Source organism: Bacillus rossius, chromosome 7 (assembly GCF_032445375.1).
Source record: "Bacillus rossius redtenbacheri isolate Brsri chromosome 7, Brsri_v3, whole genome shotgun sequence".
NCBI lineage: Eukaryota > Metazoa > Arthropoda > Insecta > Phasmatodea > Bacillidae > Bacillus > Bacillus rossius.
This window is the reverse complement of record NC_086335.1, coordinates 36649206-36776293: the sequence shown is the minus strand read 5'-3', so window position 1 is coordinate 36776293 and position 127088 is coordinate 36649206. Positions and strand designations below refer to the sequence as shown.

At 37.4% G+C, this 127088-nt stretch overlaps 5 protein-coding genes across 6 annotated transcripts; 3 read left to right on the top strand and 2 right to left on the bottom strand.

Moving 5' to 3' along the window:
- The first annotated feature begins 12135 nt into the window (after positions 1-12135).
- Positions 12136-37876, top strand: LOC134533825 (proliferation-associated protein 2G4). The gene is made up of 8 exons (XM_063371506.1): positions 12136-12449; positions 12735-12863; positions 23473-23578; positions 26175-26337; positions 28157-28378; positions 33174-33399; positions 36277-36404; positions 36490-37876. The coding sequence occupies exons 1-8, from the start codon at positions 12365-12367 to the stop codon at positions 36595-36597; spliced, it is 1167 nt and encodes a 388-aa protein (XP_063227576.1). The 5' UTR covers positions 12136-12364; the 3' UTR covers positions 36598-37876.
- Positions 37877-43473: 5597 nt separating this feature from the next.
- On the bottom strand, positions 43474-48796 carry LOC134533824 (MICOS complex subunit MIC13 homolog QIL1). The gene is made up of 3 exons (XM_063371505.1): positions 48691-48796; positions 45689-45833; positions 43474-43748 (listed from the first exon to the last, which is right to left on the bottom strand). The coding sequence occupies exons 1-3, from the start codon at positions 48705-48707 to the stop codon at positions 43554-43556; spliced, it is 357 nt and encodes a 118-aa protein (XP_063227575.1). The 5' UTR covers positions 48708-48796; the 3' UTR covers positions 43474-43553.
- Positions 48797-55828: 7032 nt separating this feature from the next.
- On the top strand, positions 55829-65817 carry LOC134533823 (trypsin II-P29-like). Its single transcript, XM_063371504.1, has 7 exons — positions 55829-55900; positions 56076-56146; positions 59006-59112; positions 59769-59913; positions 61877-61987; positions 64375-64512; positions 65628-65817. The coding sequence occupies exons 1-7, from the start codon at positions 55849-55851 to the stop codon at positions 65772-65774; spliced, it is 771 nt and encodes a 256-aa protein (XP_063227574.1). The 5' UTR covers positions 55829-55848; the 3' UTR covers positions 65775-65817.
- Positions 65818-70931: 5114 nt separating this feature from the next.
- LOC134533821 (trypsin-2-like) lies at positions 70932-125936 on the top strand. Of its 2 annotated transcripts, none has more exons than XM_063371503.1 (7): positions 70932-71022; positions 117089-117222; positions 118284-118372; positions 121444-121591; positions 122968-123081; positions 123923-124063; positions 125555-125936. In XM_063371503.1, exons 1-7 carry the CDS (start codon positions 70971-70973, stop codon positions 125822-125824), a joined length of 948 nt encoding a protein of 315 aa, XP_063227573.1. In that variant the 5' UTR covers positions 70932-70970; the 3' UTR covers positions 125825-125936. The 2 variants fall into 2 exon arrangements, with proteins under 2 accessions (XP_063227573.1, XP_063227572.1); XM_063371502.1 differs by lacking the exon at positions 70932-71022 and adding an exon at positions 115471-115895.
- On the bottom strand, positions 78832-81608 carry LOC134533819 (uncharacterized). Its single transcript, XM_063371499.1, has 2 exons — positions 80774-81608; positions 78832-80675 (listed from the first exon to the last, which is right to left on the bottom strand). Exons 1-2 carry the CDS (start codon positions 80999-81001, stop codon positions 78996-78998), a joined length of 1908 nt encoding a protein of 635 aa, XP_063227569.1. The 5' UTR covers positions 81002-81608; the 3' UTR covers positions 78832-78995.
- Positions 125937-127088: the final 1152 nt, after the last annotated feature.

The following is a 127088-nucleotide window of genomic DNA, read 5'->3' as shown; positions in this document are numbered from 1 at the left end:
TATGTTAAAAATATATGAGCCGGCCCTAATTAGATTATTAAAGGTTTCATTTAATATTAAAAAGATTAATGTAAAAAAATACAAAGAGGCACAAACAATCCCAATGTAAGCTCTTAAAGTCCAGAACGAAAGTTTTATATAGTTATTATCTCTTAAAATGTAGTAATTTAAATGTTATTCCAAAAGGTTCATAAATGTTGTAGGACCGGAGGTCGGATGCTCGCTGGCCGGAGTCCAGCAGTCAACATGGCGTCAGGGCACCTGTTTGTTGGAGAGGGAGAGTGTGCGAAAATGCGGCTAGTTCCGTATCCGGCTCTTGTACTCTCGGATTCGTGGACCCTAACTGCAACAGAGATCCATTCTTGCGAATAAGACCTGTTTGCAGACAGTTCCGAAAAACATTGACCCAAAAAGGCCTGAAAATGATGAAGGGGGGGGGGGGATCTAGCAAAGAGAAAATAAACACTCACCAATGGAGGGTGGATGATGCAGTCACTCAGGGTGGATGCGCGCATGGAGTCCCGACACATGCGACGCGATTTTTAACAAGAATTCCATCATTTAATATACGTATTATTTAAATAAAACCATAAAAAGAAAACTACTCTAACACTTTGACTAAGAAACTCTACTGGCTGGCTAAACAATTCTATCTAAATTAGGGAGTTCATCCCTTGTAGTCTGTTGACTACATGTTACAAGTGACGGCGTTCTTCTTGGCGGAGACAAGCGTCGACGATGACGGTAATACCAGCCAGAAAGGACCCGCGTGCCGAAGTGCCGGTGCGCGCGGAAAGAGTCTTAATTAAAAACAGGGTTCAGCCCTGGAACAAAAGGTTGGGGGGCGGGGGTGAACCGAAGTTAGTCGAAGATGCCCGAAGGGGCGGGGCGAGAACAAAACACAACTCGAGTGTTTAACTCGAACTTCGCGCGATCACAGCACTGTCTAGAGGGCAACTCCGAAAACAACCGCCTATCGACTCTAGACAGGTTGAGGTGGTGATGCCTGTATTCTTTTGCTGTAGCCAGTGCTGCGCTCTGGCGGCCTAACTGAGAAGGGGAATGGAAGTACTCATCTCAAGCGCACAGGGAGCGCTGGTGGTCTTTCTCTGTCAGCCACGATGTGGTTAGTACTAAATGAGCTCGTTAGATGGTGTGGGTGTCTCCAAATCACACAGCAGTATAGGTGGCTGAACGACCTTGACTCAGGCCACTCGCCCTTCTATGTTCATTAATTGTCAATGACACTCACTAGGGGGCGGGGTAAGAGGAGGGACAAAACGGCACCACTCGGCATGGGAAAATGCGCCCTAACGTGACTTTCTATGAGTGAACCTAAGACGTATGCGTGACGGGAAGAACTGGTTTCAGCTCGGCTCTGAGAAATGGTAACAACTCGTCCAGAGCTCTTGTGTGCAAATTTAGTCTTGCAGGGAAATAATGTTACAGGCCCCGGGCGTGACTGCAAGCGGGAGAAATGTCATTCGGGCTGCTTATGTCATCTTATTGCAAAAGATCAGATTGGCCCCTGAGAAAATGTGCCTCGGGCCACTGCAGCAAAGTTTAACTAAGTTGAGTACACCGGCCTAAAAAAGTGTAAATCACCCTTTTGTAACCAAATTATATAGAAAATAAAATTTCCAAAAACAATTTCTCCTTGATATTTTTACTGAGCATAACTACACCGTTAATTTTTATATCTATGCAGTGCTTGTATTGGCGATATAATAATAGACAAAAAGAATCATTACACTTTAACAAGAAAAATTGTGTCAATGTTTTAAGATGAGGCCCTTACAAATATCAGATTATGATGGAATGCGGAAGAAATCATTAATTAAGGTACATACAAAAACATAAAACATATGTTTATTTTTTATTTAATTTATAAGTAAGTAGATTATCAGAAAACCTATGTAGCCGGGAATTTTTTTTGATGATGAGTAATGTTGTAAAGTAGGAAACAACTATGGGACTAGATAAAAAGAGAGATGTTTAGAAGCAGGGGGGGGTGAAACTTAAAAGTTCAGAATGCAAAAAAAAAAACAGAACAGAGAAAGAATAAAAGTGTTCGCTAATTGAACAGTTTTATAGAACAGTATTTTAGATAAGGGGAGAGTTTTAGTGAGGTACATGGGACTCGATGTAATTTCAAATGAATAAATATTAAAACGACTTGCCACTGTACATTGTACTGACGCCACTCCCGCTGCCTGTTTTAGCTTTTTAAATTAATTAGTAGCGTTGTAAAATATCGCAGGGGTTTTAACGGGGGTTCGGCCTCGTGGCTGCAGGCAGGAGCGCGTCTCGTTTCGAAAATTACCTGGGCTGTTCAGGCCACCCAGGACGCCTTGTAAATGAATGGTAAACGAGTTACAGGACACTGCACTTTATTCAGTATTGATACACTCATTCGTCCCGATACTGGCCGCGTCCGTTGTCGGACCGCTATGACACGCGTATCTCTATACGTGACGGTTTGCGCGACCAAGATGGATTGCAAAGTTATATCGACAAACTGAAACAGTGGGTTCTCGTCCCTGTGAAAGGTTTAGCATGTAAATGAAACTGGTATTGCCCCAACTTAGGCGGGCTGGTAAATACGTAGAATAGTTCCTATGTTCAGGATGGTTTGCAGTCTAGCCTGCTACAAAATATTAACGTTTCAGAAATTACGTGGACACGCCAACTGGAGACGTACACGTAAACGTCTCTTGCAAATGAAAGTTAGTCACTTAAAATACACGTTACACTTTGCACTATAAAAATGGAGAAAGTTAAGAGACGAAAGTTAGTCAGTATTATTATCAACACTTATTACGGAGGATCTACGACGATAACGATTAATTGGCTAATCAGCCGAAAATTGCGTACCACTACTACGCGGTCCTTAAACTGGACATGGATTTACGTATGAAAATAAAGTTCCCTTGTGGGAAGAATTTAATAAGTTAAAAGTCGCACGAAATATCGTGAGACTGGGTTGGGGTCGGCGCCGAGCTGATTAAAAGATTTACAAAACTTACACTATTGCTGAAATGTTGTAGAGAAGCTAAAGTTGATGACCCGACGTTCGCGGAGCGCCCGACCCCTTCGAGCTCCAGACGGTAACTGAGCGCGAGACCGCCCTGCGGCCTCGCGCCTTACCACGTGAAACGCAGGAAAACCGACCCGGCCAGTTTTGGACTTAAAGACAAGTTACACAATATATTCTTATAAGACAATTAGACATAATTTCCCTTACATGAATCCTCTTTTAAATTGTTATTAATTTAGTTGTTTTAATTTGACAAAATAATTATATAATTAATTAGGCGCATTGCCACACCCGGCCGGGCGCTGAAGTCGCTTTGGTGTTCGTCGCGGCGCACTTTCACACACTCGGCGGACATCACGCTCGGGCGTGTTTGGCGCACTTAAGAGTAAGTGTTGTTGTGACATAACGGCCTGTGCGAACCAGAGGGAGCACCGGCGGTCGGCTTCAGTACTAATGTTGAATTTATTTAGTTTTTCGTGTTTTGAATGAAATTTCTTTGCTGAGGGAGCAACAATTTTTGAGCATGATGTAGATTCCGATCTTATTGACGGGAATATTCGGTACCTAAGTGATTATGAAACATTTGGAGGGGGGAGGAGAAGAATATTTAGGGATGTGGTGGGGCAATCGGTAGAGTAGGAGACCGCAGAGGAGAGATAGAAATGATGCAGCATATTTGCACACTTGTATAATTAAATACTGCACACTTGCAACATTCAAATTCGCATACTTTCACACTTCATACTTTATACTTACACACCTGGATACTTGCATACTTATGCAAAAGCATAATTTACTTCTAGTATACTTGCATATATATATATATATATATATATTTATCTGTGACCTCAACCAAAAAGAATAATTTTTTCTAAACCTAATTAGATTGTCATTGTGAGGAATTAACAGATATGAAAGCTAGTGTATTAATCGTAACTATAGGCGCCAGCATGTGATTTGGGCACATTTACCCGGCTATCAACTCTTTCTCGGGGCCCTTATTTAATTCTTGTGGGAGCTAGGCTCTAATTCCCCTGTAGTCGGTTGCAGTCTTTCCTGTTTGCCTGCTCTTAGCAGCAGGCATGCTACCCTTACCACTGGATTATAGTAAGTGGGCTGTTAGGGCGTCCCACACGTCTTAAGGCTCAGTATGGGAACACGTGGTCACACAACAGAGTACTCACGGTTGCAGTCAAGATGATATTTTGTTCGCTCAAAAATGATACACGTAGTTCTCTCCCTTTTAAAAAACTGAATAAAAATGCCATCAGCAATAGAATCTGCTTCAGTGAACCAGGACACCCAATGACCTGGTCTAGAAATTAATGTCTTCGTGAAATTCGAAATGTCCATTAGCGAACTTGCCGTCAGCCGCAGTCTCGTGTTCGAGATCGGGCGCAGGTCCTAGCGGGTTGGCTGGCTTTCTTAGCGTTTTCTGCTCCGGGAGGGCGCCAGGCTAGCTCGGTGTCTAACCGTGTGATGGTCGTGGGTTCGTTGCCCCAGCATGGTCCGCTAGAACCGTCGGCGGTGGTGAATTTTGTTTCCTGATTGGGTTGTTTAAGTTAATTGACATACACTGTTTGGTTTTTCTACGCGTCGCACGTCGCGCACAGGGGTGCGGGGTGGACTTTCTATTGTTCACGATTGACACTGGTTCATTACATTGGGCGCGAGGTTTACTCGGCGGTACATGACTGCCAATGGGGCGTCGGAACACGTAGAAGTTTTGATTACACTATGATTACAAATACACTTGATAAAAAGGCACTCTGTGGTGCTTTTAAGTACACGGTTACACTGCACACGTTATTTGAGCGGGGCACCTGCGTGCCTCTACGTGCGTTTACTTAAGTCCTCACGCCAGTTGCAGTCGAGGGAGAGCATTCAATTACCATCGGCTAATTTCGTAATCTGTAATTGGAGACGCGCGGGCCCACCTGTGCGGACCGCGGCTCGCTATTAAATTAAAACACATTTAATCTTGAAGGTAGCCTGTGCCTGTGCCCTAGGTGATTAAATAAAGTTCTGGGGTGGCGGGAGACGCCCCGTACCGAATACTGCACGGCCCCACGTAATGTTTTGTGTGGGGCGTGTTAAATTGATGCGGCTGGGTTAGGCCCTACACCAGAAAAAGGACCGGGCGCGCACGGGGAGTTTAAAAAAAAAGGTTTTGATGGTGACTATAATTACCAGATGGACGTTCGGTGAAACAAAGAGATGCTGGCTCACCGTGGGACGTGCGTCCGTCCCGGTCCGCGAGTCGCGCTGTACTGACGTGCAGCCCTGGCGCGAGGGGAGGGGTAAGCTCCCTGTCGCGCCAGAGTTTCTAAAGTTCCGTTATTCGTAAAAATCTATATAATTAACTAATTTTAAGTGGCTCTAAATTCACATAATAAAACATAATGATTAATCTAATATCTATATATGTTATAGAAATGACATTTAAAAGTTTGTCTAAAATAAGTTTGAATATTAGAGTCAAGCTGGAGACTGTCTGTTTCTTGAAAACTACTCCAGTGGCGAACGATAATGCTAATTTGGGGGTGGTTTGAATTACGTCACACGTTTCCCTACTGAAATTAGGCTGAAGGCCGCAAGGGTTGCACTCACAGCTGTTTTAGCGGAAAACCACACGTGAGTGAGCCGGGCACTCCTACGTCGCACTTTATTAATTAGGGGCTTTTGTTTGTTTTTGATTACGTTATTATTGCGTGGGGAATTTTGTAGGCACGGTGAGTGCATTGCATGCGTAATTAGAAATGGTTCGCTATTCTCTACCTTGGGGCTGCGGTCCGCTCACTTGACTCGGGTGGGCCATGGCTAGGGGCGCTTTCCGTTAGCGGAGCCGAGTACTGGCGGGTGCAGGTCGGGCTTTGGGGTGGCCTTCGGCCGTACGATGTCAAACTTAAATAATTAATTAAAACGGTTGGCTGCCCGGAGTAGGCCTCGAGAACACAATAAAAAGGTTTAAGTAATAATTAAAACGATGGATATCAGCTGATCAGATATTGCAAAACGGCGAAGTCCTCAATGTGCGGTGACGCGTCCAGCTCCGAGCTTCGATCAAAAGCGACTAGGCTGAGGCCCATGTTTCATGGCGACCAGAAGCTTTGTCATTACCATTAGTTGACATTACTTTAAATGAGAGAACTAGCGAAAGAAAAACGCCCTTTAAGCTCTTAATAAAGTATTACTACTAAATATTAAGAATTACAAACATTAAAATGTATGAATAATTATAATTTAAGTTCAAAAATAAACTGCATGCATAAGGGCGATTTCCGAAGTTGGCGGTGCGAAGCACTATGGACTTAGGGAAGGCATATCCCTGATTGACATCATTATAATAAACAACAATGTTTTACCTCTGACATGCGTGAACTCCATTCACACAGTTTTTACTTTATGCTGAACTAATGATGCGGTCCCCGCTACCTCCTATGAATTTTACGTGATTTTTGCTTGGGTTCGAGATCTCAGGGAGGGTTCGGCCTTGTGTCTAGAGGTAGGGGTTAACGCAGTAGGGCCCCCCGAGCTGTTATGGCCACTCGGGACGCCTGAAGGATAACACAAAGTTTCTGGAAGATATTTGATGAATTTATCACAGCACAGCCCTATACATGGTGCTGCCTGTTCTGGCCGTAACGGTTTTCCCGACGCGACTAGTCACACGCGCAGCTCACTTCCTCAGTTTCGGCTCACGATTATAATGCGCGTGAGGGGCGGACTTGTACACGTGATGCGGCGGTTACAAAAATACACTCTAACATGACAAACAATATCTTGACGAACAAAACACTTCACTATTACCTAACACTTAATAAATTGGGCTAGTGGCACGTAGGCCCGTGTCTCCAGCGACTCTACGTCATACCTAGATGTGTCCCAGGGACTGATTCGTTAGTACGTTCAGTGGCACGTGTCGCCTTCTGGCTGCCCCGTGCGGGCCAAAACTAGTTAGCCGGTAAGCTAAGTTGGGGCGTGAAGCGCCGACGTAAAGTCTCGTAGACTCCCCACAGTACTCACGTATTATGTAGAACACTCATCTTGGAGCACTGATTTAATTAAGTGAAATACCTCATGGTAGATTGAGGCCGGCTGCAGAACTGTACGTAAACGATTAAGAAAATATTTTACTATTGAAACTACATGTCGGTGAAAGCAAAGGTTGATGGTTCCGAGTTGCACACAGGCTGCCGGGCTGTCGGAGCTCCTGAAGGACACTGACTGTGTCGCCGCGCGCGACCCCCCTTCCCCCCGCCAGCCCTCCCGCGGAAACGTGTGAATTTCGCGGGAAACTGAACCGGCTAGGTTCGGGACAAAATGCACAGTGAAACATGATTTTGAAAGGACTGAAATATTAATTGATGAAAAATAATGTTTATTATTATTATTATTATTATTACTTAACCTGCAATTGGGCTTTCACCCGGTGGCAAGAACTCCCACTCACTCCCCTCTCCCCCCCCCTCCAACAGCTTTCTCCTCAGCTCCCTCCCATCCCTGACCTCCACCATTTCCTCCCCCAGCCCATTCCACTCCCTCCCCGTCCTCACCAGGAAGGTGTTCCGCCCTCTCTCTGTCCGCCTCCACACCCTCTGGAGCTTACATCTGTGGTCTCTTCGTCCTCTGTACTCCCCTCTATGTACTTTGCTTCCCAATTGCCCCCATCCCCCTTCCCCCTTCAGCACCTTGAACATCCTGACCAACCTTTCCACTCTTCTTCTCCTCTGTAACGTTTCCCACCCCAACTCCTTAATCATTTCCGTTGGGCTATGCAGTTTCCCATCCTGCCCCTCCCTCCTTCTCCAAATTCCCATCACCCACCTAGCCGCTCTGCGCTGTACCCCTTCCAGCTCCTTCACCTCAGTCACCAGGTAGGGGTCCCAGACCGCCGCCGCATACTCCAACATTGGCCTGACCAATGTGGAGTATGCCTTCTCCTTTGTCCTCCTCCCAGCTCCCTGCAGGGTCCTACCAAGCAACCCCAGCGCCTGCCTTCCCCTCCTGACCACCCCCTCTATGTGCTCCGCCCATCCTAGGTCATTTTTCAGTGTCACCCCCAGGTACTTATATCCTGCTGCCTCTCTTATCTCCTGCCCCTTCCAGTAATATACATTTCGTGTGACTTTCCTCCTCTTTGTAAATCTGACAACTTTTGTCTTACCAACATTCAAGGACATTCCATTTTTCTCCGTCCATTGCTCCAACCTTATCAAGTCCTCTGCTAAACATCCCCCTTCCCCCACAACCTCATACACTACACAGTCATCTGCAAATAGCCTCCATCTGGCTTTCATGCCCTCCCCCAGATCGTTTATCATAATTGTGAACAACAGAGGCCCCAGCACACTCCCCTGTGGCACCCCCGACGTCACTTCCCCCTCCTCGGAGCTTTCCTCACCCACTCTCACTCTTTGTCTTCTATTCCTCAGGAAATCACCCACCCAGTTTACCACCCTTCCATCCCTCACCAGCAACTCAACCTTTTCCATTAACCTCCTATGGGGGACCTTATCAAACGCCTTTTCAAAATCTATAAAGATTGCATCTATCTGCTTCCCCCCGTCCACCGCTTCCACCAGGTCTTCCAACAGCCCAGCCATCTGGGTCTCGCATGAGAACCCCATCCTGAATCCATGCTGCCTGTTATCCACCCACCCCAGATCTTCCATTTCCCCCTTTACGTACCTTCCTACCAACCTCTCCATCACTTTTCCTACACAGGACGTCAAACTGACCGGCCTGTAACTTCCTGGCTCCGCCTTATCATTTCCCCCCTTGTAGATGGGAACTACCACTGCCTCCTTCCATTCCATTGGTAGTTTCCCCTCCTCCAGAGACTGCTTGAAAACCTCCAACAGGTACTTCCCAATCTCCCTATCACCCAACTTCAAATGACTATTCCCTATACCATCTGGCCCAGCTGCCTTTCTCCCTTTCAACCTCCTGATCACCTTAATTACATCTGTCAGTCGCAGCTCAAAGGCCTTCCTGCCCATTAAACTGTCGTCCTCTTTACCCTCCCATGCCTCCCCCTTTGTAAATACTGCCAGATATTGCTCCTGCAGTAAGTCTGCCTTTTCCCTGTCCTCTGTATATTCCTGCCCCCCTCCTCCTCTGAGAACCCCTATTCCCTCCTCACCCTTCACTCTTCTTATGTATCTGTAGAGCTCCGTCCCATTTACCGTCCCCCCTTCCCCCATCAGCTGTTCCATGTAAGCATCCCTTGCTTCCCGCGATTTCCTCCCTAGTTCCTTCCCAAGCGCCTTCATTTCCGCCTCTATCTCCTCTCCCCCAAGCTTCCTTGCCCTCGCATGCAGCCTCCTACATTTCCTTTTCAACACTTTCAACTCCCTTCCATAGTAGGGAGGGTCACCTCCTTGGCCTACCCTCCTCTGAGGTACAAAACGTGTAGCCATCTGCAGCAGAATATTTCTTAAGGCAGCCCATCTACCTTCGAGGTCCTCTATATCTACCCATCTACTGTATTCCCCCTTCAGGAATGCCTCTGCCCCCACTCTATCAGCCTTACCCCAACAGTTTACCACGTTTCCCCTCCTTACCCTTTTCTCCCTCCAGCCCACATCTAACTCCACTACTGGGATCCTGTGATCACTGATGCCCTCCATTACCACACTTCCCCTGACCGCCTCCATTGGTCTCACAAGTACCACATCCAACAGGTTCCCGTCATCCTGCTCTCCTCTCCTGGCACCTTTTCTGGTGCTTTCAGTCACCACCTGCTCCAGTCCTCTGTTTGCCAGTTGAGATGCCCATCTCTGTTCCCTTGACCCCATCCCCTCCGGCCCCTTTTCCCATGCCACCCCTGGCATGTTCAGATCCCCCGCCACTATCACCCACCTGCCTTCCCCTAGCATGTCCAACCTGTCCTGCACCTCCCGTATGGCTTCATCCCCTTGCCCTGGTGGCCGGTACACCGCAATCAGCCGTACATTTTTCTCTCCTACCTGGAACTGCATCTCCAATAACTCCGCTCTCCCCCCAACCCATAATAAAAACCTGTGGAATAATATGCATCAATTAATTTGTTGTAGTGCGGCGGAGGGATATGCCACACCCGGCCGGATCCTTCCGCCGGCGTAGCACTCGTTGCCTGGCGTTCGCCTCGTCGCACGAACTACACTTTGCTGCGCGCACGAGCGCGTTCGGTGCACACGCCTTTGCGAGACGTTGATGAGGCATAGCGGTCTATGCGACATAGAGGAGCATTGGCGGTCGGCGTCACTGAGATGTAGATATTATTTATGTTAAATATTTAAAAAAAAAATAGATGTTTTAAATAAGGGTGTTTAATGGCCAGCCAAGACACAAAAATAAGGGTTTAGGTGTTGACTATGCAATACGTGTGTCGTAAGCTGGTCGACTAGTCCCTGACAATGCTACTGTTCTGCCGGCTACTCAGTGTTCGGTAGAGGGGGGTTCGGGCCGAGTGGCCGAGGGACTTAGCCTCCAGAGATGAAATGAGAACAACTCGACTAAAGTATGATGGTCCTTTATACTCAAGACACTGAACACTTTACATGGGGCTGCCGCGTTTCCGCCTGTGACTATTTCTATGTGGGTCGAAACCCGGTTCCGCGCACTAATCTGGTTAAGAAAATTACGGGACGTCCCGCCCGTGACGACTATTACTTCCACAGTAGGAAATCTAATTCTTATGACCCGCGCGCGAAAGGATGTCTGTCTGACGGTGCAGCACACTGGCCTGAAAGAAATGAACAGCACAGAACCTATGACGACGAATGATCAGTTTGAAAATGAACCGCGACTCGCCAAAATTGAGAGCAGAACACACGTGCGTGCTAATAACAAGTTGAGAGCTCGCGACTGAATAGCAAATTAACAAGCTCGACTGCAAAGTTGAGAAAACGTCTCCGCACGGCAAAAGTCTAGAACCTCTGCTAATACCGCGCCCGCTTTTCTCACCGTCCCGGAGCGGCGTCACCAACACGTCCGTCGCCTCTCGTGCCGGGTCCACGACTGCGTCCCACTAGCGCGGAGCGATGACACTCGTGTGACCGCTGTCTGCCGAGTCCTGGCGACGACTCCTCCCACTCCCCTGCCGCGCCTGAGCGCCCGCATCTCCCCCCCTTCTCCGCGAGCCCGCGGAACACGCTGATTGGTCACAGGCGGAAGCCACGGCCTTGGCGCTCGGTGAACAATTAAAACTTATAAATACAAAACCCTTCAATACAAAATTAATTAAAATAAAATATAAGCAAAAATATGTACATAAACTTAAAACAAAATATATATACAATAAAATAATAAGTCAAATCCTGTAATGAAACACAACGTCACACGTCACCGTCACTTGCGTCGCACAACACATGCAAGAGATGGCGCTGGCTAGGCATATCGGCCTGAAGGAGCCGGGGAGACACTTGGTCGACGTCACGTGTACCCTAACCATATTCCAAGAGCACGATAGGACACAGCCAGTCCCTTATTTTTAAGGCACTGATTTTTGGTGTCCTATCTGTTGCTGATTTGATCCATAGCTATATATATATATATATATATATATATATATATATATATATATATTCCTTTTCAATGAACTTTAACGGAACTTTTACGAATACAATTTCCCCCCTAATATCTTAAAAACAGCAAACATAAATACGGCCAAAAATTCTTCGTTTATTCTTGTACAACCAAAATTAAATATTTTATTTCACATTATAATTCCATAGTTTTAAAAAATAAGCTAAAAATACGATGGATTCCACGAAGTACAGCTGTTTATAGCCTCGCACAAGTCCTCGTTTATTAAAATGGCTGCCGATCTGATACCTTACAGGGTTTCAGTTAGGACAGGTTTTGGAATATGACCCGAGAGTTAGGGTACGGCAGTTGCCAAACATGGTAGTGCATATTCGCTACTTTCCTTAAATGTCTTGGAATACCGCCCTTAATTTATAAGCACTTATTTAGTATATTAGTAGTTTTAGACGACAAGTTTAATCTTGAATATTATTTAAATATATTATTTTAAATATAAACTACAACGATTTTTTAAGACTAAAACGATTAAATCCAATTTGGTGTCGTCTGGTTTCTAAATGTTACATATATTTTTTATAATGTGTGCTATTGTTTTTAAGAATTTTGTTTATTTATCTTAAATGAATGTTTTGTAGGCGCAAATATATCATTTGAATGGTTAATCTGTTTTCAGTTTGGAATTGTTAATAGTAATTTGTTAAGGTTAAATCAAGGTCTGAGGTTAATACTTTCATTTTTTCTACTCGACTTCCCGCTCCCTTCGATCACGTGACTTCATAGTTTGTGGACGAAGACATGGCGGACAAGGAAGATAATGAGAAAACTATTGCAGAAGACTTGGTTGTCACCAAGTATAAAATGGCAGGCGATATTGTTAACCGTAAGTGTTAATGTAGAAATGTTTTTATTCTTCATGTAATGCCTCCAGATAGTAAATTAGTATTTTCTTTTCAGGAAAACGTTTTGACAACCCATATGGGTTGTTGAGCTCTAGAATGCCATGTGGTCGCTAGAGGAGGCACATCTTTTCAAGTCTGGAATCAAACAATTATTACCAGTTCTGTTATCCCTGTATGCTATTTTTTTGTGAATTAATATAAGTTAAACTTATAAATAACTCATACGTTATTGTTAATGCCTAGTTTGAGTTAAATTATTGTTTCAGGGGTCTTGAAGCAGGTTATTGACAAGTGTGTTGATGGTACCACTGTGCGTGAGATTTGTGAGTACGGCGACAAGCTGCTTGCAGAGGAAACCAACCAAGTATTCAAGAAGGAAAAAGATTTGAAAAAAGGTATAATATAAGTTTAACCATCTTGTTATATATGGCTTTTTGTTTAGGCTAGTTTTGCGGGGGTTAAACACATTCGGACTATTGAAGCAAGAGTAGGGAAATATAATTCAGTTATTTTAAAAGTTGTAAAAGTTTTGTATCATGTATCCAAGTTGATCCCTTGATCTGGATGGCATGCTCTGTATTCCTTGATCCTGTTTTACGTGAATCTTACTGTTTTAATTTAGTCCATCGAAAGTTTCTTGACATTTCAAAAACGTGTGATGCAACAATGAATCATGATATTAAGTAAAATATGAATAAAATTTACTTTAGACCTAACATAATTTGCTTGTATTTTGTTAATGGAGTATTTGTTTGATCATGATTTTTTTAAAGCTGTACTCACAATGATCCGTTTCATCCATCCGTCACCCGTCCGTCCGTCAGTTTCGGTCCGTTATTTCTCTCTGCAATTATTACCGACTCAACCATCCGCCGTCCGTCCGTCACTATTCTAAAATATCAGTGCTACAACTTTCCGCCACATACTTTCTCAATTGTAGGTAAACGTTTGGTGAAAATAATTTACTTGGGATAATTTACTTTTGTTTTTATGAATGTGATAATAAGTTGACAGGCGGGAACCGTGCTTTGACAAGTGGATTAAACGCGTGACGTCTTAAAAATAACATTAGTCATGCCAGCAATAAATAAAATTATGCTTCTTTTATTACTGCGTCAAAGGAAACAGAAGGCTTTTTCCCTCAGTTGCTTATCCCGATAGTCTTGGCTATATATATTATACAAATGCGCCCTTTCCCGGACATAATTTATCAGCATTTCTTCCGAAAAGCTCATTCTCATAAGCAATATTTACCGTTATTATGACAATTATCGGTCAATACGACGCAGCCTTCTATATATTGCAAATTAAAAAATTGAACACTGTTTTCGGAAAGTCGTATTGAAGACGATCGACTTAATAAGGCGGTGGACCATCCGTTGGTCCGTCAAAAGCTAAAGCTTGGCAAGGTTTTGACGGACGGACGGATGGAATTTTTCGGGCCATCTTATTGGCTGCAGGTCACGTGATTGACGGACGGACGGATGAAACGGATGATTGGGAGTCCAGCTTAAGTACCGAATTAAATAGCAAGCATAATGTACCACGGGATGTATGTGTTTATGATCCTGCCAGTAGGATCAAGGGATAATCTTAGATATGTGATACGGGCTAATTACAGTGCACACATTAAAGTTAGTCAGGAAATCACAAAATAAGGTTTGATGAAATATTTGAATAATATTGCAATATTACTAAAATTCATTGGTCACAACTCTAAACACACCATGATAAATTTTGCCTACACAGCAAAATTAATATTTCAGCATAACCTGTTAATGGCTTTGCATTTATAAGAATTACCACTAATAAAAAACTGTAATTATTAGATTTAAATAGTGCAGAAATGATCTAGATGAAACTGAATTATTGTAAGATAATAATTAAAAACAATTGTATTGTTATTGAGTGTGGTGTTATTTTAAAACAATTTGCAATAATATTGTAGAGTACTGCCAAGGTAAATGTGTATTTGGGCGATATTTGCTTAAAATTTTTTTTTTTTTTAATTCTGAAAATACTTTTAATTCTATGCTTTTTAACTTCCTCTTTTCATAAAACCCGGCGGAGATGAAATTACAAATACTTTAGGAGATATTGCCGTTCTTATTTTGCAATACAAGACCTGTGCAATCATTCGACTTTTGCCATTTTTTATTTTGCAGTGTGTTCGTGAATGCCTAATTAATTAAAATGGTCGATTAGGTCAGGACAAAGGATGAACAGTAGGAACTCACGTAATTTATTTTTTTTTACTTATTACTTGCGGAACAATATCCAAATAACAAAAATAAAACATTAAAATTTGAAACGTTAAAACTCACCTAAGTTCACGTGACAACATTCTCCAATAAAATTTTTTTGATTTTCGTAAACAAGAAACAATGTTGAATGCCGCATGAATGCACAGGTATTGTGATGAAAATTAAAAAATTCGATATCTCCTCAAGTATTTGGAATTTATTATCTCCGCCGGGTTTTATGAAAAGAGGAAGTTAAAAAGCATAGAATAAAAGTATTTTCGGAATTTAAAATTTTTTTATAGCAAATATTGCTCAACTACATATTTACCCTGCTAATGTTTGATTTTACTGCATTACAGCGATTTTCATACCACATTGGATTTAAAAAAAATTAAATACTGGGTGTGGTAATAATTTCCTGGAGCATTGTGGTGTTAAAGTAATAATAATTTTCATATAGGTATATGCAAAAACAAATTGTTATAAGATTTTTAATTACAGAAAATTAATTAGTTGATAACAATATTTACTTGTTTGTACTTATTAAACTACATTATTCATTGACTTCAAAACCCTTTACAACCAAAGAGCTTTCCATAATCCTGTAGAAACAAAAGTCAGGTTTGCTGACATTTAAAAAATTTTTAGTGAATACACCATAGTTTTCTTTAGCAAGTTATGATCACCTAGACCTGTTATAGCCTTGCTTCCATGTAAAACTACACAACTGATAGCAGTGTAAACTAACAAGAATTAGGTTTTTTTTTAACTTAAGCATGACTGATAAGGAAAGATTTAGAAAGAAATAAGAATTTAAAACATTTTTAAAATAATTATGCATTTTCATACAAATTTGGACTTAAATTCATAATATTTTTAAAGCACCGTTTGATATTTTGCATTCAGTAGCTAAATCTTAATTTTCTGTGCAGCATCTTGTTCAGCAACCTTTGTAAGAGAGTGACTAAGATATTAAAAAAAAAAAGGAACCCTTACATTCAGAGAACAGATTGTTCAAGAAGTATAGACAAATTATTTTTAATGAAGAAAATGAATTAAATACTTGTTATCGGTTTGACAAAAAAAATGGTACAATTATGTAAGTACAAAATATATATTAGGCTTCAAGAGATCATTACGTGAATTCCAAAATACCTATTTTATTATCTCAACACAAGCTCATTTTGGAACTATTCGGACATGTTAAGATTTTTTTGTGGGGGTGATGAAAAATGCCAAAGAAATGTTTGGCAGGGAACAAAGTGAACTTCTTGTCGGGCGGAAAAATTAAGAGGAGGTTATTCTGTTGGACAGCCATCTGTCGATTTGGAATTGCTATTTTCACTCATAATTTGCTATTGTTAATATTTTAGTCCAAAATGAATGTTTTGTGTATTTTAAACACTTTAGAAATGTGTGCTATTGCTCCATGTTGGCTACAGATGGAAATTTAACTCGTACTAGATGCAGTACCTGGTATTGCCCGGACCTGAACACAGGGTGATGTGCTGTCCGGGAGTTAAAGCAAAATGGATGCGCTATATGACAGTTTGGTGGACATAGAGAAATTAGTAATTACACACAATTACTGTTTGAATGTCTATGACCTATGATTTTCTGTTTACCCATGGCGATCGGTTGAACGGTTTAGAAGTTGTTCCACTGCAGTGCCATCTAGCAGCGAGTTACAAAAAAAATAGATATAAAAACCTTCTCCATGAAAAAAAACATTGATATGTCAACTTTAATGTCAGTCATTCAAACAGTGTCAGAGTTATTCAAAATCATACTTACCAACATTTTATTTTATATACGTATATAGATTATATTAATCCTAGAGATGTACGAACCTGCAAATTTTTAAGTCGAGTCGAGTCGAATTTTACAATAATTAGTTCGAGTCGATTCGAGTCGAGTTTGTAGATCATAAATTCAAGTCGAGTCGATTCGAGTCTGAATTTTTATTTGAATCTTTGACACTTAAGTCGAGCTTGAATAATTGCACTTTATTGCAAGAGTCCTTAGATGGTTGTCTTGTTATATCATGGCCCACTTAATCAAATATATTTAAAATACAAGTAATAATACAAATATTTCATTTAGGTTAAATTCTTAACTGATATAATACAATTCAATAATTGAGGTATAGAGCATAGAATAAAAGTATTTTCGGAATTTTTAAATTTTATTTAACAAATATCGCCCAACTGTGAAAATTAAACAATTCGATATCTCCTAAAGTATTTGGAATTTCTTATATCCGCCGGCTTTAATGAAAAGAGGAATTTAAAGAGCATATAATAAAAGTATTTTCAGATTTTTAACATTTTTTTTCTTGCAAATACAGCTCAACTACATGTTTACCTTATTTTGAACCGAACGAGTTAGCTGCGGCCTGTAGCATTCACAAGTCAATAAAAAACATTGAATATAATTTAGGCTTGTTGGCGCGAAGGTTAGGGTAAGTTTCACACAATCATGAGAACATTTTTGAAAACTTTCACTTATGGGAAGTGTAAAGCCGTGCTACTATTGGCGCAACATTACAATAAACGTTCCCATAACAAATATAATACATTTAAAGATTATTGCTACCACACTAACGCCGTTACGTTGCCGGCCAATCGCAAGCTGGCACTTCCAACCAATACATGCTTCTGTATTTGTATTGAATAGTTACACTTTATAAAATACTTTATACTTCATAATTAATTTTAACTTGCCACTTAACTTGGATAGCAAACAATTATACAAAACGCAATCTCGCCGAACGTAATAGTGTAAACAAACACGGGAAAAAAATTCATGTTCGCCAACCTATACTTCCTAAAATTAGTGGAGCAAAGTTTTTTAAATGCCATTTCGTGATTGGTGGCGTATCAGTCGCAAACATGCGCACAAATATAACGCTACCGTTAATTTATTATTGTAACGTTGCGCCGATTGTAGCACGGATTTACTAAAAAAAAAAAAAAAGTAATATTTCTACCGATATTATGATTATAAAATTTAATTCGTGTTTTGTTTATTAAAAATGTGTTCGTCTTCTTTGCTATGTGGTCACACCTGTTAAGTTGGCAATATGTAAAACTAAAATATAAATAATATGGCCGATTGTCGTCATTGTAAGTACGTGTTTCGGTCTTACGTACGTAATTTTTAGTGTCGGCCGAAGTCACGTAAGGAGATATTAAGAATTTATTGTAATTCAATTTTATTATAAATTATCATCGAGTTTTACCCGAATTTCCTTTCGAGTTTCGCCCCGTCGAGTAAAATAAACTCGAATGCCGAGCCGAGCGGAGCTGATGCTACTCGCTCGACTCGACTCGAATTTTCGAGTCTCGGCCCATCACTAATTAATCCTCATGGGTGAATCAGTGCTAGATGAAGATGCTGGAAATCAACAAGTCACTGGCAAACTGAAGATCAGCTATGCATCATTGTGCTAAAATTATTGCCAGAATACAAAAAGAAATACTCTAATATACAAAAAACAGTATTGTTGTGCTTTTATATAATCAGTCCATGTACATTGTATGTGCCAGTTGCTAGAGAAAAATAATAATGACAACTTTTATCTAGGTTTATAATTGAGTATAAACTTCACAATTTAACCCCTTCAGTGTTAAATTTTCTAATGTAATTTGGTTGAAAAAAAAGCAGTGTTTTTTATTATCCTTTCCAATTCTTTGTTTATTCTTGGAATAAAAAATAATCTTAATACAATTGTTTCAAAAAAATTTAAATCACAATAATTATTTGAATTTTGTTTACATGTTACGCTGAATAAGCTATTTTTGGAAATTATTACTGAAATAAGCATTTTATTCAATATTTTCATTAGTTAAACAATACTTACAATAATAATAATAATAATGATTTCATCATCATCATCAATAATTGCAAATACATTTAAAAACAAATTTCAATAAAACTTTCATATGTGTATAAAAAGTAATAAATGTTTTATCTCTATTGACTCTGATAAATACCATTATTTTATAACATGCTATCGATTGTTTTATATATATTTGAATAAAAACATACTTATTCAACAAAGATATGTTAACACTGTAGGTAAACAGTTACTTTCCAATCTAGAAATACAATGTAAATTAATTCTAATAAATTAATAAATGCAAAGAAATATTAATATATAACGTTAAAACTTTTGACATGATTTACTTATAAATAACTTAGGACTACATGACTTTGTGCAGTAATCCTTACTTTTTGAAGGTTACAGATAAATAGTTCAACAAACATACAAGTAGCATTTCACTTGGAAATAGTAGTTTTTTTCAGGACATTGTTTTTCGAATTAAAATAAAAAAACTTTATTTTTTCTGCAATATTATTCATAAGTTTGTTTTGGTGTGGTAAAGCCTGAAGCAGGGTGCAACACACAGGCCTACATCACACTCGGGGCAGAAGTACCTGCTCTCTCTTCTTACCCTCTTGCATTTATCGTCTCTCTTAGAGCAGCAAACCGTACATTGTCTTGTAGGTGTTTTCTTTTTCTCGGTTGGTGGAATAATTTCCGGGAAATGGCGCTCTGTCAACCTCAGTGGATTAGGGGTATTTCCTGGTCTTCCACCACGAGAAGAAAATTCTTGGGAGTGGTATTTCCCAAACATTTTTTCTACAAGTAGCCTGTATTCCAAATGAGCAAGACGGCCACCAGACTTCATGTACAAAACAAATGAGTTCCACAATGCCTGTTCAAGCAGGTGGAAAAAAATTTTTTTGTAAAATTTTTTCCCCCTTTTTCTGGGAATAGGGTAGTTGGCCAAATGCTGGTCCACTCGATCAACACCACCCATGGTCTGGTTATAATCTATAACGAGTTTGGGTTTCATTACCGTATCATTCCTTCTTTTCATATTTACCATCTCACTATTGTGGATGTTCGAGAGTAAGCAGATATCCTTCTTATCTTGCCAGCAAATTACTGTTACCTTCCCACGTTGTGCTGCTACTATTTCCCCCTTCTTTAGCTTCTTCTTGTTTTTCACGCTGGGAGGCATATCTTTACGAGACAATTTGACAGTCCCATATGTGTCAGTCTTGCGAATAATCAGCATATCTGCCAGTTGTGGTGAGGTGTAAAAATTGTCGGTTGTAACACGGTAACCTTTGTCGAACAAAGGCTCTACCAGCGCAAGAACAATTTGAGAGGACACTGGAAGATTCTTGTTTTTACTTTCAAACACTGTTCTTTTCCAGTATAAACAATAAAATTCACATAACATATATGTCTTTATGCCAAATCTCGCTCTTTTTTTGGGGATGTACTGAATCCACCCAAGTCGGCCTTTGTACAGCATTAGGCTCTCGTCAATAGTGATATCTCTATCAGGTGTGTACAATGCCATGAATTTTTCATTTAAAAATTTCAATACCAGCCAAATTTTATTTAGTTTGGGACAAGGATGCTGTTCTGGGTCATATGAAGCATTGTCAAAGAAATGAAGATATTTTTTCAACATCACAAATCTCCGGTATGACATCATTCTTGAGAATATGGGCGTGCTCAACAATGGATTTTTACTCCAAAAAAGTCTTTGTTCTGGCTTATTTACAATACTTTGCAAAATTTTTACAGCAAAAAATGTTCGGATTTCATTATTTGTGGTTGGATGCCACTGAGACCTAAGTGGAGAATTGACTGGTTTATTTTGAAGGTACTGATCTGCATACAAATTTGTCTCTTTTGTAATCAAGCTTATCAAATCGTCATCGAAAATTTGTTCAAAAAACTGCAAGATATCTGCGGATGGATCAACTTCAAAATTTAGTTTTGAGTCAGACATAAAATTGAATTTCGGAGGAGAAGGAGGTAGCTCACCTTCGGTGTTTACTTCACACCATACCCGAACATCAGCCAAATCAAGTGTTTCAGCATCTATTTCTTCACTAATTGCACTTGAAAATGACGATTCACTACCTGAACTACTGTCAAAATCGTTTGAATCACTGTCACTTTCCATGGTAAAATTGAGAAAAAATTATTTACCGGTACATCAAAAATACTATGTAATGCTCATGAAAAAGGTATTTATCATGTCTATTTGCCACAATTATATATATAATTTACAGGCAGAAAATGTACTACAAAAGTACTGTACTGCACAAAAGTTAATATAATAACTCACCTTCCCTAAAATTAATTATTTCCGCGAACATAATATAAACATGCAAGCAAACAGTGTAATACCTAATAAGCACAGCCGAAAAAATAGCGGGAGTTATCTGCTACTGTCTGCTATCGGATACATGCTGCTATCTGTAGGATATTGAATAACTTTACACTATGTATACGCTAGTGTGATCTGTTAGGAGACAGAGCAACTAAATAAGGCCAAATAATTGCTGCGGTAAATGATGTTGCTTTCCATGTTCAAAACAAGTGCTGCTATCTAGCGAGGAAACGTAGAAACACATTTCAATATACGCTTAGGCTGCTATCTGGCGAATAAAGAGTAAACTAATTCCATAAAGAAAAGGAGAACGAATTATCTCGGGGAAAATAAAATTTTACACACACAATTTCGCTGAACCCGAGTTATCTCGGGCAGATTTTTTTTAAGAACTCTTTGTTATCCCGAGTTAACTCGGGCAAATGCATTAAGAGGTTAAGATGTATATGTCATTCCGTTAGAAATCAACAAATTTTATATTTGTTTGCCTTTTTTATTTTTAAAGAGCTTACATAAATTCTGTGTTTGTGTGTATATAGTTTCTACCTTCAGAAAGGTAACAAAAATTTTTTTTAAATATTTAAGACAATATAGATCTTAAAATTGACATAATGAAGGATGAAACTCAACAATCTAGACATGCCAAACATTCCTGGGACAGTAGTAATAAAGTAGTCTGGGACAATGCTACTCCACTTATACTGGAAGAACATGCAATTAAATTATAACTAAAAGGGTCATTATTTGTTGTTAGCAATAACAGTGTTTTTAGTTAATCAACAAAGAATTGAATTTAAAAAACATTGATACCTTTAATTAATAGAGAAACAATACATATGCAAACCAATGACCCTTACAGCAAGACTCCGACCAATAACATCAGCTCTAGGTCTTCAGCCAATCAGGAGAGTCGAACACACAAACCCTGCTTTCCATTGTCCTCTTGTCAGTCTCTCTGTTTGTACCTGATGATGGGAACAGATGGTCGGTTCTCAAAAGTAGTAACTGTTTTATCATCGGAAGACTGCTGTGTTTGTGCTGTTGTTGTGTTGTCTGTTTAGTTTCATTGCTGTGTGTAGGTACTTGTGTTGTCATGTTCCGCATATTATCTGTTTATTGTATTAACGACATTTGGATGTCCCTCCACTGAAAAGTAATAAATTTCTTCTTCTCTTTGTGCAATAGAATCATTTTCACAGACTCAATTGTGTACCTTCGCTTGTTTTTTCACATTCTTCACCAATGCAAATTATTCTCGCAGAACCTATATTGGTGTGCTGTTGCACAGTTGTTTATCTGTTTGGCATGGTGTACAACTTTGAAGTTGTAATTAAGTTACTGTCAGAAGCATTTTTTTTAACCAGTTTTATTTTGTTTTTATTTTATTGACAATCCCTTGCACAGAATTAATTCTATGGGATGTCTGGCATTTGTCATCAGCCGATTATCTTACCATTATTCGTCCCTCCATTTTCTCTGTAAAATTAAACAATGTAGACCATAGTTTTAAAACTTAATCCAAAATCAAAGGTACTTTCTGGTCCTCAGAGAACTCTTAAATGCTTTTCGTAAGCAGACCCCACTCGGTTGTCTTGAGTAGTTTCGAAATTGCGTTTTCCTGAAGCTCTGCATACCATATGTGTGCCCAGGTAGGCAAAGCCCTTAATTTAAAAACGTACTTATGTAATAGATGCAAGATCAAACAATATGGTATTAATTTTTTTCCACCCAAGTTAGGTTGTACATTCTGGTACAAAATAATGTTTAATAAATTACATTCAAAGAAATAAACTGTGATAAAAGACTTTTATTTTTTTAATTTGAGTTAAGTTTTGTCAAATTGCTGATTGATTCATGGTTTTAGTTACATTTCGGTGCTAGATAGTGTATGGACTGGCCTTGCAGTATTATTTTAGTTTTATCACTATTCGCCTTATAATCTTGTCCTGATGTACTATTAGGTAACACATTTATTTGGTGTACACTGCATGGTATTTTATATTCCTGTTTGTAGCTACTATTTAATATCAAATAGAATTTTATTTAGTAATCTGTGTTGTTTTGAGGTCTAGCTCTGAAATCCAATACACCTAACAAGGTGTGTATAAGTCATGAAAGTCAGGTGAAAATTCCTAAAAGCAATGTTGCTGGAGGTCATGAAGCTATAGTTTCCTGCAGTGTTGTGCTAACTTACATTTTGTTATTGATGCCTCAATTCAGATTATAGTCACATGTGAAAATATTTCAGCTAACTTAATTTAAAAATTGATATGTTTCTGCAAATTGTAGGTAATTTCTTACTACATTTTCTCATGTTAATGTTGGTTAAATAAGTATATTCAATAATCACCCTTTGAAAAAAATAATTCTTGGTTCTGAAAAAGTTCTGAAATTTGTCCACTATGTATTTGGAAACATCCTGTGTAAGGAAATGTATTTTACTAATGGTTTGTGTGCAAACAACAGTATATATATATTTTTTTAATTTCCATGACAAAATGTGTATTTCATTAGTATTTTTAATTTTCATTAATTTTGAATGAAAATGTGTTTTCCAGGTATTGCATTTCCAACCTGTATCTCGGTGAATAATTGTATATGCCACTTCTCACCGGTTCCAAGTGAACCAGACTATACTCTTAAAGATGATGACGTAGTGAAAATGTGAGTACCTGGGTTACACTTAAGTTTTGATTCTCTATCAACCTGTGCCTCTTCATGGCCTTATGATCAAGGACAAAAAAAATGTGTACAGTAGTTACTAAATGTTATTTTTATACATTTATGAATTAGACATTAGGGTGTATTTAATACAGTAATATAAATTTTTATATTTTGTATAAAATGTTATATGCCTATGCTATAACAACATAAAAAATTTGATTTGCAAGCTATTATCAGCAATAATCCTATTTCCAGAATATAAGAAAAAGTTTGAAATTAGTAATATAGACAATATCAGTAAATTTTTTGATTGAATTATGTACATTTTTTTATAAGAAAAAATTACCTAAACAACAGGTAGCCTGTAAACATAAAATAAAATGCAAATTCACAGTTTAATTTTTTTATATATAGAATAAAATTACTTGTTTTTAAAAATTCATAAATTAAACTGGTAAAAGTTCCGTATCACCTATTCAAATTAATCCCGATGGAATGATCTTGCATACATTGATGCTGTGGTACATGAAGCTTGGTGTTTTAATTTAGTATGTCAAAAGATCCTTGTCATAACAAAAACTTGGATGAAAGGATAAATTATTATCGTAAGTTGAGTCCAAAAATAAAATTCCACGATACTTGACATATTTTGAATGTATTGTGATTTTTTTTTGTTATGTCAAGGATCTTTTGATGTACCTACTAAATTAAAAAAAGCAAGCATCATGTATTACAGGATCACTTATATAGGATCATGCCCTCAAGGTCAAGGAATAAACTTGGATATGTGATATGGAACAATTACCACAAAACCTTTCTCAAAGTGCACCAGCTCACACTGGTTTGCCCTAGAAGATTTCTGGATGCATTTCCAAAGAAATATATTAATCAGCAATTTATATATGGTGTACCTACAATTATTTGTAGGATTTTAAATTTGCCTCACCTTCAACAAATTTAAGAACGACTGGCCGTAACTGTGATTGCTCCTTTAAAAGTTTGATTTTTAGCTGTGATCACAGTATAAGCACTTTTGTTTTTTCTCTAGGTAAGTAGACAATAGGTAGTAAGAGTAATTGTGTAAGTGGCATGTGCTATTGATGTAATATTAAAATTGTGATTTGTTTTAGTTACTAATTGAGCTAGTGTTTAGTATTAACCAATATATTTAAAGTTGCTATAAAATTCAGTCATAAACCTATTATTAGTAACTAATAAAGTAAAGATAAAAAATCAATTATAAACCAAATGCATGTTATAGTTAAGAAATATTCTAAATAAGTTGCTAAATCATAATTTTGCTCAAAAATTTTAAAAGGTGATATTAACATTAAAATAATTGTTTAAGATTTTGAACTGTCATTTCTTTTTCCATCTTTTATACATAGTTAACATAGCTATACTAAGAATTACTCTAGTAAAGATTATTACAATCGTAACTTACAAATTAAATAGCTATTGAAATACTGAAAGTTGTAATTATTGCAGTTGGAACAGAAGCAGCGCTCTAGTAGGTAGTTGAGAATCTCAGTTTACTAAAAGCTAGTCTGCCATTGGTGGTGTGGGAGCTGTGGCAGTTTCTGAACTGTATTGACCACATCGGCTAGAGTGCGAGTTACGTTGCACACAAGACTGTAACCGATGGAATTGCTACTCTAATCACATATACTTTGTGCGATGAACCGCAGACTTGTCAGTGTAATTTTTAGGTATCTGTGACTAAATCACAGGTTGAGATTTTGCAACCCATCTCTAATAAAATGTTACTTCTACTGCACATACATTCTTTGTAAAATATCTCAAAAACAATTTTTTTTTTTTTTTTTTTTAGAAAAAATGGAGGTATTTAGTATAAAGTAAAGTTATACTAACTGCTTTCAAGGAGCCAGTAACAAATGTATATAAAGTTTTACCAGTGCCAAGTTTCATACACAGCTTAGAGGCATGAATGACCGTTTCGCAGTTGAGACAAACGGAAACTGAGAGCATTAAATTCAACTAAATATGTACCCATATTCTTATGGTATATAAACAAGAACAGAAAACGTGTAAACATATGGCTTGAATCTGGAAAAAAAAGTTAATGTAACTGGGAAAGTAAAATCAGGGGTTTACTGTATAGTCCAGTCAATGAATGCTCATAAAGCAGGTGTAGAGGGAAATGCAATCAGGGTTTTGGTTGTATTTTGGCAAGTTTTACTGCACTTTTTAGGTGTTTTTCTGTTGAAGCTTAAGTATTGCTTATTTAAGTTTTGCTGTTTCAATACATTTTACGTACATAGCTGTGTTTTTAGTGGTGTAATGTTTTACCTTCTTGTCTGGGGTAGTGATGACATACTGACACGTCACACCATCACTTTGTGCATTGTATTTTAGTTTTGTGAGTGCTACTCACTTTTTTGATAACTCTTCATTGAATTTTGGGAAGAATATTCTTTGAAGAAAGGGGAATAATTTAACATTCAACTCCTCATTGAGAGCAATTTTTAATTTTTTCCCCAGTGTTTGATGATTATTTACAAGGTTGTTCGGACATACAGCATCCTGCAGGTTGACAGTATAGTCGTTGGGTGTGATGCCTCCGAGTGTGTTCCAGTGACCTCGGAGCGCACGTGGACGGGTTCATCGCAGTGGTGGCACACACCATCGTGATCGGTGCGTCCCCTGAGCGGAAGGTGAAGGGGAAGAAGGCGGATGTGGTCCTCGCCGCCCACTACGCTTCCCAGGCAGCATTGAGATTGCTGAAACCCGGCAGCGAGGTGACGTGCTTAAAACTGCTCCCTGATGAATTTCTTCGTTGTCCTCAGAAGTGAAACGGTTGAGAGGATGAGGATTTTGGTAGTTTTAAAAGATCACACCCAAGTAGAAATAGTGTTTCCTTTTTGTTTTGAAACCTGTTCCACAATTTTTGACACAGTTACCCATAATGAAAGGTAGCTGTAAATTTCCCGAACAATGTAAAATTGAAATCATTGCAACTAGGGATAGACTGACTTTATTCTCAAATCTCACAGAATCTATAGTATCTAGGAAAAAGATTCAAAGATTTTGGCGTTAAAGTTATAGGTGTGCCAATTCACAAAATTGCAGATTCAGCTGTTGCCAATCGACCAATTCCAGGGGACAAAAATTTTGGTTGAAAAAAATATACTAAACTACCCTAAATGTTTTATTCGTAGAAAAGAATTTATTTTAGTTTGAGTAAACAAAAGTTGATTAAAAAGAAAGATAATCTAAGATGTACTGAATGGGATTTCTTTTTTTAAACCAACAGGGTACAAAAACAAGTGCCTAAAGTTTGCTGTTATAAAATGTTTTACAATAAACAATTTAACACAATTTACATACCCAATTTTGGCTCACTATAGAAAACCTTTAACTGAACCAACACAGATTACAGAATTACTAGATATGTATTTACTTAAAAAACATTCTTAATTTTTCAATTAACGTCTTTTAGTGCCATGAACAATGATTCCACATGTGCTGAAAGACATAATTTATGTTGTACAAAATTTTCTTATTTATTTTCATTAACTTCTCCAAAACCGACATCCGTGACTGTATAATTGTGTTTATCTAGTCACAAAAACAAACATTTTCCGTTGTCAGTTTATAAAAGGAAAATAACATCTATTTAAATTATATTTTTTACTGTTTTCATTTGTTTGTTACTGACCTATTAGTTGCATAATGAAACATGAATTTACAAATGGAGACTGGAAAATCAAATTATTTTATATGCAATTATATAAAATAAGATACTTTAATAATAGGTAACTATGAAGTATTATATTGATTCATGAAATAGGATATTTAGAAAAGAATTAAAAATGTGCATGTGGCATGTTTTTTCAATCTTCTGTTAGAGGGCATTGTGAAAATTCAAGTAGTTTGTATCTTTTTATCAAATGGTTAACTTAGGTATACATATAATACAGTGATATTATGAAATGGGTTGGTTGGTGTAGGTTAGCTACATTTAAAATACTGTAATATTATTAGGAATTAATAAATTTAAAATGCAGCTAACAACCTCACTAACCAACATGTGCTATGAAGAGCATTTGATGTTATTTAACTTTTTTTGTACATTATTTTATTTTTGTCCCTTGATACCCAGATTTGGATTCAAGGGGTAGGTTACAGGCACTCTTTGAGATTTGAATTTGACAAAATGAGATTCAACCTATCAATAATTGCAACATGTCTACCATTCAATTATGGTTAGCATTACATTTATCAAGGAAAATATTTTGAACTGTTTTAATTTGCTTTTCTTTCAGACTTGTAGGCAGTTGAAAGTAATGGAACACACCCTGATTTTATTGCCATATTTTTTTCTGTAAATGTTATCCTGCAAAAAGAAAAAAATTATTCTGTTTTAATTTTTGTATAGTTGTTAATGGAGAAAAAACTATTTTCACAATAATATATTCTAATTTTTCCAGTGTCCATGAGTACATTGAGCCCTAATTTCATTACATTCTTGCAGTGCACTGTAAGTGATGAAGGAATGCAAGTTCTTACAGGGTATGTACAGATGAATGTCTATGAAGAAAGGGTTTTGTTTTGCAGACATATGTTGTGACGGACGCTGTCCAGAAAGTTTGTGAGCAGTTCAAGTGCAAGCCTGTGGAAGGAATGCTGAGTCATCAGCTGAAGCAGTTCAAGATTGATGGGGAAAAGACGATAATTCAGAATCCAAACGACGCCCAGAAGAAGGAACACGAGAAGTTTGAATTTGCTGTTCATGAAGTGTATGCCATGGATGTTCTGGTCAGCACGGGAGAAGGTGTGGTGAGTGCTACTTGGAGGGATGCTCTTCCGTAGGTGTCCAGCTGATGGGAGAGTCTGGAAACAGGGAAATCTCTGGAAATCGAAACCATATTAAAAATCTGGAAAATGCATGGAAATAGACAATATATTTATTTCAAAACAGTATCATTAACAGGTAACATATAGATTACAATACTGTTTTGTTACCGTTCCAGATAGACTGCTAAGACTGGAAAAAAATTATGTGGGACAGGTAAAACTCGGAAATTAACTGAAGTAAGTGTGATAACTCTTATTGTTTTGTTTCAGTGACACACATTCTGTTGTAACAAAAATTTCTTTAGATAAAAATCTAATGTTAGCGCACAAATAGGAATGGGTCTGGTTGATACAGTAGAACCTCGATGATACGTTCCCGTTTCATACATTTTCCCGTGTCATACGCCGATTAATTTCGGTCCCGCCGAAAGTACTATATTTACAATGGTTTACTTTCCCGGAACATACACTTATAAAACCATTAATTTCCCGTTTCATACGTTTTTACGAAGCGGAAAAGTCCTAAAATCCACAAAAAAATTTTATACAGTGAAACCTCATTAATACAAACCTGAAGGGGAGTAAAATATTTCAGTTTGTAATAACGAGGTTCATATTAATGAGGTTTTTGAGCCAATAGGTAGAATAAGAACTCGATAAGAAATATTGAATTCCTACATGTCAGAGCACTAAAAATGTGGAATATTATTATTGTAATAGAAGCCAGATATTGACATGCACACTAACAAAATACACTTAGAAGCAATTTTAATAGTTTTAATAAAATATACTATAACAGACTGATAATTAGTATACATATACGTATGTATGTATTCTTATTTAATTTGCTTCCAAAGTTTTGACAAAAATGATTAACATTTACCGTACAGTTAATTGCTGTTGAGTGTATAGCAATTCTTATGCAAAGTATGCAAGATATATTTACATAGGTTTAAAAAAATCATTAATTTTTTTCTGGACACACTTATCTCTGTAAATATCATTTACAGCAGAACATATCTTCTCAAATCCTGCAATCAAGTCAATTGGCACATCACTTGCAGCAAGTACATTTTCCAGTGTACGCAAAGCACTGATTGTGTCACTTTTGCTTGGAAGTTTATGCACTACCTCACCATTGTCGTCATCACCATCATTATCCTGACTTGTACCACCCTCACAAAGTGACTGTACAGCGTCAGCCGTTGGTGTTTCCTGTAATCCTCGTGAACCAACAAGATCTTCTGCAGTTAATCTTGCACTGGTGTACACACTGTCATCAATATGAACAAACTCATTGAAGTCATTATCAACTTGCACATGTTCTTTTAACTCTTGCCAATCCTCTAAAGGTTGATCACAGTCAGGTTCTTCAACAGTTTGCTGGCCAAAACCACTTTTTGCAAAGCAATGCACAATTGTCTTTTGGCTGATGCTGTCCCACGACATGGCTATACTGCGGATAGCATCCAAAACTGACCATCTAGGAAGCTCAGTCTTTCCTTTTTCACACTGCCTGATAAGGTATTTCACCAAGCGCTGTCTGTAGTTTCTTTTCAAGCACTGTATTATACCTTGGTCGAGTGGTTGTGTCACACTTGTTGTATTTGGTAGCAAGAAGAGTAAGGTAATGTTTTCCAACTTCATACCATGAGCAGTATGTGCAGCACAGTTGTCCAACAATAACAAAATTTTGCGATTTAGAGTCGCCATTTTCCTGTCCAATTTTAACAACCACAACTGGAAAATTTTTGTGGTGACCCAAGGCTTACTGTTTGCCTCGTAATCTACTGGCAGGTTTTTTGCTGCAACATCTTTGAAACATCTTGGCTTGGCAGACTTGCCAATAACCAAGGGTCGAAGTTTAGTACTGCCATCTTGATTACAACATAGTAAAACTGTAAGACGAACTTTACTGTGTTTACCGCCATGGCAGTTTTCACCTTTTACGGTTAGAGTTTTATTGGGCAACAGATTGTAAAAAAAGCCCTGTTTCATCCATATTAAACACATCTTGTGGTGCAAATTTACTTACGATGGACTGTACTGACTGAAGCCAGTCACTCGTTGCTGTTTGGTCGACAGCTGCAGATTCGCCACAAATGGATTTTGTGGCCAAATTATGCCTATCTTTGAAGCGTTGAAGCCATCCGTTGCTGCAATGAAAATTGTCAATTCTGAGTTGCAGTGCCAGCTGATCAGCCTTTTCTTGGATAATAGGCCCGGAAATTGGAACTCTGGCGGCGCACATTTGATGAAACCACTCCAGCAGTTTGGCCTCTAATTCGGAATGTTTACCGACGCGCATCCTTTTCTTAGTTTGATTACTACCTTTCCTGACCGCTTCTTCTATTTTATCTGCTTGCTTTAGAATTGTACTTAAGGTTGATTTTGATATACCAAACTCTTCAGAAAGTTCTGTTTTCGTTTTTTCACCCTGACGAACTGAATTTATTATCTTAATTTTCGTCTTCAATGCAATTTCCTTGCGTTTACGTTTTGCCTCCATTTTTATGTGTGTACGTACAAATTCTAAAGTTTAATAAAATTCTCACGAGATAATTCACTTAAACTTTCATTACAACGTACACAAATATTAAACACGTTAGGCGTAACATATATTTTGTTTTTATTGGTCCGGCACAGATTCATGTATACAAAGGAAGTACAAAATCGAACGTAAATACCATCCCACGTGAAGTTCGATATATCGAATATTGTACAAACGCGAGTGATTTCTGAACATATCGAACACACGAACGAGTGATTTTGAAAACATAGAGTTAAAAACACACTTCGGAGACTCAGGCGGGGCCGTATCTTTGTGGTAATCTTTGGTTCGTATTAAACGGTAAACATGACTGTTTGTTTATACGGACGGGAATTGTTATTGTTCGCTATACATAATAACGAGAATTTCGTATTAACCAAACAAATCTTCATTGTGTTTAATGGGCATATTTCACGGGGAAATAGTAATAGGTAATATTAACGAGTCATTCGTAATAAGCGGGATAATATTAACGAGGTTTCACTGTATTCCTCCTTATAAACTCAGTTTTAATGCTTTTATTTTGAAAAACGATCATTGTTTACATTTGCAAACGTAAGAAAATAACTATCACACCATAGATATGGATAGTATCAGGAAGACTGTGCACTTTGCTAGTAGCATCTATGGCCAGCACCAAGCGAGACTAGTGGCGCAAACAAGAAATGATCATGAAAATGGTGCACGTGCTTTACCAAGGCACGAATCTCATATTTTGTGCAGTCGTTTATCTTTGAACTGAATATACCCGTTTGTTATTGTTTTTTTACGATTGGATTGTTTTGAATTTTACGTTTCTCAAGTTAAAATTTTATTGAAAATTGTTCTGTTGCATAAAGTTGTTTGTAAAATGTAATAAACAAGCAAAAATTTCTGATTTTTTTTTTTTTTACAATAGCCTAATTTTTTAAATTTCTAATTTAGTCTTGGTGACTTTTCCCCCCCTCCAAGAAAGGACTTCATAACATTTTTAAGGCCACTGTTTCTCATGTCAGCTTTACTTGATTATGGACTGTATTTTACATTTCTGGTGGTTTTATTATATGTATAATATAATGATGAATTCATATCTTTCATTAATATAATGCAATTATTTACACATATATATATTTATGTTTAATCTGGCACTGTGCTGATATGCTAGATTGGAAAAAAATTTCATTATTGCCATTCCCTTTTCATACACTTTCCCGCATCATACACCATTTTTGTGCCCTCCGTTGAAAAGTGTATGACAGGGGTTCTACTGTATTTTGATCCCATCATTTCCTTGATAATGACTGGATTTGGATTTTTTTTTTACCCATAATTTTGTGTGTGATTACTTCAAATAATATTCTTGGACAGAATGCATCTTGAATAATATTTTAGCTATTTTATTCTCGCAGCATAATCAGCTCTCAAAAAGAGTTGGGTAGAGTATTTTTGAGTGTTTAGGGCAGGATTTTATGCAAAGTTTGAAGAGCTTTAATCTGCTACTTGTCTGATAAGATGTGTTGTCATTAGGGATGGTCATGTAGATTCTTCGGTGCTTCGATTCCACCGATTGTACCTGGAATCGGAACCGTCAATTCTCAAGCTGTAAGGAAGAATTGTAACATATGTATAAGGACTCTTATCATATTTAGAATGGTAGGTTGTCAGAACTGTCACTAATTTGGAGATAAAATAGATTTGCTGCGACTGCAATGCATCATAATTTAGAGTTTATTAAGACTGCAAATTTTTCATATCTCTAGTTATAACAGAAGCAGAGAGGGAAGCATGCCCAAGAGCGAGCTGTATCACTTGTGTTGGGCGGGAAGACATGCCTGACGCTGTGGAACTGTTATTTATGGTAGAAGGGTGGAGAGGATCAGTCAGGGGTGGGAATGTCTACCACACCACGCACAGTACAGCCCTCGCCCCCACCAACATGCTTCAAACAAATGCTAGGCCATATTACTTAAAACTGTTGGCTTTTAAACAAAAACATTTTCACGGTTCCATGAAAAGGGGTTGTTATACAGAGGTGGTCGTAACAATTGGTTTTACTGAAGGTATATGTGGCTTTATAAGTAGGATTAATATTGTAGTTAATAATCTTCCTGCATTGTGTATAAAATTTAATAGTCGTTAAAGAAGTGTAATAAAGGGGTTTTCTCTGTACATATTACGTTATGAATTTTGAATGACATGTTTTTTCGTGTCATAAATTGTGTAACGGTGTGTTCTGTGATGTTTTAGGGACGAGAACTGGATGCTAGGTGTACTATATACAAGAAAACTGATGAGACGTATCAGCTGAAGTTAAAAGCATCTCGTATGTTCTACAGTGAGGTAACTCACAAATATGGTACAATGCCCTTCAACCTTCGTAGCTTTGAAGATGAAAAGAAAGCCAAGATGGGTGTTGTTGAATGTGTCAACCATAAGTTGATAGAACCTTTTCAAGTACTTTTCGAAAAAGCTGGTATGCTTATTACATATTTATACTGTAGTGAGTTGCATAATGTACCTTTCTTGTATTTGTACATAGTGTTGTAACGAAGTAGTAACATTTGAAAACTTGTCCTAAAGATTATGTACATGTCAAACAATTACACCTTTTTTGTTTTAATAAAATAATATCTGTAATTTGCTAAAGAATAATGAATGCATTTCAACTGTAAAAATATGTACAGTAAAACACCGTTTTAACGAACTTCATTAGAGCGAACAATTCATTACTACGAACTATGCCTTTGGTCCCGTCAGACGTCCATATAACATAACGTAAAAAAATTTCACTAGTACGAATTTTCTCGTTCAAATTTTTTAAATATTCTATAAATATTCATTTGAACGAACACTTTTCTGCCCGGCACGGTAAACGACAAACGGATAAAATCGTCGCCATTCACCCACAAACTGCAATCTTATTTATTTTGATACGCGCCATAGATGACTGCAATGGACTAGTGTTGAAATTAATGCACAAAACTAGTGTAGCGACTAAAGCGCTGCATTGTGGTGTTCGCTGACATTACTCTTTGTTCTATGCTCGCACGACGTGTTTAACCGATGCGAAGTGCTACATCATAAAGTATTGCTACACACACATCTCTGGTCGTTTTCTTGTTTATTGTTTGAGAAACGTGCGGTAGCCCACAACTCACATAGTTTCGGTTCCCTAGCACGTTCGTGCAACTTCGGATTTCTCTCAAAAATTGGAATTATAAAAATCGAAGGGTTGTGTTAGGTTAGTCACAACATGCTTGATCTTCTGATTTAGTGGCTGAAGTGGCGTTAATACCAAAACGCAAAACTTCGGAAATCTTCGCAAATTCTTGCAGGGAACCGAAACTACGTGAGTTGTAGGCTTCCCAGAAACGTGGCTATACTACATGTATAACTTATTTTTACATGTGTAGGGTGCATTTGTTTTTATAGTTTAAAAAACCGTACTACTGAACATGTCTTCTAGGAAACGACTTGAAATGTTAAAAGCAGTAAATAAAGAAAATAAAAAGACTGATGTGGCTAAAAAGTTAGGTATCTCCAAATCAACATTATCCACAATTCTCACCCAGCGATCCAGACAATAAAATGTAAAAAAAATTTATATTTTTGATTTATTACAGCATTTTTGCAAACAGCTTGTCTTTATTCCAAAGGTAGGCTTACTGCTTTGGCAAACAACTTACCTACGTATTTCTGTATTGTACATATACATACTAGTATGTATGTATGTAGTATGTATCTTGATCCCAAAGTATAGCTGTTAAAGTAATTGATGCTTGTACCACTCATATTGGTATTAGATTTTCTACTTTGTTTTTTAACAAGATCGAGTTATGTTCAAAACCCCAAAACAGGCAATCATTGTGATTTCGGTATAAAGAACTTCATTATAACAAACTGCCATAATTTTGGTCCCTTCGTGTTCTTTATAATGAAGCTCTACTGTATGTATATTTTTATACAAGAAACTAATTTTATAAGGAATATCACACGGAAAATAATAACCCACACCATATGGAGAAAATAACGAAAACATTTGATCATTGAGATGGGAAATTGTATTGCATAGAAACGTTTAAACGAGTTTCACTGTAGTTTGAATAGTAAATATAGCATTCTAAATTTAAAACCAGTGCTTACTTTTTATGAGGATACTATATTTTTTGTGTTGAATGTTTGGTGCTGGATGAGTAAATTAAAAATATAGGAAAATTGTGAAGAAAAAAAATAATTTTTTTAACATGAATTTTGTTTATTAGTCATTAGTAAACAGTTCAGATGCTGATCAGTGCTAAATTGGTATTTTCTGCTTATAATGATTTTTTCTTTTGCCCACTTGAAAATATGTTATAAACAGAGTTCTGCTATATTTAATTGTGTCTTATAGTTAAGATATCCTTTAATTTTGGTCATTTTACTGTCAAAATGAAAACTGGAAATAACAAATTCTGTGTTAACTGAAAACTAAAAAATGCAGGCGGTGCAGTAATGTGATTGAGCAGCCAAGGTCAAAAGTCTGAATCCACTGAAAAAAATCTGATAGTGAGTGGCTTTTTGGTGCCAGATTAATTACCTTTCGCTGTATTATGGCTTTGTTACTTAGGGAATACTTTTTTTTTACCTTACTCCTACAGTAACTTTATTTAACTTGGTGTCCGTGAATTAGACACTGGAACATTCATTTAACTTATTTGAAACATTAATTTGAACATACTCCATTGCCTCTGGTTTATACTGTATGTCATGGAGAAATATGGACCAAGAAAAACCAAATACACAAACACACAGATAACAAGCCAGAATCAGCCTATGTCAAATAACTGTGTAGATAGCATAGAGAATTCCATGGAACTCTACAATATATATTTTTTCGACTTTATTTAGAAAATGTTTTCTCAAAATTGAAAATGAATGTTCCAAGTAATTTTTGTGTATTAATAATATTTTGCTGGAAAAGAAGGATGGGGTTAGTAGGGCCAAACAGGAAAATACTTTATGTGTGATTTAATAAAGGTTGGTTAGCTTTCAGGTCATTTGTTGGTACTGGAGCCGATTAATGGAATCTCTATAAAGAAATTATTTCATTTTCAAGATTTTTTTTATTGAAGATGTTAGAACAGATAATTTTAGGAAATTACTATCTGAAACTAATTTATGCTCTAAAAAATTAAGTCATATATGTTATGTTTTGTTTGGAGAATCATACTGATTGCTTTAACCAACATTTGGATAATAATGTGATTGGGGTTGTATAACGTATAAGACAATTTTTTGATTAATGTATGTGTAAGTTTAAGAAACATTGACGTATATGTGATTGTAATGTTTCCTTTGAAATTCTTTGCAGGAGAGTTTGTGGCCCATTTCAAGTTTACGGTCCTCCTAATGCCCAACGGCCCTCACAGAATCACTGGTCTTCAGTTCGAGCCCGAGGTGTATGAGTCCGAACATGCCGTGGGCGATCCTGAGTTGAAAGTGAGTTTCTGGTCGAGAGGTGAAAAGTCATTGGTGTGTCTGTAAACCTGGCCATTTTTCCCGATTGTGCGACCTTTGTTTCTAGACGCTCCTGAACACATCCGCCAATCCGAAAACTGCCAAGAAGAAAAAGAAGAAAGCGGAGAAGGCCATAGTAAATGAAACTGCCATTGAAGGCAACGGGACGGAATAGCTGGTGTCTGAAGCAGTGCAATTGAACCACCTGTAAGGATGACTTTAATGTTTTTAAAATGCTTGGGACTAGGTGCAGTGAAATCCAACAAGTACAAGTATTGTGTGGTTTCTCGTTTTTATAGGACTACCAGGATTATTTCTTCAATGAAATCATTGACATTTTAAAATTACACAAAGTTTCAGAGAAGTACAAATGTGTGACTTACTGACCGCCACGTAAAAAACTGAGATGTTTCATCCTCAGACACGTGGTCGCTTCAAGAAGCAATCAAAATAAGTTCTCTTGGCATTTAATAAATCATTTCTGGAACATATCAGAGTGATTTGTGACTGGAACAGTTTCGTTTGTAGTTCGCTGAAAGTAACTAGTGATTGTGAAAGTGTGAAAATATATGATGCATCCTTGCAATAAATATTTTCATGATGACCATCTTGTACATAGTTGTCTGTGTCAGGTGTCAGAAATCAATGGTCTTTGCACATGTCTTAGTTGCAGTGCTTATTGAATAGAATTTTTTTATTGCTAGGTATTTTATTTATTAATAATTGAAGCTACGCAAGGCTGCTATTTACTGGTTTTGCAGTGTTTTTTTTTATAAACTAATGATGCTCTATAATTTTATTATGTTTTATATTAACAAGTGCATAAAATACAAAATTTCCTCTATGAACTAGTGATTTTTTTCAATATTAATTTCGAATGTAAGATAAAATTCTCTTTAAAGTGCTCTTTTTATACAAGTAAAAATGTTAATGATTGTCACAAGGTAGTGATGTTTTCAGTAAAAAGAAACAATGTAGATATATTGTCAACGGCTAGCGCACTCACTGCCGGAGAAATTAATATAAAGTATTTTTTGAATATAGAACCTTCGTTAATATACATTGTTAACTATAGCATTTTAAAATTGCCCCATAGAAATCCCATTACACCAGTCCTGCAAAAATCTACCTAAATATTTTGTTTGCGTTTGTTAGATGGATGTAAACCTTTTAATAAACGTAGCATGTTTGTTGGTTGTAGTGTGACAAGGCTTTGGTGTTTAATTTTGTGTAATTTCAGGAAATGACATGAGGTAATTTTGATTATACATCTACAGAAATGCTGTGTTTGTAAGGTTTTTTCCCTTATAATTCATGCACATATAAAATAGTTACCTATATGGTTTGTAGATCACGGAGTTATTGTGATAAACTGCTCAGTAAGCTTACTATTGTACAATTTGTTCCAAACAATGTAAGTTTCTGGAGAGAAAAAAATCCACTTTGTTTCACCAGTTGCAGTTTTCTTGTTTTAGATATTTTGTTAGCAATTAAGTTCTTGCATTGCCACAACACAGTTTCATCATGTATTACGAGAAGTACACTTCTGGGTATATATAACTTGTTGCTAATGAAGGAATCATGCTTAACCTAACCAATACACCACTTTTAATTACACAGTATGACCACCCACCAGGAAAAATCTGGAAAACTTTAAATTTTTTTGCCACCAGAAATTGTTTGTCTAGCAAGTTGAAAAGAACTTGAAAAACTACATGCCATGTCTATGAACTGCATCACTGTATTTTTTCGCATATTTATTGCACATTTTATACCAAAATCAATTTTTAAAAGTAGGGGTGCAATTTTAATGTGAGAAAAGCATTTTTGTTGAGGTGAAGTTATTCATTAAAACAAAACCTATTTATGGAAAGTACTGTTTTTTATCGCATAATTGTTGCACCGTTATGTTAGAGCAACAAAATTTGGAGAGAAAAAATTATTCATAACCATCACATTTTTTTTGGTCCCGCTGTCAGATTCAGAGCGCTTTATGTAGGTAATTTCCCCATATCAAACTATTTTAAAGTTGAAATGTAATAGACATTTGTATATTACCGCTTATTTGATTAACAGAAATACTAGGTTTTCTGATGTATAAATTTTCTTTTAAATACTCTGTAGTTCACATGGTGCTAGACAGCATGTGTTGCATGCAGTTGGCAAGCTATTTATATCAATAATCAACTAATTGCATCAAGTTACGTGATATGCTCGTATCATGTTTACAGTCGTAAACTTTGTACAAGAAAATCTGCCTAAAAGAAAGATATAACAGACTACAAGGATTGACAAAAATGTACACCTATCCCTCACTTAGCACGACTAATTCGTTTCTATAAATGCTCATGCTATTCGAAATCACGTATTCTGAAGCATTAGTTTCCATAAAAAGCAGAACTAATTTTTTGAATGGGTTCCAAAATTTTGTGGGAAAATATACTTTACGTAATATAAATTTGTTGAATAATACTCAACTATAAATATGTCGCACCATTAATCTTTATATGCCTCCCATTGCACTTTGTATGACAAATATGACACCGCGTAATGGGAGATATGTGGTTATGTACTTTATCGTCAGTCGGCTGGCTGACTTGTCCACCCAGGTGTGACCTTCAACTCACATCGCGTACCTTTCCAAACATTTTTGTTTACTGACATTGAAACCGATATTACTGTCCGGAGAATTACATTTTATTTTTCAATAATTGAAGTGCTTATGTATCACCACCTGGTTCACACCAATCCTGTCAGGCCAATGATTTTTTTTTTCATTGCAACATTCATTAACAACATTTTCCACGTGAATCATCTGTTAATTTCTGTTCCTGTATCTATTGTCAAATATATTCCCGCTAGTACAAACAGCATCAGACTTGTATAAACTTTAGATATAGAGTCCTTATTTCGTATGATTGTGTGCACAGTTGACTTGCTTAAAACTAAAGTGCGACTAACATAAGTGTGGCTTTCATGACAATCTACGTGCCATAATACTTCTAGTTTTGTCTTAAATAGTTGAACACAATGCATTATGAGTGATCAAGCACGTACAGTTACCGGCATCTGAATGGGCAGACGTTGCTTTTGTTTGAGTGAATTCCCTGCCACTGGCTAGACTGAGTTCACGGCCCGGTTTGTGGACAGGCGACAACGGTATGGCATGGCGACATACGCGTGGATGTCTCCATAGTCGCAATTTAACTTGCTATAGCTGATGGTTGTACAACAGCAGATAGGGTAGTCAGACCTGTGTGCGCATCTCTTTCCCCCTTGTTGGGCTAACTGTATCCCACGGCACATCTGTTGTTTACAGAAGTTGAAACAGGCTTAGTGGCGTTGTGCTTTTTTTTTTTTTTTTTCCTGCGGAGATTTTGTGTTCACTGAAATTTTCAGACGTGCTATTCAAGACTGGGGCAGTAAAATTAACATCGCGCTAAATGAAGACATGGTAAGTGAGGGATAGGTGTATATACAATATTTTGTTTTATCTGAGATGAGGAGCAGGCAGTTATCTCTTGGAGACAGAATATAAAAACTGATAAGGCAATGATAGTTGATGTGTGGAGGGGGGAGATGTTATTTCAAAAAAATGAGGCAGCTTCTGTTGCAGTCGTAACACTGATACATTTACACTCCTTGATGTGTCTACCACAAGGATCAGTGGTGTGTATCACTGAAGATGCTGGGTAGTGAAAAAAAGGGTAGTGTAAAAAATATTTGTACGTGACATTAAATGTACATAGTTGAATTTTGTTAAGTTAGAAATATGAGAGCAGATTTATTAAGCTCATCAATACATGCCACATTATCGTTCTATGTAAAAATGCAAATCACTTAAAATGCAATGTGCATTTTTATATTAACATTACAATTACATTCTGATGATAAACCTGAAAATATGTTTCCTTACCTAAGTTGACTCCACAATTTCTGATGTAAAATAATTTAATATTAATATGAAAGTGCTTTCATTGCCTTAGAAAAAAAAAACTATGGTACATAAATTTTACATTTTCTATTACAAAAAAAAATTTAACCTATTAATTCAAATTTCAGACACTTATTCACTAAATGTATGTCTGCCAACTAAAACTCTGGAATCTTTAATCACATGACTTGCCACTATCACAGAATGGTTTCCAGAGGATAAAACTTGCCCTGAAATTTTCTGGCGCCTCTCACCAGAGCTGTTGCCGAGTTCTGACATGGGGACAGTGTCTGGAATATAAGTTGTCCTTTTACCTGGACTCGTAATGACAAATGTGAATACCTAATTAAGAAGAGAGCATGACAATGTTTTTACATGCTTTATATTAGCTTCACCTGTATGTTTGTCCGCCGTCTGTAACTCTGTCTGTCCGTCTGTAACTCTTTCGACTAAGAGTGAGTGACTCATCACTGTAAAATGACCCACCCATTTCAATACGTTTGTTAGCCGAGCGGTCTAAGGCGCGCGACTTCTGTGACGTCAGCTTACGGATTCAGCGATCGTGGGTTCTACTCCCGGCCACGCCGAAAAAAAAAAAGTTTTTTTTTTTTCCCCGGTAAATTCTATTATTATATCCATACATCTAACTGCAAATGATTCGTAGAGACTTTACCATTTCTTTGTGACGTTGCAACTCCAAATAGTTATCTCAGATGGTAATAGGTAGTGTCGGTAACTCATTTCCCTATGATAATTATACATAAATATAGTTTAAAAAACTAAAAAAACATACTTTTAAAGAATATCAAACTAAAAAGTTAAAAATAAATATAGTTTAAAAAACTAAAAAACATGCTTTTAAAGAATATCAAACTAAAAAGTAAAAAATAATTTTAAAATTAAATTTATGACAATAGTATATAAGCAATACTAGTATAAATGAGAAAAAAGCATGGGGCGCTTAATATTCAAAAAATATGGCACAAAGCGCCTCAAGCTTTTTTCTCATTTATACTAGTATTGCTTATATACTATTGTCATAAATTTAATTTTAAAATTAGTTTTTACTTTTTAGTTTGATATTCTTTAAAAGCATGTTTTTTAGTTTTTTAAACTATATTTATTACATGTTACATGTTACATGCTTTATATTAGCTTCACCTGTATGTTGTTTGTCTGTCCGTCTGTAACTCTTTCGACTAAGAGTGAGTGGCCCATCACTGTAAAGTGTCCCACCAATTTCATTACGTTCGTTAGCCGAGTGGTCTAAGGCGCGCGATTTCTGTGGAGTCAGCTTTCGGATTCAGTGATCGTGGGCTCTACTCCCGGCCACGCCGAAAAAAAAAATTCTTTTTTTTTCGGTAAATTCTAAGATTATATCCATACATCTAACTGTAAATGTTTCGGAGAGACTTTACTATTTCTTTGTGACGTTGCAACTCCAAATAGTTATCTCAGATGGTAATAGGTAGTGTCGGTAACTCATTTCCCTATGATAATTATACATAAATATAGTTTAAAAAACTAAAAAAAAACATGCTTTTAAAGAATATCAAACTAAAAAGTTAAAAATAAATATAGTTTAAAAAACTAAAAAAACATGCTTTTAAAGAATATCAAACTAAAAAGTTAAAAATAAATATAGTTTAAAAAACTAAAGAAACATGCTTTTAAAGATTATCAAACTAAAAAGGAAAAAATAATTTTAAAATTTAATTTATGACAATAGTATATAAGCAATACTAGTATAAATGAGAAAAAAGCATGGGGCGCTTAATATACAAAAAATATGGCACAAAGCGCCTCAAGCTTTTTTCTCATTTATACTAGTATTGCTTATATACTATTGTCATAAATTAAATTTTAAAATTATTTTTTCCTTTTTAGTTTGATAATCTTTAAAAGCATGTTTCTTTAGTTTTTTAAACTATATTTATTGAATTCTTCGTTGATTTGTGGCATCTTGTTTTAAGTTAAGACATTTGCTGTTGCCATTGTACACTTACCAAGATTAATAATTTAGGTATATGAAAAGAAGTGCGTATCACACACTTAATTCCAGGAGCCGGTATACAAACAATTTACACTTGTTCTCAAGTATTTAGAATTTTAAAGGAATAACTGGATAATTGAAGAATATTTTTTGGGACAGTATATGAGATACACTGTATTTATATAAAAAATAAGAGTACTTAACCTCTGTGTAACATACATAAATGCAAGAAGCCTTAAATTTCAGACATTGAGAAATTCAAGGCCATGCAATTTCACAAAATGATTTCCAGACCACTGTGTTAAAACTTTGTAGCATTATCTGTGTTTTGTGGTTGGCATGGATTCTTTCAGGTACATGTCTACTACTGTCAGCAAACCAATCTTAGCCGTCCAGAGTGAAAGCAAATACACCTGATTGGCCAGGGAAAATTAAGCAATGTCTTCTCTTGCAGACGACAGCCAGTTACACGGAAACAATTGGTAGCACGGGTATACTTTATAGTAATATAATGAGCAATCAGATTTTTTTCCACACAAAAATGTGTGTGGGAGTGTGCTATCTCTCTTAAAAAAATAAAAGAGCTAACAATGGTTAATTGGCCCACCCAACAATGTCAAGACACCCGCGGGTGACACACCAACCACCCAGCAAAAGGTCGTAATGAGCGTTCGCAGCAGTCACGACCCACACTAGAGTCCAAGCTTGCTTTGTGGTTCAATACATCACGGAGCATAGAGACCAAACCTTCCTGATGCCCTGGTAAATAATGAGGCAGCCAGGACAAGTCATGCCCTGAGAACTCTGCACCCCTGTTCAAAGGGCAAATAAACAGATAGGGTGGTGCCAAGGATTTCATCCTTAAATCCAGGAGGCACATCTTAAAAGCATAATGCAATGTGTTATTGATTGTATATAAATGTGCTGAAGAGTAACTATTTTTGTAAAAATTATGCTAATATTCCCAAAATAATTTTTTATAAGTTTATGTATGTAACTATGCAAACTACATAAATTTAATTTACAATCCCTAAAAACTATAAAATTATACATAGTATACAGGCATATGGTTTTCTATTCTGGCAAGCAACTATGTAACAATAGAAATAAAAAAAACTTACATCTTTAAAAAAAAAAATTATTTATATAACACTACTAATATGTACATCAACAATCAAAGGTTCAAACTAGGAAGTTCCATGTTTCAGTTTTTCTTTGGTTCTTCTGCCCCAGAACTTAACTGCTGCAACTGCTCAGAGACTTTCAAGATGCCAGTTTTTGTCCACGTAGTGACATGCTGCGGAAGATCCCCGAGGAAGGAAAATGAAATTTTGATACCTTTGTTCCAATAACTCTGAGCTCCGTGGCACATGTCATCAATCTTCGGTAAATCAGGAACCTGCAACGAAAAAAAAATATATATAGCATGCCTGGAACTATCAAACTACAATACAAAAATTATTTATAGGATTTACATAATGCAAATACCTTTGCACAATGATATTTCAATAAGGCTAAAAAATTATGGTTTATAACAACAGTGAAAGTCCGTTGTAGCGAATACGGTCTATAACGTAAAGTCCGCTATAACGATAATTGCCATCGGCACCGTCAGTTTTGCATATGCTGCGTAGGATAAAAATTTCGGAAATAACGAATGCAGCGTGGGCTCATTTTCACTATAGCGATAGATTACACACCTGTAATTTTGCTCTAAAACAATGAGAAAACATCTACAATTTCCTTAATAAATGAAAAACAGCTTCGCACAATTCCACGCGTCCGGCAAATGAAACAACGCGCATGATGTGGCTGTCTTGGCAACACCGCACAAGGTGGGGCCCCACAGCGAGCATAGCTTGGCTCGCGGCGACGAAAGCAAGACAGGGCCCAGCAGCGTGCATTACTTATTTAGAATCATGCCGACTGTAGCCCGTAAATGAGCATAACTCGTCTCACACTTGTATTTTAAGCATGCGGGGAGTTGATGAACACGGAACTTGTCGAGCTCGTCTCTTTTAATCAAAATGAAGTGGCGTCTGAAGATGATGACAATAATGACGACGAACCAAGTGTCGTATCTGTTACGTCGAAAACGTCAATGATGCAGGCACTTGACACAATCAGTCGTTTTTATCAGCATACAAATGCTTCGACGAAAGATTTGATGAACTTCCAAAAGGTCCAGTCGTTTATTTTGTCCGAAAGTCTAGTGAAATCAAGGCAAACAAAAATTGATTCGTTTTTTAAAAAGTGATTTTTAATTTTGTGTTATTTTCCAAGGGTCTATACGAGTGATCATTTTTGTGTTACTAACCAATTGTCGGAAAAATTATTTTATATAATTTGTAAGGTTGTCCAACGTAATTAGAGATTTTTAAATTTTTTTTTTTGTATTCAAAACTCCGCAAATATGCACCCGATATCATCAGCTTAGCGCAGATGTCTCCAGCAAACCAGCTGCGGTCAAAGCGACAGGAAGCTGCCGGCATGACCTTGCGTGACCCCGCCCACCCGTCTCCATGTAAACAAACAGCTGTGCGCTTAGCCACAATGTGCGTGACGGCCTTATCACGGCCACGCGGTCTCATATTTCGTAGTCCGCAAGTGCTGATATAGCTTAAAAATGTTATTTTAGTAAGTTTTATGTATATTTCCTTCACTTTGGTTGTGAATTTCCATAGTAAAAACAAGTGAGAAAATAATATATTTTAAAAATGCTGCAAAAATATTTTTTTTTAAATTTTATCTATAACGAAAATTCGCTATAACATAAACTTTTGGCGCCGTTATAAATTTACGTTATAACGGACTTTTACTGTATATGTATTAGTCAGCTAATAATTACTACACACTGATACATCACATACTTTTAAGTGTGGAGGCCTTGCTAAAGGTAAATTGCTATCGACACACAACCAGGAGGCCCTCAGTTACAATAAAAGATGAACAGTTTGCCCTAACCTTAATTGTATTGATTCCGTGGACAGGTCAGGTCATTATCCTGTTTTTACCTTCCTCTGCTCTTCAATCAAAACAATGAATGTTTTTTGTCAAAAATTAATCAAATGAGTTAAAATCAAACAAAACTGATTGAAAATAATCTAACCCTAAGTTTGAAATGTTCTGTTTTATAGCAGAAAATATTCAAATTTTTTTTTCCAGATATATGACTTAACTTATTAGTTATTACGCTTAACATATAATATACAGATTTGAATTTTTTTTTGTTGTAATGATACTGCATTAGCGAATACAAATATCAATACTTTTTTTTTAAATTCCATCACAATCTACAATGAGACTTGAAAAAAATTAAAAACCACACACAACACATACCTCTACAGGCACTTCCTTGATGTATGGAAGAGCAGTTGAACATATCTTCTTGTATAGTTGCTCACTCCTCTCTGCATCATCCCACAGACCTTCTTGGACTGTGTAGTAGATGGCAGCACCTGCAATCCCTGTTTTTACGCCAAACCTGTAATACAAAGACATGACTGAATGTACTTGTTGGTGCAGTTATAAACTAAAGACAGAACAGGGTCGACATAGGTTTTTCTCAAGACAGTTCTTTGATGAGATTGGTCCAACCAAAATAATAGCTAGTCTAAATGATGGTTGATGGAAACAATAAATTAACCTAAAGAAGCCTTCGCAATAGCACACTGCAATGAACTCCAGCGAACCAGAGCTTTGATACAGGCAAAAATTTGGGGAGTATGTTGGTGGAGCACTAACGATAGAGCTAGGCAAACTGCAGGCAGAAGATAAGAAGTTAAGAAGATAATGTAGAAAGGAAAATAAATGGAAAAGAGCTAGATGAAAGATTGATGCATTTAGAAAAAAAAGTTCTAGTCTGCTCGTCCCACCACCTCCCCAACTATTTCCTTTCCTCGGACACCTGCTCTTTGCTCCTCTGTATACCTACCCTCCATTTCAGCTAGGGCCCTTTTTAGATCCTCAACTTTCTCCTCCTCAAGTTTATTAAGAATGTCCTATACTCAATAATTATTGGATGTTGCAGCTTTTTAGAACAAAAAGAAAAAAATCTGTATACATTGTTTTCACACACTACACACGTCCCTACATTTACTCCCAAGGAATGGTTTCGTAATCCCTACTAGATTGTGAAAAAATTAAAATTTTATATCTTACATTAAAATACCTGTGCTTTCATGCTGCAACTACAATTAATTATTTACCTACGATAAATAGGAATATATGTTTTTCATATACTAGAGAACGTTCCTGAATTAACCCTGCAAGGAAGATTCCTTAATTCCTAATGGTTTGTGAAAAAATAACAGTTTACAGCTTACATTACAATACTTAGGCATTCACACAATCGCCAACATTCATTGTTTATGTTTACTATGTGGGTTTTTTTAAAATATTTTTGGAGAACTTTAGTCAATGTAGTTGGTGTTATAATATGAAATTAGTTTAAATAATGACTGTATTGCAGTTGTAAGGAGTATTTAACTATTGTAATTCATGTTTTTTGTTGTATTAGAATAAGTATGTAATTGTATTACAAAATGTTTGTTTTGTTACATTGCATTTAAAGTATGTACCATTTCGAGTGACGTAACGAGTCTAATGGGAGCCTAAAAATGAATTGAATTGTTAACGCCATTCATTTTCTGCAAGGAATACATGCTGTGAACTGAAGTAGCTGACACACTGAATCTTTCAATATTTCCAGGGAATATTTTTATTACAGCCATCGTATATTCTATATTTGTTAAGGCTGGTGTTTCATGTATCCAAGTTTATTCATGGATCCTGAAGGCATGATCCTGTTGGCTTGATACTGTAATACATGATGCTTGCTGTTTTATGTTTTAGTTCAGTACCTACGTCAGAAGATCCTGCACATAAAATAAATTTCGAAAGAATAAAGAATTATGATTGTATCTTGAAAAAAAAAATTTTTATTTGACTTACGATCATAATTCATTATTATGACAATTTTTTTTATGTAATGGATCTTCTGACATACTAATTTAAAACACCAAGCATCATGTATTATAGGATCAAGCCAACAGGATCATGCCATAAGGATCTTTCGACTTACTGAATTAAAACAGCAAGCACCATGTACAATAGTATCAAGCCAACAGGATTATGCCATCAGGATCTTTAGATGTATTGAATTAATACAGAAAGCATAATGAACTACAGCATAAAGTCAATAGTATCCAGCCATCAGGATCCAGGGATAAACTTCAATACCTACATGAAACGGAAGAATTATCGTATTTTTAATTATACACAGGGACGTCTCTATTACTTAAATAACATATTTCCATTTTTATTCACTTTTCGTTCCCTAAAGTGTAACGTCTGATGCTGGTGTAGTAATGTAAGCTTTCAAGTATTATTTTACACAAACCAGTAGGAATTAAGACACCATGTCTTCAGGATAAATTAAGGGACATGTGTAGTGTGTGAACATGTTTTCCAATTTTTTCTTTCCATTCTAAAAAGCCACGACGTCCAATAATTATCCTATTCTCTACTAAAGTTCTCAATATGCCATTTTCTTTCTGCTCCACCTGCTGTAGGATTACCTCCCTCCATTTCTTTCCCTTAGCTTCCTCCTCGTTTCACCATCTATCCTCCTTTAACTAACGTCTCACAGAACATATTCCACAACCATTCCCTTCCCACCCCTGGTTTACACCCGACTCCCTGACTCCCTTCCCATCACTTGCACTTGACTCCCCCCATCCTTCGAACATTCGGCATTTGACCTACCTTCCTTAGTTAAGCCACACTTCTTACAAACCCACTCTCCATTCTCGAGATATCTACCCCCTCCAACACCCCTCCTCAAGCAAAGTAAAACCACTTGTCGCACGTTTCACATTGAATGCCATTATCTCTCTTCCTCCACACTTTACCGCAACCCTAACATTTCGCCCTCTTACACATCCTTAACCAAGTCACACACGTGCTTGCCACCGAGCTTTGCCTTTCACGCACTTCCACTCCTTATGTCTGCCTAGCATTTATTTGAGCTGCTGCCTGTACTTTTCAAGAAGGCGCACCACGACAATCTACACCCTAAACTGACGCTTATTTAGTTAAAAAAAAAAATTAAAATTTCACTCCACCGACATTGACGCACATCTTCACTCGCCTCCAGTCGACCGAAACGTCTGCATTAAAACAAATTTGTTTTGTAAATCTCAAAAACTAATGCTTACCTGTTGTTTAGGTTATGTTAGCCGCATTTTAAATTATTAACTCTTAATAAACTATAAAACGAACAGATAAATAACTTGTTTACTTTAATAATTCAATTTACTATCCCCTAATCACATACTTACTTCACATACTTAAACATTTTCGCAGTTTCCAAAAATATTTTCCTACAGACTCCAAGACTTTTTTTTTTGTTAACACATTGAGTTGATATTTTACTATACAAGAAAAATGAGGTGAAGTAAATCCTATATACATAGAAATGTTAGACGCCATATTAGTTTCAAAATTTTTACTACAAAATAATTGGTTAACAATTAATTATTTAAAAATTGTCTTTGTCATAGACATAATTTATTGGAGATTCTCTAGAGCCAAAGTTTACAAGACAGTAAAACAGCGTCTTTTGACAGTGTTATTACAGTTTTAGTCAGTTCCAAAAAAAATTTTTTCAATACGTACAAATGTCTTCATGGGAGGAATTATATGTAACAGCTAATTATTCACTTCAAAAATATCTCTTGATTACAACTTATGTTTTAAGAAAGCTAATTTAAAAAAATGTAACTCAAGAAAAATCCATTCATGCATTTCTTAGCAGGCATATAAGTCCGGTTCCTTAGGCTTCGCGCACACTGGATGCGTATGAACGTCGTCCGTATACGTACGACACATATCGTGCGTAAAGAGCGCGCACACTGATTGCGGTTTTGTACGACACGAACGTGCATAGTTTGTAGCTGTAGGAAGGCAGGAAACATGAGTAACATATTGCTTTTAGATAATTATCTTGTGAGACGTAGAATACGTCGGCACCGCCAAAGAAAAGAGTGGGTGAATGTAATACACATGAGAAGAGAAGAATTAGGTGAATTTCATCACATCTGGGACGATTTAAAAAGTGATCCTAATCGGTTCTATGGATATTTACGTATGACACAAGAGACATTTGAATATATGTTAAGTAAAGTGAGACCTGCATTGACAAAATACAACAACTTTCGCAAGACCATAACACCTGAAGAACGATTAGTGGTAACACTGAGGTGAGTGAATAAGAGTATATATATAATTAATTAATTATATTATACATATTTTAATCAACATTTTACATAATAATAATACACTACAACAATTGAGTGGGCTTTTGTCGGCTGGCTATTTGTGTACGTGAAAACGTAACTTTCCAACTGTGAGCACATACAAGACACATTCATTTCTGCGGGTTATAATGAAGAATAAAATCCGTGAGTGACATAACTCCGCCTGATGACAACTGCTCTTGCGGTGTAGCGGTTTGTTGCACATATTCTTCTTGTACGTCCTGTTGCAAAATGCTTGATTGTTCCACACTTATTAATGTAGACACGTCGCTACGATTGTCAATACGCATTGCAGGCGAAAACTGTTGCACGCTGCACTGCAACGAATCACTAGATTGATCACTTGAAACTGTTGATACATGCACACTACAATCGGACGAATAATCAGATGGCTTGGCTTTGGATAAAAGCAAGTTTTGTTCGTCAATTAAAACCTGTTGTAACTTTGCTCGCGCAATTAATTTACGATGTTTTGGTAATTCTTTTAGATAAGGTGCAAGACTCATTAGAAATTGCGAATCGGAATCGTTTAAGGTTTCTTGAAAACAATGAAGTTTCTTTTCTTCAATCTGCAAAAGTTTTTCGTCGATTTCATCTGCCCTATTCCTTTTTTTATGTTTTTTCAATGGTAGTTTAAATGATTTGTTAGGGGTTTTGACTGTAGTCAGTGATGAAGGTGACATATTGCTATTGCTTGCCACAGGTGAATCTGGAGATTTTGCCAACGTACCTGTATTTGCACTGTCGCCCTCGCTATCTGCGTCGTCAAGAGTTGGTGGAATGTTACCTTTTAAATCTCTTCGAGACATTGTGGGTTTCAGGAACAGTAGCATCTTAAAATATGGCCACTTACTTAAATGGTCTGAGTTGGCTTCTTGACCGGACTTTGTCGTTGTCACTTTCTTCAGCTCTCGCCCAAATGTATCCCTCATTCCTCTCCACTTCTTTTTGAGCTCTTCAACTGAAACAAATGAGGAATTTTGTTTCAGGTACCTAGCAACTGGCTCATCATTCAAGACACTTGGATATTCATTCCGAATTTCCAACAACACTGTTGGTAACATTGTACATGAGACATGCAAAGTGCTTTGGGACAGTCTTCACGACATGCATATGCAGTTTCCATCGGGAAGAGATGTAACATCTATCATTAATGATTTTTGGACAAAATGGCGGTTTCCTAATTGTTGCGGGAGTCTCGACGGAAAACACATACGAATTAAAGCACCCGCATGTTCAGGTAGTATGTACCGTAACTACAAGCAGTACTTTTCCATTGTACTGCAAGCTGTTGTCGATGCGAACTACAAGTTTATTGCTATAGATGTTGGGGCTTACGGCAAGGAGAGTGATGGGGGTATTTTTTCAAATTCCAATCTCTCAAGGCAATTGGATAACGGAGCGCTTAATGTCACAGTTGAGAAACAGTTACCAGATAGTGATATAGTCTTGCCTCACTTCTTAGTAGGTGATGAGGCATACCCTTTGAAGACATACCTCATGCGTCCTTATCCACAAAGGAACTTGGGCCCTGAAGAAGAGATTTTCAATCAACGCCTCACTCGAGCAAGACAAGTCGTGGAATGTGCTTTTAGTATACTATGCGGGAAGTGGCGGTTATTGTTGAAAACGATTGAGGTCAAACCCGACCGAGCAGATGATATAGTGAACTGCGCGTGTTTGCTTCATAATATTATAATTGATAAAGAAGGTGTTACAGAGGTGACACAACAAGCAGTAACCACGAACATTGTTGGCGCAAACAGAAGGTTCGCTACTTTAGGTGAAAACCGAAGTGCAGTACGAGCTCATGCAATCAGAGACACTTTAAAAACATATTTTTCTCGCGACAGAACTCACTAATATTGTATTCACCATATGAAACTGTTTAACTATGTGTACATGTTGTAATGTTAACTTACCTGGTATTTTCAGTTGCTCTGCCACTTCCTTCCATGCAGTGCGTTGGTAATCACGTAAATGATAATTACAATCGCTTTGATCCCATGTATCATATTAATAAATATTTCAACATCCATGTTTCCTAGTCGTACGTTCAAATCCCAACAAGATGGGATCGTGTCGGACGTCTGATGTACACGTACGTATACGCACGACTAACTTGTACGCAGTGTGAGAGCGTTCATTGTCTTTCAACAGTTGAGATCGTTCGTACGTAGTCGTGCGTATTCGGACGGCTGAATTTCGTACGAATATGCATCCAGTGTGCGCGAGGCCTTAGGCTTTAAAATACTGTATTGTGTCGTGACACGATATAGTATCGCTAGTAAACTATACAACACAAAAAGCTAATTTTATCCTCTCTCTTAATCGAGCCTCATGTTGGGTGCCAAATTATTTACACTGTACTGCCCCTACTATTATTCCACCCTCTTATATATGGATATGGCTTAGGGCATTGTTTTTCAATCTGTGGGTCGCGACCCCGAGGGGGGTCGCGAAGCCTTTCTCAGGGGGTCGTCGGCTGAAGCTAATAATGCTGACTCGTTAACACTGGATGCCTGAAAATAAACCAGACAATATAAAAGTGAATAGTCAATAAAAAATAAGTACGCGGAACCTTTGCACGCCAAAATGAAGTACAATAAAAAGTTGTATGCAAACAACAAAGAAATAAACATCATAAAACATCAACAGTAAAAACAGCAACAGAATAGACTCGACTTGAACTTATCGTTAGCGTTTTGAGGGTCTTAACAACACTTTGTGGAGACTAGGGAAACACTATTTTATTACCTGAATCATAGTATTTTGCTGCTGACTAAGAGCTTTCAACTTTCGTTCAAAGAAATCCAACGGCTTATCAGCTTCTTTTTTATGCTTGGTTGTGAGATGCCGCATAAGCTTTGATGGTTTCATACTCTCACGTGATAAAACATCGCCGCAAATTACACCTTGAGGTTTATTATTTATGACTGTGAACTCGTATTTGAAATAACTGTCATCGTAATGTCTATTTTTTATTTATTTTTTGGTTTGTTTCACCACCACTGCTATTGACACTCGTACCAGATGTTTAAGGCTGCGATCTTTTGAGAAACTTATCCATTTTACAAACGCGCCGAGCAAGTGAAAAACAAAAGAATGACGTCCGTACTCATCGGTGACTACGCTTAACTGGGTGAGATGAGAGTTGAAACAAAAGAACATTGCGGGCGGCGGCGGGTGGCGCGCGCGGGTCGCTTCCTGTCGCCGCAACGACAATGCGGCGTGGCAACGTGGCCGTCGCCGACGCAGTTTGGCCCGCGCGAGTTGGCGCCCAAGTTAAGTCGCACGTAGCCTTACCAACTTACCTCGTACTTACTTTCAAAACTCTCGCGGCTTCCTGCAGAGTGTAGATCCGAAAAATAGATAATTGTACGAAAATAGAAAATACGATTAACGTAGTCTTTTAATAAAATAATTTCTTTGTCTTTCTGTGACACAAGGGGGTTGCCGGAATTTTTCAACTTGTAAAGGGGTCGCGAAATCAAAAAGATTGAAAAACACTGGCTTAGGGGAAGCCTTTATTTCACAGACGAGAGAGCCACACCCGATGTTCCCTGAAGTTCATGCTCGCTTTTTTTTCCGTACCACAATATGTGTTTTTATTTGGGGAAAAGAAAAATCGCGGGCATTTATTCTCCAAATGCGCGGGTTTAACTTATAAGATGTAATTCTTAAAATTAGCAAGAAGTAATTTAAAGAATTATTCAGTAAATGAAGATAAAACGGTATTTGTTTTTTTTTTAGTCAAAAGAAGCATATGATAGGTTAGATACATTATAAATACTTCAAAAATTTGTGGATGGTTGGTTATATTAGGTAAGTTTAGCTACATGAAAAATACTGTAAAATCATTTTATGGTTGCTTAGCAAACAACTTTTTAATACGTAGCTATCCAGCGCTAGGAAACAATTTACATGATTTCACAGTATCTTTAATGTAGCTATCCTAACCAAATCAACCGTCCACAATGTTTTAAAGTATGTATAATGTAGCTAACCTAACCTAATTGACCATTAGTATCCTTTTATCAACACTGCCATATTATTTATTTACAATGAACAAAAAAAAACCGAAGATGCACGATCGGGCGTTTGGCTCTCTCGTCTGTGAAAAGAAGGCTTCCCTTCCTGGATGATAGTAGGCTAGAACATTTTTGTGATGTTACTACTTCTCTGGTTAGGTTCATAAACAAGGGTATCTACCTAGTAATAGTAATTATTTTATTTTTACTTGGGCGCCTATTCTGGTTACTATTTTTAAACAACAGTATGAAGTACCTAAATATGTATTCAGATATAACAAACAAATTTTAATTAGGTAGATTAGGGTCAGTGAACTATAGAAGTTTGCAGGCATATACTGTATGTATGTAAACTGTACAATACAATGACCAAACACACAAGAATTATTAATATGGATAGATATTTTTTTCAAGCAGGATCGAATCAATGGTTTAACATCGAAATAAGTTTATGTAAAAAACTTAGATAAGACTCTTTTACATGTATATTGGTTGCTAGGAAACTGCAAACGCCCTAGCATCCACAAAAGAGTGAACAAAGAGGAACGTAAATTCAGTCGGTGTTTGATAAGGTTTTTTTTTTTGGTTGTTGGCGGGGGGGGGGGGGGGGGGGGGAGCACAATAAATATGAATGGTAGCGATGTATACACGGGAAGGGGAAAAAAGGAAGGTCCGTTCTCGTACCAGGCGGTACCAACTGCTGATGAAAGGGATATTGATATTTTCTAATCGCTTCAGAATAAGCCTAGACAGCCAATGATTTATTTACCTTCCTTCATCAAATGTCACATTTTAAAGAACTTTTTTTATCCATTGCACCTTGTTTTTGTATTATCAAACGTGTTTTTGCGAAACACTTAAATATTAAGTTTGTTTTATTTTACCGTCATTGCTCCCTTTAAATGTATCAAATGACCTAGTAATTCATCAATTTTCATTTTCATTAAAGTTCCAGCGTGGTGAACTTGGTGAGATGGTCCTCAGTAACCAGTACCTATGTGAAATATTGTATTCCGTAATATTGGCCTGCCACGAGAATATGATACATGCCTGACCTTGAACTGTGTTTGAAATAATAGAGAACGTAGTGTATGGTAGTTATTTTTTTAACTCAATGTTTTCAAATAAAACTGTAAGAAATAGGTAATAATTGCGGATAATTTCAGAGAACAATAATATATATTTTTTAACAGTTTTTTTTTTACTAAAGTGTTAGTTAAGAGAAAACATTCCGCAGTTATAATACACTTTTACCAACCAAAACAATGTCAACTCTTTTGTTAGTATTTTTTTTTTTTACCACACTGAACCCTATAGAACACACTCTTAAGGTGTTAAAAAATAAATCAGGAAATACTGATCTCGTGCAGTACCCCACAAATCTAGGGTACACATACCTACTGTTACCAAACTATTTCTTTCCCATAACATTTTTCACGAGAGATTTATAAATGAGATACACGAATTAACCAATTCTAACAAAATATGACTAACGAAAAACAATGTATTCGGTGTTTCTGGTGTCATTAGCATGCCCTCCCAAGCCCGAATTGTAATTTTTTTTATTTTAATTGTAGGGTAGGTATACGTAAATATCTAAATTAGCGTGTTAAAGTTATCTTTCATAAAAAAAAAGGTTGCATGTAACTATATAAGTTATGTATTGAGACTATATATATATATTTAAAAATATTCCAAGGCCAATCTCTGTCTTATTTAATGTCATGTTTGGCAACTGCATCCTATCTTTGAACGATAGCCTCTCCCAAAACGTTTTTCTAGGGGCAGTCTTGGTCATTAGCATAGAGGTAATATTCCCTTAGACTTAATTTTGTTTTGTTTATGTCATGCTTTCTAACATGTCGCTGTGGGCAAAGATAGCAAGATTCTTTTCGGTTATTATTTTGCGTAGTGTCATCATAAATTTGGAATTTATTTATTTTATCAAATCTTGAACTACTGTGAGAATGTCAATGTCTAAGAGCACTTATTTAGTACATTGTCCCCCTCCCCCCCCCCCCCCCTTTTCCAGATAGACACTCTGTGATAACGTTTTCTTTATCAATCTTTTAAAGTACCGAATATCAGTACTTTTTTTTTTTTTTTTTTTTTACACGGATGGCCACAAGTGTACACGTTACTTGCCGAGATGGATGGTTCGTCGTTGCTGATCACCAGCCTTTGCTGGCTTACTCTGGAAAGTAAGTGTTAGAAAGCTTCTGAGATTCCTCCACACTCTGAAAACAAATTGCATATAATGTTACTGTATTGATCGTTTGCCACTGAGACTCAAAGTTTGGGAGGATGAACTGGAACTAAACAGGCCCAGCAGGTCTAGACGTTTGCTAACGGGCAGTCTTGATATCTGTGTTGCAGCCCACGTCTCGGCTCTGTCGCCGCACATCATCGGCGGGAGAAACGCGAAGGAAGGGGAGTTCCCGTACCAGGCAAGTGCTACAACCAAGGCGAAAGTACGCCCAGGGCTTCACGCCAAGCGCGCATGCATCGCCAAGCTCCATCCTGGCACACGTTGGGCGTTCGTTTCGAAGCGCGCGCTTTGGTAACGCGCGTTTTTTTTTTTTTTACGCGTGCTTCAGGCCAAGCGCGCGTCAAATTGCGCGTCATCAGGTTTTGGTTAGAACGCGCGCTATGCGAGCGCCCAGCTTCGTCGCTTCGAGACCAACGAGCATTACTCCTACGGTTCGAGACACACGCGCCCCCGCCATTGTGCTGTGCATTCAATCGCGCGCTTTCGGGTGGAGTGGACGCACGTTGGTTCGAAACGGAGAGCGATCGTTTCCATACTGGTCTTTTTATTGGTGAAATACAAGAAGATAACAGCCATTTGGGACACGGAGGTTCCCGAATGCAGAAATTGGGTATTGAGGGGAAAAAAATTGGGAGGAAATGGTGGAAGAGTTTTGTGATCCTGAAAATAATTTAGAGAGAGAAAAAATTATCTTTGCCTCTGCCGTAGTCTTTTATTTTTTATAGCGACATTCTCAGATTGAGCCAGTGCGCAGGCTCAGCTAACGGTCGTCGAACGCCGAGCTAAATGCGTGGTTGTACGCTGCTAACGCGCGTTTGACGTAACGCCTAACGCCTAGTGTGCCACAACCAACATGACACGACAGATCCGATTAGGAGTCATGCATAGTTCCAGCACGACAGAGTTAAGAGCGTAGGGTCACAATACCACGACAGCATTAACACTACAAACTCTAATATATGGCTGTCGGCCAATCATTCAAAGCCAAATGCATCCATAAAATGCAGTATATAATGATGTGGGCCCTATAGGAATCTTTTATTTCCTGCCGATAGCTGGAGTGCACAACAATATAATGTTTAGGCGTCTATCGCATAAAGTGCGATTAGGTTTATTTTAGATACAAGGGAGCAAGTTACAGGTATTTAGAGAAAATAATCCCACTGTTAGCTATGCTAAAAATTAAAAAAATAACCTTACTAAACAAGAAGTCAAACTATAAATGTGAAAGTGTACCCAAACGTAAAACGAAATTTCATTTTTCAACGTAAAGATTTACCAAGTAGGTAAATATTTTTGAAGTTTAGCTCTGTAAGGTTTCAATTTTTTGCTTACCGTCGTGTGGCACGACACGACGAAATTATAAATATGGAAATAGAATCTACCGCTTGCGGGCCGTCGGGGCACGTATTTCGTCGTGTTGACGTCACGGTGACCTTGTACTTCATTGGCTGGTGAGAGTATCGGGCCTGTCGTGTCGTGCCTGTCGTGATTTTATGACTCCAGCATTGTCTTACAAACTCTTAAATTTCCACCCGGGGCTTGTGATAATGATACCGGACTAATAATAGCGCGAATTACGCGATGCGACAGCAAAAATATCGCGTTTTTTTGAAAATGCGGATTTTGCCCTCACGAAAACCATTATATAAATACAAAAAGACTTATTGTCCTTATATACGCACCAAACATACAACAACCATACATTTTCATTAGATTTTTTTTCAACCTATATGTTTGAGAGAAATTTGTTTAAATGAAATTTGGCGTTAATTCGAAGAAAAAAAAAGACTGTGCGTGAACACACAAAAAGAATATTTTACAGGTAATAAATTTAAAAAATACAAAATTAATAATAGTATTACCAATGCACCAGTCTAGCCAACTTTTGTAAACAAAAGTCTGACGCTCATTTCAGTAACATTACCCACGACGCGACCAAATTTGAAAATCTTTATAACCAGAAAGTCTGCATTTTGTCGCAATGACATTACGTGTGTCTAACATGACATATTGAGAAAATCGCTTCGTGTCCATCGCTTTATGGTTGGATACCTACTGTAGTGTTTGGGGTTTATTATTTGTTTGTATTATTTTTAAGTTGGTTGAAATTTGTGTAAGTAATTTGGTGAGAAATGATCGAAATGTGGCGTTACAGAGCTTGAAATAACTCAGTTTGACAAATAAAATATGTATAATGTACAGACAACAAACTAATATAGGATATTATCAAAATTAAAAATATATATTAAAATCTTACGGAATTCCGAAGGTATCGAATACCAACACAGGAATCAACTAATGTATGCAATAATAAAATGGGCGAAACAACGAGGACAACATGTTAAACACCTCTAGCTATATGTAAAAAAAAAAAAAAAAAATAGAGGCAGCACAGACGAACACAATAGCAGAAAAACTGCATGTACACAGAACGAAGACACGCAGACTTTCCAAGTAGGCTTTCTAAACTAAGCAGTTGCAACGTTTATGTAGCTATGATGATAGATACAGAAGCCAGTTCTTGAAATATAAATATCGCAACTGTTTCGTCGTAAAGCCTACTGTGTTTGCCTGCGTTGCCTTCGTTCTATTGTTCTTAACTGTAAAGATGGCGAGTTTATTTTTTTTCGCCACTGTTTGGCACCTGGCCAAAATCACTAAACATGTGCAACATGTATCCAGGCAAATTGCAGACAGTTTGCTTCGTGTATGCCACATCTGGATTTCTGATTTCAAAATATAACGTGTTGATGATGTATTTATAAAAACATTCTGCCTTTTCATGGTGAGAAAATAAACTACAAGATTAATTTTTTTTTTAACATTCTTGACTACTGGGTTGAATACAAAAATTGGTGTTTATAATTTAAATGTTTAACGTTTATGTTATTATCTGGGCCATTTTCATCCAAACAATACAATTGTTGCGTTAAGTTGAGGTTGCTGTGATTCGTGCTTGTAGATGAGACATCAGAGTCCAGACACTCTAGCAACTTGGCATGTATTTGTGCCTAGCGCTTTGTCTCGTCCACAGATATCGCTCCAGAGGAAGTACTACTTCGGAGGTGGTTCCTACCATTGGTGCGGGGGCGCTGTGATCGACAAGACTCACATACTGACCGCAGCTCACTGCACCACAGGGTAAGTAGCCAATATAGGAAAAACAAATAGTTTTGCGGGGAAAAAAAAAATGAAAATTAGTTGTTGAGAAGGTTTTTGTTATATCATACAAGAAAATTTTGGCCATAGTACACAAACCAATAGCTTTAGAATTTACATCCAAAGGCGTATTTTTTCAATCACACATTTTAAAACTCAGGTGGTGCTTAAATATTTTATTGCACACAAGGTCGTACGTGCTGAACAGATGAACGCTAACGATTTTTCACATGAAACATAAGATAACTAGGGGGTTGTAAGGTCCTTAAGGCGCCAGTTGGAAAATGATAAATACAACAAACACTTTAATTTAATAACTAAGGCATGTTCCCCTTATGTAGCTGTATTTCAAATATTACTCTATTGTTACACTTCCATTATCTATTTTATACATACCTCTATGGAGTATGCTAATATTTGTGCTTTATGATACGCCTGTCTCCAAGTATACATATCTCTTTGGCGTTAGAGTCAGTGAGTCAGTGATAAGCGTAACGATATATAGGATATAATACCAAGTTACAGAGAAAACAATTATGGCCAGTAAAAAAGCACATCTTCGCATATTGTGATAGATAATTATTACATTATATTGCAGTTACAGTTGTCATAAATGATGATTTTCTTTTTCTTTTCAGAATTCCACTTGAAGAATTCCTTGTTTTCCCCGGGATACTGAACCTCTCGGAAACCAACTATTACCCAAACTACACGCTTTCGGCAATATACAGGCACGAGGACTACAATTCATCCGACTATTTCAACGACATAGCCATCTTAAAGGTGTTTCCAGGACGTTTATTACGAAACAAAAGAATGGGTTCGAAGTCAAAGAAATGTAACTGTAGCGCAGTTAAAAGTACTTTGATTATATCATTGATATCCTGCCGAAAACTCCACTTACATACCTGTTTGTTTTAGATTAAATAATTGAGTTTTCGGATCATGGATGCTCTATTCTGTCCTAGAAATTGTTATTTTGAAATAATTAGTATTTTGCATTTGACATGCTTATAGCTATTTATTGATTCATACAATCTACGATAGCAATAAAATAATACTCTTCCATCCACCACGGAATAACGTATCAACGCAGCCATTTGCCTCAGTGTTGAGATACCGGACTGCCTTCTGGAAGATCCTGGTTCTATTTCTTGTCTGGCAATCCTGTCTTTTGTTTTCCCTTACGTATCCCGGAAATAGCTCCAGGCGAAAGCTGGGATGATTTCTTACAGCTGGTGAAAGGTATATTCCTCAACTGTAAGTACGTACCTTCGACTCTTAATGTGGTGTGTCTGTCTCTTAACAGTTGGAATCACGATAGCGGCGTAGTAAATAAAACTATATAAGATTTATTGGGCTCTCATTACGATCCCGTTTTCGCCACTCGTAATAGTATAAACTGTGAGCGTTGTAGAGTGTCCGTTCAAGGTTACAATAAAAGAGTAACTCAAACAGTGTTAGGGCGCGGTTACACGGGAGTCTGAACTACTTCAGGTGAACATGTTCAGCTGTTGAGTGCGGTTACACACAGTCTGAACATGTTTCGTTCGAGGCCATTTCCCATTTAACTTAAACAGGTTGGCAAAGTAGTTCAGATCGACATATCTTCTACATTAGCCTCTGATTGGCTGTTTAGAATATAAACAGTCCTTTGCAGAAATTCAAGATGGAAAGTGTTCCTGGCACAAGTTTGAGTAATATTTTACCGAATGCAACAAAAAAAATCAACAGGTAATTATACAAATATATATATATATATATATATATAAATTGATCCTGACCTTAATTTTCTTAACACTGAGATAGGTACTCTCGCTCAAAAAATAATAAAAAATAAGTTTATAAAATTTTACTGTGCACGTTGTATGAATTCCCGATTTGTATAAAAATATTGAGCAATATAAAAACACATTCCATTTCTGCTGATAACACTTTATAAACAAATGAGAAAATCCCGCGTTTTCTGGATACAAAATAGAGACGATCAACAACACATTCATTCGTTGACAGTAGACAATCGGTTTGAGAGCTAAACACACTTTTCAGCAACTACCGTGTAACCGTACACTTTCGCGTTTGTAAACGTGTTTACTTAAACATGTTCACCTGAAGTAGTTCAGGGTCCCGTGTAACCGCGCCCTTAGATAAGCGCATGCGTGAACACTGTTTTTCCCCCCCCTCGCTAACAGCGCCACCTACGCCTAATGACTCCTGAGCGTAAAGCGTATTGTGTTCTGCAATTTGCTTAGAGTTAATCTGTAATTTCAGTTCAACGCGCGTTCCTCATTGCATTATTTTATACGAGAGTGGTTGAGCGTCGAAGTCCCTGACCGCTGAATTAGTCGTAATGGTCGAGACGTAACGGACGAGACATAACGGCATAACGCCATGCGAATTTTGCCTTTGGGGTTTATAATAGATCGTGTCTACGTTCCACCGATATATAATGATTTTCTAGAATTGAGACACAACATTGAAGAGGTTACTGCTCCCATTACTCCGGACGTGTAAACCAAAGTGTGGGAAGAATTGTGCGGTATAACTAGAGGTGCACATATTGAACATTTTAAAGCAAATTTGGTTGGTTTACCTTCAGTTTGATGTGTGATTTGTTGTAAATAGTCTAAATTAAACTGTTATGATACACTATTGAAACTGGGACTATATTTATGCACACGCTGTATTTCTGTCGCGTCGCTTCCGTCGCGCTATCGTGACGCCCCCCGGGTCGCCCCATGTGCAGCTGCAGCGAGAGCTCGTCTACTCGTCGGACGTCCAGCCCATCGCGCTCCGCAGCGACAGCGTCCGGGCCGGCACGTACTGCGACGTCACCGGCTGGGGGCTCGTCAACGTGGTGAGTTCCAGCCCGCCGGCTGCCCGCGTTCCCACGCCGCCCGTGCATAGTGCGGGCCGAAAGTCTCGCGAGCCGTCAGTGCGTCGGTGAGGAGCGCGAGAGAATATCTGCTTTGAATATATATACTGTATAGAAGTCGCGAGTGGATAGGATTCACTCTACGTTTTTCATGAGCGTATGATGAACAGCTTTGGAACTTCACCACTGCAGTGCGCTGCCGTAACGCACTGTATCGTCTTAGCTGTTATTTACACGTTAGAGCGCAGCACTGTCGCCCGCTGTCATTCCCCCGCACCCACCACCAATCATTCACTGCAGCTCAAGGTCGTTCAACGGGAGTTTGTGCGTCACAAAACTGTAGGGATGAGAGGTGGGGTAGAGGGTGGGTGGAGGACAACGCATGTTTGAGGGAGGGTGGGGAAGGGGTGTTTGAAGAGTTTGACACTTTTCCGCTAGGGACCACCACAAGTCGATGCCCTAGAGATGGTGGCGATTGCGGCGGCGAATTAACCAACTACCTGAAACCGTATTAGAAATTTTAACCTGGGCTGGCAGCTTCTATACAGTATATATAGGTATTCAAAGATATCTGTCAGGAGAGGGCGGCATTGGGCACGGAATTTCTCTTCTAGTGCTATGCCCGTTCGAAATCTGTACTTAGCGAGCGATACGTAGGTACAAGCACCAATCGTCATTCGTCGATTGATGTGTTTAGAACAGATTATGTGTAACTGGGACGTGACGAGTCGGCACTGTAGGACTCCTCCTACTATTCGGCTCTGCCGGCTCGTGACGAGTACCGCCCACGAGACTTTTGGCCTGCACTATACAAGTTTCTCCTGCCGTCCCACTTCAGAGCGCTGAATTATTACCAGCAGCGAGCGACAAGTTCGCGCTTCTCATCCCAGCCTGGCCCGTTCGGCCAGGACTCCAAGGATATCTATAGAAATAAAAATGTAAATGTTCGTTCGTTCAAAATCATAAATCTCAGAAAGTTTTTCTTCGTTTGCTTTTAAATTTTGACACAACGTTGCATTCGAATACGTGCGTGTTTTCATGTACCTACGTCACACCTGTGACAGGTAAAAAGATAGATAAAAATATAGATAGGTAAAATAATAAATTTTTAATATTTTCATTGGTATAGAGTGACATATATATATATATAGAGGATAGAGAGAACTATATATATATATAGATAGAGAGAGGTCTATATGTGGATAGAGATATAGAGAGATATTCATAGATATAGAGAATTAGATTGAGATATAGAGCATTGCTTTGTACATGTGTACTTACTTCAAACAAATTACAAAAAAAAATTGATTGATTGATGCATTGCAACGCATCCCAGGCATTAGCTAGTATGAACATAAAATATTAACAAAGGGACACATATAAAATACCGTTTTTCAAGAAATTTACGTTACGATGTATTAATTTATATCTACTTTTAGCATTGTCCCTACAAACAGTTTAATCATATGCACGTATTACTAATTTTACATCATAAACTAAGAGTAAGCATAAACAAGCCGAAACTTTTTTCTTATTCTTATCCGACGTCGACCGCCAGCGATGGCGCAGTATTGTCACTGTACTGGGCTCACCACGGTGATTACAAAGGCGGGTTTTAGCATTACAGAACGACTGGGTTATGGACATGGTTAGGTACATGTGGTGCATATGTAATGGATATGGAACCGGTTCCCCCGCCACGTACCTAACTAACTATTCCCCTCCGTGCGATCGGAATTTTTCGTAACGCTTGTAAATTGTAGGGCCCCACTCAGCAAAGACGTTATTCACTTCAAAAGAAAATCCCCGCGGGAGGGGCTCCCACCAGGGGCGCAACAACAGGGGGAGGGGGGGCAAGGGTATTTTGCCCCCCCCCCCCCGAAACCTTGAAGTGGGGGCAAACGGGGGCAAAGAAAGTGCTGTGTAATCAATTTTTAGATAATAAAACTGCTGAAATAGCACCATTTTCCACCTCGAAATACAAATTTTCCCGGGGGACCCCCCCGCTTCAATAAGGGGGATCGATGATTCTTTATAAAAAGGTATATTTCCCCCCTTTGAAAATTTAGTTGTTGCACCCCTGGGTGCATATACCTATAATGAACATGGAACCGGTTCCCCCACCACGTACCTAACTATGTATTCCCCTCCATGCGATCGGAATTTTCATAACGCTTGTAAATTGTAGGCCCCACTCAGCAAAAGACGTTATTCACTTCGAAAATGTTGTTTTGAGAGAGGTTTTTGGAAATCCCCGCGGGAGGGGCTCCAAGGCCCGGCGGCCCGCCAGGTGTGTGGGGGGGGGGGGGGTTGGGGGGGGAGAGAGAGAGAGCACAAGGTCACCCGCTCACCGCAGTGCTCCCCGACAGACCTCTGCGCTGTACCCGGACATCCTGCAAGCGGCAGTCGTGCCAGTGGAGCCGCACGCCCTGTGCGCCGAGACCTACGACATCACTGAAGGGATGATGTGCGCCGGCTACCCCAGGGGCGGCGTGGACGCCTGCTCGGTCAGTTGCGCAGCGCTGCGCTCTCATTTCTCCTTCCGATGTGCTTTCACGAAACATTCCTTTGGAAAACTAGTTGTCAGTGAAATAGTTTCTAAAAACTACAACAAAGATATCGTAAATTTGTAAAAAAAAAATATATATTTATAAAAAACATGGCTGTGATTTTTTTCAGATAATACTGAACATTTCTTACGAAAATTGGCACATGATTTTATTTTGAATTTGATTAAACTAAAAACCTAATAATCAGTTAATGGTATATAATCACATAAAAATTGTTATAATTGACTACAAATATCAAGTATTATTGCTTGCACGAACTTTAAAAGTATTGAAATTTAAAACATTTTATGATTCAATAATCCAAAATTAATTTTTAAAAAGAACAACACTGATTATAATTTTAAAAAAAAGGCTCGTTTATTGTTAGTAATTTTTTTGTTTTTACAAGAGTGTATCATTTAGTATTACTTACAGTGTTCACAAATAAAATTTAACTTCGCCAAGTTCCGGTACACTTGCTCACAAACAGCTGGTAGCAGGGACGTCGGAACAGGAAGGGGGGGGGGTGAGAGTAGCATTTCACCCCCCTCCTTTTCCCAGAATAAATGTTTGGGCCTAGTAGTATTTTTCTCAACCAGTAGTTACAAACGTTGTATTGGTGATCACATTGATTAGAAAATCAAATTTATGATTGTCAATATACTGTAAAATGATTGCAAATTCCTAGATGGTATTTTATTTAAATTGTACTACATCTACTGTCAAATTAGTATTTAATACATACTACGTCATCAAATTCTTGGAATGGTATATTTAAAATTTTGGATCGGAAACTCATTAAATAGCACAATTTTGCATCTAAAATTCCAAAAATTTTCCGGGGGAGGCCCCATCCCCCCACCCCCCGCCCTAGGACTGAGGTAAGTGTGATACATCTTTTCGCACCCCCCCCCCCCCCCCCCACTCGTGAAAACGTTCCGACGTCCCTGGCTCCCTGGCCGTGGGGGAGTTTGGCTTGTAGCGTTTGAACGGTACGTTTCCGCGCGTTGGTTCCTCTTCAGGTCCTCGACGTGTGCGGCAGGATATGTGTAGCACGACGTGGTTGGTTCCAGGGCGACTCGGGCGGGCCGCTGGAGTGCGCAGGCCTGCTGACCGGGGTGGTGTCCGCGGGAGACGGCTGTGCGCTGCCCAACCTCCCCGGGGTCTACACCGAGGTCTCCGTCTACCACCAGTGGATCGAGCGGAAGCTCAGACTTTAGGCGCTGTATCATAACATGTGCGAATAAACACCTTTGTATCATATTCGCCTGGTGATGTTTTGTAAAAAAAAAAAAAAAAAAAATGGAGTGTGGATGTGTCATGGACACGGCCGTGTGTTGTACGTGAATTCGTGTACGTAACAGGTAATATTTTCTATAAAAAAATAAAAAATACCCTATTTTTTATTTTAACTCTATATTTATATATATATATATATATATATATATACACATGGGCGCAACAACAGGGGGGGGCAAGGGTATTTTGCCCCCCCTCTGAAACCTTGAAGTGGGGGCAAAGAAAGTGCTGTGTAATCAATTTTTAGATGATAAAACTGCTTAAATAGCACCATTTTCCACCTTGAAATACAAATTTTCCCGGGGGAGGGGAGGACCCCCCCCCCCCCCACCCCCTTTCAATAGGGGGAATCGATGATTCTTTGTAAAAAAAAAAGTATATTGCCCCCCCCCCCCCTTTTTGGTAATTTAGTTGTTGCGCCACTGTTTATATATATATATATATATATATATATATATATATATATATATATATATATATATATACACTGTAACTATTTTACACTAATATTTTGTTTATGCAATCGATAGATTTTGACGAGAGCTGACCACTGAAACCTGAACGAACGTCGTTGCTTCTGAGTCAAAAGTTATACTAAATGGAAATCTCGAAACGCAGCAAAATGACCTCAAAATGGCGGCGCTTCCCCCCCTCCACCGCGCGCGATGCGTCACAGTTCTCACTTAGCGTAACGAATTCTCTGATCTTTATCTATCCAGTGGTGTAATTAGATTGTGGATGATAGATATGTAGCTGCAACACCAAACTGTATCCCCCGATTTTGTTATCATTCGTTTTTTTGAATTGCCTCCCACTATGGAAGCAGTTTTAAAGTCGTATTCACGTAAAAAAAAAAAAAAAAAACATGACCTCATTAAACATTCATTTCCCTTTATTAATATTTCGTGATCCCTTATTTTCTGGCGCGGCGTTCTGTAAAGCACGAGTACTTTCTTATCTCTTTCACGAACGATAAAGTAAAGTGAAGGTGTTTCACAATATAGTTTGTTACTATGAACAAACCATCTCGGGGAATTAGATAAATGTATACATCTACATATATGTATAAATGTATAGATAACCCATAAAACTAAGGAGCCCTGATCATTCTAACGTTATGACTAATCGGCATTTATACATTAGTAATATAAATTTAATATGAGTGTGAACTTCCTGATACAATTTTATTTTAACTCTGAATTCATTGAAAAACAGATCTCTTGTACTACAATCATTATCAAAGTTAATTTTAGTGGCACAATAAAATATGAATTTTACCTGAATTTGCTATAGGACCAAAAACACTAGAAGCTTATACCGGACACTCTATACTAACAACACAGGGGAGAGTGTGAAAAATAACCTAGCGGCAAGAGAAATGACTGCAAAAATATTTTATAGACAAATTGTTTAGTTACGTATTATATTATCTGGTGTCAAACATTATTAAATTATTTTTAATAAAATGAAATCACATGTGTTTTTTTTCCTTCGGTAAATCTGGGTAATGATAGAAAAAAGTTCTAAAAGAAAATAAGTTTATTTTATTTGCCATAATATAGGCACCATATGTATTAAAAATATTTCATTGTCGATGCAGGGAATACCGTCTTCAATCTATCGGCATGAAATGACAACAACGCCAGGTTTTCACGCAAATATCTTGGAAGTGTCCAGGTATTATTCTATAGCATATTCTATTCCACTCTCGTGATTGAAGTTCGTGGTTCTCTGTGCTCCTTAGTAGCGAACATATTTCACTTTAACCAGATCGATGCCGCAGCTTAAAAAAAAATTGGTTGTCTGTAAAGTCGGTTTACGGACGATAGTTTAACATGACAACGTCATAACAAAACATTCATGGAATAATTGCTTACTTTTATGAATAAAATTGAATCATCACTATTTTGTATGGATACAAAGAAGGAGTGAAATGAAGTCTACAATTTAATTGATAAATTTACTTTTATTTGCACTCATTAATTCAAATATGTTTATTACTTTCACGAAGAGATTATTTTAACCATAACTTTTATACATGTTTGCTATTTAACTTCTTCCAATCTGTGTTATTCTGTTAAGGATAGGACGATGATAAGAAAAGTAGGAAACGAATGGGAGTGTTTCAAGTTTAATGTGCCTCGAAAAAGTCAAATCGATGGTTGTTCCAATCGAGTGGAAGAGAGTTAGATGCGGCGCAAGCGTACAATGAGCGTAACGGGACACAGCGTAACGGGACAATGTGCGTAAAGGGACACTTTTTCGTGCGTGCAGCCGGCGTTCATCGATTTATGAGACGTTGTCACGACAATAAACAGACTATTCTGTATGAGCAGTTATTCTGCGTGCCTCGCGCCTCGTCACGTGTGGATCACGCGATCGCTGGCCAAAGGTACTTCTTCCTAGCGACGAGATTCGGCCGTCACACCGCGCCGCACACTTCTCCAATGGGAATGCACAGTTCCGTTTTTCTAGAGAGCGGATGACGTGTTCCTTCAGTGTGCTCCGCTCGCGTCTTCTGCCGGCGTGCTCCAGGAGGGGTCGTTACCACAACGCCGAAATACCACAACGCCGAACGTACAATAACGCCGAATACCATAACGCCGAATGCCAAATTGACCGCAACGCGCGACAGCTAGAAAACTGCTGTGTACCACATTGCCGAAATACAGTAATGCCGAAAAATGTTGCTGCAGGAAAAGGGGGGGGGGGGGCACAGGAGCAAAATGAAAAACAAATGAATGAATTTGTGTACCCAACCTAACCTAGACTATCCTAACCTAACCTAACCTTACCTTACCTTACCTAATCTAACCTTAGTGGCAGTCCTGCAATGACATTTTTCGGCGTTAATGTATTTCGGCGTTGTGGTAATTCGGCGTTGTGGTAATTCGGCGTTGTGGTAATTCGGCGTTGTGGTAATTCGGCGTTGTGGTAATTTGGCGTTGTGGTACACAGCTGTTTTCTAGCTGTCGGCGTTGTAGTCAATTTGGCATTCGGCGTTATGGTTTTCGGCGTTATTGTACGTTCGGCGTTGTGGTGATTCGGCGTTGTGGTGCGTCCTCCTCCAGGAGTAGCCAATCACGCACCACGCCGGCGTCTTGTCCCCACTGTGCTTATATTCCCCTCGTGATTGTCGTTGCTTTTCCATCAGGCCGGTTGACCGCTTTTTCAACTGAAGGAGATGAGAATCTCATCGAGTTGGTGTCGAACCACCAGCTGACGTGGAATATGGGGGACAGTAAATGGAGGAATCAAATGAAAAAAAAAAAAATTGGTTGTCTGTAAAGTCGGTTTACGGACGATAGTTTAACGTGACAACGTCATAACAAAACATTGATGAAATGATTGCATACTTTTATGAATAAAATTGAATCATTTTTATTGAATTATCACTATTTTGTATGGATACAAAGAAGGAGTGAAATGAAATCTACAATTTTATTGATAAATTTACTTTTATTTGCACTCATTATTTCAAATATGTTTATTACTTTCACGAAGAGATTATTTTAACTATAACTTTTATACATGTTTGCTATTTAACTTCTACCAATCTGTGTTATTCTGTTAAGGATAGGACGATGATAGGAAAAGTAATAAACGAATGGGAGTGTTTCAAGTTTAATGTGCCTCGAAAAAGTCAAATCGATGGTTGTTCCAATCGAGTGGAAGAGAGATAGATGCGGCGCAAGCGTACAATGAGTGTAAAGGGACACAACGTAACGGGACACTTTTTTCGTGAGTGCAGCCGGCGTTCATCGATTTATAGACGTCACGTCAAAAAGGCATAAACTTGGATACATGAAACACCAGCCGTAACGAACACAGAATATACAATGGCTGTAATCGAAGGATTCCCTGGAATACTGCAAAATTCAATGGGAACTACTTCAGTGCAACGTATTCCTCACAGAAAATGAACGACGACGTTAACTATTCTATTCAAATTTTAGGCTCCCATTAGACTCGTCCGTTACAACGTCACTCAAAATAGTACGTACTATAAATGCAATGTAACAAATCAAACATTTTGTAATACAATTACGTACTTATTCTAATAAAACAACAAACATGAAAGACAAAACATTACAAATTCATGACAACTGCAATAGAGTCGTTATTTAAACGAATTTTATTATTACAACACCACCTACATTGACTAAAGTTCTCAAAAAAAATTTAAAAACCCACATGGGCAAACTTAAACAACGTATGTAGGCGATTGCATGAATACATAGATATTGTAATGTAAGCTGTAAACTTTTTTTTTCCTTCACAAACCAGTAGCAATTAAGAAACTTTCCTTGCAGGGTTAATTCAGGAACATCTCTAGTATATGGAAAGATATATTTATATTTATCGCGGATAAATAACGAATGGGGCAGCAGCGTAAAAGCACAGGTATTGCGATGTAAGATATACTATTTTAATTTTTTTCACAAACTAGTAGGTGGTATTACGAAACCATCCCTTGGGAGTAAATTTAGGGATGTGTGTAGTGTGTGAAAACCATGTTTTCCGATTTTTTGTTCTTTCCGTTCTAAAAAGCCGCGACGTCCGATAGTTACAAAAAAAAACTTAGGTAGGTGGTATCAGATACGCCACCGCAGTAATTTCCGTGAAACATCTTAGGAGGCGCAGTAGTTGCAGAAATGTGAAATTTTCAATTAAATTCAAGTTAAATCCACTATAGCTATTGATGGGCACTTTGTTTTAATTTTATTTATATTTGACGTACTTAGAAGGCTGCGAATTTCAACAAACGTGACCACTTTCGTCTTAATCTGTACACGTACTGACCACCAGTTCCTCTACAATGTATCCAACCACCGATCGAAAGCTTCGTCGTCCGGAGTGGACTCAAGTGACGCACTTCTCCGACGCAGTGTGACGCACGTTCGACCCTCGCCACGAGCAACAGTGCGATAAGGACCATCCGAGGAGTCGGATCTGGGAAACGGATGGCATGAGGAAAGAGACGAAACTATCGAAGTGCGAAAAAAAAAAATGAAGGTGTAGTGACGCCGGCCTATCGTGCGTCTTATCGGGGCGACAGATAAAATTCGGAGCAGATAGGCGAGGGTTATCAAGTGTGGCAGGTTGGTGCAGTAGCGATGTGGGTGCGTGTCGGAGTGGTCGTGCTCTTGGCGGCGGCGGGTGTTTGCGGTGAGTCACGTGCGTCGAGAGGCGCCATGTTGCAGGGCGAGTCGGGCCGGGAAGCCTAAGATATCCATCAAGTTCTGTCCCTGCCCGAACACGCCCGAATATTCACCTTCGGCCAACCTCGGGATTTGCTTTATTTTTGCGCAGGAAAAAATGAATTCAAATATCAAAAGTGGTCGGTTAGGTTAGCTACATTAAAACACTTTAAAACACTATGGACAGTTAGTTAGGTTAGTATAGCTACATTAACATAAACAGAGAAATATAAATATATATAAATAAACCCGAGACTGGCCGAAGGTGAATATTCGGGCGTGTTCGGGCAGGGACAGAACTTGATGGACATCTTAGGCTTCCGAGTCGGGCAGTAGCCCAGGGCCCCGCGACTAGCACCAATTTCCGATCGCACGAGGGGAATAGTTAGAGACGGGGTGGGGAAACCGGTAGCGGCGACGCCACTCCAGCGAATGCACTAGCGGTCGAAACGGGGAGACGACAAGGGTGAGGGTAGGGGGAGGGGGAAATAGGTACGTAGCCTAGCATGCTATATGGTAGTTGAAACGGCCGGAAGGGGTGAGGTAGAAATGACGCAGCGGCGATGCTACGGACTTCTCGTAATTCTGCTTGTTTATGTCTACTCGTCAGTTTTTTTCTTCTTTCTTTAATGAGATCAGACCCGTATCTTTACTTTTCTCAATTACAATATCATCTTGTTCAATTAATAAAATATAATAATAAATTATCTCTATCTATACCTAATAAGCATGAAGTTTCACTTTTGTCGCGCTTGGACACCACACACAAACACACGCTTTTTTGAAGTGAAAACTTCTTTCGGCGCACCGCACACACATTTTTTTCGTAGGTAGTAAGTTAGGCCGATCCGTCACGCTCTGAGGTGAAAGGCTCGATCGGGCGAACTCGGGACCGCCGAGTGTACCCGAGCGAGAAAGATACAGTCAGCTGCTCTTCGCTGTTGTGTCGCTGTATATTCAATTAATACGTAGTAATTGTCATTATTAATTTAATAGTTATTATTGGTACGTAATAATAATAATTTTAACAATTATTTGGTTTACATTGATTGCGGTCTTAAGCAAAGATATCAGAAGAGAATGTGTAATACCCGGCCGATGCATTTACGAAATATGTTTAGGTTATGATAGGGAGTAAATTCATGTAAGGCCGGCTACACACGCTCCGGTTTTCCTCAGAGGTCTGCCTCAAGATACAGAACCTTAAAATCCTTTGAGGCACACAGAAATATATTAAAAATAAATTAGAATCTATTGTGTAACTTTTTAAGGAAAAATTAAAGCAGCCAATGTTGCTTGTTCTTGTTAGGATCACCAGATAGCAGCACAAGGCTTACTCACGCGAGGTATTTCGGCAATAACACTGGAACATTGCAAATAGTAACATATTTATAAAGTGGTATCATAGAAATACCATTATAAGAGGCGACCGGAGTGAAAATCGAAAATACCTTCGTTCGCCTCAAAGTACGCCTCTTACTCACACATTTCCGGTGCGTGTGGACCAGAGATGAGGCAGACCTTGAAGCGACCTGTCATTGCCTCCCCCTACATCCGCGAGTGAGGTTAGTCCCAATACTTTCTGTGGTAACCATGTCTTCTCGTACACGCCAAGTATTGGAGGAATTTATTAAACTGTACAAGGATTCTCCTTGCTTATGGAAAGCAAAGCGAAAGAATATCATGATCGCGGAAGAGGGACTGCATACGGACGATTAGTGGGAAAAATGAAAGAAATAGAGCCTACTGCCAAAAAAGATGTAGTAATTAAAAAGATAATAGTTTTAGAAGCAACATCCGCAAAGAAGCGAAAAAAAAGTGAAGAATTCGAAGAAAAGTGGAAGTGGTGCCGACGAAGTTCATGAGCCGACATTGTGGTATTTCCATCTGTTTGATTTCCTGTTGGATGTCCTAAATTCCCAATTATTGGTGCCACAAGTAACAAGAGTTTCAATTATGTATCTTCGTCCATCCTTAAGTAACTATGCCAATCTTTTGGCGCGAATCTTAGCTCATTCAACAAAATTATGTGTTAATATTCTTGTCTTTATTTTAACCAGTATTTGCACCACATTTTTCGTTTTACTTTCCGTGTCTTCATTTTCCCCGTTACCCCGTTGCTAAAATCAATCCAACGACAGCGAGAGCACTGTCTGTTTACGCCATCTATACTACTGACACATACGCCTCAAGGTAACTCTAGGAGACCCTAACGTGTGGGCGCACCCCCCATTTCAGGTCTGCCTTGAGGCAGACCTCTGAGGAAAACCGGAGCGTGCGTGGCCGGCCTAAGTCGTCATCGACATGGTCACGTGACGTGTTAACGACAACACTATATCTGTTCCTATTAGTATAACTTATTGCGCTTTTAAATCTTAAGTATACGATTACTGTGCAGTAAAAAGTGAGCATAAAATATATTAATATTCTCATATAGATATATAGTTTTAAAAACGAAGAAAACGGAGTCTTTGTAGCAATATAACCTAATAATAAGGAACATCATAATTTTTTTAATACCTACAATTACTATGCAATGCGTATTTTATAATAATGTAGGAGTTAGTTTACTAACGCGAAAGAAAAAAATTGTTGTGTGATAATATATTTTCGTAAAAATTGCGAAAACGTTTTCACTTCTGTCGGCAGTCCTATGACCGCTTTGAAATTTTATTTCTACTTGTTTGTATAGTAATTTTTATAACAAGGTTATTAATGGGAAAAGGAACATGGAAATTGTATTAGCATGTAAATTAGTGTGTTTGTCAATGCAAATTTAAATTCATGATTTCACATTTGAAATTTCTTTAAATATTTTATTGCCCTTTATGAAACCTACCTGAAGATGATTTATCAGAAAATAATTTTATATTTCTTAAGAGAAATTAGTAAATATACCGTCGAAATTTAAGTTCCAGGCTGGCTTACAATTTTTCTTGAAAGAGTTAGTTGTTTTGTATTCTCCACGGGAGGGTCTCCACGGAAGTAGGAAGTAAAAAGCCCAGGGCCACTGCCTCGCTGCGTCAGTTACACTGAGTCGCTCACAGCGGGATACTGCACACTAGTCCGCGACACTCTGGCTGCGGTGTTGTCTGAATAAAAGAACTGGCCTGGGCGAGTCACGTTCAGCGAGTTTACTGGTTAATCTATGGAGAGGGGGGAAAAAAAACCTAATGCCATCACTCGTTCAGCGAGTGTAGATTACACAGGCGAGTGAAACTTGTTTAATCTATCGCAATACAAGTTTGCCGTGAGCTTATATTTTCATTATAGTGTAACACCCCTCGTGCCTCAAAATAGAATTATTTGGAATTAATTAAAAGAGCCTTGGAAACAAGCTGGAAACAAAATACGTTAAATGAAATGATTTACCAGAGGCGACACGAGGTGGGAACAAACACAATTTAGGAACTTCCAGTAACAAGCGAAGGGGAAGTTGTAGGATCGTTATAATCAATAAAATAAAACTACACGATTAACTTGATCTATAGTTTCCCTGTTTTATTTGCCCTGATTCATTATCATGTTTCCATTATTTTACCATACACACAAAAGGTTTTAACAATTTTCAAAAATTAACAAAAGGAAAACGAAAATAGGCCGGCCTATGCTTATTGAGAACAGTTTACATTCGTAGTTTGACATATAAACATTTGCATTATGACTTTCACACCCAAAGTTGGATGGATTCGATTATTACATTGATAATTAGTTCTATTAGTTTTACAATTTCTTGAGAAAAACACTGGTCGCTGGTGAGTTGGTCATCCGGCTGAGATAGTACGTCGCTAGGTAAAGGGGAAATGTTGAAATTACATTACCACCCGGGGTCTTCAAACAATCACGTCGGGTGGTAGAAAAGTTTCTTCTAATGTTTCTTCCCACGGAACAGGGAAGGGGGGGGAGGCCACGAGATGAGAGTATCAATCTCTCCCGGTCATCGAACCCTGTCTGCAACAGTCCAAATCAAAACTGATTAGAACTGGTATACAGGCAGTCTATGGGGCAGAAAATGCCCGAAAAAAAAATTTAAAGGGAAAAAGGAGGGTTCGCGAATTATCACTCACCAAAACAGGGGAGTTGCCCAGCACGCTGCCATCGTGGAGTCAGCCCGGGGTCTGGAGCTCGCGAATTGCGCGGCAGGACGCGGATGATTTCTTCATAATAATAAATTTCAAAAAAAAATTAAAAGCTAAAAAAAATAACTATTACATTGCAGACGGACTAAACTACTTGAAAAGATTTTAGGGATAGCATCCCTCAATTAGGCGACTACATAGTCGGTTGCGGCCGGATGGAAGTTTTGCAAAGTCTCGTCGACTCGCCGATAATCAAACGATCCGTCTGCAGTCGCGGCGCGAAGTGTCCCGCGGAGAAACGCGTCTCGTAATTAAAGGTAAAACTTGAATCAAAAGTGGAGGGGATTTTTTTTTTTTTTTTTTTTTTCCTAACCTAACTAAAACTAAGTGTATTTTGGAGGGGTCCGGGTTAGGGAGGGACCTAGGTGCGTCTCAGGCCGAAGCCTATACGCCTAGTCATGCTGGGATTAGCCATGCAGGGAGAGGGTCGCATGCATCATGTGCTAGGAGGGGATTGGCCAGCCATGGCAGCGATTGGCGCCATGACTAACTCCCCTCACTCTTAAATCTAGACTATAACTAGAGATAGGTTGGGCCCAGGTAAAACCTGCATAGACACAGGGAAAACCCTGGGCACATTCATGCGGGATGCAAATTGGCATGCATTACGTTTAGGAATTTACAGGAGATAGAGGATGGTCTGGATGAAGTGTTGGACAGAGTAGAAAAGAGTCTACCATGCGGGGGTTGGGCACTTGGACTTGTGGTCCGCTTTACTAATTGTCCAGTACTGGATTTAGTGACCAGGGACGCAAGCGCCCCTGGTGGTGAGTGGTTGCACTGACCACTCACTCCGCCGCCAGTCAGCACCTAAAAAACTAAGAAACTAAGACATGTAACAGATAAATGACTTACAAACTAGGCATTTCGTTACGAAAATATGCAAACACCCAACTCATGGATGGACGTGCAGTGCTTAAGATAAAACTACAATAATAACTATAAATATTATTTTTATTATTTTTATTTTATTATTATTTTTTAGTTTTTTTTTAAATTATTATTTTAGAAATATATATTTTTATGACTATTACTTAGTATCTAGGACTTAATACTGATTTACAAATCTCTAATATCTACTACTATACTACTAGTTAAATATAGAGGAACTGTCGGTGTATAAAGTTACAGGTGAATTAAGTCAAGACCTATTCGCATTTTGGTATTTGTTGCAAGCTTGCAATTCAAAATCCCATGTCTTTCAGAAACACAACCGGCACTGGAGGTGAAGCCTGCCAGGCGGGCCATGCCCATCGGACATAGGGAGTCAGCCCTAACAGCACAGGCAGTGGAACTCCCGGGAGACAAACCTACACCTGCGTGCTTCGGATCATTTTGAATTAGCAAATTATTTCATTAATGTCTATAATTTAAGTTCAACTCGCGGGAGACTGATTGGCCGATCGTTCAGCCAGCCACAGCACACTACGGAGGTCTGTGAGCCAAGATTGAATTTGGCATTTTATATTTTCCATGCAACTCTGGATCTTGTTCGCCCAGTGATGAAATATATGGGTTTCTGCTTATGGCACATTTATCATAGAATTTTTGCGCAGTTCGGAAATAATAATGTTTTAAAAGTTCGAGTTTGAGCTCTCTGTGCATAGCCCAAGGGCGCCCATATGATAATTTGTAGGGGGGGGCCAGACTTAGGGGTATGAAGTATTTTTAATATTTTGGAAGACAACTGCGGCTTGTTACTAGCCATAAAATAGTTCCAGTTCTGACCCTATTAAAATTTTTTGTCCTGTTACTAAAATACTAGACTACAGTACTCATTCGCCATAAAAAATCTATATTGGCTACTTTATTAATTAATTATTAACTATTTTATTGAAACAAATGAATTTTTAGCAACAAAAATGCAGGAATACAGTCCTTATACTTTTGCAGCGTCTCGGGTACACGGATATCAAGAATACAGTCCTTCAACTAATTGCTCTCTTTACCCATAAATAAATGTCGCGTACAAATTAAATTAAAATAATTATAAAGTTTAAAAAGTGTTGGTCAAAAGATTCAACTTTGGGAGAGAAGCGATTTAAATATGTTATCACAGTCAGAAAACAGTTGTTTTTAAATGTAACACCTGAACTACGCTTATAATTATAGTCAAAAATTGTTTCACAATTAAATGTATATTACTATGTTTAGATATGAATCATAATTGCTTATCATTTAGAATTAGCACAGATGGATTCAGTAGTCGAGGACTATAAGTTTATTTAGTGATAGAAAAGCGCAGAAAAAATTAGTTTATTATTTAACTAGACAATTTAACCAAACAGTATTTAGAGGTTAAGGAATTAAGTGACACCAAAACCAATGAAAATAATCGAAAATTTCTAAATGCTGACATAACTCATATATCAGCTTTCCACAGAAGAGTTTAGTTCGGCGCAATTAATCCACACAAAACAACTGGACACTATGTCGACGCATATTTTAAGAATATAAGAAGATCCACGTCGCAGTATAATTTTTTTTTCGTGTCGTGTGGTGCGGGCCCCCATTTGTGGTGCGGGCCCATAGGCTACAGCCTAGATAGCCTGCGCGTAAATACGGCCCTGATAAACCCTTAAATAACATGTTCAGTACTTAACTTCAGAATTAAGAGTACATTAGAACCTCGATTTTACGGAGCCCGGACTCAACGAAGCCGCGATTTTACGAATACATTTTTCAGGAACCATCTAAAATTCGGAAAATTTGACACCAAAATATATTTAATAAAAAATTTAAAAAACTATGAAAACATATAAAAATATTAATTTTAATGCACAGCGTATTCATATTTTTAAGCTAATACTACATCCATTTACCGTTAGTGAATATTGTATACGTTATTGCGTCATCAAACTCAAAATCGAAAAGAAAAAAATGGACTAGGTACACTATTTGTCGCAAAGTTCGAAATTTCTTCGATTGAAAAATTATGTCAAGGCTGTAAAAATATTAATTTTACTGCAAATGAACTATACTCAACATTCCTTACCCATTCCAACATTTCCAGCTCGTGAGCATAGCAACTGAGCTTGAAACCTTGTGATGCGTGAGAGAAAGAAACGATATTGAGTAGGGGAGACCGGGGCTAGTTGGCACACTTTTTAATAAAACATTTATATAATTTTTTCAATGTTGTTAATGTGAAATTTTTTTATGGCAGTTCAAGTATCTACATTTCAGCAATATATTTGAGCCACAACAATCGCAGTTTGAAAGTCATAAAATGGTTTATTTAATAATGAACTGTCCCACTGCTTGTGTGCCAACTTGCCCCTGGAACGGGGTAAGATGGCACACACGTAGGGGCATGTTGGCACACATTACAAAATTGAGCATATATGTGTATATATGTGCCTATATGTATAGGCTACATATATCTACATATATACAGGGATATATAGAATAATTTTACAACTAATTACTTTTTTGCATGTATCTTTATTTTATTTCATTACTAAATTTTATCGATTGCCTTCAAGTTTTTTTAACAGATATCACAAATTTATGGAAATACAATCATAGATAATATTACGAATGTGTTGCTTATTTAAGCTAAATATATAACATACATTAGCGCGCATATATATATAAGTATACATATATATATATATATATATCCAATTTCCGTATTTTTTAATGCTAATAATACAAAATCTTAAAATCTTAGCAATTTTACCTACAGTATTTTTCTCTGTATAGCCTATCATACAGTAAAATGTTAATAGAATGCCAATTCTGATCATGAAAATATTTATACTAAATTTTAACTGGTTGATCCAACATGAGCCAAAGTCTTCTAACATTTCTTACAGTTGTGGCACAAAAATTGCACGCTATTATCCGAACAATCTTCGTGGGCCCACATTTTGCAACCGACGCACTGCACCCACTGTTCACCGGGCCGGCTTTTGGAATATGGTCCTAAACAAAGAAGACATAATGTATCCTCCCTACTGGCTCTGCTGTTTGCTGTGTTGACACATATGTTTTTCTTTTTCTTGCATAACATTTTCACCTTAGACTTGCGTGGATTCTGAACTGTATCTTTCGAACTTCCAAACAAGTTTTTCTTAGCTCCTTTCTTCTTATCAATATCTGATTTCTTTTTAGCTAATTCATTTCTTATTGGAGTATCTGTCAACACTTCACTCTTCCTTTTCCTATTATTTACCCGGTTATTTTTCCTTGGACCAGCTTTGGGAAATGGTCTCACCATTTCTGGGCTTATGTTGCACGTAGAATCAACTACAATTTCCTTATCTTGTGATGCGATTTCGTGTAAGCCCCTGCTCGTTACGTCCATTGACGTTTCCTGATCAGCTTCTTCCTCAGTTTGTTGTACAATCAGCATATTTGAAGGGCCTGCTTCCATGATTACAGGTTCATTTGGTCTACATTGAACAGTGTTGTCTGAATTAGGCAATTCTCCACTGTCAACATCATTTTCGTCAGGTGCTGGGCGGTCTGTTACGTAACAACCAAGATAATCTGTATCATTAAAGACATCAGGGTTGAAAGGTGATACCCCACTTACTCTGAAACCAGATAAAATATTTCTCGGCGTAACCGCACTAGAAAAAGCAGCATTTACAACTTCAGGTATGTCATAAATAGTCATTGTTTTCCCAGGATGGTTCACCAGCCAAGAATCACAGGCACTGTTCACAAATTTCTTTAAAGGGCCAAATACACTCCGGTCTAATGGTTGCAGTTTATGGCTGCAGTGTGGAGGGAAAGAAAGGACAGTGACCCCCTTATCTTTAAGGTAGTCCAATGCTTCAATTGAAAGATGTGAGTCGTGATTGTCAAGTAGCAACAGACATGGGTTTTCTTTGGAACACTTAACATTTGTTACGAAGTGATGTGCAAATTTGACGAAATTTGCTTCCTTCATCCAGCCGGTAGCATTTGCATCTCCAGAACTACCTATAGGCGCTCCTTTCAGAAAATATTCACGAAAATTGACGCGAGGGAAAACAAAATATGGTGGCACATGATTTCCTGTCGCAGATACTGCAACAGCTACAGTAACTAGAGTTCCTCTTTCGGCAGAAGTAATTTTACCTACTTGCTTAAAACCTTTCCGTGCAACTACTCTGTCTGGTCTTTGCACTGTAGTGATACCAGTCTCGTCCATGTTCCACACATCTCCAGGCCCAATTTTCAATCTATCCATAACGTCTTTCAAATTGTCGAAAAATGCTTTCACATTAGTGCGATTGAAACACGTAGCCCTTGAAAGACTGGTCGCTTCAGGTGTTCTTATAGAAAGTGTAGGATGCCGTTTTAAAAATGCAGAAAACCAATCCGCACCTGCCATTTCACAGTCAGCCCAAGAAGAAGGAAACCTTACCTTAAGTCTCACTGCATATTCAAATGCGAATTTCCTGACTTCCTTTGGTGACAATCCATAATAAATATCAGCTGCTTTCTTCAAATAATCAGCAAACTCATTCTCTTGTTCGTTTGTAAAAACCTGAAAAAAACAACCACAAGCCATTAAGCATCTTTAAATTCCTAATTGATATATTTATTCAGGTCGACAACATAACATTTTTTTTAAAAAGCCCTTACCTGTCTCAGTTTCTTGTAGCCAATTGTAAGAGGTGGGGTATCTTGTGGAGCAATAAGTTTTTCTTCAGTTACTTTGCTACAATATCGAGCCAAAGAGCGAAATGGAATTCCAAAATCCTTTGCTACGCTTCTGATGGACTTCCCTTCGAGTTTAACTTTCTTTACTGCTGTTAAAACAACGTCTTGGGAAGTCTGGCATCTATTACTTGTTCTTTTGTAGGTGCGCATGTTGAAGCCTAAAATAAAAAATGATATCCAATTAATAAAACTATAATATTTTGTTGTCTTTCCTACTTGTAATAATGTATGTAATGGTTTGAATTTCTAAAAAATATGCTATTTCATTCCAGTGCTAGCTTATACCTTTTACTCATAACAATGCGTTTCGTTTTGGAAGATCTAGAATCGCGAGAAAGTGTCCGGGGCATGTTGGCACATGTGCCAACATGCCCCGCCATCTATGTGCCAACTAGCCCCACAGCAACTTTTAAAACTTACTTGAGTGAACGAAAGAATTGGAATATATTTACATTATTTTAGTAATTGCTTCTTAAAACTAGCTCGTTATAATGTTATACACAAATATTGTTTTAAAAATATATAATTTATTATAAAAGTTATATCCAAGTCTTTGTAAGACAAAATTTTTACTCACCAAACGTAGAAGTAAAGAAAATGGTCTCCTGTTTGTAATAGTGAAGACTCGCGGCGGAAAACAACAGGATCTAGGGACCTGGTCTGTGTGATCCTACATACAAGAGCGTTATGCTATCTGTCGGTAATTATTCGAACTATTAGCACTGTGCCAACTTACCCCTGTAGCCAACTAGCCCCGGTCTCCCCTACCTAGCTACTTCCTCTCCTTTCCGCTAATATCCAGCAACCCATGCCATTAGGCATTATCTTGACATGTGTCGCATTCATTACCTTCGCTGCATCGGTTTCCCAGTAAAAAACGCTCAAAAATGGTATAAGTGACGCAGCAAGTAGACGTGACGAGCGGGTTTTTAACTAAGCTTTTTTTAACTTACTATACAAACAAATAATTCCCTATGGCTATCACAAATTCAAGGGCTTCTCGCACTAAAATGTACTGTGTTTTTAATGGATGTCTGTCGTTACAGAGCAGCGTTTTTCTTCACCAAATAAGCCTATGATTAGAGACCGTAAATATTCGTGGATTCCTTTCGAGACAGGCTGGAATCCAAACTCGTTTAGCTTAATGCTGCGTCAGTGATTGGACCGCAATTTACCTGAAGGACTCTGAGCCAATGGCAAACACTCAACAAAAGAAGTATCGAATCATAATAATCGCAATAAACAGGTGTCCCGAGTCGGTAGCCAATAGCCAGGTGATATTTGCCCGAGTACATAGAGAATCGTGGAGTATATCCTAGTGGTCATTGAAACCGCGAATTTTTCCAATCCCTACCTATGATCACTTTTATGAAACAATACAGGTGTACACTGAACTGTGTGCTTGTTCTCCTCGATTATGTTACTAAAAGTGCGTTCATTAATATTTTTCAAGCCGATCTGTTAAAGATTAACTGATAAATATGATAAGGTGAAGTCCATAAAAATGCAAGGCAGGGAATTCTTCCAGCCATGGGCGTAGATCCCGGGGGGGCCAGGGGGGCCCGGGCCCCCCCTGGAATTAATGGGCCCCTCCTTGGGGGGGCCCACTTCGTGATTTTAAAGTTAATGGTGTACACAACATATATATATTATTTATATATATATATTTATATATATTTTTATATATATTTATATATATTTATATATATTATTATTATTTACAACGACGACAGACACTTTGACATGCTTTGCATTCCTACCTTCGAGTTCCGTAGTTATTTTCCCCTACCCCTTCTGCGAAAGCCATGGTATGGAGTTTTCCAGTGAGAACTTTGAAACCCTTAATTCCCAGAAAACGTTCATTCCAAAGGAAGAAGCTAGGGTAGGGTTCCGTTAGCTTTTCCTCCCTATTGTTACCCACACTACCTTGTCATCTGAAACGACAGTATTATAGGTTTCAGGTAGTCTGTTTTTAAAGTGGTTTTGCTCTCGTGTGCCCCAGTCTTCTGCTTTCTTGGCAAACATCAACATGGATAAGTTCGTGACGCGGAAGAAATGGAAAACATAATCTGATTCTCACCTGATAAGCTTGATTGTTTTATAAGTAGTGACTATTATTTAGGTAATATATATTTTATTTAAGTGATTATGTAACGTTATTTTTTCCAGTAAATAAACAACTTAATACTTTAACAGTAATTATAGCAGAATTTAGTTTATTTACGAACTGAAACTTATATACCATTTTCTGGAATTTTTTAGCTCATCTCCATTCTGTAAGGCTAGCTGCTCTGTACGTTACATGTGAATATACATGGAATAATTTTTTTCCTCGTCAATATGGAATTTAAAATCACTCCCCTTTTATTATCAAACGATAATTTTCACAATTCATGGCCGATAATCACTTTATAACATTTGTTATTTGATAACTGCAACACTGCACGAGTAAACAGAAGTAAGAGTGAGAAAGAAGTATTTAAACGTTACACATCCGTATTTAAGTTAATAAGGAAGCAAACGCGTCTCTTTAATAACTAATCAAGAGGCATATTTTAACTAAATAATTCACTGCCAAAATACTGATTATACTAAATATAAGCCGAGAAATGTATGTGGTTCAATTAGCTGTAGGATAAATTTCATAGTTCTATCTCCGAGATTTTTCATTTGTGTCATTAAATTTTTTTTTTCTTTTTTACCTGGTTGATGCCTTTACTAAATAAAATAGTCTTTAAGAGTTTTAATATGATTCGATCGTTCATTTGATGTTGATCCGTTTATTAGCTGTGGCGCTTTGGGTTTTTAGGGCGCAGTGTTATAGCGGCAACAGAAATACATCATTTGTGAAATTTTATTCTGTTTTCACGTTTGTTGTATGGGAGCCCCCCTTAAATATTTGTTTTATTTTAATTTAATCATTTATTTTTAAATTGAAATTAGAATAAACACTTTTGGAAAATGGTAATGTATGGGTGGGGTGTTATCTATTTGCATTATATTCACGTATATTATTTTTATAGATTTTTTCATGGATATTTTATGTATTTAGGTTAGCAAATTATTCAAACATGTTTGAGAGATCACTTCTATAGTCATTAATTGATAATTACTAAAACATATGTTGCTCTGCTTTATTGTTAATATCACTTACGTAAAAATAAAGTGTATAACATACGAGCTTAATATCCAGAGAAGACTTGTTTCGGTTGACCTCTAGCGCAAAATTCTTAAATTAAATTCACGGGCCCCCCCTGGAAATCCTACAGATTTGCGCCCATGCTTCCAGCTCATCAACCCTACCCTGGATAGTCTCGTCTGTGTTCAGTCGTCTCTGGCAAGGAGTGGACAAGTTTGCAAACTCAAATATAAATTTATTTTAGTAGCACGCGTCTTACGAAAAGGAAATATATCCAAGAAAGGCATGTCGGACAACCTACTGTCACCACACAAAAGTTAACATGATGCAATGCGTGGTGCAACTGTGTTTAGTCGCTGTGATGTCACTTTTATATCACTCGTGCAATGAGGCAAGTTGTGGAATGCTAAAAAAATAAGGGGAACGCAGGGGAGGGTAGAGGGAAGACGGCAGTCATTGTTTTTACTATTTTATATTATATATATATTCCGTTCAATAAATTATAACATGTATCTTCACGGGGTGGGGTGTTTAAAATTTTATGAAGATAACGATTTTACGAATGCAATCCAAGCGACCGTGAGCGTACGTAAAATCGAGATTCCAGTGTAAATTGCTTCCGAGTCTACTGAAGGTAGCGGAATCCTTATCCCTTTAAACACTTTTGAAGGGGAAAAAGTGGTTTTCCTCTAAATTCAAAATTCCAACATAAATTTTACGTTGTAGACTTTTCTGAACAATAATTCTTATTTGAGTAACTTTAAAGGTGTTAGCTTACCTTAAAATTTGTGAATATTCTGAGCGGATGTGACGAATGAGGAAAACTAAGAAACACTACATAATAACAATGGTTTTTATCTTTACACTTTTCACTGATTTATTTACACTTAAGTTATCTTTACTGACTGAATACACTAAACTAAATCTAGACCAGATGCATAAAACTGTAGACCTAAAGACTATTGAAAAATCTGTTTTGAGATGTTATTTGTGAACATACACATTATTATGACGAAAAAGTAGCAAAACATTTCGCCGTCTACAAGTACATGTCAACTGTCGCGTCGTCTAACTCTGACTTGTCTAAATCTGTTGCGTTGTGTTATCGAGTGAGCTTGGGCAGGATTACGAAGGGGAATGACTCGCCACGGGCGTTGCGCTTGAACAGCGTTTTCTCCCTGTTCACAACACCTTATATCGCAGCAGCAGAAACTAATGCTTCAACTAACATAAAAAATGAAGTAGACATGTAAAAAACGATATACAATAATATCTTCGTGTTGAACCACTTCTACATAATACCGAATTTAAATAATTTTCTTTAAAGTAAAACACCTGACTACACTATATATTTTTTCCTTCCCTGAAAGCTAGGGGGGGGCCACGGCCCCCCCCTGCCCCCGGGTATGGGCGCCCTTGGCATAGCCCTTACGGGGCAATACACAGGCGCATCTGTCGCAATACGAATACTCTTATTCTGAATTCTCTGCAGCTTGATTAAGTGAGATTCCGCTGCTGTTGCCCACACCGGCGCTGCATACGTGATTATTGGTTTTATTAGTGCGTTATAAATTATTATTCCGTTTTTAACAGAGCTACCTAAACGTCTGCTCATGACAGGGTAGAGGGCCATGAGCCTAGTGAAAGCTGTTTTTCTTTTCGCCTCTATGTGATCGCGCCATAGCAGTTTCCTATCCATGTGCACGCCTAAATATTTAACAACATTTTTGTGAGGAATTTGCTCATTGAAAAGTGTTAGTCGTGGTCTATCTTCGAGTGGCGGGAGATGTTTACGCGTAAAAACTATAGCTTCTGATTTAGTAGGGTTTACCTTAATTCGCCATTTTGTGCACCACTGTTCTATTGAATTTAACGCGGTTTGCAATCTGTCTGCTGCGAGTTCTAGAATACTAGATCTGCTAAACAATACCGTATCGTCCGCGTAGCAGCCAAACTGAACTGATCGGTGTGCGGGCTTAGGCATATCATGGATATAAATATTGAATAAAACCGGCCCCAAAATGCTGCCTTGTGGGACTCCTGCTTTAATTATTTTTAAATCGGACTGTGCTCCTTCTGTCGTGACTCTAAACGATCGATTTTCTAAATACGAGGCCAGTAATTTAATATAACAATCGGGGAAGCCAGTTTTATATAATTTATAAATTAAGCCTTCATGAAGTACTCTATCAAAGGCTTTTTCTATGTCCAAAAACGCTGCGAGATTATAGCTATTCTGATTGAACGCAGTTATTATATGTTCTGTCATACGGACCAGTTGATGCGTTGTTGAATGCGCGCTGCGAAAACCAAATTGTTCGTCCGGCAGTACGTTATTTTCTTTAATGTGAGCATTTAGTCGCTGCAGAATGATGCATTCGGCTACTTTTGACAATGTACTCAGCAGACTAATGGGCCTATAATTTTGGGGCAGTGTCTTATCTTTTCCGGATTTATGAAAGACTATCACATTCGCTTCTTTCCACTGCAATGGAAAATACTGTAGTTTAAGTATTCCATTTATTAATTGAGCTAGGTATTCCAAAATTTCGTCGGGCAGTTTCTTAAGGACTACTGCCTGAATGCCATCGTTTCCCGGTGCCTTACGTGGTTTCATACGCCTGATAGCCTGTTTAACTTCCTGTGATTGAGTTAAGTAAGGTTTTGAAGTTAAAGGCTGATTAAGTTTAATTGTAAGGTCTCTGTATATTCCGGCATTAAATTGCGGGTCACATGGTTCGATATTAGGTTGAAAGGCTAATTCAAGGGTATTCGCGAAGGCTTGTGCCTTGTCTGTCGGTGTAAAAGCGAACCCAGTGCGAGTTTGTAGCGGAGGTATTTTATCTATCTTATGAAGGAATCGCTTTGTCATACTCCAGGTGCTACCATCTTGCACCTGTAGCTGAGAGACTTTCGTCTCCCATTGGCTGCTCCTCCAAAGAGTTATTTCATCGGAAATTATTTTCTGTAATTCATTAATTCTCGCTTTAATGTCGCGCTGCCTACGTCGAGTATATTCGCGCCTTAATCTATTTTTCTGAGAAATTAAATCCCTAATATACACCGGCAGTTCATCTTGCTTAAATCTAACCACCTTTTCTGGGATGCACGAGTTAATTGCAGTTTGAATTTTAACTGTAAGTTCAGTGACTGCTGATTCGATGTTATCTTTCGTTTCGAAGTTGGCAGCATCGGCTGCAGGCAAATTATCGACTAAATACGTCTGAAAGCCTCTCCAGTCGGCTTTCTTGTAGTCTTTAATTTTTCTCGGAGGACTGATGTCAGTGTCCACGTCATCGAATAGTAGATGTACTGGAAAGTGGTCAGACGACATTTCGTGAAAGACTCTGAGTTCGAATCCCGTTTGAACTCTCTTATTTAATGCAATATCTAAAATATCGGGGTTGTGCCTTAGTACTCCGCTATCGTGAGTGGGCTCTGAGGGAGCATGTACTTGATAATTTTTGTTAGACTCGTGTCTTTGCAGCAGTAGGCCATTGGCTGTATTGCTCCGACAGTTCCAGTCTTTATGCTTGGCATTAATATCGCCGACTGCTAGGAATGTGGGAGCTGAGCCATATAAGATGTCCAGCTCGTTTTCAGTTAGTGACCTGCCCGGTGGTGCATACATCGAAATAAGCACTATTTGTTGTTTATTGACTTTAAAAGTAATTGCAACAGCTTCTAATTTATTAAATTCAGGTAAATTAAATTCACTATGTTGTATACTTCTGTGGATTAGTAGGGCAACCCCTCCACTTCTGGTATCGCGGTCGCGCCTATAAATAGTGTAATTTAAGATAGTTAGACGATCTGTTGGAATTAAGTGTGTTTCGTTTATCGCCGCGATTCTAATATTATGTTTAATTAAATGATCGGTAAATTCGATTATTTTATTTCTAATTCCTCGTGCATTCCAGTAAAGGATGGTACTTAATCTACTGTCTACGGGGGTAGTATTAATGGCAGAACCTAAATTAAGGGTGTGCGGCATTAAAGCTGGCCGCTAATGCTGTCACGAAGCCCGTGGTGGCTTTTATTTTGTCCTCTATTGACTTGGACGGATTACACCAAATAGCCATTAAAATGCACATTGGTTCCAGGACGTGTGCAAGGTTAGGGTCCTGAGCAATGGCATCCGATTGGCCTACGAGCTTCAGAAAGTCACTCGCGCCCATCGCTGGATTCTCCAAGGGTTTTAGCTGCGGTGAAGCAGTTGGCAATTCTGTTGGTGAGTCAGTCTGCACCGGGCTGGCTTGTTTCCCAGGCGCGACTTTCTTGGAATCACTGGGGGGAGGGGTGGAGTTGGGTGGCGCCTTAGTACCTGGCTGATCCGTCACCTGACCTTGCACCCGGCCTTTACCGTTTTTGTGCCCCGAATGGTGTTTCTTCGGGGGCCTCTGGGGCAGGGGCTGGCCTCTAGGTCTGGGTGGGTTTGCCAAGACAGGATACTCCAGTTCATGCCTATCGCTCAGCACTGAATATTGATTAGGGCTCTGCCATTGCGGGGGGGCGGGGTAGCTCGGGGCTCGCCACGGCTGCCTTGGGGGCTGGGGGCAGTAGCCTGAGGGGCCGGCTTGTTGTGGGGGCGGGCGGACTTGAGCCGCGGCTGTTGCTCGCTTGTTTTCGCGCACTGCGCGTTTGGACTGCAGCTCTCTGTCTTTCCGCTCCTGTTGCGGGAGGTGACGCCAGTTCTCCCTCTTGTAGGCCATGCAGCCTCTGTAATTGGCGCAATGCGGGCCTTCACATCGCGCGCACTTTGCCTTCGTCCTGTCACCTCCCTGGGGGCAAACCTCGGTTTTGTGCCCTTGGCTGCACCATCGGCACACAGGGGAGGCTCTGCAGCCTTTTGCGGGGTGGCCAAACCTCTGACAGTTGCCACATTGGAGGGGGCCTTTGGGGTGTCGATAGTCCTCAACACGAATGCTGAGGCCTCCGAATGACTTCAGGTCGTAAATCCTTTCTGGATTTACGGCCTTCGGGAGCTCTACGACTAACTTATTTATAGGCTGCCTGGTCTGCCTGTTGTACAGAAACCAGAAGTTCTGCACTGGAAGCCCCATTGCAGTGAACTCGGCCTGAATGAATTGTTTGTCGGTGCTGCTATGCACTCGACAAAACACAAACTTGTTCGGGATCTCGTCCCGTTGCAGCAGCACAGAGTGTTGCACTCCGGCCTGCTCCAGTGCACGCACTGCCCTGTGGTACTCCTCCACAGTGGCAGTGTGAATCATGAGCTGGTCATGGCCGCGACTGACGCACGACCAGCGCTCCTGCAGTGCTGCATCCAGCACTGTTTTGATGGCCGGGTAACTGTGGCCAGAATCCACGAATACATACAGGGGTTTCACCTGCATTTTCTTTGCCTGAGGGGCAGGGTTTGGCGGGGCAGGGCTCGAACCTGCGGACGTGTTGGCGGCCGTTTGACTGGCCGAGTTGTTTGCCCTTCTGACGGGCTGCTTGCGAAGTCGCTCGGCCTGCTGCCTGGCGATCGCGGGGTTCGTCAGTGGGGGGCGCAGTCTTTCGTCCTTTCCTCCCGTTTTTTGTTTTTTTGAGACGACTGTTGTAAAGCCGTCGTCGCTAGACATTTCAGTTTCGTCGTCGCTCGGCAGGGGCACATCGATGCACTCCTGCATCACCTGCTCGTCGCTTAACTGATCAGTCATGTCGCTAGTTACACCCTACAACGTACTAACACCCACTGACCACGCACCCGGTATTAAGCCGGGTTGTGGCTAGGCTGTAGGGTTAGCTACAACCCGGGTTGTTTTGCACGCTTACACTTCTTAGAAAAACCTGGGAATACCACCTGGCCTGTGCGCGAGTAAACAGGCTGTTCCTGGAATCTCGCAGCTCCGCTTGACGCGTCCGTCCTCGGCCAAGGCTCGAAGCGAACTCAAGTGGAGGGGAGGACTGGGAGTCCGGACCGAAAGGTCCCGAAGTTCCCCGAGTGAGGGCCATAAAAAAACTCTGATTGAAGTCTCGAAGCTGGTAGCATTGCGTCGACCTTAGCGCTACCTGTTGGGGGCTGTCTGAAATAAAAAAGAATCGACTCGCCCACGGCGTCCATATAACTCAAGGCAAAGCAGGTGCTGCTCCCTGGCGCCCTAGCGGGCAGGCAAGCGGAGAAGTTCGCGAATTGGCCGCTAGGAAGCGCTTGTGATCAGTTTTGGCGCACTCGTTTTGCGACGAAGAGACCTTGGAAACGGTCACCGGTGTCCAGGGGGTTACGACCGGTCATTGGTCTTACTTGGAACAGAGAAGGGGGGAGGGGGGTGAAATGCAACGTTGGTGGGAAACTACGCCCCGTCGTGGCTACCGAGGGGCGAATATAACACTACGACGTGATGAAAAAGGCGGATCTCAGCTCGTCTCTGCGAACTGGTCGCCTGCAAGCTACAGCCTTGCCTATGCAGTTAGAGTCACGAAGGGAAATAATATAACTGGCTTGAGGCGTGACTGAAGGCGGGGAAATGGTAAGCGGGCTGCCAGTCAGTGATTAGACCAGCAGAATATCCGATACGCCGATGGGAAAGGGGCTCCAGAGCACTGAGACAAAGTTTAACTCAGAGGAGTACACCGGACTAACAAATTAAAATTACACTATAGTAGGGCAAATAAAATTTCTACACAAAAATTTAAAATCATAATAAAAATTTAAAATATCTCGTGTCGAATTTACTAATTAACGGCACAGTAGAATCACCCTTATTTCTAGTGTTTATTTTTGACGTGACAACGTCTAATAAATCGATGAACGCCGGCTGCACGCACGAAAAAGTGTCCCGTAAAGCACATTGTTCCGTTACGCTGTGTCCCGTTACGCTCATTGTACGCTTGCGACGCATCTATCTCTCTTCCACTCGATTGGAACAACAGTTGATTTGACTTTTTCGAGGCACATTAAACTTGAAACACTCCCATTCGTTTCCTACTTTTCCTATCATTGTCCTATCCTTAACAGAATAACACAGATTGGAAGAAGTTAAATAGCAAACATGTATAAAAGTTATAGTTAAAACAATCTGTTCGTTAAAGTAATAAACATATTTGAATTAATGAGTGCCAATAAAAGTAAATTTATCAATTAAATTGTAGATTTCATTTCACACCTTCTTTGTATCCATACAAAATAGTGATAGGCCTAATTCAATAAAAATGATTCAATTTTATTCATAAAAGTATGCAATCATTTCATCAATGTTTTGTTATGACGTTATCACGTTAAACTATCGTCCGTAAACAGACTTTACAGACAACTAATTTTTTTTAAAATTTTTTTTTTAATTAAACGCATTATTGTAAATTTATGTTTAAGAATTTCGTACAGTTTTATATAGAGAAAACGACATATAAAAACGCCGAGATGACAAGTAGAAACGAAGAAAGGTAAGGTCCTCAGTCTGGAACCAAGCGAATCAATCAGTTTATATGATTTGCACTGAGCAGGTTTGGTCTAGGAGTGTGGGTTCGCAGGTGACTAGCTTGTAAACTCGGTCAGTGTAATCGAGGCTTTAGAACCACGTGAACCAGACACGCGCCCCGAATGTGTGTGTTGTAAAAACAAATCAAGTCGCATCTAGCCGTGGTGGGAAAAAAAAAAAAAAAAAAAAAAAAAAAAGAAGCACGCGTTGGCCCTTTACCCTATCAAAGTCGTGATATGAAATTGCGGCTGTGATAAGTCTTGTTAACTACGACAACATAAGTTATTATAAAGTTACCTATACGATACTCAAACAATTGATGTAATTTCTCGTGCCACTTAGCAACGTAAACAATTTACACGGTTTATTAAATTTATAAATTAAATTATATGTAGTAAGTGTAGCCATTGTATCAATCCTTGCAAAAAAAAATTGACATTTAAAAAAAAAATCAAATCATCAGAAAAATTTTAATGCAAATTTTCATTTCGTTAATTTTAATTTATTTGAAATTTTGCTGTTAAAATATTCTAAATTCTAGCTCCAGGATTTCTTCTGTTATGTCTGTGTCCAGCGAGTTCTAAAACTTAACCCCCCTCCCTTCCCGCAAAAAAAAAGTTATTTCCATGAGGTTTCCCACGTTATTGCCATACCAGGCTCGCATATCTGAGTGCTATCTGCGAGTAGCGTCTGACAGTGCGCAGAGCTGTTGGAGTGTCTACGCGCTGCCGAGAAAATTCTCGAGATTTCTGAGGATAGCTCGACGAATAATCACTATACAGTTCATGCTAGAATTCTCACTTTTATTCCTAAATTGTATTTTGACGTGGAAACGTCTTTGAGCTCGGTGCGAACGCTGGGTGTCGTCCCGAGATAATGAGCGACATAAAAACTGACGAGTTTTTGAACGATTGGCTCTCAAAGACCACGGGACGGTGTTGGACAGAGGAAGTATGAGAGCGATGTGAGAACCAGCCGACACTTCCCCTCCAGCCGACACTTCCCCGCCAGCCGTCACTTCCCCGCCAGCCGACACTTCCCCGCCAGCCGACACTTCCCCGCCAGCCGACACTTCCCCGCCAGCCGACACTTCCCCACCAGCCGCACGATGCATTGAAAGGGCGTGTTCAGTCGGATGACGGAACACAAGAAGAGTCGGTGAGTGCCGAACTTCCAACACCTTCTAATATAGAGGTGCGATTCCTAAGCAGCGTCTGACGCACGCGTCTGACGTAGTGCGTCTGACTCAACACGGATGACTCATAGATGGCGCTCATTATAAAGAGCCAGTCGCCGTCTGGTGCTGGTACAGGAAGTATGACTGAGCGCGGTTTTGTAGCTGTATTTAATGTTGGTAATTGAATATAACAAAGTTGTACTGCAACTTTGCCAGGGGTATGTTGAACAACATAGGTTCCCCCCCCCCCTTTTCAAATAGAGCTATAGAAGGTTGTTTTAAACATCTAATCAATCGACTCTTGTTAAAAGCTATACATTATTATTTTTTTCCTTATTTAATAGACTCGCAATCTTAAATTATATAACAAGGTTAAACAATGCAGTGATGTTTTGATAATCGATCCCCAAAATTATCTTCTCTCTAATTTTTATCGGTTTAAGAATTTATTTTGGCGTATGCTTTATTATTATTATTATTATAAATAACTATTTCCACTGCAACTAAAAAATAAACTAATAAACACATGACTAAACTGAGAACACAATTTACTTTTAGAAACATTATCCATAACTAACGCTTTTTATCTCCAAGCATTTCCCCACACAGTTTGGTAGCAGTAAAAAAAAAATCGTAAAGAAACATGCAAGAAAATTGTATAGTTTTTGAACAATTTATCATGTGGTCCAACTCGGAATAACTTTCCTTAGGCCGTTTTGGAGTGCAAATCATACTCAATGTGGCCTACATATGTGGCTAGAAATTCTTTATTGAAATTTAATACTGAGGCGCTTTTCTTTTGTTATCTTCGTGGTTTTCTTATCGAGTTTACCCGTGTCTTACTAGGGACCGTTTGTGACTGCAAACGCACTTTATTTAAGGTATTTATAGCAGATACGTCTTAGAGATTAGATTGCACAGGTCGAACATGTTTTTCCTGTAGCCAAGGTCGCTCTAGGCATAACTGTACAATGGAGTAGGAGGCATGACAATTGATGAGACTATTAAGGGGAAGAAGAGGTATCAGATTACGTAATTTTTTAGGCCATTAAAATATTCATTGTTTGTTTTTCAGAATTAGGCTTTTTTAAAGTTAATGATGATTGGTTTCCGGGTTTCCCTTGCAGTAATGGGCGTTCAGCATTGAATTAATTCTTCGGAAATTTATTTATGTATTCATTATTTGAGTTCCTGCCAACAGTCATAGCCTTTAATAGGCAGGCACTTAACAAATATTACATAAAATATAGAAATAATAACATACATAAAGCACAGTCACAATAAAAAAATGGGATTACACAAACATAAAATATGATAAAACAAACACATGATAAAGACACTAAGAAAAACAAATGAAACAATGAAACCTAAAAATTAGAATGATCAATTTTAAATTTATTTAAATTAATTACTGCGATACTTAATTACAACTACAATAATACCGTCAATAGACATTATGTTAGGGTGTTCAAAACTTTCTTCGTGTGGGATCGATTGCTTTCACGAAAGCAAATTTTTCACTAACAAACGATATAACAATTTTATGACATCAAGAATGTTGAATACAACATGGCGTCATTCAAATATATTTTCTCCCTCTTAAGGGGTCAGCCTATTCAGGGGTGTGCCTGTATTAGTGAAGCGAGATAAGGGCGACACTCGCTGGTTCTTTCAGCGCGCCATCGCCTCTAGGCGCAAGGCTCCGAAATAGCGCGCGAATGCGTCACATATAGGACAAATACGAGACTTTGAGCAGTAACTGTAACATTATACGGCGGAGAAATGGAGATAAAGGTGTAATGCAAGTCCCTTGAGAGCTTTCAAAAATCTTTATCGGGTGTTAAATGCCCTAAAATTGTTTTTGAATATTATGCGTTTTAGCAATTATCACTCTTATAAGAAACACAGTTTAAAAACGAAACCCGTAATCAGAACTACTCATCCGCCCTCAGCGTATTCTTAAATGTTTTTCGTAGAAGACTCCTTTAGGACATCTTGGAGAAGTTTTCAAATTTTCCGAAGCTCTGCATACCGAATGTGCGTCCTGGTAGCCGGGGCCCTTTTAAGGGGCCTCCCTAGTAGCTTCAGAAGTTAGCGGAACACTATGTTTTTTAAATAATGATGGGACTTTATTGATCGACACTACGAATCTGAAAATTTTTCACCCACGAGAAGATACTACACGAATTGTCTGTATACTTTTACATTTATGTTTTTTTCTATCAAAATATGAAATAAAAAATCACCAATATGTCCAACTTTGGGGCCATTTTATACTGCTTAGGAGAATGACAGAAAAAAAGTACAAGTCTAGAAAAAAAGATAATTTTTTTCTGAAGAAATTCATGTATTTAAAACATATAGTCATCGCTCTGAATTCCGAGATATCTTTTCCGCAATTTCTGCAAATCCTGAAAGTTTTCCACCGTCTCGTGCTGCCGCTCGGCGAAGCCAGCTCGCAGGCCACACAGCTCAGGTAGCCGGGTGGAGGAACACGTGGCCGGAGGGGAGGCAGGCTACCTGTGTGTGCGTGCGTGCGTGAGAGGGAGACAACCCACAACCGCAAAGGTAAGATAATCCCCTGACCGAAAGAAATTCTCAGAATTGCTTTTAGTGTGCCTCGCCACAGTACCATGTGCTCGACTTACTCTGTGTGTATATTCGTGTATCTCTAAAACATCGCTTTTTTTTTTTAACTACTAATATCCTAAAGTTTACAATACTAGATCATGTATTACGAAATAAAGTATTGAAACTGATCAATCAACACGTTGAAATTTGTCGTACAAACTATTTATTGGTGACTTTACAGTCTCGCTAGCTAATTCGACAAAATTTTTATTTAACTTTTAACATGAACATACACTTCAGTGTTTTCCTTCTATTTTTAATAAATATTCAAAAAACAATTATTATACTGCCCAATATTTTTTTAAATTATTTTAGTTTTCCAAAATGATTTTACACATCTTACAACGCTGAAGAAAAATTTATACTGGTATTAACCAAATGGTTAACTATTTACAAAAGTTTTCATACTTAAAAATGTAGGTTTATATAAAATGTATCTTAAACTAAAAGAAAAATCATATTTTGAAAACTAAATGTTATTTTTCTATGCTTTTTGGTTAGATAGATATCTGATGGTCTTCTCTGTTTTAAAAATGTTCATGGAATGATAAATAAAAAATAAAAACAAGGGAAGATCTATATTAAATAAGCTAGTCAGAAGTATATATATGTTCCTCCTGGCGCAGGAGTCACGAGGAGTATTGAAGATGAGGTCAGTGACCGATCGCTCACATATGTAATTATGGATGGTACGTTATTAATTACAAAATTCAAAAACAATTTGGAAGTTAAAAAGTATAAATAGTGGCAATGTTTAATGAAGATGACGTAAATTTTCAGATAAACTTATTTCTACAGCTCGATTAATTAATAAGGACAGGAAATAAATTTTTTACAGCAATTATACAAAATTATTAAAATTTTACAAACCACAATTAATTTATCCAAAAACCAAAATTAAGTAAATATTGCCCATACATTACAACATCCACGAAGAACCTTGCAAATTATTTTTTTTAGATGCATTATTTTGCATTCAAGTTCTTTTTGTTTAATACTTCACCTACTTATAATTGTTACATATTTGGCACATGGTCCGTCACGCCCAATTAAAGGCCCTGAATAAATATAACGCGTTTCTAATCAAATTTCACGCCTGTTACTTTACCTGCAACCCGGAGCAGTGTGACATAAATTATTGTACACTCGTGACGTTGGCAATCAACTTAAATATTTATGAGTTAAAACAAAACATAACTATAACGGATAATAAAAAAAAAATGTAAAATTTTGAAAGCTTGTTATGTTTTTATATAGTACACAAAGCAGTTAAACCATTAATCATTTGTTGTTGAAAAAAAAATCCGTAATCTTTCATGCTTTTTTCCTTGATTTTTATTTCCAGATATTTTCGTTCTAGAAAAAAAATTAAGGTAGCCTTATTCCAAATTTGTTATGATAGACGTTAGTTAACTAAGAACATAAATTCGCTTTACAACCACAGCTTGTACACAAGTCGTAAAAAAACATGGGTTCTACTTACAGGCCGTATTGAACTTAGTAGGTTTATGACAAATACAACAGCAATAAACATATGGCTGAGTCTGCTTCCATGTGCACTTTTTTTTTAAGTTATCACTTTTAAAGCGGGTAAAGTGTAGGCTACCTATCAAGTAGCTTAGCATTACCCAAAGTGAATGTCGTGCTCCAGAAAATGTTCGAACTATGTAATATTTGCATCACTGTTGCGTTACAGACCTGCAACTTTTTTCAGTGCGCGATGTCACTCTTATGTAAAAATATGTCGTGTTTAGCGCAAACGTGTTCGAATGAATCCACATCGAGCTGCCAAAGAATACCTATCGATGTCGGCAACATACATAAGTATACAAACCATCGTTTACAAGTGTATTCATACGTAAGTATATAACTGGCGGCGGGCCATGATGCAGTTGGTTCTTCGCGTACAGTCCACTGACGGGATAAGAAGCGTCAAAGATCTTATATGGCTATTCTGTAAACTTGTATGTAATTTCACTGCCTGCTTTAGACAAACAACATCCATTACTTTCAGCTTTGGCTTGAAAAGAATTACTCCGGCCGGCTTTCTTATAAGACTTATTTCAGCTCCTCGTGCGACCAGTGTGTATAATTTGTCCGCGGCCTTATCTTTGGGTGAAAGTTATTTGGAAGGGAAGTTGTGTTGGTAATGTTATTGTTCATCATGTATTACATAACAATTCGACTTAGATACGCACATGTGTTTTTAAAATATAGGTATGTTTAATAACTTGCAATACAAAGTACCTATGTGTTGAATTTCATGTATTGAATTTTTTTATTACATGATGTACGAACATAATAATTACAATATTTCATGAGAAATTTTTAACACTTTTTACAAAGCAATCTCTAATTTCTTCCACACCTCATGGTTAACCTTACTATTTTATTTCATGTTTCAGTTGATTTAAACTGTTTGGAATCATAATATGACGGACAATGAAGAATATTAGTTTCAGTAAATTTTATGTGAGGATTTACTTATTACATTAAATATACCTCAATTTTTACCTCAAAGGAAAAAGTTGCATATCATTAAATGATAAATATTTGTTTCCCTTTAATATAGTTTATGAACATAACTTATTGTGATAATACCTATTAGTTAAATTGTGTTTTTGCAATGCTCTCCTATTGCAGTAAAATTCTTGGGCAAATTGAATAGCATATAGTCGATCTTTAACATAAGCTTTTAGAATACATAAACGTAATAAATTATGTTCTCGTGATTTTAACAATTAAATATTTCTTCGCATGAAAAAATTAATTAACTAAAAAAATATTTCAGTAAATTTATACTCAAGGACTAAAAATGTTTATTTTAGTTTTAAAAAATATTGTATGTATGTATACTTTTCTGAAAAAAGTATATTCAAGAAAACAAATTTTCTTCTTTTTTGTTTTGATCTTGAACTTACTTGACAAGCAATATTGAACTTCAACTTTATACTTTCGGTATAGCACTTTTCGATTTATTCTTCTTCAAACGGGAATTAAAAGTAATGAATAAATAGTATTTTCCTCTATAATTATTGCAGCCGTATACTGAAAAGTTAAACTTTCCTTTATTTGCATGACGCGGAACTCCTAACTAGACAAAACGTTTGTTATTTATTTTGAACGTTTTATTTATGTTTCCTTTCGAACTTAAATGAAACTCTTAACATTTAATTTCATCAAAAGTTATACAATATAAGTATCAAGTTAAAATATTTTTTAAGTGAAGTTGTGACTATTTTGTTGTTGAAAATGACACTCTGAAGTTTGAATAAAAGTGAGAAATGATAAAAATATATTTGTAGTTAAAAACAGTTAATTCATTTCAAATTCAATCTTTTGTACATGCATATTGCCAAATAAATTCCACAATATATTAAATTCTATGCATTTGAATCTATTCGTATATTCTGCAGCATTAATTCCTATAAGCAAATACTTATTACGTACAATGTACTTTTAGTCCTGTCGTATATAGTTATACAAATTTTTTTATCAAAATTATTGTTTCGTCTATGCGGTTATGGTTGAAAAAGAAAAAAAAGTAATTTATATTATTTTTAAATTCGGTTGTTAGTAAGAACATGTATTTAGTGTAATATGACATACATTATTCTGTTTATTAAAACATTACTATCGATAACTCTATTTTAGATTTATCTGTATGTTATAAGGATTTCAACTTGATTTTTTTTCTTCGGCTTATGACAGCAGCAAATTTTGTTTTATCGCATATGTAATGTTTTTATGTTTTGCATATTATAATTAATGAGTTAGTATTTGTTAGCGGGTGAGGCTTTTTCACAAATGGACGCGTTCTTGGCGGCTAGCAGGTAGGACGCGTGTATTACGCAGGCTGGATAGGGAAGTACGACTGCGGGCGAGCTCCATGATAGAAGCAACGGGAGAAGTAGCACTCGGCTATTTGTATAGGTTGGGATAGCTGTGCGAATGGTAGAACAGACCACGGGTCTATGGTGAGGAAAAAGGTCCCAAGCTCGACATCCCGACGATGAGACCGTTTACGAACTGTCGATGGATCATCAGGAAAGTCAACAACTTGTTCAGAAACTTGAGTCCCTCTTTCAAAATTCAGTTTAATACCTGGAGATGACTATATTCGATGTTCTACCAAGCGAAGCAAACTCTTAATTCATTACTAGTTGATGTTTCATATTGTGACGCAAAATAAAATTGTGAATTAACTTACTTTGCTCATGCCAGGTTTTACAAGTTTGGTCAAAGTTAATTAAATGAATAAAAATTGTGTCCCTTTGCTGCTGGCTACCCGCAAGAAATTACCATGGTGAATAATAGATAATAATTTAAATCGACATGGAATATTATATGATTTTTATGGGATTGTGTTTTGGTAATGGTGTGTGTATTTTTAAGAAACTGTCTTGTGTATTTTATTACATTCACTTCACGTAACGAATTGTCTGAACGTAATGTTATTGTTTGTTTGTTTTAATATTTCGTTTAATTGAACAATAATACATAGTTTGCCGCTTCGAGCGACTACAGAAATGACAATACAATTAGTTTACAGTGTTCCAAACATTTTAGTTTCCTCTACTGTACATGGGGCGAATATTTTTTATGTTATGTTTACTGAAACCATTTTACGCGCTAAGTGAGATGTTGCGATTGCGTAGAAGCGAAAATATGTCTTAAAACCCTGGTAATTCTATGAATTCCATTCATTAGTTTACTCGGTGATCCGCAGGGTCTGTTGTTATGACTGAATACATGTGCACTTCCTCTATGTAGCGTGGCTTCATTGAGATGAAAGCATAGCTCACGTTGATGAAATACTTATTAATTAAAAAATAAAAATGTTATTTTATGCTTCAATTTCTGTTAGTGTCGTACACAGATTTAAAATGTAATGCAGAGTTCCTTAGTTTTATGTATATTGAAATTTGCTCATGTGTAGAGTAGTTATTAAAAGCATAAAAAACATATATGACGAATTGTTGTGTATTATTTCCATTAGGCGTAACCATGAAAATAGATAAGATTTTATCATTATGTGAAACCTACATTTGAAATGTTGGCGTTTAAATATTTATAAAAGCGTGTGAACACTTAAAGCGCTATTTATCTATTTAGGAAGTAGGTAGTTTCTTTGATTTTAGAAGGTTTTTTTTTAACAAACAACTAAATTAATTCAAAAATTTGAACTACTGCAAGCAAAAAATACTTTATTCAATTTTTATTTTAAAATAAGCCTTATATTCTACCTTGCTTACACTTTATTATCGAAATGGATTTTTTTTTGACAGAGATGAATACCGTAAATTAATACACAAAACAAACATGTTTTTGTATGATACAATAACAGCTAGTGACAGTGACGAAACCAAAATTATTTTGATAGTTTGTATAGAAAATCCCCAACAGTAGTGGTGATATATTTAGGGATTTCGTTATAGATGGGTACTATTTCACAATAAAAAGGAGTTATCGTCAATTATCAAAGCAGCCATATTTCGTATCTTCTTTGACAGCCTAAATACAGCACCAAATTACGTACTTGGCTAAAAATTAATTCCAGCTGCATGTGTACATTCCGGGAGGAGGGGAAAATCTCAGGGTGGCCCGAACCTCCCTGAAATAAAAAAAGCCCATCGGAGGGGGCCCGCTTGGATTTGCAAAATCTTCACGTTATCGCGCGGGCCTCATGGGAATCCTACAGATTTTCGCCCGTGATTCCAGCTATACATTTCACTGACACCTTGAGCACAACAGTCAGTGCACACTGAGTTCTTACATACCACCCGCACTTGTCTTCGATAAAATCTGAACTCAGGTGGATTCAGCATGACTGACTAAGCCTGTAGTCTGAATCCACCTGTAGGCCGCTGTTGCAACAGCTAAGAAATTTACACTGCTCGTAAACAGTCTGTATGTAACTCGGAACGGGATTCCAGTTCATTCGTGTATATTTATTCATCATATTATGCAACGTTAAAGTCATTAAAAAATATTTAAAAAAATTAAATGCTAAACATGTAATAAGTGCCAGAAAATAATAATATGCTGTAATATTTAGTGTACCTAAATACGACGTGAACCCTAGAATACAAAGTTGACGATGTGTCGTTGGTGGGATCACTTGTTTGTTCCTGACATTTTTTTCTCTACAGAATTTTAAAGTGAGTTTGACATGCACTTTTTCTTCAGGAAGTAAGTTAAAAATTTGTTTGTCGTTATTGCGATTTCAAAAGTTGATTTGTGTCTAAGAGTAAAAATATGTAATATTATTTTCATCATTTTATTCCCAGTTTTATTACTCAATCTATTAGTAGGACGTGATTTCTCGTCGCGGTGCGGAAGACTTTTATGAATGAAAGCATAATGTTCGTGCAAAACCATTCATCACACAAATGTCAGTTCTAAAGTATAATGTTGTAAATTTATTTTTAATTATAATAATTTTTACAATTTTTTTTCTGAAAACACAAGCTAACGCATCAATTTTTGGTGACAATTTTTTGTAATGTATGTAAATCTATTAATTATGTAGAACATAATTAAAAAAATAAAAATTCATGTTTAAACAGAATTGACGATTGTTTGGATTTAATGGATATGGACTGGATCGCAACACTAATTTAATGTTTCAAGTTAATAAACACTGTCAGGAAGCAAGCAAGGCAATATGAGAACATTATCTTTTGGTTGAATGTAGCGAAAGGGAAAAACAGTCACCTTTCTTGCCACGATCTTGTTCGCAGATAACGCAGGTATAAGTAGTAAATGGACTCCACACAATGACAACCCTCCCATTATTCCGCCCCCTCGCTGAAACGCCCTCTCCCCCCTCCACCAGGGCGCAGGCGACAGGCTCAGGTATATCGCCCCGCCCAACCACTGGCCGTAGCACGTGGCCAGTGGCCCACCGCGCTAAACATTTTTACTAGGGAGGCCCCTTAAGGCTGGGTTTATAAACTACGCAAAAAACACAACAACGCAAAAAAAAAAAACTCTAGTCGCAAGACATCACCAACACCATAACCTAAAATTGTAAAACAATAGAAAACATTTTTATTCCGGGTTTCTTTTGATAAATCATATTTATCGTAAAAACAAAACAAATTGCCAATAATTATATTTTTAAAGTTTTATTTTATTTCACTGTTTGAAAGTTTAACAAGTGCAAAATTGATTTATATAATTAAAATAACATTATGACCTTCTATGCAGGTAGCATCTGCGTCTCTGAACGTTTTCGAAACACATCTCTTGAAACATTGTCGTCGAAAGCGCAAGCCGAAACGCAAGAAATTTGGAAGTTGAACGATGCTTACGTTGCGTTATTGCGCCTTGCGTAGTTTATAAACAGGTAGGTACTCTGAAATGCAGCTACTTTACATTTTGATACTTGCCTTTTTGCGTTCTTGCGTAGCTTATAAACCAGGCCTAAGGCTTGGCTTCACCAGCCGTATTGGTTTATTTTAGATTTTTTTACAGTTTTTTTTATTTTAACGAACAGATAAATTAAAAATATAATTTACACCCTTTGCTCGGTTATATATAAAATAAATCAATTTCGGCACAGCCTACAGGCGTAGGTAGATTTCGAAGTATCTATTTTTTTTTTTTGGAAATATTTTGGAAACTTCTATAAACTCCTGGGACATTTTGAGAACTTAATGTAGCCGACATAACAACCTATATGTCCGTCAATATTCAAAAAATATATATTTAATATTTTCTCATATTCCATGCAGCAAAAATATTTTGAATGTTTTTTTTTTTTTTAACATAATGCATCCAGCATTGACTATCTTAACGAATTTAATATTATGCATACTAAGGTAGGAATGCAATTATTTTTGACCTTAAAACACTATTTTTCAGCCCTTTCATTAATACGTGGTCGTATACATTTTTTTGGACAAAGGTTTATGGTAATATTAAGATATTAATAAATTCCGAAGAAATTGATACTAAAAAAAGGCTATTTTTTTAATTTCAATCCCTATTTTTACCGTAATAGTTCGTTTCATCAAAAATTGTTCCAGCCAAAAATTTCAGATGAAGTTTAGACGTTTTACAGTAAATTATAATGGTAATGAAAATAAATGTATTAAAAAAAGTAATGACATTTTGTTTTTTTACCTTTGTTATTTCCACCCCTTGCAAAAATTGTTTGTATTATCAAAAATTGTTTCAGACAAAAGTTTTTGGTAAAAATTATATATTTTTTAAACAATTTGAACGAATTTTATAGTATATCTAAGGGAGTTATTTTTTTTTAAATTTTAACCCTTATTTTTTAAACCCCTTGTAGCAATGGTTCGCCTAATCAAAAATTGTGTCAGACAAAAGTTTTATATAAAAATTATAAGATTACCTAATACAAAACTTGCATGAATTCGAAGTTGTTTTTACGAAGGGAGTTATGATTTTTCTGTCCTCCAACCAGGGCCTGATTAACCCTTAGGCTAATAGGCTAATTAGGCTGCAGCCTAGGGCGCGAGGATCGGGGGGAGGGGGGCGCTGAAATCGTGTCTTCGCATGCACTATTAATCTAGAATCATTGCATCTACCCTACATATTTCAACTAGACCGAGACAAAACACTAATACTAAATGCGCTGTGAACTGAAAAAAGCTTGGGACTCCCTGATTTTAACAATAAATATTGAAATTTTAAAAAGCACGCGTAAACATTTTGCAAAAATTGGCAACGCATTGTAAATCACATGCAAATTATTGATCCAATACTCAGTGCGATCTGCTTTTATCAGCACTCGTGCAGTACTTATCATTTGCTGATATGCTAGCAACAAATAACTTACTTATGACGTACAGATGTTTTCGTACATTATTTTAAACTCATCTAAAGACAGTTAACATCTAAGTTGCAGTAGAGTGTTGCATTGGAACGTTAGGAAGTGTTTAAAATTAATTTTGGCCCATATATCTACAAAATAGTAACATATTAAATAAATCCCTGGAAGTCACGGATGTGCTAAAAGGCCTAATAACATTTATTTTTGCTATATTATTCAATGCTAGTCACCATTTAAATTCCATAAGCCAAATTTTGTGTGTTGAAATTAAATGCTCGACCATAGAAATCATATGTTTGATAAGCAATAATTATTGTTCTATGCTTAGAAATACGAAAGTTATAAGTCATCTTGAAAATAACTCACTTCTGGTTACCAGATTTTGGTAGAACCTTTTTCTTTAGAGACAATAATCGTTCAGATATTTTATAAAATTAGTTTTAGGTTATGGTTTCTTTTTGGCTAAATTGACCTGGCTAAAACATCTAGAAGACATGACTCAGTTACGAAATGGCACGAATGCGTATAAAATCGTGATTTCTTTACTCAAAATGGTTCTTCTGTGTAAAACATCTCAGCTCAGTGTAGACTAAATTTGGTAGGAGTAATTTCGTGAAAATGGAACGGAAGTCGACGAACGGAAATTTGACACAAATATGGCGGACCCACGTGTAGCAACTCGTATATAGTCACTTTCGTAAACTTTTGTAAACGTAGACTACTGGTGTGCCAAATGAAACTTTATAATAGTGAAACTACCCTGGAATATATTTGGTGAACTAAAATAGTCAAAGTAAAAACTAAAAAGTAAAATCAAATTTTAAAATACCTAAGAAAACTGGCATTTAAATGATTATAATACGTATTCTCCTTCTACATTCCTAATAGGCTTAGTAACACAACGGTAGAGCGCGGTCTTGGTTACCCAAGGCGCGTTGTTCGAATATCATCTTTGAATATTTTTTAATAACATAATATAATAATGTTTAAGCAGCTCAGCAATGTTAAATTTTGTTTGTAGGAAATATTTACAGACTGATTTTAGTCTTTTAAGTAAAGACAAATATACAAACACATAGGCCTACTTAGTGTTATAATATGTATTTTAAAATGTTTCAGTTTAATAATTTAGTACTGTCATAGAAGTATAACTTCTTACTTGTGCGGAAAATTTATAGTATTAACTGTTAAGTGAATTGTAACATATGGATAGTATTTTCATAAAATCTTTGTTGAAAAAATCAGGCCCAAAACCCGGGTTCTATCGGACCGTTTCTAGTAGTTTAAAATTTTCGGTTGTTGCGTGCTGCTCTGCTCTGCGATTGATGTTGGCAAGCGACGTTTACGATTCAGGCAGCGCATTCTAGCGGTGCACGCAGAAAATATGTGTGTGTGTGGCATCTTGAAATTTTGGTAGTTGAAAAGCGAATATTTTATTTATCAGTTTATTTATCACGCTCGGCATTATATTAGAGAATTCTGAGTTAAAAAATTTCGTGTTCGAGTTATTTGCAATATGAACAACATGAGAACACATGAATTTGCTCATTACCTAGTTTAGATGTTTACACATAACTGGAGAGTACTGAAATACTATTTTTTTTTTTTTTTAATTATTATCGGTGAATACAAGCTCGTTTGGTTAAACAATAACAAAAACCATCAACCAACATTTTACCTACCATGTATATTGTTGCGATTTACCGGGTTCGTAAAGGATAGCCCAATTAAAGGTTTTATTACACTACACAGTTTTATTGATGGCCACTACTTATGTCACTTACAACAAATCTTATAAAATGGCAAATAATCAATTGCACTTCAAAAAAATAATGTTGCTTCCCCAGTCACTCGTTTTAACTCACCGCACACCTCGCTGGGCCGCACCTCTGGCGCAACTCTCGCCGCAGCGCCCCTCGCGGATCACCGCCGCGGGACTCCGTCGCCGCACTCCGCCGCCGCCGACACTTGCCTTCGCCGAGGATCCGCTCGACGACTCGCTCAGAACTTCGTTCGGGACTCCGCCGCGCCCGCGACACTATCACCCGGAACTGAACTCTCTGCCCTGGATCCTTCGTCCAAGGACTTCACCACTCTGCCGCACCCGCGGCACTATGCACCGGAAACTCCGCCGCGGGAGAACTCCCGACTGAACTCTCACTGACTCACTCCACTGGCGGCGTCCCCCGGCTTTTATATCAGCCCAGGCGCTTTCCAGAAATCACGAGCGCGGCTGGGGCCAGTCGCGTCATTCCGCGCCGACCCGACGGCAGAAATCTCTCGAAACACGTGTCGGCGGCTCGCGTAACTCCGCAGCTGTCAGGTTTCGGATGCCAAACTATCAGCGCCGCGTGATGAGCTTTGAGCAGAAGGAAGGGGGGGGGGGGAAGCGGTGACCCAGGTGCGCGCAACACCTCTCATGTTTCAGTGGCCACCTGTCAGCCAGCTAGCTCTGCACCTGCGCGTGACGCGGCCTTGCTCACGTTCATAACAATATGTTATCTTAAACTTAAATTGTAACCAAATATTATACAGCTGCATAGTATTTGCCTACAACAAAACCAATAATTAATAATCGTGCCATAGCCTTTCCGGTTGAGCACACTCCACTATAGTACCATGAACTACGCAATTTATTGTAGGCCTACTTACCAAACAAAAAGCAATCATTGTTCCCCCCCCCCCCCCCCCCCCCCCCCCCCCAATGAAGTAATGGTTTTTTGACACATTTGCTGTATGATTTTTGTCGTCAGTAAAACTCGGAAGATGTGAAACCATACTTTATTTTAACGGTGTTTGTGTGAATTTTGTTTTTATACGCACGCCATAATCGTCCAGTGTTTAGAGAGAGGGAAAGAACGAGAGCACTTATTATTATTATTATTATTATTATTATTATTATTATTTTCTCCCATCTCACAGTCAGACGTTTTACTGTTGACACGACACAAATGACACTTCGTGCATCACACTCTTACAGCTCTGTATCAATACGAATTGGGCAGGTGCGAACAAGCGCCAGCTGATAAAAGTCGCGACATCCTGCTCGGACATACTGGAATACGTCACCTCGCCAGCAGATAAGCGGAGTCACGAGTTATCTGCCCACTGATACGGAATTTGTCTGGATACTGGGCTGGATTCACCAGCTGACCCGCAACTGAAGGTCGCCTGTTCAGATCCCGAAGCCAGGATTTATAACTTTTCTAGAATGACATGTTCGGCATGCAAGTTGATGAACTGCAATCAGACTATGGGCCACAGGCACAGTAATTCAAATATAGAATTGTTTCATAAGTCCTCTGAAAAAATAGCTTCCTAGCACCCATATTCAACAAAAATACAGATTTGATATTTTTTTTGGACTTAAACCACTTGTATTCTGAGCGCCTCATATGTCGAAGTGATTAATTTTTATTCATGTTTACACGAAACATTACATGTCATTTGAGTGTGCTGTAAATCGATGCCACTGCAGCGGATTTCAGTTCAAATATATAGGTTATCTAATTTTTGTTACAGTTTGCCCAAAAATAGACTTAGTTTTAAAGGGAAAATCTATGTTATTTTAACGGTCCTGCTAAAATTCACGGTTTCAGTCACTTGAACATTAGACTTTATATTCTTTTCCTGAGTTTAATATTAGTTCATAATCCTGTATGTGGTTTTAAATTATCAACTGACCAAATACGAAAGGTATAAAATTCTTGGAAGCGTAGCTGCCTTAGATGAGGGGGAGCGAGAGGGAGAGGGTGACATCGCACAGTTTTTCACAGAAAGGCTAAAAGAGATGGGACCTCTTAATTGGTGTAGGTTCTGATCTGCATGCGTCTCTACTGGGTGTTCATATTATACTTGAGCCATGCAATGGGCTGGGATCAAACTCACGTACCACGGCACCCCGCAACGTGGACATGACGCTGTAGCGATCACGGCCACCAAAACACCTATGTCATTAAAGGTATCTACAAAGTTGACAGGTCTTGTTTAGTTAGTAAACTTCCTTAAAAGAGTATGTATTTTCGTTTCAATAAATCTTCAAGTTTATGTTCGAACAACTGATAAGCGTATACATATTAGGCATACTGATATATTTGTCAAGTCTTCATGTTACGGATTTTAAGTCGTTTGTTTGTTCTTATTCCTACTGTTCTGTGGTTGATTTACGAGAACAATAATTATTGGCATGTTGCAACCGAGAGAATATATTATAGGATTCACGGAAACACAGATTATATATACACACATAAACAAAATATTCACATATCCTCACCATAAATTATTATAAAATATAATTTTATTATACCTTTTCAATTCTCTTCTTTTATAAACACTTTTGACGTCATTATGGGTACATTCAGAACTACCATAAGCTCCTCTACTTGTGAGTGACCTATTCCAGTGGCCACAGCTACCCATACTAACGCAGTGTTAATTTCACAATTGAGTACAATTTTTTCATCTGTTGTGACATTTTCTTCAGGGCCACAATTTTCACATTCATACGCCCACATAGAGAAGCCCTGTACGAATCTCATTCTGTATTTTCATTCGACCTGTTGTACATACTGTAAGGTGTTTCGATATGGACTCCACCTGCGGGAGCAAAAATGATGGATTCACAATGCGTCGTCCAGGGACCACTTCACTGAGTTGCAACGGATATGGATGATATTCAACGGTAAGAGGTAGATTATCCAGTTCGTTTATCTCAAATCCACCCCATTCCCATTATTAATTGTCATCGTCGTCTTCATCTGTAGTCTGAATAGCACTGGTAGTGGGAGAAACTGGTATAAGAAAAAATTCATCTGCATTACTGAAAATTAAATTGCAAAAAATGTATTCTATGTTATTATTACTTTTCACAGTCCATACATAAGAGAAAATATATACCTAACATGTACTGTGTAGGGGTGGAAGACGTACGTGATATATACGATACAGACCACGCATAGGCGTGCGCAGGACTTCAGTATTGATGGTGGCAGATTACACAACACCCCTGTCTTTCACGGACCCCGAGCCTAAAGCGGGGGGTCCGGGGGTCCTCCCCCGGAAAAATTTGGATTTGAAAGCGCAAAATGGTGCTATTTAAGGTGTTTCCGAACAAAAACATTAAATACACAGATGTAAAAAATTTAACATTTTTATGACAAATTATGGCTTTGAACTTATAAGCACCAGGAAAACTACTAAACTATTTACAGTTTTAAGCTTTGTTCAGCCATAAAGTAAATTGCACAAATTGTTTGCACGGAATTCATGCTGGTGGCTTTGAAAAACCGTTCTTATATGTTTTCTGAAGACGCCAAATAAATGCTAGAAAAAACATTCTCAAATGTTAAGTTTTAAAATCAACAAATGAAGGGAGTTTTTGTAACATAGTACCTAAAATATGTAAAATATTAAAATAATAAAAATACAAAAATAAGAGTGGGCAAAAGTTTTAACTTTTGGAATACAACAAAAATGTTTTGTCGACGACTGCATATAAGTCATCGAGTAAGCCTATCCTTTTAAATAACTAAACTCTCTTTTTTTAAATAAACCCTGGCGGACGGTGGCTATTATTCCGTGCGCCTGCCGAGTGGAGTGAACAGTGGACACCGAGCGCGCATTCTATGTAATTCGAGGAGAACTATGAGAAGTATTTACATTTCAGAAGTTTCGTAGCCGCGGCCCGCGTGTACAACACAAGTATTATGTAATTGCACCTGGCAGTTGGTTCGATTGATAATTGATATAGGCTACTGATAGTGTTATGAGCACATATCTGTAACTCGACACGATTGGAAAACATATTTGTTTTGGAAATAATACGGATTTTTGTAAGTATGTATTATTTCTGCTTGTAAAAAACAAAATAACGTTAACCCTAATGGTGGTGTCAAGGCACCTGTGGCACCTACCGTGCGCACGCCTATGCCGACCAGATTATTTAATCCCAGACTAACTCATGTCACTTTACTCATGGAACAAAAGGCGGAAATTGCAGGTGTCTGGTGACCTATAGAAAAAAGAATTTTTATATTTTATATACAAGGTAAGGAACCTAATACTATAAAAGAGAATAAATCAGTTACGTAGTTTATTTCTTAAATTTTTGTTACTTAAAACGGGTAATACTTGGAGGATGAGTGATTTGAATTTAATCCAATTTTACTACATTTTCGATGTCATTACTAAATAAGATGTAAATAAATATTATTTTTTATTAATTCAATATTAGATTTCAGAGGTACCGCACCACAACGCCAAAATACCATGACGCCGAACATTCTCGTTGCAGATATGACACATATACGCACCAAAAATTACTAAACCATTTTTTTCTGCCGAATTCCGAATGTCATAACACGGAATCCTGAGCTAAACACAACACAGAATCTTTAATTGTGGTGAGTTAAAGGTTCAGCGTTGTGGTCAGTAAGCCTACTGGCTATTGAAAATTTTAAAGAAGAACTATTGATAACTTGTGTCATCGTTTTGTTTCCGAAATTATGTGTTAAGTTCAATTAACATTGTGTCTCTAAAATATTAATTTCAAAACTTTCAATGCCACTTTGATTAACAAACGTAGGTGGTCAAGTCACGTGGTGATTAGCAATTTTGCATATACCTTGAAAACTTGGCAGCAGAACGAGAGAAACGCCTTTAACAACACCCCAAAATAATTAGTTTGAAAATTGTTTGTAAAATTACAAAACATTGTTTCGTAAGAAATACAAAGTTATTGAATAGTTATATTACTGCTCTGAATAATAATAAACTCTGAACTATGTAATAATAATAATAGTTCTCTGAATAGTTACTACTATTTATTCTTTATATTAATCTTACTAGAGTGTATAAATGGTTTTGCTGTAGATAACAATAAACCACATTGATGAACACTCTGAGTAGTTACTCTTTAGTATGGCCACTCTGTAGAATGGAGACTCTTTGATTATTTTGAATAGTTTCTGGGCGCCACTCTTATGTAAAACCTAACCACGTTATCAAGATAGGATATATGTAGTGTAACAGGGGTGCCCACAAGGGGGGGTTAACGACGCAGACTGCGTCATTAAAATTTCAGGGGGGGGGGGGACGGTTAAAAGACGAGAAAAATGTATATATTATTTACATAATTATAGCTTCTAATGTGAAAATACTTTTCTGGTGCTTTGATAATTGAAAGGGATCTTGTAAATCAAATTGGCAACCCCGCACTTTCCTCAACAAAAGCAGTTTGGCATCTGTCGGTTCAGGATGGAAATATTACCTGATATGACCAAAATTATTATTAGAAAATCAGTTTTAATTAATGCAAAATGTGATAAAATATAATACTAAAAAAGTATAATATTATAAAATAATTGAGTAAATCATTGAGAAAATGGCATAAAAAATTTCGGGAGGGGGGGGGGCATCATTAGGTTAGGAAGGGGGGGGGAGAGTCATAGTGTTTGGGGGGGGGGGCACCTCTGTAGTGTAATACATAAGAGAAAGAAAATAATATAACACTTCAGATCTAGGATTGGTACAAGAGTAAGAACATGTAATTTAGGGTCATTAAAAACAAACATATACACTGTAAAGTAATAATAGAATAAAATAGAGTTAAACAAATAATCTTTAATAAGACAGAAATATAGATAATTATTGGCTTGACCAGTGGTATACTATTATGTTTTCAAATTAACAGGAGATATGTTGCACACATGATAAAATACAACAAAAGTTCATAAATCCAAATTATCGTGTCTGTTGCTCTCGCCCTAGATCTAAATTAGTGTGTTAAAATATATTTTATTATCGTTGTCATTTAATTTAAATTAGTGTACCTCGGCTGAATTCAGTGTGTAGGTATCATACCTACACATCATGAGAACTCCGTCTCATTTCACCTCTGGGTTAGAACTAAGAACGTGTAAATCAGAATGGTAATTGGCTTAAAAATTGTTTATCTCTGCAGGGCTTTACTGAGTTCGACGCAAAATTCGAAGTTTATATGCGTGTTGGTAGGATCAAATTACGTTTATGCAGAAATACGGTCCGTTCAAAATAGCATTATGAGTCGATTTTACTCACGTTAATTTCATACCTAATTACACATCATATAGGATGTGCCCTATATAAATTTACATATAATTATGTTTAAACGGCGATTAAAAACATCCCTTCAACTGGATGATCTGTTTAGCTCGTAGAATTATAAGATTTTTAAGGGGATTGCAACCCAGGCTGTCTAGCCAACGCCGTGGTCATTCCTAACTTTTTTTTCTTAACTTAATTCATGACGCTTAACTTAAGCAACATGGCCTCGCATTGGCCGAGACACAAAGATCGTTGACTTAATTAACACATCAAAACAAAATACAGACATTCAACAATACATCTTAAAATACTAAAATGTCTCAAATTTAAAACGTGATTTTTCAACAATGAAAATTCTCTTATACAAATTACGTGCAAAAAGTTCAATTTGCCATTTAAGTCATTTGTTCCTTAGAGGGGTCTTGCTAATTGAGGCCTCAAAGTCACTTGGGCTACGCCATATAGTATAGTACTCGTAGATACGTCCAATAAACAACAATAGAGCAAAAACATGAAAATGTAAACAAATAATAATAATTTTATAATGTTATTTATAATAAAAACAATACTTACACTTTCTGTGCACGGAATAGTCATGTAACAGCACATTATTCTTTGTAAAATTAAAGTCTATAGGTATTATAAATATGAAGAAAGTTACTAAAAAGGGTTTTATTTATTATATGAGTGTACCTATATATCTAATTATTTCATGAATAAAAAAAGTAAAATCAATGAATTGATGGATCGGAACCTAAGAACAATTTGTTCTCCAGCAATGCTTCTAACCAAATCCCTTTGTTTAGAATTGTAAAATTAAATCTCTTGCATTTTTCTGTGTATGTCATAAAAATTTAAGTCGTGTTATTTTAGAAATTATTCGTCAAAACGTTATGTAAATAAGTAATGACAGGGTTATATTTAGAAATAAAGTAAGCTTTGCGAAACTTAATAGTGTTTTCTGGTGGGTATAATTCATTACTTTTATTTTAAAGGTATATCATGTAACTTTAAACTAATAATTTTAAAATGAATATAAGGTTATGGTTATTTTATACAAATTTTCAAAAGTACGAATTAACTCTTAGCTTTGTGTTAAAAAAAAATATTATTTATTTTGTGATAAAATATCATTTACACACATGCAACCTGATATCATTTTATTGATATTATTTTTTTCGTGTTAATATCAGTTGCATGGATGGTTTGTAAAAAAAAATTATGTGATTTACTTTTCAATAATTTACAGGACCTAGGGTAGACCGGGGGAAATCGGGTCAAATTTTTGAAATTCCTGAATAAGTATAAAACCAATATTAATTTACCATAAAATAATCTACAGTAATATCAGTCATACATTTATGTACATATTTACATACAAACATTAGCCAATCTTCCTTACGAATTGACATTAAACTTGATAAAAGGAAAATGAAATGTTTTGACCCGATTTGGACAGAAGTGGGGTAATCGGATCACAAGTGGGGCAAATCGGATCAACAGATTTTCTTTACTGTTTTGACACATTCCGCATACAAACTGTTTACACTGAAAAGCATTGACACAGCGCTCATGGTACCACATTTTGCAAGACTGGCACTGAATCCAATCTCCAGCAGTGCAGCTTCTGATGTCTTTGTATGCAATTTTGCACATGTTGCAGAGAACATCTTCCTCATCATCCTGGCCTTCTTCCAAAATTTCCAACTCGGATGTGTTTTTAGTTTTTGTTCGCTTCTTCGTCTTCAGAGGTTCAATTTTGCTTTGCTTTGAACTTAATTTAACACCTGCTTCTTGCTTTTCAATTTCCTGGATTCCAACAATGTGAGATTCTCTTTTGACAGTAGCCTTAGAGAAGCAACAGTTTTTCGTTACCTATTCTCTTTGGTGTTAATTTTTCCGGTGTTGGTAACAGGCCTCTCACTTCTTCTGTGGTGCTCCTTCCACTTACATCTTTGGCAGTGAACTCGTAATTCTATATTTACATGGATAATATTTTCATAATTTTAACATGTCCTAAACTTCAATATTATTATAAGTACTTACAAATTATAACTAAAGTTGAAGTCATGTGCCTTAAATTCTTTTTTTCCACTTATTTAGGATAGGTCTTAACTTAAAAATTGAGAAAGAAGAATAAAGTGCTTCACAATATATATCAAATATATGAAGCGACCCGATTTCCCCACTATATGCAGTGACTCGTTTTACCCCAACGGCAGCGACCCGAGTTACCCCATTTCACACTTTAAAAAAAAGAAAAATATTATAAATTCTGTCAAACATATAGAGCTTCAGTAATGCAGAAGAATGTTAATTGGGTACATATTTTCGTATTCCATTACTTAAACTACAATACTATTTCGAAATGCGAACGTAAAGGCTTATTTGAAACAAAATAAAACTTACATTGTTAAGAATTTTCCTATTCAGGACTACACAGGTTCGGGTTCATGTCGCACAGACTACCAGAATGTTGTTACAGACGATGTTCGCCTTGTAGTGGACGGTTGTATAGACAGATAGCAGCACTCTTTGGTAGGTTCCGTAGACTCCAGTTCATTCTATCGCCACAAGACAACAGATCTTGTTACGATGACCCGGTTTACCCCGTGACCCGATTTCCCCCGGTCTACCCTATATATGTGTGTATACATATTATATATATATGTGTATATATATATATATATATATAAACAAGACGGAATACACTGTGCTGAAGTTCGTTCCATCTGCTGGCTCTATCCGGCCGCCCAAGTGCGTCATCGCGCAGGTCGCTTGGAACAACAAAGGCCTATGTCATTCCACGCTAATACATCAAATTCCTTCCCGGTTTTTTATTTATTACACAAAAATTACCAATGACTCTGGTACATGTGAATAATTTGCGTTTTATTTTAGTCTCGTCTACTATTGCAATGTCCGAAACCGTGTCCGACGGAAACTATCCGCTGATTGGTCCACGTGACCCTCTGACATCATGCGTTGTGTGGGCGATGGTCAGAATCTCCCTTGTCCGATCACATTGATCAACTTGAACGTTTTGTCCCAATCTGTGACCTTTGCACGTACTTTGGTAGCATAGAACAACAAAACACTTTCGATATTTGAATTACCAGTTCCCGTTTGTAAAGCGTGCTTTGTTTCAATTCAATAAATAATGTTTAACTCCCAAAAACTTTCGTAAGTTAAATATATATATATATATATATATATATATATATATATATATATATATATATATATATAACTTAGTTGCGTACTAATTCTCTATGCATGAAAATAATAACAAAAACCAATCAAAAAACAATTATTTTGGTGCACTATATTTACTGCGTTCTGGTGACTACTTTAGAAATCAGTAGATTCGGACATCGGACCATGCATCTGACTTCGCAATTCTAGACTGGGAAGTTTTACGTGTGACAGTGTGACGTCTTTCACATTAGGTTAAGGACACGGACCGCCCACAGATTAGGACTATTGTAGACGGGCCTTTAAGAGGAAAAATTAACACCAAGAAATAAACCTTTCGTCCATCCGAATGCAAGTGGAGCGCATTACCATGGCACCGTGCCATCTTTTTTCGGCAACCATAATCAAGTTGAAGAAATGTTAATAGCCTAAAATAAATTATAGCCTGACTGTATAGCCACAAACAATGTTGTATTGTTGAAATAACATGGGGCGTAATTACGATTGAACGATGGGCTACAAGTTTATTTTATTTACTTTTTATTTATTTTTAACTTCAAACAATGTTCTGAACTGTCCACGCCTTTACAGTGAGTAGTTACATTTTGTCCTATTTTACAAATCCTTGATAACGGATAAACCAGCAACATTATCAGATTTCCGTGAATGTAACTTACGTCAAATATGTTCATGTTCGATTGTGATTCAATTGTGAGGTTAACGTCACGTCTATAACTATATGAGAGGCAAAGGATTTATTAATGTGTTTTTTTGCACTTTTACGAATCAAAAACATTTTAGTTAATTATCTGGCACTATACTAGCAGTGTTTATGATTATAATCCTGACATTTTGGTAGAGCCTCAGTGCCGTGTAGCGAGACTGTGGTCTGCGTCGTGGCAATTTCAGCTCTGTATTTCTTCATTGTTTTGGAACGTTTAATCATTTTACTTTTGAGATAACGTCTGCCGTTTCGTAATTTTTGCGGCACCATCGCAACAGCAAAAATCACTACTGTATATAAGTTAAATTAATTTCACTAAGCTAATCCATTCAACATATTAAACCGCAAGCATTAAACCACTGACCACTACTCCTGACAACTTTTTTAAACTGCCGTGGGGAAAGGAAGAAGGACCGTATGTCTAGAAGCAGGTAGAGAGGATTATCACAGACGGGAAAAGTACTTGGCAACGCCGGGCCAAGTCCGCGTGCTCTTTCTGGGAAGAGGGAAAGACGAGCCAGACAGCGCGGCACCACTAGAGTGGCGGGTTGCATTCAATATATTTTGGAATTCCAGGGGATACATTTCTCCTGTAGAGGCTCACAACTTTGATACACTGAAAGCCACATTTTTTTGTTATTTTAGATGAAATTATATTCAGATATGTATTTCGTAATTGTGTTTTTATATGTATTAAACAAATATTTTTGGATCTGGAAAAAATTTAAATTTTCTCATCTTCTGACTCAAGCACACAAATAACTTATTATTTAAAAAAAAAATTAAAATACAGCACTCTCAATAGTATACATTATGAACTCCTAAATTACCAAAAATTAATAAATTACATTGATCGGCTATTGAAATAATCTCTACAAGAAATGTCATATATATTTTAACTTTGAGTGCCAGCTATGAGAAAACTATAAGTTATAGCGAAAATCGGTTTTGCACAGAAACATGTATGCATGAGGCCAACATAAAGACAAAATAATATGCTATATATAATTTTGGGCCTAACACCCTTTATATGTATATAATTTGGCACGTTTTTTTCAGATGTTTCAGGACAGTCTACTCAAAGATCCTCGTCGACCACTCTGGTGACGACGCCAAAACCTACGTCATTTAGAACCAAAGAACCTCGAATTATTGGAGGTTCCAATGCAAAGGCAGGGCAATACCCATATCAGGTAAATACATTAGTTTGTGTCTCCCAAGCATTACATAGTGCAGGCCAAAAATCTTACGAGGTGGACTCTTTATTCAATGGAAACGCCTACTACCTACGGAGCCCAACAGGACCAAATAGTGTCGGCTCGGCACAACCTGGTTACACACAAACTTTTCAAAAAAACATCAGCCATTGTAATGATGCTGGCTCATGTATCTTTTTATAGCTTGCTAAGCACTTAATGGTAAACATATTTTGAACAGGTAAAACACTAAAATGCAGTGCCCCATGAATACGTATTCCCTTCCCCTACTTCCCCTCCTGTTAGGCTTTACCTCTTCCCCCCTCCCCATCAAATGGCTGTACCCATTATTTTATAAAGGCATGGCTCCAGTGTAACCATTTAAATATTTTTTTTTTTATGTGTAAGAGTTCTTTTTAATTGAATTTTAACATAAAAAAATCTCACACTAAAATCTCAGGGAACAGTAGACTTTTAGAAGTTCAACTGTACACAAAATGGTTTTGCATGAGAAAAGAAAACTTAACCTTTTAAATTTTGGTTTTTATTAAATAGTTTAAAATTTTCATTTCTTAAGTCAATTGTTTGATGTTTTCGTTGATATATTAAATATATAAATTAATTTAATTTAATAAATGAAACACACATGTCAAGTTTGTATGAAGGACGTGTTTACTAAACTCGTGTGCAAACCGGCATTAAGTATAGACTTCTTGCAAACAATTCCTGCCGCTTCTGTGTGTGAAGCATGTTGTGATAGATGCGGGAGAAAATGCATTTATTATAGCCCACTATAAGGATTACAATAATCCTGCCAAATAAAGCTCTCTTTAACTCTATGTAGCTGAGTTGCTGGAAATTTCTTGTTCTGTATTAATAGTTGTTTATTTTTTAATCCTGGCCGAACCCCATGGGACCCCTCCCTTCCGGCTACGTGTCTGCCCTCACCCCCTTCCCCGCTGTCAATCAGTTCGCAAGACTTCTGGCCTGCACTATACATTTAGTTTTGCTAGAATGGATATGTTAAAAGTTACTGACTATTGATTGCTCCTTTACAGGTGTCTTTGAAAAGTGGAGGGGCCCATTTCTGTGGTGGGGCCATTATAGCGCTCAATCGCATTCTCACTGCAGGGCACTGCGTCACTCAGTAAGTGTTTATTGTACATGAAATATTATTCCAGTGTTTATGTATGTTCTCACCTCCATTTGATCATTATTATTTTGTGACCAGGATGCCAAATAGGTCGGCCAAAAGGTCCAAGTTATTAGGTATATGGCATAGTCAGGGATTTTAGAGACATTTTAATTTATTTTGTAGTTTCTGATTATATAAAATTATTTTTTATTTAAGATCGCTTATAGTGAGGTTGCTTTACCAGAGTTTCTTAAATTAGATGCTGTATTACATTCTAAACACCTCTTACAACTGAGTTCAACTTATTTTGAGGTCTTTGTATACGTACCTATTTGAAGTTATCTTGTATTTGATTCATCTTATATTTGATATTGTCTTATATGCGAGATCTTCTAATGCAAGAGCATAATGTTATAGCATCCTAAACTAAAGTGGTTTTAGAGTCCATTGTAATCTTGGAAGCTCTAGCATCTTAAGTGAATGTATAAAACTGCATTTGTGAATCCTTAACTTTTTAATCAAATAGTAATTAAGTGATAGCCATGATTTGTTGCAAAAAACTCAAGGCTCACACTTGAAATTTAACAAATTTTATCTGCAGTAACAGTGTATAAATAAAATTTCTTTGTTAAAAACATTAAGTTCATGACTGTTTATGTTTCGACTTAAGTAATAGCCAACAGCTTGACATCAGTAAATCCCCATCACATACGAATTTAACTAGGACCTCATGTGCTTAAGTGCACAGACCACTGACCTTCCACCAAGCCAATAATGTGGTTTGATTTCTGGCAGAGTCTAGTCTGGAATTTTCGTAGTAATGAAATGAGAGAAAGGTGGGGAGTTTTCTCCCACCATTGGATCCTTTGCTGCTATACTTAAATGCTCCATCCCTCATCTGTCCCTTACATCGATTAGAAAGCCAAACCAGAACCATTAGCAGTCGAGGGCTTATCCAGTTGGGGGAAGGAAGAGGAGGGTTAGTGGGGAGAACTTCCCCTTACCTTCCTATGTGGAAAAATGGTAGTACATCATGTATAATGAAGATGCACTGAAGAAGCGACTGATGACATGAATGTTGATGCTGTCATGACTGATGTTGTAAATGCACCATCTTACATTCAACCTTTTGCTATTGTGTATTAAAACATAGCTAAGAAACACTATTTGTCAAAATAGGTTAAAGGGGTGAGTCATGTTAATTGACTGTCAGTGGGTTTTTAAAGTAGTAAGAAAATTTGTAACTCATACTCACCAACTATTGTTTAAATTTTTTTATTACATGTTCTTTTTTGTATTGAATGGTATCATGGAAACCCCCCCCCCCCCTTTTTTTTTTTGAGCTGGATATGCTCGTGTCAACAGTGCAAGCCAGAAACGCTACCAAAATAGAATGCTATGAAAAATTTGATGATGGAAACAGAAAAGTAATATATAATAATTTTTTTGATGTGTATACATCTTAGCTCTCTGTATACTGCCATTGGTAAGAGTAAGTTCATGAAAATGGAACGAAATTCAATGAACGGAAATGTGGGACAAAGATGCCAGATCTGCACGTAACAACATAAAACGCATTTAGTCAATTTCTTAAAAATTAGGGTACATGCCAAATGTAAAGGTGTGCCAAATGAAAATTTATGATAGTGAAACTACCATGGAATATATTTGGTAAAGTAGACATAGTAAAACATAATCCCAAGTATTAAAATAGTTTATGAAAATGGCATTACACTGTTGATAGCTTAGTGTTAGAAAGCGTGCTCTTGTTATCCTAATGGGATGGGTTCAAATTTGCCACAGGAAAATTTTACTTTTTAAATTTTTAATAACATTATAAGATAATAACATTATAAAATAATAATTTTGTATCAGTTCAATAATGTTACGTTTTGTTTGTAGAAAGTATTTACAGACTGATTTCGATTTCAGTTATTTCAGCAAAAACAAGTTTGCAAACATATACTTAGTGTTATAGGTACCTACTATATATTTTAAATAGTTACAGGTTAATATTTTAGTAATGTATGTTAGTATAACTTATAATGGGTGTGGAAACTTTATAGTATTAACTGTTTAGTGAATTTTAACATGAGTAGTATTTAATAAAGTTCCTTGTGAAAAATTGAGTTCAAAGCTGTGATTTTTAGTTTGAAAAATACCTGAAAGATAGCGCCACATTCGTAAAGCTTTAGAGATCCAACAAAACTTTAAATATCTTTAATGATATCTTCATCCTAACACAAATTTCCTGTATAATAAATTATAGGTATTTAGTTGCTACTATATTATGACTGTACAAGTTTACAAAATATTTTCCAGAATAGTTTCCCTTCCATAATGTTTACTTTGGCACACCAATACTTTTGTACATCCCCCGATATTCGCGAAACATACACGGGTGCATGTTGCCACAAGTGGGTCCACCATCTTGATGATTCGGTTCGTGGCTATAGCATGCATGGCATGCGCATTGACCTTTAAACATTTCAGGTTTTCGTTGAGTAATGTGCGCATATTTAATTGCATTTCTGGTGGATACTAAAATTTTACCCTCAACATGCCTAAAGAAGCATAACCTTGAAAATGCGGGCAATGATAATTCCGGTCTAGGGGGAAATGTCACATGTTCAGCATTGAGGTACTCCTGTTGTTGGGCTATCCCCAAGATATCAATACGTAGTACCATCTTGTTAAACAGAATAATAAATGGTTTTAAAAAGAGGAAAAATGTTTTACAGTTTTTCCCTAAAATTAATACTGTTCGTATATTTATCACGTTCTGCATTATTTTTAAGGATTCTACATTAAATCTGTTGTCCGAGTTTCATTTTATAAGTTTATTTGCGACATGAATTAGCTCTTTACCAAGGTTAGATGATTGCACATCATTGGCAAGTACTGAAAGATTCGCTCACAGTTTTTTTTTTGTAGAGGCTGACAAACATCTTAATCATTACCTACTAAAAGTATTACATTTTTTAATTGGTGTGAATCTTAATTTATTATTTATCCAAAAAAGTGTGTCACCTCATAAACTTCCATGAGTTAAAATATGAATCATAGTGTTTGTATTTGTTCAGAGTTCATCCTAACAACATCGAGGTAGTGGCTGGAATACTCAGGAGCTCTGACAACACGGTCGTTCGCAGCGTCAGCAAAATTATCTGCCACGAGAACTACACAACCGGGGCTTCAGGGGAAGCCATCAACGACATAGCGATACTTGAGGTGATCGAATACGCCTCAACCTTGTCCAGTTCCAACTATGAACACAGTAGATTGATTATAGACTAAGTTTCTAAATGAATAGGGTAAATTAAATATGATTAAATGTTTTCTTATATAATAATAAATATTATACAACAGTCAACCTGTAAACCCCCACAACCTTTACTGTAACAATTTTACTTCAAATTTAAAAAAAAAAAACTTTTACTGTTCGGTTGATTTTGATTTTAAAAATACCTACCAAATAACTAAAGAATACAGAATCAAAATATTTTGGAATCAGAGTTGGAAGATTCTTCCCCTACAGCACTACTTTGAATTTACAAATAAGATAACATTTACACCAGACTAACTGGAGTTTCCTGAATAATTGACATTATCAATGACTGGAATATTTCTGAATAATGAGAGCAATTCCACTTATTTGGGACTCTTGTCCCATTTACTGGGTTCTTGTCAAATTAATTAAAATACATGTGCACTTAATCTGTGAACAGTCCCATTTAATCAAGATCTTTATAATTTTAATACAGGATTTGGTTAATTTAATAAGGAATCCATTGAATGGATAAGAAATCTTTAATTTATTACCATGGTTTCTTATGTTCTGTATATGGAATTATTTTTATTGAAAGAAAGCAGTTTAATTTATGCACTTAATTAAAATCAAAAGACTAGCACAAATTAATACAATTTGGCTGAGATTTCACACTTATATTTTTGTACCTTAGGAGAATCATTCAGAATTATAGCCTTTTAATACAAGATTGAGTAAAATAGGTAAATTATTATTTCAACTTTTATCTGAATATTTACTGTTTTAAATTAAATCACTAAATGTATTTATGTAAATACAAAAACGTTTTGTAAGATTATATTTGTTATGTACTTTTATTGTTAGTAAAAAAAAACATCACAAGAACACACAACTAAATGCATCTTTGAGCTTACAAGTTAATGAAATGACATTGCATTATATTTATAAGCATCTCATGGAATGAAAGAATTATTTCTAAAATGATCAAAACTGGAATTGATTTTAATTTATTTTTGGAACTGACCCAATTCCAAATATGTACACACATGTACATGCAATGTCAATTTCAATTCCTTTATTTCTGAATACCTGGGTAGGTAATGAAGAATCTACAATCAAAAAGTGCATTTTGTGCAACTCTTTGGACATTTACGATTCTCTTTGAGATGCTGACTAGGCAATTATCCCAATATATTGTTCTGGATCACAGGAATGACATATGTAATAACATAATTACAACTACGTACACAGTCTGCTCCAAACATTTTGGAATCAATCATGACCACATCCACCCTCGTATACTGTGTTTTAAAACAACTGCAGTTGTTCTTGTTTTCAGCTAAGCAGTCCGATGCCAGCAGACAACAGTTACATAGAAGCCATCCCAACAGCCACGGTCCTGAATGAAGAGCAAAACAACTGTGTTGTTAGTGGCTGGGGAGTGGTCAAATGGGTAAGTTACCAATATTTAGACTACGTGAACATAGTAACAGCAGTATCCAGTTTTTCCAGATGACATATTTCTATACACTGTAACCTGCCGTCATTAAGAGTAAAATATGATGCAGTTTGGATCCCCATTCAAACACACTCTGGGAAATCAACAAATTTGCTTATTTTCTGGGAATATTCTTGTAGGGTTCTGGCGAATGTATGTCTGTCTCTTACATATTAGATGATGTAATATCATCTAGCAGTTAGTCATCAACACCTGCCTTTCTTTCTTTTTCTAACTGTAAATATTTCCTAAACATTTTAGAAACAATACCAGAGTTTACAACTGCTACTTAAACATAGAAATTCCATATTAAAATTATATTAATAGAAAATAAGGAACAGAAAACAATTTTATGCACAATATAATTCAAGTCACAAGACTACCTATATGGTTTTCTCTAAATAAAAATAATAAAATATGCCTAAAAACAATATAAAACATCTTCAAATGAGATATTTAACTGATATACAGTATTTACAGAAGTACCAAAACTTATTTCTTGAGTTGGAAGGGCGTAGTCCTGCATAGTCACACAAAGTTTGAGGGTACGTGGAAGGATACAAAATTTCAGGTCTCCAATGTGGAAAGTCTGGTTGAGAAAATCGTAACTGCCTCATCTCACACTTGTTAACCTTGAGTAAGGCAGGAATAATGAAACACGTTTCCACTTCTGTTGCTACCCTTTTCATGACTTATTTTACCCAAGGTAGAGATGATTAAGTAGGTAATTGCCAACACAGTTATAAGTTGAGTACATAACAGTGTAATTTATGCATTAGTTTTCTTTTTCTAACAGGAAAGCAAGAAAGTTGCTCCAACGCTCCAGTTTCTACGAGTCCCACTCGTCAGCTTCGACAAGTGCATCGTGAGGTACCCACAGCTGGTAGAGGGACAGATTTGCGCGGGCTATCTCGACGGCTCGGGTGACGCATGTCAGGCAAGGCATCATCTTGAGTTACTTAACCCCTAAGTTTGTTTGTTCCAGTAGCGTATGCAGGAGGGGGGATATATCCCACCAACAAAAGGAAGAATTTAAATGCAAACAGCAGGCACTGAGGTTCTATCTTTCCCTCGAAATGAAATTCTGCACACACTCCTAGTAGTGTTCAATACAGGAATATGGTATGTGTACCCATTATTGTCTGGACAGTAATAAGAAACATTTTCAGTAGCACCAGAAATTAAACGGTTTCATTCTGCTGGAAGAGTGAAATTGAAAATTATTGTAAAACACAATGCTTGCTCCATCATTTACTTCTTTAATGCTTGTGCATTGGAATATGGTATGTGTACCCATTATTGTCTGGACAGTAATAAGAAACATTTTCAGTAGCACCAGAAATTAAACGGTTTCATTCTGCTGGAAGAGTGAAATTGAAAATTCTTGTAGAACACAATGCTTGCTCCATCATTTACTTCTTTAATGCTTGTGCATTAGTTTGTACACACAAAAGTAAAACACCTATGTTAGTAATAGGAAACTGACCTGTTAAAATAAAAAAAATTAAAACATTTCTACATTTTTTATTTGTTGTACTGAATAAGAGCCATTTACCTATTTGGGTGGGGTGGGGTGGGGTGGGGTGGTTTGAAGGAACACCGGTTTCAAAAATAAAGAGGGGGGTCCAGGGGTCCTCTCCCGGGAAAATTTGGATTTCTAGGTGATAATTGGTGCTATTTAAGAAGTTTTTGTATCTAATTATTGAATATACTGATGGTAGAAAAAAGAATAATTTTTAGTACGGTACTAAATTTTGTTTTAGAAAAGAATCAAACAAAGATACCTTTATCAAACCCAGGGTCTCGTCCACTCAAAATCAGTATTATTTTAATACCATGAGAATCATAGCATGCATTAAAGCCCACATTCTGGGCAACTTAAATCATTGACAATGATGGTTTGCTTTTTACTGCAAACACACACAAATTAAGTTCACTCTACGAGTAAAAACAAAGGGTATAAAATTCACACATATAATGTCTAGTTAAAACTGCAGAAATACAGTCCAAAATTATGCAAAAATTGAGATAAACATAGTGCACAAACAATTCTTAGTTTTTATATAACACAGACTAATTTGTAAAAAAAAATTAAAGTAATTCACAGTAGCAGACTAAAAATGTAATACTTACACCATTATTTATACACTGACGTGAAAACATTTCACAAAGTTTGGTAGATTGAGCGCTACCCATAGACCATTGTACCTATTTTGCTGGGACTGGGAATGTTTTTACTTTTTCCATTCTAGATTTTTCCTTCACATTTTCGGAGGGGGTTTAAACCCCCAAACCCCCCCCCCCTCCCTGGGTGCGCCACTGAAACAGACAGACTTAATACATTAATGTAGAATATAGACAATTGAGCACCTCCATGTACGTGAAATGCCGGAAGTTGTGTAGAGCAGGCGAGGCGTGTGCGTTGCAGGGCGACTCTGGCGGCCCGCTGGCCTGCGGGGGCAAGCTGACCGGCATCGTGTCCTGGGGCTACGGCTGTGCCACGCCCGGCTACCCAGGGGTGTACGCCGACGTCGCCCACTACAGCACGTGGCTGCAGCGACATCTCGAGGACAGCTCCGGCGTCGGTGTGTCCGCGGGAGACGACCAGGAAGACCAGACCGTGTCCAACAGGAACTGTGGCTCCACAGTCGCACCTGTGTGCACACTGCTGCTCCTTGTGCTCAAGGCTGCGTTGTGACAAGTGTGACGGCAACAACTGCTTCGTTTTGCATCTTGTTGCACATTTTTTTCATGTTATTTTTCTGTAATTTTTTTTGTAAGGAAAAAATTAAAATTACTGAATAAGTAAATATTTCTACAGTATTTAATGTAAGTCATCACTATATACTTCAGGATAGACTGCACATACACCTGTACACTCGGGCAAATAACACAAGTTCATTGGCTGCCGACTTGTAAGTCGTCTCAGCTGGTTTGCCTGTAATTCGATACTTCTTTGGTTGAGGGTTTATAACTGGTTGAGATTTGTCCAGATGAACAGTAAGCCAATAGCAAAATTATCTAAGAGGTATATGTGTTTGAATTCTAGCCTATCACCGAATGAATCCGCGAATTTGGAGGTCTCTAGCTGATAAGATTGTATGGTTTAATTTTTAGCACAATTTAGTTTTTAAAACAGAAGATTTCAGAGTTGTCGTTTTCATGATGACTACGTATTTTATAATACTTACCTCCCCAAAATAGTGGTAAAATTTATATGCTGCATTTATCCGATAAAATAATTTGTAATAAATTGGTCTAATACAGATACATTCAGAATAATACGTAAAAATTAATAAGTGAATATTTGTGGTTTAAATTTGATTCAATAAGAGATGCACTATAAAACAAATTAGGTAAATTAATTTTTCCTATCCATGCACTTCCATACTTTTTTTTGTCTGAAAGTGATGACTTTCCTTCAAATTCAACATTAAAAGATTTTTTTTTTTTTTTTTATGATTCCAATGAGTTTTGGTTATATGCTACTTAATTCCATGACATAACATGCATTTAGGTGTTATGTGGTGTTTTGGCATAAATTTTTGTTATTTCAGTTTTATTGCAATTCACCATATAATCTTGTCATTAGTCATCATGTGATGCATATCTTGTGCTCTGGAAAATAATTTTTGTAACATACTTCTAAAATTGGGTATGCTAATATTATTTCATTATGTATGAGTTATAGTTTAATGGAAGCAGCTACTCATAAGAGTAGAAGCTTTTTGGCAATAAAAAATTTGCAAACCACCATCAGATTTGAGACAAACTTTATAACAAAAATTTTGGCAAGAAAATAAATTATTGTACCAACTACAATTTCAGTATTAGTTTGGTTTCATCACTATACATCATATATGGTACTCTTGCCTGTAGATACCAATAAGCCTACTCTCATCCAAATACAGTAAAAGCCATACACAACTATGCTTTTACTTACATATGCATGCAATACATAT

Excerpts from the sequence above, each read along its gene's own strand:
- LOC134533825 (XM_063371506.1), top strand. The coding sequence starts at position 12,365 with ATGGCGGACAAGGAAGATAATGAGAAAACTATTGCAGAAGACTTGGTT. Across the intron at positions 12,864-23,472 it reads GGAAAAAGATTTGAAAAAAG|GTATTGCATTTCCAACCTGT; the intron begins GTATAATATAAG and ends TGTGTTTTCCAG. Across the intron at positions 26,338-28,156 it reads TGCTGAAACCCGGCAGCGAG|ACATATGTTGTGACGGACGC; the intron begins GTGACGTGCTTA and ends TTTGTTTTGCAG.
- LOC134533824 (XM_063371505.1), bottom strand. Across the intron at positions 43,749-45,688 it reads TCAAGGAAGTGCCTGTAGAG|GTTCCTGATTTACCGAAGAT; the intron begins GTATGTGTTGTG and ends TTTTCGTTGCAG.
- LOC134533823 (XM_063371504.1), top strand. The coding sequence starts at position 55,849 with ATGGATGGTTCGTCGTTGCTGATCACCAGCCTTTGCTGGCTTACTCTG. Across the intron at positions 59,113-59,768 it reads GCAGCTCACTGCACCACAGG|AATTCCACTTGAAGAATTCC; the intron begins GTAAGTAGCCAA and ends TTTTCTTTTCAG. Across the intron at positions 61,988-64,374 it reads GCTGGGGGCTCGTCAACGTG|ACCTCTGCGCTGTACCCGGA; the intron begins GTGAGTTCCAGC and ends GCTCCCCGACAG.
- LOC134533819 (XM_063371499.1), bottom strand. The coding sequence starts at position 81,001 with ATGCGCACCTACAAAAGAACAAGTAATAGATGCCAGACTTCCCAAGAC. Across the intron at positions 80,676-80,773 it reads GCTACAAGAAACTGAGACAG|GTTTTTACAAACGAACAAGA; the intron begins GTAAGGGCTTTT and ends TGTTTTTTTCAG.
- LOC134533821 (XM_063371502.1), top strand. The coding sequence starts at position 115,817 with ATGGGCTACAAGTTTATTTTATTTACTTTTTATTTATTTTTAACTTCA. Across the intron at positions 118,373-121,443 it reads GCAGGGCACTGCGTCACTCA|AGTTCATCCTAACAACATCG; the intron begins GTAAGTGTTTAT and ends GTATTTGTTCAG. Across the intron at positions 121,592-122,967 it reads ACGACATAGCGATACTTGAG|CTAAGCAGTCCGATGCCAGC; the intron begins GTGATCGAATAC and ends TCTTGTTTTCAG.